This window comes from Primulina eburnea, chromosome 7, assembly GCF_022965805.1.
Source record: "Primulina eburnea isolate SZY01 chromosome 7, ASM2296580v1, whole genome shotgun sequence".
Lineage (NCBI taxonomy): Eukaryota > Viridiplantae > Streptophyta > Magnoliopsida > Lamiales > Gesneriaceae > Primulina > Primulina eburnea.
The window spans coordinates 24,164,189-24,308,367 of record NC_133107.1 but is presented as its reverse complement, the minus strand read 5'-3'; the positions used below and the strand labels follow the sequence as shown (position 1 = coordinate 24,308,367).

Sequence of the window (144,179 nt, the reverse complement as noted above, 5' to 3'; positions counted from 1 at the left end):
TCAAAAATATCATCTTATTCATCACTTAATAAAAATATGCATATGCGTAACTTTTCCTTTAAACCAAGCATGCACCGTATTTATCATAATTGCGTAAAAATCGTGAACATGATGCATGAACATTTAAAATATCATGAATTTGTGCTCAGGGCGCTTCCAGGACCAAACTCTTACCCCGGGTGCAAAATGACCATTTTGCCCCTGGAAATCCAAAAATTATCGTTTCACTCCTGGACCTCTAAAATTGACCAGAAGCTTACCAAACTCCTTAAAATATCCCAAAACATTATAAAAGTATTCTTAGACGTAAACTCGAGCCCGATTCGTTTTAAAACTTGGATCGGGGTCCCGATTTTAACCCGAATCGAACCAAAAATTAACTAAAACTTTCCCAACTCTTAAAACAATGTCATTAAGCCTCTAAGCTCACGGCTGAAGCTTCCAGCACCGAACAAAACTTACGGTCCTCTCACGTGTCACCACCTCATGCACACCTTCCCCCAATTTCACTCCAACAGCTAATCCCCGTTGCACCAGCCCTGAACCCACCTAACATGGACCTAGACCAGACACCAAGGAACCTCTTATAACCGAGCCACCAGTCCCATGCAATCTACATCACAGCTAGGAACCGAGAATCACCCACAAGCCTACTACCGATACCAACTCGACTCTACATGGCCCGATCGGTTGTCCCTTCACTCCAGCATGGATCGAGCCGTTCGAGACCTCATCACAGACCTATCAGGGTCTGTTCCAGGGATGGAGAAGGCCCTTGCACAGCTGGTGTAGCAGGACACTAGGATCGAACCCTAACACACCTCACAGCACCCGATCGGCTCTCACCCTTTTGCATCAAAACCCGACCGCAATACACCCAGCCGTACCTAACCTCAATTATTCACGATCTGTAAAATCCCTCATCATCCTAATACAGCAGCCCCTTGCACCAAAACCATGAAATATGAGAGTTTTCCAAGGAAACACCATAATCACATGGAAACCGAGAGAATTTTATTGTACAAAGCTAGATGGCGTTTGTCATGCACAGATATGATCACCAACATAATAAACGTGTATGATGCAGAAAGAACAAGTACAAAGCATGACTGGATGGTTTGAAGAACAAGAAAAAGGAGAAGAAGGCTTCCTTTGCAAGAACAAGAGACCACCAAACTTTTCAGCTACTGTACTTTGAAACCGAGAGTGTGCTGAAAGAAAAAGGGTGAATATCGGCTGTGGGGGGGGGGGGGGGGGGTTACTGGAGGTTAAGAGTTGAATAGGTTTAATTGTTTTACTAATTAAAAAGATTAATGGGCTCTAACCTTGCTAATTAAAGGTTTAAAAGAATATTTAAGCCAGTTTAAAAGTAGGCTCATTAAGTCCAAACGCACTCCCGGAAAATATTTCGTGTTGGAAAGTTTTGACAATATTATCCGAACCCTTAAAACGTCCCCCAATTCGATAAAATTTGTGTACCGTTAAAAATAGAATCATGCACGTAAAATACCCAATAAAATCCCGTTTTTTGAAAAATGCACTTAAAAACACCTTAAATTAATTAATAAAAATTTATCATATAATAAAATAATTTTTTTGAAAATTCTACGATCTCCGTTCTTCGATCGAGCGTGAAAACGCATCTAAAATCCCTAATGCATGAGCTTCAAAAATTTCATTAATTAAATCCTATCATGTCTGAATTATGCATAGAATGTATAAAAATAATTAAACGCCAATTAATAAAATAAACATGTATTTTATGCTTTAAAAGAATTTAATAAAATACCAAAAAAATCTAATAACTTGCATGCATGTGGTTCACGTGGACCTTCAGATTTTCGGGACGTTACAATCTTCCCCCATTAAATTGAATTTCGTCCCCGAAATTCGCTTGTCCTTGATAATAAAAAAAATATAGACTATTAATTCTAGTATCCCAATAATCACGCTTCCGCTGCGCTACTATGGTAAAATAAGTGATTAGTTGTCCTTACGTCTTCTCAATCCTAATTAAATTTGCCTACCAAAATCCTCGTCTGCGAATAGCAACTTAAAATGACTTATGATGACTTAGTTCTATTCTACTATGACTTTGAATGTTGACTTATCTCTAAATTCCTCATACTAGAGATGGATGTCCAAACTTATCGCCCTTTAGTTTTCTTATTCAATACCCGTAATGTTCATGGACCTATGACAATAGCATTTATACAGTTCTACTTAAGAAACCTTAGCACCAAAATTTACTGACTGGTTTCTATCCTCGATATTACACTTAGAAGTTAAACCTTGACTCAATCCCATAATAATATTAACCTGAGATCCTTGAATCGAATATTGTCTTACGACACGAAACTTGCGTGACTTAATTATTTACGAGTACACCCAGAATGTAAAATTGTTGCATATTCTTAAACCTCGAGTAACGTTAATTCATAAAACCCAATTATACAATATCGATCTGCTACCTTAATAATAAAACCCTTCTAGTATCAATTACATGCTTAAACTATTATCTTCCCAATTGCAATAAAATTGAGGTCTAAGACTCTTAGACTTTCCTTCTTGAAACGAATGTCGCATTCTTACGCATTCTTAATGCTTAATTAATTAGCGTATAAAAATTAATAAATTATCCCATAGTAGCATTAGACTAACTTTAATAAATCAACTTCACTTATAACCCATAGAGTTCTAGGATCCTCATATCAAGATTTTAGATTTCTCACTCGATAAAAATCTTAATATTCATTAATTGATAACTTATGTTGAACACCCCTACTTTTTTTTTTACCCAAGATTCTTGTATGAACACATATCCCATAAATTTGAAATTCAAACTTACGCAACCCAAATAGTTTTGGAATAACATAATTCCAACACATATATTCACTTATTCCCAAATTTCTTCATGACTTAAAAAAATTCCTCAAAACATGGTGTCTAACACACTTCTTACTTGCATCTATCAAATAACTCAACCATCAATCATACCCAACTTTCTAGCAAAATTAAATTCCAACAAGGTAGAATCTTAACTGTTAAGGTCATGATTAAAACTTAAGCTACACCAAACTTTAGGCTCCCGAAAAAAATAAGTTAACTTAGTGTCGAATCTTATAACTTAACTAATTGCTCAACTTTATCTTAAATTGTTGACTCTCTAAATTCTTAATTTGTCACAATATTATTTCACTAACTCTTAAATTTTCAAGCCCGAAGATTGATTCATTATACAATGTCCTTGAGTACCATTCATTATAACATTATAACCCAGATATCTAAATGTTCTATATTTCCTTCAAGCCTAAATCATCGAAAATTCCTTTCATTTAAACCATTCAATTCTCACTTACTGTTAAATAAATTCTCAAATTTCTTAAAAATTATAAAATTAATTCTTACTTTCCTCGAACATTATCCAATTTGTCCTTAATCTCGAAAATTCTATAATTGCCCATAAGTTCTTGACGTTCCTAATTCCATTTTGTAGGTTCCACATATCATAAAGTTCAATAATTTTAAGATTATTAAACCCAAAATCAATTCCCATACCTTTGAAAAATTACTGATTTAACCTAAGTGTTCCTCAAAATTTCGAATTTAATCCTCAAAATCTCGAAATTTGCAATTTGGCCCTTAAAGTTATCGAAATTTACATTTTTGACCCTACAACTCTTCGAAATTTGCATTTTTGTCCCTATAAATTTTTCGATTTAACCCCATTAACCTAAAAATTCTCGAACTCAAAATTTAATTCCCAAAATTTGGTGAATTCGAAAATAGTACATTGGAATTTTGTTTTGCACTTAATTCCTCAAATTATTAGTTATTACAATTAGGTCCTTAAAATTATCAATTCATGCAATCCAATCCTTAAATCCAACTAGGTAGAGCATGCGTCCTAAATGAATTCTATGTCTTTATACTTCCAAATATCGTCATAGCCTTCGAATCATTAATCCTTACAAAGAATCCTCAAAATTAACTCAACTAGCAACCACGAAGCATCAGTAATTTCTTAGAAAATTTACAAGTCCCAAAAGCATTCATAATCTTCAAGATTAACTTATGACCCATAAGTAGAACATCGGTACTACTAACCAGAAATTAATATAGTCAAATCATTTCCAATCTTTCTTAATGCCTATTAGAAAAATTCTTATTCATATCCAATTCCACCACAAGGTCCGCATGCATGAAAATCATATAATTTCTCGTTTCATGTCATAACATGCATAAAAAAATTTAAAACATTAAATCTCAAAACGTAGCGACCGATAAACATGTATTGTAAGCATATATCATGTAAACATGCAGGTGATAATATTAAAACATTAGACCATGTAAAATCATACAACTTACAGAATTGAGGTTTGAAGACTGAGCGGCGGAAGCTAGCGGGGGCACAACCCTATACAAGACCCTTGCTCTGATACCAACTGAAACGTCTACTCGTTTTTAAAAGTGCGAATATTTTTTTTTTAAAAAAGTAAATAAAACTTAAACTCATCCAAAATTATACGTAAACATAAACGATTAAAAATATTAAAATCATCAGGTATAAAAACATTCATCTCTTTTCAATTTAATAAATTATAATGCGGAAAACATGCGGTCCTCGGGTCGTGTCGCCGCACCAGGCATGCCTACTCAGAGTTCGGTACCTCCAGTCTCCTCATCATGAAGCTCACCTGCATCACACACGCCTAGTGAGTCTAATGACTCAACACACCTGTACCAGGAATAACAAGTACATATACATAGCACACAGCAGTGAAAAATATCTCACTCAACATATATTTCATGAACTTAAAATCATAACGTAAACGTGTTGTATAAAATCATATCGTGTCAAAGCATGTCATCTCATATCATCTTATTCATAAACATGTCGTATAAAATCATGTCGTGTCAAATCATGTCATCTCATATCGTCATATACATGCCAAGAAAGCTCATCGTGTCATCATAAACTTAAATATTTTCTTTTAATAATTGAATTTAGTTCATTAGTTGTGACTTTCGTATCAGCTCTATTCGATGGATCCATCTATAAAACCGTGGTACCCGGCGGCGGGGGACATCAGCGACAGCATTACCCGCCCACTGAGCCCGGGCCTCAGCTCATCATATCTCATGTCATCGTATACATATACGTCGTTAGTCACAACCAATTCCCATCCTTCAAAAATATCATCATTTTCATCACTTAATAAAAATATGCATATGCGTAACTTTTCCTTTAAACCAAGCATGCACCGTATTTATCATAATTGCGTAAAAATCGTGAACATAATGCATGAACATTTAAAATATCATGAATTTTTGCTCAGGGCGCTGCCAGGACCAAACTCTTACCCCGGGTGCAAAATGACCATTTTGCCCCTGAAAATCCACTCCTGGACCTCTAAAATTGACCCGAAGCTTACCAAACTCCTTAAAATATCCCAAAACATTATAAAAGTATTCTTAGACGTAAACTCGAGCCCGATTTGTTTTAAAACTTGGATCGGGGTCCCGATTTTAACCCGAATCGAACCAGAAATTAACTAAAACTTTCCCAACTTTTTACCATATTTTACAAACACTAGAATACTCTTAAAACAATGTCATTAAGCCTCTAAGCTCACGGCTGAAGCTTCCAGCACCGAACAAAACTTACGGTCCTCTCACGTGTCACCACCTCAAGCACACCTTCCCCCAATTTCACTCCAACAGCTAATCCCCGTTGCACCAGCCCTGAACCCACCTAACATGGACCTAGACAAAAAACCAAGGAACCTCTTATAACCGAGCCACCAGCCCCATGCAATCTACATCACAGCTAGGAACCGAGAATCACCCACAAGCCTACTACCGAGACCAACTCGACTCTACATGGCCCGATCGGTTGTCCCTTCACTCCAGAGTGGATCGAGCCATTCCAGACCTCAACACAGACATATCAGGGTCTGTTCCAGGGATGGAGAAGGCCCTTGCACAGCTGGTGTAGCAGGACACTAGGATCGAACCCTCTCACACCTCACAACACCCGATCGGCTCTCACCCTTTTGCATCAAAACCCGACCGCAATACACCCAGCCGTACCTAACCTCAATGATTCACGATCTGTACAATCCCTCATCATCCTTATACAGCAGCCCCTTGCACCAAAACCAGGAAATATGAGAGTTTGCCAAGGAAACACCATAATCACATGGAAACCGAGAGAATTTTATTGTACAAAGCTAGATCGCGTTTGTCATGCACGGATATGATCACCAACATAATAAACTTGTATGATGCAGAAAGAACAAGTACAAACCATGCCTGGATGGTTTGAAGAACAAGAACAAGGAGAAGAAAGCTTCCTTTGCAAGAACAAGAGACCACCGAACTTTTCAGCTACTGTACTTTGAAACCGAGAGTGTGCTGAAAGAAAAAGGGTGAATATCGACTGTGGGGGGTTTACGGGAGGTTAAGAGTTGAATAGGTTTAATTATTTTACTAATTAAAAAGATTAATGGGCTCTAACCTTGCTAATTAAAGGTTTAAAAGAATATTTAAGCTAGTTTAAAAGTAGGCTCATTAAGTCCAAACGCGCTCCCGGAAAATATTTCGTGTTGGAAAGTTTTTGAAAATATTAGACGAACCCTTAAAACGTCCCCCAATTCGATAAAATTTGTGTACCGTTAAAAATAGAATCATGCGGGTAAAAATACCCAATAAAATCTCGTTTTTTGAAAAATGCACTTAAAAACACCTTAAATTAATTAATAAAAATTTATCATACAATAAAATAATTTTTCTGAAAATTCTACGATCTCTGTTCTTCGATCGAGCGTGAAAATGTATCTAAAATCCCTAATGCATGAACTTCAAAAATTTCATTAATTAAATCCTATCATGTCTGAATTATGCATAGAATGTATAAAAATAATTAAAAGCAAATTAATAAATAAACATTCATTTTATGCTTTAAAAGAATTTAATAAAATACCAAAGAAATCTAATAACTTGCATGCATGTGGTACACGTGGACCTTCAGATTTTTTGGACGTTACAGTATCAATGTTGGGACATCGTATTTTCGCACCTAAGACGCAGCAGAAGTTTAAAAATTTTGTTCTTGGGCGTCGTGTGTTTAGAAACATTCATAGGATGTTCTAAGAATTATACCTTTGTGTTCTTAAAGCTGGACTCAAAACTATTCCGGTGTTTAGGCGGATATAGCCCTTCTTGTAATTTCCTACAAATGTCCTTCCTTTGATCGCATAATTAGGTCACGATCGAAAACTATATTCCTCGCTTGGATTGCACTACAAATCACAAACGATTTTGCGTTGAGACTGTGACGTCCGAATTTCCAAAATCCGAAGATTGTGCGGCACGGCGACGCGGCGTGGAAGCAACAAAAGTAAGCCGAAATATTTTTTCCCAAATCTTGTGTTGGCCGAGACCTTTTTTCAAAGTGGGAAATTAATTGATTCATAATCAACAATTAATAAAGCTAATCAAATCATTAATTTCCTGACTTGATTGCTTTAACTCATCATGACCGTGACTTCAAATATGGAGGAGAGAAAAGCTTTGTTTTGTGTGAAAAATTCATCACCCAACAATGAATCTTAATGGTGTATTTATAGAGTGAGACTCCTAATCTAATTAGGTGTCCATCTCCTACAAGGACTCTAATAATTTCGTTATATTTAAACTCCCACATAATTAATATATAATGTATTTATTAACCTTTAATAATACATTATATAATAATATCATATACACATATTTTATATCACCATATAAAATATATACATGTATATGTATATTAAACTAAATAACTATTATTTAATTTATAACCTAACTCCTTTGTTAATTTAATTCTAGACTCTTCTAGAATATTTATGGGAATTTGTGCATATTAGTAGTCACCACTACTAGCACAATAATTTAATTAGTAAAATCCAAATTCACTAAAAAAAATGATTCCGAACTCATTATAATCCCGAACGATGATCCGAGAGCGCCGATGCACCAATGATACAAATCTTGTTCATATAATGAAAATCGAAAAATTCGAACATCAAAATTTTCATTTACCAAATTTGGAACTTACCATATATGGCAGTTACCATATTTGGCAGTTACCATATTTGGCAGATGGCAGTTTTAGTGAACTCCTTCACAAAACAGGCAGTTCCACTCTCCTTCCTTATTTGGAAATCATGCTAACTTTCACTTCTTCCATCCTATGGAATCAGCTCATAAACTCCTTCATAAGCTTCCTGTTTGATCTCCATCAAACTATAGTCGCTTCCAACTCCTTGAAATTTGACTATCTCAATGGGAGCTCAGAATCTGATGCTTGTGTGACCCTCAATGGTTCAGGGATACAACTAGTCGTGGGTTCACATCTCCATGTGATTCAGAATAACATTTATTCTTATTCGGGCTTAACCTAGTTAGCCCCATTCTTTTCATCAACACATTGATCAAGAATGTCAGAACTCATTTTTGATTGCACCCATCGGATCATGGTAAGAGCATCTAGTAGTATCGCTCCATGATCCCATAGGTATCACTAGTAGTGCCTGCAAGAACCTTTAGTCATGGTTAGCATACAGTACGGTCCCTTCAACACATATATCCCGATCGAATCTACAACCATTGGTATATCGAGAGTTGCATATGAATTCGGTAACGATGCGGTTTATTTTTTAGTACTAATAGTGGCATGGAATGTGCAACTAGGAAAACACCTTTTCCTAAAGCACATTTCTTGCTCTGGCCAGAGACTTCTTGCACTATTAACTCATCATATCACATATGATATCTTCACCCGTAGGCGACTGGTGAATCCTCGACTACAATGCATTTGCTCCTACGCATTTCGAAACTACACCCAACCTCGCCAGCTGATGACCCTCGATGGAGTCGGTAAACGGATCAGAGTGCATGATAGTACGTATAGCCCCTACATTGTCCCGGGTTAGGGGACTAATGGTGTACAACCATAACTGTGGAATATTCTACTCGATAACTAATAACCACTTGGACAGTCCGAGGGAGGGTTGTTCAGTACATCATCACATGATCACCCATCTATGTGAATGAACATCTCCATGCCCTTGCCAACGAAACATGACATTTACACCACAGATGCTAGTCTAAAGCTCGAGCGACCTTATCCATGTTTTAGACGGCTGATTCGAGTAGGAACCTATTTAGAATATACGGTACACTTCCTAATGAGTTTCATGATCTTACGTTGCGACACAAACCTCATGATACCTATTGTATATTCAAGGACTTTACCTATACAACTTGCATGGGTATACAGATAAAGTATAATGCCATAATCGAATAAAATCGTAAAATATTATTAAAATAAATATTGTTTTACATTAGAGTCAATAAGCCCGAGCCACAAGTTTGCTTTCCGGTCACCTACTCTAGCAATCAGAGCAATGGTTCTGTAAATGGTTGTGTCACCATCAGTGCCGGGAAGCTCAGTCATCAAGCCTCAAATTGTAAGTTTACATGATTTATATATTGCTACATGCACCATTACATGAATTATATGTTTATGTCACATGTTTAATAACTTTATGATAATATATGATTTATATGCTTAAGAATTTTTATACGTGATACGATATGAAATAAGAAATTATTTGATTTCAACGCATGTTGGCTTTGTGGTGGAATTGGACTATGTTGATTTTTGGGTTTTAGTATTGACATTCTACTTTTTGGGCCATAAGTTAATCGTGAGTTTTATGTGTAATGCCCGAGAATTTGATTATTGTAATCGGAGATGATTTATTGATTATGAATTGATGTGATTATAGCCGGGCCATTCCGAGATAAGATTTGGACTAAGTACATGAAAGCATAAAAATTCGGCCGAAGGTGTAGTGCCCGGGCGAAAGTCTTTGTCCGCCCGAGCGCCCATGCTTGAGGGAATAAAGCCGAACATATCGCGCCCGGGCCGAACTTTATGTCCGCCCGAGCGCGATTATTTATTTTGTGAGGGCCGAGAGTTCCGCGCCCGAGCGGAACTTTATGTCCGCCCGAGCGCGAGACGTGCAAAATGAAAAGTGTGCCACGTAGCTTGGCATGCACTTGGGATATATATATATATGTTTGCTTCGAAAATTCCTCAGAAACAAAAGCAGAAATCGAGGAAAAGCTTCGGGGAAAGAGGTGAAAAATCCTTACGCCTTTATATTTTGATCCGTCCGTCCAAACTTGAATCCGAGTACAATACTGTGTTCCTATCGACGTAGGCTACAACTGGACGTAAGTTTTGCTACGTTTTGACATGTTTTGAAATTAGACTATTGTCAGAATTGAATAGGATTCATATATGATGTTCTTGTCATGTTAGACATCATAGAATCGAAGTCAGATTGAGAAACAGACTGAGCATGTAATTGTTATGATTTTTGGAATCGATTTGACTGAGAATTCATATCATAATTGTATTGTTATTGAAATCATGACTGGTATCGACATTGATTATGAGTTCTGGTATTATATCTGTGATGTTCGGACTGACGGGGTTATCGAGACTGTATTGTTATGCCGTCGAAACATCAGTTGATTGATATTGATCAGATTCGGTATTGATTTAGATTGCATCTTGATTCGATATTGATCAGAGTATATTTCGATTTGAATATTAATCAGAACAGGTATTGAATTGAGTTGTATATTGATATTATATCTGTTCGGTATTGTTATTACCAGATTGAGAATGGACCGAGATAGAGTCGGGACTTCTTCTTCTTCTTCTGAGCGAGAAGATAAAGGTATAAATTAATGTTGAGTTGGGATTGCACAACTCGAGTGAGGTTTGACTCGAGTTTCTCTAAATCACATACTTTACTTATTGCATTGATATTTGCATTGAGTTGACTGATGTACTTGTTTTCTTGATTATAGATAGCAGGTTTCAGATGAGTAATCTTGTGACAAAAGTTCCTGATAGTGGTGGAATCGCCACGGGAACATTGCACGATGTCTCAAGATAACGATATTAGCGATAGAGCTACAGTCTATGACGGATAGGTCAGGACTCCGGATGTTGGTTATATCGAGTAATTAGGATTGGAATTCTTCTATTACGGAATTCGATATTGGAACACCATATTTGGTTATATCGAGTAATAGGAATAGAGTTCCTTCTATTACGGAATTCGATATAGGAATACCACATTTGGAAATCGGGATCCCTAGGCTAGGGTTGAGTCTAGTCTAAAACGTGGAGTCACGAGTCTGAGTGACAATTATATTGATTTATATTTATTAATGTTGATTATGTTCCTGAATATGGTTCATGTTCCTTGTTGTTCCTGATATTGGTACATGTTTAGAATAGGAGTTATTCTTGATATTCAGTATGTTCCTGATATTGGTACATGCTTAGAATAGAATTTATTCTGGATATTGAATTATGTTCCGGATTAAGGTACATGTTTAGAATATGACTTATTATTGTTATTGATTCATATCATGACTTTGATATAGGAAATGATTTGCTGTCTTATGCTTTTATATTGTTTATATGATGGCATGTATACATGATTTATACTGGGATATTTATATCTCACCGGAGTTATCCGGCTGTTGTCTTGTTTGTATGTGTGCATGGCAACAGGTGGGCTAGGATCAGGGTCAAGAAGAGTACGAGGCTGGACTAGATAGCGTGGAGATCCGGGCTTTGAAGCAAATTAGGATTCAGCACTGACTTGTAGTTGAACCTAGTTGGATTATTGTAGATCATACAATAATTGTATGTTATGTTTAATATGTAATTTGAATTTAATTACATTACGTTTCCGCTTTGTATTTTAAAAAAAAAATTTAGACCCTGTTTATACTAAATGATTAAATTGTCATAATTATGATTTAGAACGTGATTAACGTCCGGGTCCCCACAAAAGGTGGTATCAGAGCATTAGGTTCCAGGGCTGTCGGTCCTTGAACTGTAGGTTCCTTAGCACTGAGATAGAGAAGAGTGAGCGGGGTAGAATGAGTTTTCTTTCCTTGCATGTGATTGCTAGCATGTGATTGATTATAATGTGGAATTACATTGTGTATGCTAGCATGATATTATGTTACTGCCTGGATTTATATGGCATATGATTGAATATAATGTTGAAATTACATTGTATATGCTAAGATTTCAGAATGTTTTTATTGTATATGAAGCTACATGTTGCCTGAATATCTGAGTTGATTTGGTAATATGTATTATTTGAAACTGGATCAGAACCAATTCTTGATCAGAGGTAAGCTGATCAGGATTGGGATTGAGACGGATTTGTCTCCTGTTACTACTAACATCTGTGATTATCAGATATTCCTCCTAGAAGGATTCCAGAAAAGGGTAGTACTTCGTCTGATCAGATAGATGTATCAGAAACTCAGATGGAAATAAAGTTGGGAGAGTTCCAGTTACTGCAACCGCCGATTCTGAGTGGTATCGAGACGTCTGAAGGTTGTGAAAACTGGTTTGATGACATAGAAATATTGTTCGATTTACTTGATTGTACAGATGAACAGAGAGTTAAACTGGTATTCCATCAGTTACGAGAGACTGCCAGAAGTTGGTGGATTACAACTAAAGGAATATTAGAACTACGTGGTACTGTGGTCACATGGGAAGTCTTTAAAGCTGAATTTTATCGAAGATTCTTCTCAGGATCGTACCGAGAGGACAAGAAAGTAGAATTTGAGAATTTAAGCCAAGGTCAACTGAATATTGAAGGGTATGTTGATAAATTCTCTAATCTACTGCGTTTTGCTCCTCATGTAGCTGGGAATGATGAAGCTGTAACGGCTCAGTTCATCAGAGGATTGAACTCGGAGATATTTGCATTGATGAATATGCAGCGGCCGTACCATTTTTCTGATATCCTGAGTAGAGCGAAGAGAGCAGAGACGAGTCTGATTAGACAACTAAAAAGGTTGTGTGCGGTATAACCCCAGACACAGCAACCTTCTCTCCGGGTTGATCGCGGTAGTACGAGTGGAAAGCAGGATTTGCTGAAAGCTCGAAAGAAGCCATTCAAGAAAGTAGGAAGTGGACTGAGTGGTTCATCTAGCTCCAGTTGTTCTAGCCCGAGTTATACTGGAGTTTATTGCAGGAATTGCGGTGGAAGACATTCCACAGAGCAATGCCGGGGAGTGACTGGTAGGTGCAATATCTGTAAATAGCAAGGACATTTTGCTAAAGCTTGTCCACAGAGGGGTCCCCGACGATTTCAGGGAGCAGAATCCTCTGGTGGGATGGATCGAGAAACAGACCCAGGACACACTTGATGATACTGTGACAGGTACTGATCTTTTATGATTATGATGCATATGTATTGATATATACGAATGCATTCTTGATGTTATCTTTGACTGAGTTGCATTGATATATGTTGTACTTGTTGGGTCTGTATTACTGAAGTATTGACCTTTCTGTGATATATTATATACGACAGTAAGTTGAGAATAAAAAACGCTGTGTTGTACTTGTGTTGCCTGATTCGGATTACGTTATTGATATTGATATATATCAAACAAGTACAGAGCTATTTTAGATTCTTGCCAGGAGATGGTAAGATTCGGACCTGAAATGGCCAAAGAATGAATGCTATACGGTAAGGATTCTTGATTTTGAATTCCTTGATATCCGTATTATATATGATTCGATGATTATCGAAAGGAATGGAGTAATTCCTCGTATATACGTTGATTACTGAAGATGAGCCTATCATGAATAGATTCACTAGTAGCAGGAAGTTTGCTATAGTCTTTCAGATAAGATTTCAGGGTTGTCCTGTATCTGGGAGAGTGATTTCAGCCTTGATTTGATTCCAGGTATTGGTTTCATTTTAGATTTTTTTGCAGACTGATACTGATCAAATTGAGAGAATTGAGATATCAGTTGAAAGATTTATTGCCTGAAGAGTTAGAGTTACATCTGATTATATGTTTCTCTGTAAAGTACTTCAGTTCCAATTATGGGTTGATAAATCCGATAGTCAGAGATATTCTCATGATATATGCTCGTTTTAACTATGATATTTTGATATATTCGCAGCGTACGATTGATTGAATCGGACAGTTGACAGTTGTATTGAATATTCTGGGTACTGAGAGTGTGGTATACAGAATTGTTCGGATATGAATTTTGACTGTAACAAATTGTATTCAGAGTCTGTGATATCTTAGGATAGTATACTGATTGAGTATAGCCCAGTGAGACCGTGATCAGTGGCTGAAAACGACATTGAATATGGCAAAAGTTCAGAAGTAGCAGAAATGTCAGAAATTGCGTTCTATGCAGTTATTAGATCAGTATTGCGTATCGATAATTTGAATCTGATCCGATAGTATTATTATCATTCTGAGTCCGTGTTTGATATCGATTGTTATGAACCGTTGAGCTTACATACAGTTCAGTCGAGTCAGAACTGATTTTGAATATTAAAGCAGTTCAGAAGTTTGATCAGACTGTCCAGAATTTGATTTTGATAGTCAGAACCGAATACCAGGTAGGTATTTTTCTTTAATTTATATTATTAACTGATTTGTTTGTGTCAGATGTTCGAATTGGAAATGACAGGTATTGTCAGATGCACACAATAGTAGATTCAGTACTATTCTGGTAACAGGAAATGTGTGATAATTCGAATAGACAGTTTTGAAGTAAACAGATGAAAATCAGTTATGTCAGAATTTGTATTGAAATGTCTAAATCGTTGACAGATGAAGACAGACAGATAGAAACTTTTAGATTACTGATCTTGATTATTGATTTCTAAATAGAAATGGGAGTACATTTCTATGGATTGTGTGATGACACTACTGCAATCTGGCCAAGATAGTGATTGTGATTGAACGATGGTTCAAATCTGTCCATGTTATATTATACAGGAAGAGATACAGACATGACCAGATGATGGAGATTTATGTCAGAAACGAAGGTTAGATTGTATTGAATGCCAGAGTTGATTTTATCAGACTGTGATTTTCGTTTGATTTTACACTTTTGGCTGAGTCTATAGCATGATTTTTGATCTATGATTTACAGATTGAAGGATAGTCGGAGTGAACTATCCTGATACTGTAGGATATCCAGGAAATGTAGTGCTGGATTATAGCACTAGTTGACATGATTCATTTTCACTTTTGAATTATTGTACGATAATAGCTACTAAACGAGTATCGAAATAGCTTGAGTTGAAGTATTGTACAGTGAAAACTGCTATTTCCCTTCTTATAGGAATGATATTGCAGTAATGCCTGAGATTGGAATTAATAGTAACATAAATCTGATAAGAAAAATGAAACTGATTCAGAAGAAATGAGGATAGCTCAGAATACATAGACTATTAAGCTAATGTCGGACGATGACTGTTGGTATTTGAAACCGAAGATTGAGTATATCTCTGACCGGGATATTGATTGTTATGAGTTGTTGATTGGTATTTACGGATGTGGTATAGCCATTGTTCTGAAATTAATTTTATCACAAGTTATTTCGTTGATATGCGATTATTGTCGTTTCGGTATGTCTCATTCTTATATCTGATTTGAGATATGATATGATTATTTAGATTACCCGGGTGACTTGCTGGTGAGTTCGATGACGAACTCAGATCTAAGAGAGGGAGAAATGTAATGCCCGAGAATTTGATTATTGTAATCGGAGATGATTTATTGATTATGAATTGATGTGATTATAGCCGGGCCATTCCGAGATAAGATTTGGACTAAGTACATGAAAGCATAAAAGTTCGGCCGAAGGTGTAGTGCCCGGGCGAAAGTCTTTGTCCGCCCGAGCGCCCATGCTTGAGGGAAGAAAGCCGAACATATCGCGCCCGGGCAGAACTTTATGTCCGCCCGAGCGCGATTATTTATTTTGTGAGGGCCGAGAGTTCCGCGCCCGAGCGGAACTTTATGTCCGCCCGAGCGCGAGACGTGCAAAATGAAAAGTGTGCCACGTAGCTTGGCATGCACTTGGGATATATATATATATGTTTGCTTCGAAAATTCCTCAGAAACAAAAGCAGAAATCGAGGAAAAGCTTCGGGGAAAGAGGTGAAAAATCCTTACGCCTTTATATTTTGATCCGTCCGTCCAAACTTGAATCCGAGTACAGTACTGTGTTCCTATCGACGTAGGCTACAACTGGACGTAAGTTTTGCTACGTTTTGACATGTTTTGAAATTAGACTATTGTCAGAATTGAATAGGATTCATATATGATGTTCTTGTCATGTTAGACATCATAGAATCGAAGTCAGATTGAGAAACAGACTGAGCATGTAATTGTTATGATTTTTGGAATCGATTTGACTGAGAATTCATATCATAATTGTATTGTTATTGAAATCATGACTGGTATCGACATTGATTATGAGTTCTGGTATTATATCTGTGATGTTCGGACTGATGGGGTTATCGAGACTGTATTGTTATGCCGTCGAAACATCAGTTGATTGATATTGATCAGATTCGGTATTGATTTAGATTGCATCTTGATTCGATATTGATCAGAGTATATTTCGATTTGAATATTAATCAGAACAGGTATTGAATTGAGTTGTATATTGATATTATATCTGTTCGGTATTGTTATTACCAGATTGAGAATGGACCGAGATAGAGTCGGGACTTCTTCTTCTTCTTCTGAGCGAGAAGATAAAGGTATAAATTAATGTTGAGTTGGGATTGCACAACTCGAGTGAGGTTTGACTAGAGTTTCCCTAAATCACATACTTTACTTATTGCATTGATATTTGCATTGAGTTGACTGATGTACTTGTTTTCTTGATTATAGATAGCAGGTATCAGATGAGTAATCTTGTGACAGAAGTTCCTGATAGTGGTGGAATCGCCACGGGAACATTGCACGATGTCTCAAGATAACGATATTAGCGATAGAGCTACAGTCTATGACGGATAGGTCAGGATTCCGGATGTTGGTTATATCGAGTAATTAGGATTGGAATTCTTCTATTACGGAATTCGATATAGGAACACCATATTTGGTTATATCGAGTAATAGGAACAGAGTTCCTTCTATTACGGAATTCGATATAGGAATACCACATTTGGAAACCGGGATCCCTAGGCTAGGATTGAGTCTAGTCTAAAACGTGGAGTCACGAGTCTGAGTGACAATTATATTGATTTATATTTATTAATGTTGATTTTGTTCCTGAATATGGTTCATGTTCCTTGTTGTTCCTGATATTGGTACATGTTTAGAATATGAGTTATTCTTGATATTGAGTATGTTCCTGATATTGGTACATGCTTAGAATAGAATTTATTCTGGATATTGAATTATGTTCCGGATTAAGGTACATGTTTAGAATATGACTTATTATTGTTATTGATTCATATCATGACTTTGATATAGGATATGATTTGCTGTCTTATGCTTTTATATTGTTTATATGATGGCATGTATACATGATTTATACTGGGATATTTATATCTCACCGGAGTTATCCGGCTGTTGTCTTGTTTGTATGTGTGCATGGCAACAGGTGGGCTAGGATCAGGGTCAAGAAGAGTACGAGGCTGGACTAGATAGCGTGGAGATCCGGGCTTTGAAGCAACTTAGGATTTAGGACTGACTTGTAGTTGAACCTAGTTGGATTATTGTAGATCATACAATAATTGTATGTTATGTTTAATATGTAATTTAAATTTAATTACATTACGTTTCCGCTTTGCATTTAAAAAAAAAAAAATTAGACCCTGTTTATACTAATTGATTAAATTGTCATAATTATGATTTAGAACGTGATTAACGTCCGGGTCCCCACATTATGAATGCTTTTGGGACACGTAGATTTTTCTAATAAAGTACTGATGACTTGTAGGTACTAGCTGAATTAATTTTAGGAAATTCACCTAAGGAATAATTATTCGAGGATTGCAACAACTTTGGGAGTGTAAAAATGTATAAATTGGGGTTTTAAATTTTGATGAAAGGTAAGATTGGTTATGAGAATTGATTTTTTGGGTAAACAAGTTTAGAATTATCGAAATTTTGTCATGGTAAATGTAGAACCCAAAATCAGTATACGTAAAACCCGTGCATTTATTTAATTTGTTAAATTTTTAAGTTTAAAATTATTTTAGAGATGCATGATTTATGAAATTTCATTATTTTAATTATTTATGTTTATTTGATGCACGTTAAAATGTTTTCTCGAGTTTATGTTTCAGGCGAACATTCGATGCAGGACTGAGGGAAAGAGACCGGCGACGATTTTGGAAATTTTAAAATGTGGTATTTTATTTCAAGTTAGGATTGAGGCATTTTAAAAGATTTATGAAGTTTTAACATTTTAAAGCCTAATTTAAATAATAGGTTATTTTCAGATTTTAAAGTTTATCAATTATGTATTTTTTTTTATTTCTTTTGGGTTTTTTTAAGGTTGTTAGTGGATTGGTAGCCTTAATTAACAAGTTAATTATTAATTTAAAACCCTTAATTATAATTAACTAAATAACTTACTACACTTGCACACACACACACACGTTTTATTCATTTGTTTTGGTCAAACTCACATCACCCATTTATTGTACCAATACACACATGCACATTTTCATTTTTGGTTTGGTGAAGGAGAAGAGTAGTTTCTTTGAAACTCTCTTCCATCAACTTCCTTTTTCATCATCTACCTCTCCATATTTCATTCAGCAATCCTTCGTTGGTTTAGCACCAAAAAAATCCTGCATGAAGTTGCCCGGATCATTTCCCGCACCTTGTAGCTTCGATATTCACCGTATCGTGAGTTTTAAAGATCAAAGGCATGTATATTCTTTCGTTTCTACATCGATCTTGTCATAGTAAATATTTTGATATTTATTGTATGAAAATCATGTATATGTTATGTAAGAGTTTGAGCAAATATGGTTGGATCACTTTTGAAACGGTTTTTGGTTCTGAAAACTCGAATTCGCTGTATTTTTATTTACTGCGATTTTTAGGTCGGTTTTCTTTAAAAACGTTCAACATATGAAACGTAGAATTTTTCGATACCTTCGATTTGATATAAAATTAGAAATATTTGGATAAGAAATGGGAGAGTTATGATTGTTTTCGTGGGACTGCTCAAACTGCGACTTTTATGAAAATGTGTTCTTGACATATTCTGGAAGTTATTTGTTGCAGGCTTTGTTGGACATCGCCGGGCTTGTGTTACTGTCTTTAGATACGTTATGGGATGTGTTGAGGTGTTACTTGGTGGTTCTTTTGGGTCGGGATTGGCTTGGGATGTAATAGAAGTCGTAGGAAGCGAAACGATGTCGAATTACGGGTTATTGTTGTATTGAAGTTACTTGTCGATGCTTGGGGACATTTGGGGTGTTTGTACGTGTTTGAATCAATGTAATACCATCCTAAGATGAGTCTTGAGGTGTTGGTTCATGGTCTTTAGGCTTGGATTGAAAGGGTGAATGATTAACTAGTGAATTTTCGTGAATTTCCAATTATAGAGGGTACCCGGACCCCTTCCCGCACCCCTACACGGAGTCCGTGTCCTTTTTCCTTCAAAAATAAGAAATTTTCGTGACTAACCGGACCCGTACACGGACCCCTACACGGGTCCTTGTACCCCCCTCTAAATGTTTTTTAAATTTTTTTTTAGTTATGTTTCGGGGTTCTTTATCATGGTTTAGTACGATGGTTTAAATTTATTTTGTAAAAATATAGGATTTGTTTTGGGGTTCTATATCATGGCTTAGTACGATTATTAAACGAGGTCAAGTCACGAGAGATTTAGAATGTCATAAGCTATTTATTTACTTCGGTAGTGAGCACGAGCACCTACGTCTAAGCTATGAAAGATAAGTGTTTGAACTCATGTTAGTATGTTGCAGCAGCGGCCCCAAGCGAGATCCAACGAATCTCTCAACGCCAATTAAGTATGTTCGACGTGCAAAAGAAAATATTTTAAGTTTTTTTAGGTATGCTAAATGTCTCTTGACCAAATTATGAATGGGTTTGGAAGTCGGTGAACGTGGCCGAGGACTTCTCCACCCCGTTAAAGCATGAACGAGTTTAGATCAGGATTGGGAAGCGTTAAAGCATGAACGGGGACCAATCCACCCTTTAAAGCATGAACGGCGATATCATGTATGTGACAGTAGATCTTCCCTGTCAGCCCAGTACTGTGGTTTAGTCTGATCAGGCGTATTTATGTATGGGTCACTTGCTTTGAAACACGCCTCTACGCAAAATGATGAAGTTTATGGATGTTCAAATATGTACAAGTATGCAAGTATGTTTAAGAAAAGTCTTATGATGATGGCACGTCTATGTTTATGTATGTATGCACAAGTTTCAAGTATGTTACGTTCAGGCTTTAAGTATGCAAGTTCAAGTTTCAAGTACGTACGCTCTATTTTAAAGTTTCATGTGATTTTATTATGTATTACTTGAAACATCTTGCCTTTTTTATTGCTTTAAAAGTAATAGAATTTTTTTTTAAACCTCACATAGCATCGGTCGAATTGCATACACAAGCATAAAATATTTTTGACATCATTTTAAAATAAATCAACCAACTAACATTTGAAAAGTATAGTGCGGAAAAATAGCGTCGGTCCACGGATTATGTGCACCTCCAGTCCAGTCAGATCAACCATCAAGAACTCCATAATCATCATAATCACCTGCATCAATCACACCTAGTGAATCTAAAGACTCAACACGTCATATTCTTGATAACGAGTAATACGTAATACAGATAACATATAACAGTGAAAAATACTTATACTTAAAATATCATTTTTATGAAGATGCATAAACTTAACTTAAACATTTCCGTAAACAATTTTATGATGCATAAAAACATTTTCAAAAGACATAAACATATCACTTAAACATATTCATATTCATGTCCATATTCGTATTCATATTCATGTTCGTATTCATGTTCGTGTTTGTTGAATTCAGATCGTGATTGTGACTCGTATTCTTAAACGTATTGGGCGATGGATCCATCTAAAAAAAACCACAGTACTGGGCGGCGAGGGACACCAGAAACACTCTCACCGGTCAACTGGGCCCTGGCCTACGTATTAACATATCATGGCATTGGAAATACGATCGTCGGGGCTCCCTCTGGGGCCTTTTCCCGTAAATGGGCTCCCTCTGGGGCCTTCTCCCCTCACGACATCTCCAATCATATTCATCGTATTCGTATCAACGGAAACACGATCGTCGGGCTCCCACTGGGACCATAACCCTCACGATATTTCCAACATATTGCAGTAGTCACAATCCCTTCACGTCCTTCAACATGTTATCATCACTTAATAAAAACATGCATAAAATGTCATTTTTATTTTGAGACCAAGCATGCAACATGTCTTTTAAATGTCAAAGAGTAATCCATAAAAATCCATGAACATTTTAAAATAAACGTTTTAACATATAAAAATCCAAAAAAAACATAAACGTTTTAAAATAAACATTTTAACCTATTAATAATCCGTAAACATTTAAAATAAACGTGTTAACACCTTAAAAATTCATAAACATTTAAAATTGACATATTATCATATAAAAATTTATAACATCCATAATCATAAAAAAATAATCATATTAGCATATAAAACAGCATTACGGGAACTGCCATGACGTTTACAAATTTCTAGGTGTAAAAAGACCGTTTTACCCCTAGACGTAAAATTTCACGTTTTTGACTTTTTCTTAATTTCATTGACTCTAACATGTTCCAAATAATTATTTAAGTCTATACGAATTTTCTCATATTTTTATTTGGCATAAATCGATGAATTTTAATTTATTCTTTAAATGTGACGTATTAATGCGTTTTAATCCCGAATTGAACCAAACATTAATATAAAATTCCCAACTAAAAAAATTAGACTTATAATAATTATTTAAGCTTAAACCTAATTTTTCATAATTTTATAAAGCTTAAACTAGGCGTTTCAATTAACTCGTTAATTAGCGTTTCGTGCGCCGATTAAATCCCGAATAAATCCAAAACTCATTATTTTGATCCCAAATTTTAAACATAGCATTTTTAAGATTTATTCTACCCTTCCAAGTCATGAACCACCCCCGTGGACCCATGGATTCAATTTTAGTTCTTTAATTTTAGTTTTTGACACCTTATCGCACACACCAAGCCATCTCCTAATTTACTCGAGCCACGCCCGAGCCACCTTGAACCAAAACCTAGAAAACCCATCTAGGGACCCAAATGTGCAAGCCCAGCCCGTAAAACCAGCCCTAGCCCGACCCAAAATACTCATGGAAACTCAAACCATGTGCTGCATGTGTGTGTACGTGAGTTTCCTAGAACAATAGGACTCCTCCTCCCTCTAGGACACTACCAGCTGCCAACCACTCGACCCCTCATGAACCTAACCCTCCCTGGACCACGCCAAGACCAAGCCCAGACCGACCGAAGTCCTTGAACCCACGTACGAATCACTGGAAGCCTGCTGCAGGAAGAAGCAAGGCTGCGCGCAGGTTTGTTCTTCCAGTTCCACGAGCCCTCATCGAACCCAGCCACACCAGACCATGTTCCGAACCTTACCCCTCTACCCTCGACCCTACTTGACAAGCTCGGCCAGCCCCTAGCCTAGCTGCACCCTCTCCTGAAGCACACCAGCTGCGAGCATGCTTGGGGGAGAGTCCCTCTTCACGTGGACTCTTCCCCAGCCCATGGCTCGAGCCCTAGCCCTCCTAGGACCCTTCCTAGGACCTAACCATGACCCCTATGACCCAACCACCAGACCTGGTCTAGCCACCTACCCCCATGCATCACCTTTCTCTCAACCGAACCCCACCACCTACGTTAATGCTCAAATGGGTTCCAGCTTGTTTGTTTCGTTTTTGCTGTGTTCATGTGTGCGTTCTAGACCCTGAAGCATGTGTAAACACACCCTTAAACATCCCCTAATCATGGCAGCCCCTTTAACCCATATAAAACATGATTTTGGAAATAAAAAACATGTTTTAAAAATCATATATGGTGTATATGCGAAAATCTTCAAAGGTGCAATTTATTTTCATGCAATTTCGACAAAAATAAATAATATGATGTGATGATGAGTAAATGGAGAATATGACGTGCCTTTACGTTTTAAACGCACGATTACCCGTTGACGACGAAAAACGGGACGCGACGATGGCTTGATCTTGCTTGCCCTTTCGAAAACCCTCTCCAAATTGTGTGTAGTGTCGTGCAAGGGGGTGGGGAGTGTTTTCAGAAAATAAAATTGAGTGGTGGCCGATTATTTTATGTTCTAGAATAGGGTTTAGTATATTTTAATACTTTAAATACTACTTAATCACCTTCAAGGCTTATTAGGCCTATTAAGCCATCTAATTGGGCCCATTAGTCTAATTAGGACATAATTAAAAATATTAACAAAGTTTTTCTTTTATTAAATATGTGAATTTATTAGCCGATTGCTGAAAAGCTCGTATTTTAGTTGAAAAACAAACACTGATAAAATTTATATCCCGGCGTATAAAATCACCTCAAAACCCTTTATTTTCAAAAATACTAAAAAGCATCGACCATATTTTAAATAATTAAAAATAATCATTTAATAAAAACATTTTACATTTTTCAGCCCTCGGTCTCCGTTCCTCGATCGCAACTCGAATATCCTTAAAAATTACATTTTAATGCAACAATGAAGAAAAATATATTTTAAACATGCAAATATGCACAACATAATTAATTCATGCAATTAAAATATTTAATTAAAATGCAAAGGAATTTAATAATTGCATGCGTGTGGTTCGCGTGGACCTTGAAATTTTCGGGGCGTTATGTGAGGCCCGGGGCCGAAGAGGGCGGGGGTGATCGCCGGTGCCATCAGTTGCACGGACAATGAGCGGCTCCTGGCAGGCTTCTAGGTGGAGGGAACATGAATGAACCGACCCACACGAGAATGAGAGGGATTCCGAGACTGTTCAATGTAATGGACTGTACAGTTGAAGAGGGCTTAAAAGATTTGATGTGTACTACTCATATCAAGAAGGTGCATATTCTTTTCGATAGCTCATCACATAAGAACTCCAAAGTTAAGCGTGCTTGACTTGGGACAATTTTGGGATGGGTGACCTCCTGGGAAGTTTCCCAGGGTGCGTGTGAGTGAGGACATAAGCACACTGGAAAGACCCGTCTTGATACAGTGAGGACAGTCGTCGAATCTGGGGCGTTACATTACTCGTTACTCCCAGTTTATATATGTTGAGTCTTTAGACTCACTAGACTTGATCGATGCAGGTGATGATGCATTTGAGGAGACGAGGGGTGAGGACCAGCGAGCTAGATTGGACTGAGCGGGAGGCTAAACCCGAGGACCGCCATATTTGTAAGAATTTATTAAATTTTAAAAACTATGATTTTATGTTACTGTCATGATTCCTAGTCAAATGCTTTAGCAATATTTTAAATTTTGAACGTTTGGTTGCAGTTATTTTTTTTAGAACGGATTATGGATGATCACAATTTGAAAGTTTATTTTATATTTAAGAAAATTTTTATTTTCCGCAAATTTCAAATAGTTTAAAAGTATGGTACGTGACAGTTGGTATCAGAGCGGTGTTCTTGTTAAGGGTTATGCCTTCTGCCAGTTGCGAGAAGCTCACGAAGTCACACCTCAAGTCTGTAAGATTTAAAGTTCTAAATTCTTTCATGTAGTAAGCATCAAGTCACGATTTCAGCATGTACATGTTTTAAGTTCAAACTTTGTGCATCCTACGATACTGATATTAGGTTATTGTATACTGGGTTATGTGTTGGGTAAATTTTAGAACGGTATGTCTCCTAGACGTTTGGTTGGCCGTGGAGCAAGGGATGAGGACAGAGAGGCTTGGGATGGGGAGGGGGCTACTCCTCCTCGCCCACCGCCAGATATGCAGGCACAGATGCTTGCAGGTATGACTCAGTTCTTCGCATAGTTTGCGGGGAACAATGCTGCAGTGGACACAAAGACGAGGCCCAAACCAGAGGCAGTGTATGAAAGGTTTAAGAGGATGGATCCTAAAGAGTTCTTGAGGACTACTGACCCGATGGTGGCTGAGGGATGGATTAAATCCATCGAGGTGATTTTTTATTTCATGGATGTGGGGACCCGGACGCTAATCATCTTCTTAATCATCGTTGGGATTTAATTATCAGTTCTGATAAAAGGGTCTAAAAATTTTTCTTTTAAAATACAAGTGCGGAAGGTAATGGAATCTAAATATTATACATATCTGTATAAAATACATTTCAGTATAAAAGTACAATACTGTACAATCTAAGTCTAAGGTTCGATTACTAAATTCAAGTAATAAACCAAATCTACAGTAAGTCCGGAATCACCACGCTAACTCGTCTTCTCTTATCATCGTCTTGACCCCGATCCAGCCCCACCTGTTGTCATGCACACATACAAAACAAGACAACAGCCGGATAACTCCGGTGAGAATAAATCCCAGTATAAAACATGGTAAGCATGTATATAAACAAACTAATTTATAAAGCATGCTATCATGTATAAAAACAATCTATTTCATAATCTATGTAATTAATCAAATATGCATGCAACTCAAATCAGATACACATGCATATAAACAATCTTAATCATAAAACATGCTAACCCAACTGAAAGCAGTAATGATGGGTCCCACGATCTAGGAGCCACATCCATATAAGCATGCAATTCTAATCAAATCATGTCTAGACTTGACTCGATCTATAACTCTAGGGATCCCGGGGTGAATAAGACGTCACTGGCTGTCACCTACCCTACCAATCGAGGTGCTGTACGTCTTATTCCTAGACTTCGGCCTGATCTGTATCCACATCTACAAAGGGGCGGTGATCTTCCCCTAAGCTGAGATATCGCCGAACATCTAGAAGTTTGGATGATCTCGCAGACTTTCCTATCTTAATGCATGAATACACAATCTGTAAACAAGCACAATCATCTTAATGCAATGTAACATGATCTGTAACAAAGCATAGCAAGATTTGAATACAAGTTCTATAAACAAATATATAAACAAGAACATAGTATGTGATTTATTGGGCAACTCAAATGGCGATCTCAATTGAGTTGTTTCTTCCCGAATATCACATGAATTATACCTTTGTCGTCCCCGTCTGAGGAAGACGAAGTCTTGAAGTCCAGTCTGTCCATATCCGATCTGAAATGACAATATAATTACACTGTATCAATGTGTAACTCAATTCACAATCTGTTCTGATCAATACTCAATTCAGTATACAATCTGATCAATGTCTGAACAAGATACAATCTGAGTCATATCAATAATATCACGATCTAATCAAAATCATATCTGAATCTGATCAATCTGTTTTCAGCATATGAATAGCTAACAAATACATCTTCAGAGATGCTGAAATACAAAACACAGACATACAGTATTCTTTCTTTGATCTGACTTCACATATCTACTGAATAATCTATCCAGGATCTGACTTCACATATCTACTGAATAATCTATCCAGATATACAAGATTCATCATCTCTCTATTCTTCAATCAAGAACAATACAAATCTAGTGTTTAATCTCAATTAATATCTTCTGAAAATCATAACAATTGTATAACCAATCTATTCTTCAATCTGTCTTCGATTATACAATGATCACTACAGCAGAAACACCATATCTGAATCACATGCAATTCTAGTAACATCATACTTTCAAAACATCTCAAAACGTAACAAAACTTACGTCCTTGTGTAGTTCGTAGCTAGAGGTGAACGATACTACTTTCGGATTCGAATTCTGATAGACGGATCTTCCACAATCGCACTCAAAAGGCGTAAGGATTTTCCTCTAAAAATCTCGGCCCTCTGATTGCATTTCTGATGAATTTCACGTGTAATTCTTCTATATATATACTGCATGCCAATCATAAAACGTGGCATCAGTTTTCAAGTTACACGTTAGACCGCGGGTGCGGTGAGAGTAGTAGCGCGAGTGCGCTCAAGCGGTGGTCTATATCCAAAATGTTCGAAGCAAAGACCGTGGGAGCGCTGCCTACAAGACCGCGGGTGCGGTGTCATCAGCGCGGGTGCGCTCCATCTAATACCGCGGGTGCGGTGTGGCTACGGGATTTGCACTCCATTTTCTGCACATGCACCGCGGGTGCGGTGATGTCTAGCACCACGGGTGCGGTGCTGCATTCTCAAGAATTTCTTATTTTTCCATCCTGGCAACACTTTATAATCTTGTCTTATCATTTCTCATAATTTCTGGGCATTACATTTCTCCCCCTCTTAGATTTGAGTTCGTCCCTGAACTCATAAGACATCAATTCAGATATACGAGAAGAAATGTATACTAGAGTTTAAATCAAAACTCAAATCCCTGATCCCGATCTGGAATACGAATTCATGAAGTATCCTGTCACAATACTTCTCACAATCCTTCTGACTGAATTCATCTCATCATATTGGTTTATCCCAATCTAGGACATAATCAATCTTCATCTTCCAATACCAATCGTCATCATCCGACATTGGTTTCTTAAATCTGTCCATTCTGAACTATCTCAATAACTATTGTCATACAGCAAGTCACACAATGACAATAATCTATATAAACTAGTACTAACATCCAGTACTAAAGCTCTACAAATATCTGTTCATATCTGGTAACTACACCTTGACTATCTTTCAATCTTTCTGATTATCTGCCAATCTGTAATAAATTTGCACAAGAGAGCTTATGATATAGTCTATCACAAGTACAACTCCATCAAAATCATAATCTGATATCATCTAATTCAATATTTAATCCATTTGATTATTTCTTTGACATCGATCTATGTCATCTAGTTCTGTTTGTACGTAATCTGGTACAAACTGATAGATATAGATCGAGAAATCTGTCAATCATCCTCATATCATATCAAAATCTAAAGGAAATGGCTATAATGTCATTACAAAAGCCATAGAAATGTACTCCCATTTCTATTCAGAAATATACATATTCTGTAACAAATCTTCTGCTTTCTATCTTTCTGTCTTTCCTGTTAGCGATTTAGACATATCAGTACAAATTTCTGCCAACATTTCAGTACAAATGCTGTCATAACTGATCTAATCTATCTATATCCACATTATCTGTTCGAGTATGATGTTTTCTCAATCATCAAACCGAAACTGAATCAACTATGGTGCATTTCTGACCTTATCTGTGATTTTAACTTCGAACTACTGACATAAACAACTCAGTTAATAATATAAATAAAAGAAGATATACCTACCTGGTATTCGACTCTGATTATCAATATCAACTTCTGTTATACAATTCTGAAATATTCTGATATCACAAGATAATCAATCTCATACAACACACAAAATCACATATCTGTTACTCTGTTCTGATTACTGAAATCTAGTTCTGAACATTCTGATCACATTCTTGAATTACTGTAACTCTTGAATTCAATTCTGATTCGGTTGAAACTGTATATACTCCCTCTAGTTCACACTAATCTGTAGCATATACGGATTCAAAACACAGTAATATCAAATCAGACATGAAATATCAATATCCTATACAGATCTAGTGAGTTCAGTGAACTCATAAAGCAAGGATTCTTGATAAAGATCTTCATGTCATTTCAAATCAACTGGTATATCTTATCTGCAAATAAAATATGCTTCCCAAAAAAATATAAGATGTCTCAAATACTGATTTAGAACAATAATAATAATCAGCAGATATAAACCAACAGTCGAATAAAATAATCTGCCTCATTCAGACAAAATACATTTCTGACATTTCTGAAATTTCTGATCTCCATATCTTTCATTCACTGATCATAACCGCAACTGTGTCAAAGTCAATCTGTATACTAATTTCAGATAACGCATATTCTGAATACAAGCTGTGTCAAGCAGAACTCTTATCTGAATAATTTCTGTATACAATCATTATAGTTCTCAGAATATCTAATACAATCTTCATATATTCGATTCAATAACTCAAATGCTGCAATTATATCAAAATTTCATAGATACAATGAGCATAAAATCATCAGAACATCTTTGAAGATACTGACATATGCCAAAGAAAACACTACATCAAATATAACTCTTGGTCGGTACTTTTCTACTGATCTTTCAATTCATTCTGTATCATTCTGTTCATTCAATATCATTCTGTACTGAATTCTAACATACAATCAATGTCTGATCTCAATTCAATTTGGAACTCTATCTTTCTGATATAAAGCAAATCTAAAATCTTATCTAGGCAAACATCAGTCAACTCATCTATCACTGGCAAATCTGCCAATGCTAGGCTCGATTTCAGTAGATCTACTGAATACATAAGGATGCAATCTGCTCCTTTCTGTATTAATCGAGTCATATACAATACAGATATCACAGGAATTCTAAATCTAGAATCCTTATTGTGGTATCTCCACTGATCAGTCATCTCTGGTCTGAATCTTACCAATTCTGGAACAATTTCTACAATATCTCTGTACTTGTTTAGCATTATATGTCAATAATGAAATCGAAATCATATAACACAAGTACATCATAATCTAACCCAATCTCGGGTTCATTTCACTGTGGTATATAACATGTCACAGAAGTCTCTGACATCAACATATTCCTCAACAACCAAGAAATCAATACTACAGTATACACAGACCCCACAAACATAGCATATCACCATGCTACTCAATCACAGATACTCATGAAGAATGCATTAGTACACATCAATACGTATGCAATATAATCATAGAGTAACAGTACCTGTCACTATATCATCAAGTGTCTCCTGGGGCTGTTCTTCGATCACCATATCCAGATGGTCCTGCTCCCTGAAATCTTCGGGAACCTCTCTGGGGACAAACTCTAGCAAAGTGCCCCGGCTGTCGACAGATACGACAACTACCAGTAACTCCCTGACATAGCTCCGTGGGATGTCTTGCTCCGCACTTCCTGCAATACACTCCAGTATGGCTTGGACTAGAACTACTGGAACTCGAGGAACCACTTCCTAACTTCTTGAATGGCTTCTTTTGAGCTTTCAGCAAATCTTGCTTTCCACTCGTGCTGCCACGCTCAATTCGAAGAGGGGACTGCTGTGTCTGGGGTGGCTTCACACACAACCTCCCTAGCTGTCTAATCAGACTTGCCTCAGCTCTCTTCGCTCTACTCAGGATGTCAGCAAAATGGTAAGGTCGTTGCAAATTCATGAATGCAACTACCTCTGAATTCAACCCTCTGATGAATTGATTTACTACAGCTTCCTCATTATCAGCTATCTGAGGAGCAAAACGCAGTAGAGTCGAGAATTTAGCAGCATATTGGTCAATATTCAGTTGCCCTTGGCTCAAATTCTCAAACTCTAATTTCTTGTCCTCTCGGTACGAAGCTGAGAAAAATCTTCGATAGAATTCAGTTCTGAATATTTCCCACGAAATCACTGTACCTCTCTGTTCCCACATTCTTCTACTGGTAATCCACCAACTCCTGGCGGCTTCTCGTAACTGATAAGGCACCATTTTAACCCTCTGTTCATCTGTAAAATCAAGTAAATCAAACAAGATTTCTATATCATCAAACTAGTTCTGACAATCTTCAGATGTCTCGGTACCACTCAGAGTCGGCGGCTGTAATAACTCAAATTCTTTTATCTTTTCTTCTAGCTGAGCTTCTGATACATCCATCTGTTCAGACGAAGTGCTACCCCTTTCTGGAAATCTCCGAGGCGGTATATCTGAATATCAAACAGATTAGTACCCAATCTATACAGTCTGTCTCAGCCCTCCTCTGATCATATACCTCTGATCCAGACTCGGTTCTGATTCAGGCTTAACCATTACATGCTGCAATCAACTCAGATAACAAACAACATGTAATAGAGAAAGCAATAAATCATGCTAGCACACACAATGTAGTCAACATTGAAATAAATCTCATGCTATCAATCACATGCAAGGAAAGAAAATTCAATCTACCCCGCTCATTCTCTTCTATCTCATTTTAAAAGATCTATCAGTTCTGACTATCTCAATCTAAAAAAAAACTATCGCTCTGATACCACCTGTTGTGGGGACCCGGACGCTAATCATCTTCTTAATCATCGTTGGGATTTAATTATCAGTTCTGATAAACAGGGTCTAAAAATTTTTCTTTTAAAATACAAGTGCGGAAGGTAATGGAATCTAAATATTATACATATCTGTATAAAATACATTTCAGTATAAAAGTACAATACTGTACAATCTAAGTCTAAGGTTCGATTACTAAATTCAAGTAATAAACCAAATCTACAGTAAGTCCGGAATCACCACGCTAACTCGTCTTCTCTTATCATCGTCTTGACCCCGATCCAGCCCCACCTGTTGTCATGCACACATACAAAACAAGACAACAGCCGGATAACTCCGGTGAGAATAAATCCCAGTATAAAACATGGTAAGCATGTATATAAACAAACTAATTTATAAAGCATGCTATCATGTATAAAAACAATCTATTTCATAATCTATGTAATTAATCAAATATGCATGCAACTCAAATCAGATACACATGCATATAAACAATCTTAATCATAAAACATGCTAACCCAACTGAAAGCAGTAATGATGGGTCCCACGATCTAGGAGCCACATCCATATAAGCATGCAATTCTAATCAAATCATGTCTAGACTTGACTCGATCTATAACTCTAGGGATCCCGGGGTGAATAAGACGTCACTGGCTGTCACCTACCCTACCAATCGAGGTGCTGTACGTCTTATTCCTAGACTTCGGCCTGATCTGTATCCACATCTACAAAGGGGCGGTGATCTTCCCCTAAGCTGAGATATCGCCGAACATCTAGAAGTCTGGATGATCTCGCAGACTTTCCTATCTTAATGCATGAATACACAATCTGTAAACAAGCACAATCATCTTAATGCAATGTAACATGATCTGTAACAAAGCATAGCAAGATTTGAATACAAGTTCTATAAACAAATATATAAACAAGAACATAGTATGTGATTTATTGGGCAACTCAAATGGCGATCTCAATTGAGTTGTTTCTTCCCAAATATCACATGAATTATACCTTTGTCGTCCCCGTCTGAGGAAGACGAAGTCTTGAAGTCCAGTCTGTCCATATCCGATCTGAAATGACAATATAAATACACTGTATCAATGTGTAACTCAATTCACAATCTGTTCTGATCAATACTCAATTCAGTATACAATCTGATCAATGTCTGAACAAGATACAATCTGAGTCATATCAATAATATCACGATCTAATCAAAATCATATCTGAATCTGATCAATCTGTTTTCAGCATATGAATAGCTAACAAATACATCTTCAGAGATGCTGAAATACAAAACACAGACATACGGTATTCTTTCTTTGATCTGACTTCACATATCTACTGAATAATCTATCCAGGATCTGACTTCACATATCTACTGAATAATCTATCCAGATATACAAGACTCATCATCTCTCTATTCTTCAATCAAGAACAATACAAATCTAGTGTTTAATCTCAATTAATATCTTCTGAAAATCATAACAATTGTATAACCAATCTATTCTTCAATCTGTCTTCGATTATACAATGATCACTACAGCAGAAACATCATATCTGAATCACATGCAATTCTAGTAACATCATACTTTCAAAACATCTCAAAACGTAACAAAACTTACGTCCTTGTGTAGTTCGTAGCTAGAGGTGAACGATACTACTTTAGGATTCGAATTCTGATAGACGGATCTTCCACAATCGCACTCAAAAGGCGTAAGGATTTTCCTCTAAAAATCCCTCTGATTGCATTTCTGATGAATTTCACGTGTAATTCTTCTATATATATACTGCATGCCAATCATAAAACGTGGCATCAGTTTTCAAGTTACACGTTAGACCGCGGGTGCGGTGATAGTAGTAGCGCGGGTGCGCTCAAGCGGTGGTCTATATCCAAAATGTTCGAAGCAAAGACCGTGGGAGCGCTGCCTACAAGACCGCGGGTGCGGTGTCATCAGCGCGGGTGCGCTCCATCTAATACCGCGGGTGCGGTGTGGCTACGGGATTTGCACTCCATTTTCTGCACATGCACCGCGGGTGCGGTGATGTCTAGCACCGCGGGTGCGGTGCTGCATTCTAAAGAATTTCTTATTTTTCCATCGTGGCAACACTTTATAATCTTGTCTTATCATTTCTCATAATTTCTGGGCATTACAATGGAGCTGCAGGATGCAGACAGAGTCAGGTGTGCCACATTTCTTCTGTCAGGGGACGCCAGGCTTTGGTGGGAAAGTGCATCAGTGTCAATGAACTTGCAAACACTGACGTGGAATGGGTTCAAAGAAGTTTTCTACTCCAAGTACTTCACTGATGAAGTACGATCCAGACTGACCAGGGAGTTCATGACGCTGCGACAAGGAGACAGCAGTGTAGCAGAGTTTGTGAGGAAGTCCGAGAGGGGGTGTCACTTCGTGCCATGAATTGCAAATGATACCCGAGAGAAGCTGAGGCATTTTATTGATGGGTTATGGCCGATCTTGCGCTGTGATGTGAGGGTTGCTGGTCCGCCTTCCTATACTATTGCCGTATCTAGAGCCTTGGCGGCAGAGTAGGACCAAAGAGACATCGAGAATGATAGACAGGGCAAGAGGCCCTATCAGGCACCTCAACAGCAGCAACAGCACCGACCCCAGTTTAAGAGACCTTTCCAGGGACAGCAGGAGAAGAGGCCATTTCAGGGACCGCCGAAGGGCAAGGGTCCTATCCCTCAGAAAAAGGCTCCTCAAAGGCCTGGTAATTTCCCGGTGTGCCCGAAGTGTAATCGCCAACATCCGGGACAGGGTTTGTGGGGATCGGGCAATTGCTTTAAATGTGGAGCCAGTGACCACATGTTGAAGGACTGCCCACAGTGGATGCAGCCGACCCATGGAAGGGTGACTCAGGGAAAGGTGTTCGCCATGCATGCTAAGGAGGCGGACCCAGACACGACCTTGTTGACTGGAATCTTATTTAATTCAGCACAATATTAGTTTTTCCATTCATGTTTTGAATTTGATTTTTTGGATTATTAGTGTGCTAGTAGTATTTTGGTTGACTTGGGTAGAGATTTTTCTACTGTGCTTGAGGTTAAGATTAGAATTTTTGGGATATAAGTTTTTGTGTTGTCCCAACGTCTCTCAGGAAATATTTTCATAAAGAGAGTAGCCACAAAGGCCTTGATAGATTCAGGGGCCACCCACTCTTTTATTTCGGAGACGTTCGCTGATCATCTAGACGTCAAGTCTATTGGACTCGATGTGAGCTATACAGTGACAGTCCCATCAGGGGAAGAATTAACAAATACTAGCGTGGTCAGAGACATCGATCTGGAACTGCAGGGCCACCTAGTGTATGCCGATTTGATTGTGCTGCCAATGCCAGAGTTTGATATTATTTTGGGAATGGACTGGCAGACAAAGAACAGAGTTCTTATTGATTTCCAGAAGAGGTCAGTGTTGGTATGACCGTTGGGCATGGAGAAGTTTCTCTTTGAGCCAGCTAGATGGAGGAGTTTCCCTCGCATGATCTCTTGCATGCAGGCGCGGAGACTTATGCACAAGGGTTGTCAGGCTTTCTTGGCCAACGTTGTTTCTGCACCTGACGTAACCACTCCGTCATTATCTGATGTACCAGTAGTCAGAGAATTTCTTGACGTTTTTCCAGATGACGTCACAGGCCTTCAACCAGAGAGAGAGGTGGAGTTCGCCATTGATTTTTTGCCATGAACCGTGCCAATCTCTAAGGCACCGTATCGTTTAGCTCCAGCAGAGATGTTAGAGCTCAAGCAGCAGATTCAGGAGCTCCTAGACAAAGAATTCATCAGCCCTAGTTTCTCACCATGGGGCGCACCAGTACTCTTCGTAAAGAAGAAGGATGGGAGCATGAGGTTGTGTATCGATTACCGAGAACTGAACAAGGTAACAATCAAGAATAAATACCCACTTCCAAGGATCGAGGACTTGTTCGATCAGTTGGAGGGAGCTACAGTGTTCTCTAAGATAGATATTCGATCGGGGTATCACCAGCTGAAGGTGAAAGATGCAGATGTTCATAAGACAGCCTTCAGAACCAGATATGGGCATTACGAGTTCTTAGTGATGCCGTTCGGACTGACGAATGCTCCAGCAATTTTTATGGACCTCATGAACCGAGTATTTCAACCCTACTTAGATCAGTTCGTCATAGTGTTCATTGACGACATTCTTGTATACTCGAAGAACCATGAAGAGCACAGTCAGCATTTAAGAACAGTATTGCAGGTTTTGCAGAGCCACAAGTTGTATGCAAAATTCAATAAGTGTGAATTCTGGTTGGAGAAAAAAGCATTTTTGGGTCATATAGTATCTAGCAGTGGTATTGAGGTGGATCCAGCAAAGGTGGAAGCCGTTAAGGATTGAGTTGAGCCAAAGAATGCATCAAAGATCCGCAGTTTCCTAGGCTTAGCAGGTTACTACAGAAATTTTATTCAAGGATTTTCTTCGATAGCAGTGCCACTCACATCATTGACCAAGAAGAATGCCAAATTCGTATGGAGTGAAGAGTGTCAGAAGAGCTTTGATACCTTGAAGCAAGCTCTTATTTCGACACTAGTTTTAGTCATGCCATCAGGGCAAGGCAATTTTGTGTTGTACACCGATGCATCTAAGCTCGGATTAGGCGCAGTTTTGATGCAACATGGTCGGGTTATAGCTTATGCTTCTAGACAGTTAAAAGTGCATGAAAAGAATTATCCGACTCATGATCTAGAGTTAGCTGTCGTGGTCTTTGCGTTGAAGATTTGGAGACATTATTTGTACGGCGAGAAATGTCAGATATTCATCGATCACAAGAGTCTCAAGTATTTTTTCACGCAGAAAGAGCTTAATATGAGACAAAGACGGTGGTTGGAGTTGGTAAAAGACTACGATTGTGAAATTAGCTACCATCCAGGGAAAGCTAATGTTGTGGCAGATGCTTTGAGCAGAAAGGTAGCAATCTTAGCACAGCTGTCAGTGCAGAGACCTCTTCAATCAGAGATTCAGAGGTTTGGCTTAGAAGTTTATCCTAAGGACAGAGCTTCCAAGCTGTCTAATCTGACAGTCCAATCTTCTTTGGTAAACCGAATCCGTAAAGGACAACCTTCAGATGAGCAATTACAGAAATGGAGACTGAAGGATGAGACCAAGGGCAGTGTACTTTACACGGTGTCTGATGATATTGTTAGATACAGAGGGAGAATGTGGGTGCCTAGTGTTGATTCGATCAGAGAAGATATCCTGTCAGAGGCACATACATCTCCGTATTCTATCCATCCACGAGGTACCAATATGTGCAAGGATTTGCAGATGCTATATTGGTGGCCAGGTATGAAGCGAGACATCCTCCGATTTGTGTCTGAATGTCTCACTTGTCAACAGGTGAAGGCAGAGCATCAGAGGCCAGCAGGGATGCTTAAGCCACTTCCTATTCCCGAGTGGAAATGGGAGAATATCACCATGGATTTCGTGGTTGGTTTTCCGAGGTCAATCAAAGGATCTAATGCCATTTGGGTTATAGTGGATCGACTAACTAAGTCGGCACATTTCTTATCGGTGAAGACGACTTTCTCCATGACTCAGTATGCAGAGCTCTATATCCGGGAGATAGTTTGTTTGCATAGGATTCCAGTTTCTATTGTGTCCGACAGGGACCCGAGATTCACCTCATCATTTTTGAAGAGTTTACACGCAGCCATGGGGACGAAGTTGCTATTCAATACTGCATTTCATCCTCAGACAGATGGCCAGTCTGAGAGAGTGATTCAGATATTGGAAGATCTGTTACGAGCCTGTGTGATAGATTTCCATGGGAATTAGGAATCGAAGCTACCTCTAGTGGAGTTTACCTACAACAACAATTTTCAATCCTCTATAGGTATGGCTCCCTATGAAGCATTGTATGGAAGGAAGTGCAGATCGCCGATTCACTGGGATGAAGTGGGTGAGAAATCAAAACTTGGTCCAGAGATTGTTCAGCAGACTGCAGATGTGGTGGTTAAGATTCGAGACAGGATGAAGACCGCACAGATTCGTCAAAAGAGTTATGCTGACAAGAGGATGAGAGATCTTGAGTTTTCCGTATGAGACCACGTATTCGTGAATATAGCACCTATGACATGTGTTATGAGGTTTGGGAAGAGAAGCAAGCTTAGTCCGAGATTTATTGGATTGTTCGAAATTCTTGACAGAGTTGGGACACTAGCTTATCGTGTAGCCTTACCGCCGAATTTGGCCAGAGTGCACAATGTATTACACGTTTCGATGTTGAGGAAGTATATTGCAAATTCTTCACATGTTTTGAGTTTTGAGCCGTTGGCTTCAGATATGTCGTATGAGGAAAGACCTGTCCAAATTCTAGACATACAAGAGCGGAGACTTCGGAACAAAGTGACCAAGTTGGTCAAAGTCCGTTGGCTGAATCAATCAGTAGAGGAGGTCACTTGGGAGACCGAAGCAGATATGAAAAGTCGCTATCCGGAACTGTTTGGTAAGATTTAATTTCGAGGACGAAATTTATTTAAGTGGGGGAGAAACTGTAGAACCCAAAATCAGTATACGTAAAACCCGTGCATTTATTTAATTTGTTAAATTAATTATTTAAGTTTAAATGATTTTAGAGATGCATGCTTTATGAAATTTCATTATTTTAATTATTTATGTTTATTTGATGCACGTTATTTCTCGAGTTTATGTTTCAGGCGAATATTCGATGCGGGATTGAGAGAAAGAGACCGCGACGATTTTGGCAATTTTAAAAGGTGGTATTTTATTTTAAGTTAGGATTGAGGCATTTTAAAAGATTTATGAAGTTTTAACATTTTAAAGCCTAATTTAAATAATTGGTTATTTTAAGATTTTAAAGTTTATCAATTATGTATTTTATTTTATTTCTTTTGGGTTCTTTTTAGTAAGGTTGTTAGTGGATTGGTAGCCTTAATTAACTAGTTAATTATTAATTTAAAACCCTTAATCATCATTAACTAAATAACTTACTACACTTGCACACACACACACACACACACGTTTTATTCATTTGTTTTGGTCAAACTCACATCACCCATTTATTGTACCAATACACACATGCACATTTTCATTTTTGGTTTGGTGAAGGAGAAGAGAAGTTTATTTGAAACTCTCTTCCATCAACTTCCTTTTTCATCATCTACCTCTCCATATTTCATTCAGCAATCCTTCGTTGGTTTAGCACCAAAAAAATCCTGCATGAAGTTGCCCGGATCATTTCCCGCACCTTGTAGCTTCGATATTCACCGTATCGTGAGTTTTAAAGATCAAAGGCATGTATATTCTTTCGTTTCTACATCGATCTTGTCATAGTAAATATTTTGATGTTTATTGTATGAAAATCATGTATATGTTATGTAAGAGTTTGAGCAAATATGGTTGGATCACTTTTGAAACGGTTTTTGGTTCTGAAAACTCGAATTTGCTGTATTTTTATTTACTGCGATTTTTAGGTCTGTTTTCTTTAAAAACGTTCAACGTATGAAACGTAGAATTTTTCGATACCTTCGATTTGATATAAAATTTGAAATATTTGGATAAGAAATGGGAGAGTTATGATTGTTTTCGTGGGACTGCTCAAACTGCGACTTTTATGAAAATGTGTTCTTGACATATTCTGGAAGTTATTTGTTGCAGGCTTTGTTGGACATCGCCGGGCTTGTGTTACTGTCTTTAGATACGTTATGGGATGTGTTGAGGTGTTACTTGGTGGTTCTTTTGGGTCGGGATTGGCTTGGGATGTAATAGAAGTCGTAGGAAGCGAAACGATGTCGAATTACGGGTTATTGTTGTATTGAAGTTACTTGTCGATGCTTGGGGACATTTGGGGTGTTTGTACGTGTTTGAATCAATGTAATACCATCCTAAGATGAGTCTTGAGGTGTTGGTTCATGGTCTTTAGGCTTGGATTGAAAGGGTGAATGATTAACTAGTGAATTTTCGTGAATTTCCAATTACAGAGGGTACTCGGACCCCTACACGGAGTCTGTGTCCTTTTTCCTTCAAAAATACGAAATTTTCGTGCCTACCCGGACCCGTACACGGGCCCCTACACGGGGTCCGTGTACCCCCCTCTAAAATTTTTTTTTAGAATTTTTTTTTTAGTTTTGTTTCGGGGTTCTATATCATGGTTTAGTACGATAGTTTAAATTTATTTATGTAAAAATATAGGATTTGTTTTGGGGTTCTATGTCATGGCTTTGTACGATTATTAAACGAGGTCAAGTCCCGAGAGATTTAGAATGTCATAAGCTATTTATTTACTTCGGTGGTGAGCACGAGTACCTACGTCTAAGCTATGAAAGATAAGTGTTTGAACTCATGTTAGTTTGTTGCAGCAGCGGCCCCAAGCGAGATCCAACGAATCCCTCAACGCCAAGTAAGTATGTTCGACATGCAAAAGAAAATATTTTAAGTTTTTGAGGTATGCTAAATGCCTCCTGACCAAATTATGAATGGGTATGGAAGTCGGTGAACGTGGCTGAGGACCTCTCCACCTCGTTAAAGCATGAACGGGTTTAGATCAGGATTGAGAAGCGTTAAAGCATGAACGGAGACCAATCCACCCGTTAAAGCATGAATGGGGATCTCATGTATGTGACAGTGGATCTTCCCTGTCAGCCCAGTACTGTGGTTTAGTCTGATCAGTCGTATTTATGTATGGGTCACTTGCTTTGAAACATGTCTCTACGCAAAATGATGAAGTTTATGAATGTTCAAGTATGTACAAGTATGCAAGCATGTTTAAGAAAAGTCTTATGATGATGGCACGTCTATGTTTATGTATGTATGCATAAGTTTCAAGTATGTTACGTTCAGGCTTTTAAGTATGGAAGTTCAAGTTTCAAGTACGTATGCTCTATTTTAAAGTTTCATGTGATTTTATTATGTATTACTCGTTACTCCCAGTTTATACATTTTGAGTCTTTAGACTCACTAGACTTGATCGATGCAGGTGAGGATGCATTTGAGGAGACGAGGGGTGAGGACAGTGAGCTGGCTTGGACTGAGTGGGAGGCTAAACCCGAGGACCGCCATATTTTTAAGAATTTATGAAAGTTTAAAATACTATGATTTTATGTTACTGTCATGATCCCTAGTCAAATGCTTTAGCAATATTTTTAATTTCGAACATTTGGTTGCAGTTATTTTTTTTTTTAGAACGGATTATGGATGATCACAATTTGAAACTTTATTTTATATTTAAGAAAATTTTTATTTTCCGCAAATTTCAAATAGTTTAAAAGTATGGTACGTGACAGTAAACATATAGAAAGAAATTATGAATGCCAAAAACTTATGGATTAATCGTAGGATATTCGAAATTAAGGACTAATTGGATAATTTTTGAGGAAATTAAGAATTTATTTTTCAATTGTTAAGGAATTTGGGGACTTGTTGAGCAATAAGTGAGAATTGAATGGGTTAATTCATAAGAATTTTCGATGATTTAGACTTTTAAGAGAATTTGGAACCTTGAGGTATCTTGATTATAATGTTATAAGGAATGTTAAAAATTTGTTTTTAAGGATAAAATAATATTAGGCTTCAAAAATCTAAGTATTAACGGATGTGTTTGAGATTCTAAGATTGAAATATGATAAGTTGACGAACATTTTGGGTATAAAATAAGGAAAATAATATACGATAATTATGGTCATTCATCTTTTAATATTGAGAATTGTAAGAAAAGTTGAAATTCGAGGTTATATTAGTAACAGCACTAAGTCATTATGGGCATTTTTAAGTTGTGATTTTGCAAATAAGGATTTAGAAGGTAAATTTAATTGGGATCAAGGAGACGTTAGGACATTCTAGAACTTAAGTTTTATCAGAGTAGCGCAGCGGAAGCGTGGTTTTTTGGGATACTAGAACTAAGTCTAAACTTTTGATTATTAAGGATAAACGAATTTCGAGTACGAAATTCAATTTAAGGGGGGGAAATTGTAACGCTCCGAAAATTTAAGGTCCGGTCCATGCGAACCACACGCAGGTTATTAAATTCTTTGTGTATTTCAATTATTTTTTTAATTGCATAAATTAATTATGTTGTGCATTTTCATGTTTAAAATATATGTTTCTATATGATTGCATTAAAATGTATTTTTAAAGGTTATTCGAGTTGAGATCGAGGAACGGAGACCGATGGCTGAAAAATAGAAAATATTTTTTATTAAATAATTAATTATTTAGAATATGATTGATGCTTTTTATTATTTTTGAATTTAAGGAGTTTTGAGGTGACTTTATACGCCGAGACGTAATTTTTATCGGTGTTAGTTTTTCAACAAAATTACGAACGTGTTGGCAACCCGACGAATAAATTCACAAACTTATTTAAACAAAATTATTTTTAATATATTGATTAAGCACTAATGGGCCTAATTTACATACTTAGTGGGCCTAAGCCTTATTAGTGGCTTAATTAACTATTTAAGGAACAAAACCACACCCCAAATCCTTCATAACCCACGTCACTTTCAGATTTCACACACCAATTCTCCTTGGCAACAATATACATGGCACACACCTAAGATTAATCAATAAAAAGCTTCGAAATTTCAAGGGATCTTCAAGTCATCGTCTCCGTGCCATTGTTCGTCAATTCGTCAACTTGGGGCACGGCTTTGAGACTTGTTTCTTGGCTTGGGTTCGGTTGGACCAGGGTTGAGCTAGGGTCTCGTGAGGGGTCATAGAGGGAGTCCTAGCCACGCTAGGACTCGAGTCAAGAGGGCTGGGAGGAGTCCTAGCAAGCTAGGACTCCCACCCGAGAGCACCAAGGAGTTGTGCAGGTTTGCAGCAACTTGTGCAGGGTTGATTGGCTCGGTCAGGGGCTGTTGGCTGGGCTAGGTTAGGACCTTAGGGTCCTAAGAAGGTGCACAAGGGGCTGATTCAAGGTATGGGACGGTGGGATAGGTCCTAGAAACAGAAACAAGAGTCCATGTTCATGTGTTTCTCGGCCATGACAGGTGCTGAGATGTGGCTTTGGTTTGGAGCTTGGGGCTGGTCAAGGCCGTATCTGGGCGTGGTCCAGGGTGGTTAGGGTCATTAGTGGTCGAGTGGTTAATAGCTGGTAGTGTCTTAGAAGGAGGAGTCCTAGTGCGCCATAACATCTCACATGTACACACGCATGCAAGTGGGTCCAGGGTGCAGGGGCTTTAACGCGGGTTAGGGGCTGGTTATTTGGCTTGGGGCTGGTCAATAGGGTTCAAAGATGAGTTGGGTTGGGTTTGGCTCGAGGTGGCTCGACCATGGCTCGAGTATTTTGGAAGATGGCTCGGGTGGTTCAATAAGGGGTCAAAAACGAAAATAATAAGTCTAGAATTGAATCCATGGGTCCACAGGTGTGGCTCATGACTTGGAAGGGTATAATAAATAATTAAAATGTTATGTTTAAAATTTGGGATCAAAATAACGAGTTTTGGATTTATCCGGGATTTAATCGCCGCACGAAACGTTAATTAAAAAATTAATGAAAACGCCTAGATTTAAGTTTTATAAAATTATGAAAAATTATATTTAAACTTAAATAATTATTAAAAGCCTATGTTTTTAATTTGGGAAATTTATATTAAGGTTTGGTTTAATTCGGGATTAAAACGCATTAATGCGCTATATTTAAAGAATAATTTAAAATTCATCGATTTAAATTAAATAAAAATATGAGAAAATTCATTTAAACTTAAATAATTATTTGGAACATGTTAGAGTTAATGGATTTAAGAAAAATTCAAATTGGTGAAATTTTACGTCTAGGGGTAAAACGGTAATTTTACACCCGAAAATTAGTAAATGTAATGGCAGTATCCTGAATGTTGTTTTATATGCTAATATGATTATTTTAAATGGTGATGGATCTTTATGAATTTTTTTGTGTTAATATGTCAATTCTAAATGTTTATGAATTTTTATGATGTTAATATGTGTATTTTAAATGTTTATGGTTTAAATTGTCAAAACGTTTATTTTAAATAAATGTTTATGTTTTAAAAATGTTTATGGATCGTTATATGTTAAAACAGTTAATTTAAAACGTTTATCGGTCTTTATATGTTGAAATGTTTATTTTAAAATGTTTATGATTTTAATATGTTAAGTTATGATTTTTAAATGTTTACGGATTTTTAAGATTTAACATTGACATTTAAAATATATTTTGAATGCTTGGTTTAAAAGAAAAACGATATTATATGCATGTTTTTGTTAAGTGATGAGAATACGAAATGTTGAAGGACGTGAAGGGATTGTGACTAATACGATGATATGTTGGAGATATCGTGATGGTTATGGTCCCAGTGAGAGTCCGACGATCGTGTTTTCTTGAATACAGATACAAATATGTTAATATGTTAATACGTTGGCCAATGCCCAGTTGACCGGTGAGAGTGTTGCTGGTGTCCCCACCGTCCAGTACTGTGGTTTTTATAGATGGATCCATCACCCAATACGAATACGAATACGAGTCACAAGCACGATCTGAATTCAACAAACACAAATATGAATATGTTGATATGAATATGTATATGGATATCGATATGAATACGAATACGATGAATATGAATATGTTTATGTTGATATGAAAATTTTTATGTGTAAAGATGATGCATCATTATGAAAATGGTTTTATTTAAAGTTTATGCATCATGAAAATGTTTACGAAAATGTTATTGTTTAAAGTTTATGCATCTTCATGAAAACAATATTTTAAGTACAAGTATTTTTACGGTGCATGTGATATGTATATGTCGCACTTGTTATCAAGATTATGGTGTTTTGAGTCTTTAGACTCACTAGATGTGATTGATGCAGGTGATATTGATAATCATGATGTGGGAGGTGGATAGGATCGATTAGGGGGATAATTGTTCAGCTACAATAGCTCGGTTCTTGAAATATTGAACACCGATGAATTAAATCAAGTTTGATATGAAATCAAGCGGAAAATACTCGAAATAATCCTTCGTAGAAACCGAATAAATATTTTGTAAACCATTTAAAATATATATAAGTTGAATGAGGAAAAATATTCAGTTGAAGCATTTTATCAAACACTTGGTATACAATATTTTGGTATTTGAAGAACACAAAAAAAATGCTTCAACAATGCATCTTTAAAAACAGTGGAGATGATAAGTAAATGCAATAAATAAATAGACACAAATTTGTTTATGGATGTTCGGAGATTTCAAACAATCCTACGTCACCCCTTCTTCCCCTTGGGAAGGATCCACTAGAAGACTTTGATTTATACAACACCTTGTACAAACCTATTCAGCTAGGACTTACCCACTGCCTAAACTGAACTCCTAGCACTCACGATTGTAGGCAGCACCTCACAATCAGCATATTGTTGAATGTCTCATATGCAAAGACTACATACACAAGTTTTACGTCTTTGTGGAAGACTTACTCAACTAATCTGTGAACTTCAACTCTTTCGTATATGTGTGAGTGATCATGTGTGAGGATTATATCAGTTACAGTGTACATCTCAAATGTATCCTCACACAAGGGCTTGTGCTCTCAACTAGCTAATATAAACATGTTAACTGTCCATGCTTTGAATCCACTTCAAAAGCTCTTGTTTGATCTTCAATATGTTGTATTTATAGGCTCCAACACTGATATATATGTTAGACACATGAATATGACCGTTTGAAAAGTTTCTGTACTGTTTCTTGAATTGCAACGGTTAAATTCAGCTTGCTGGACATTTTCCCGACTGGTCAACTCTGGTCAACTGGTCAACTCTGGTCAACTCAACTGGTCGTTCAGTTCAACTGGTCAGCAGCTGGTTCAGTTCAGCTGGTTCAGCAGCTGGTTCAGTTTCAGCTGATGTGCTGAAATCAGTCTAGCTGATTTCAGTTTGTGCAGAACCAGTAGCTTCATCGTCATTTATCAGCATCGTAAGCTTCGATTCAGACTTTGACTTCTCAGAATGATTTGTAGATCTTTGTCTTATCTTTCCAACGCATACTTAATCTCTTCGTTTTGATAACCGAGCTGAGAGATATGACCAAAATACGGCAGCTGCTCAAACAACACTGATTGCTGTTTTCGTATGATCAGTTTGGTAATTGAGCGATCAGTTAGACCATGCTAACATCCGATTTTGCCCAACTGACGCTAATACGACTTGTTCCAAATTGAGTTTTGTGATCAGAATAGTAAGCGGATTGTCATTTGGATCATCCAGCTGAGAGATATCATCAAAACACCACAGCTCGCCAGAAATTCAGTTTGTGCATAATTCAGTTTTAGCTTGCTTCTTGTGTTTTCAACTTCACACTTGAGTAAATATGTTTGAAACACAATAACAAGTTTTGTTAACATCAAAGTCAAGATTGCGAACATGAAATATTCCAACAATCTCCCCTTTTTTGATGATCACAAAACTTGGATAAACAATCAACACAACTAACATATTTCTCCCCCTTTTTGTGTGAATCAAAAAGTCATATTTCAAAACATTTTAAACAAAATTTTCTCCTCCTCAATATTTAAAAATAATCTACTCATTAAGTTTATAATGAGTTCTCCCCCTATATTTTTGAAATTTTGAAAAATGTAAAAGAAGATGGATAACTAACCAATTTTCTCCATGACTCATTTTCTGCTGCAGCACATATGCTCTGTCTTCAACAAATAAAATGTATTTTCTCGGGCATAATTAGGCTGTAAATTTTATATCGATGTAAACCTCTACGAGTCTAGTTTGCAACGCAAAAAGCGGTTCGTCGTTTGGACACTCGAGCAAGGAGATATGCCATTTTTCCCATGGTCGCTGCAAGCTGCGCGAAAATTCAGTTTTGCATATATATGTGAAAAAAAAATCTGAAATTTTCTATTTTAAACATCAAAATCAGTTTCAATGCTCTTTCAAGAACAACCTCGCTCTGATACCACTTGTTAAGATCGGTTAGGGGGGTAAATCGATGAGCTACAATGGCTCGGTTCTTGAAATAATAAACACCGATAATTAAATCAAGTTTGATATGAATTCAAGCGGAAAATACTCGTAATAATGCTTCGTAGAAACCGAATAAATATTTTGTAAACCATTTAAAATATATATAAGTTGAATGAGGAAAAATATTCAGTTGAAGCATTTTATCAAACACTTGGTATACAATATTTTGGTATTTGAAGAACACAAAAAAATGCTTCAACAATGCATCTTTAAAAATAGTGGAGATGATAAGTAAATGCAATAAATAAATAGACACAAATTTGTTTATGGATGTTCTGAGATTTCAAACACTCCTACGTTACCCCTTCTTCCCCTTGGGAAGGATCCACTAGAAGACTTTGATTTATACAACACCTTGTACAAACCCATTCAGCTAGGACTTACCCACTGCCTAAACTGAACTCCTAGCACTCACGATTGTAGGCAGCACCTCACAATCAGCATATTGTTTAATGTCTCATATGCAAAGACTACATACACAAGTTTTACGTCTTTGTGCAAGACTCACTCAACTAATCTGTGAACTTCAACTCTCTCGTATATGTGTGAGTGATCGTGTGTGAGGAATATATCAGTTACAGTGTACATCTCAAATGTATCCTCACACAAGGGCTTGTGCTCTCAACTAGCTAATATATTCATGCTAACTGCCCATGCTTTGAATCCACTTCAAAAGCTCTTGTTTGATCTTCAATATGTTGTATTTATAGGCTCCAACACTGATATATACGTTAGACACATGAATATGACCGTTTGAAAAGTTTCTGTACTGTTTCTGGAATTGCAACGGTCAAATTCAGCTTGCTGGACATTTTCCCGACTGGTCAACTGGTCAACTCAACTGGTCGTTCAGTTCAACTGGTCAGCAACTGGTTCAGTTCAGCTGGTTCAGCAGCTGGTTCAGTTGGTTGAGTTTCAGCTGATGTGCTGAAATCAGTCTAGCTGATTTCAGTTTGTGCAGAACCAGTAGCTTCATCGTCATTTATCAGCATAGTACTTCGATTCAGACTTTGACTTCTCAGAATGATTTGTAGATCTTTGTCTTATCTTTCCAACGCATACTTAATCTCTTCGTTTTTATAACCGAGCTGAGAGATATGACCAAAATACGGCAGCTGCTCAAACAACACTGATTCTTGTTTCGTATGATCAATTTGGTAATTGAGCGATCAGTTAGACCATGATAACATCCGATTTTGCCCAACTGACGTGAAATACGACTTGTTCCAAATTGAATTTTCTGATAAGAGTAGTCGGAGGATTGTCATTTGGATCATCCAGCTGAGAGATATCATAAAAACACCACAGCTCGCCAGAAATTCAGTTTGTGCAGAATTCAGTTTTAGCTTGCTTCTTGTGTTTGCAACTTCACACTTGAGTAAATATGTTAGAAACACAATAACAAGTTTTGTTAACATCAAAATCAAGATTGCGAACATGAAATATTCCAACAATCTCCCCTTTTTTTATGATCACAAAACTAGGATAAACAATCAACACAACTAACATATTTCTCCCTCTTTTTGTGTGAATCAAAAAGTCATATTTCAAAACATTTTAAACAAAATTTTCTCTCCCTCAATATTTAAAAATAATCTACTCATTAAGTTTATAATGAGTTCTCCCCCTATATTTTTGAAATTTTGAAAAATGTAAAAGAAGATGGATAACTAACCAATTTTCTCCATGGCTCATTTTCTGCTGCAGCACATATGCTCTGTCTTCAACAAATAAACTGTATTTTCTCAAGCATAATTAGGCTGCAAATTTTATACCGATGTAAACTCCTACGAGTCTAGTTTGCAACGCAAAAAGCGGTTTGTCGTTTGGACACTCGAGCAAGGAGATATGCCATTTTTCCCATGGTCGCTGCAAGCTGCGCGAAAATTCAGTTTCGCATATATATGTGAAAAAAAAAATCTGAAATTTTCTATTTTAAACATCAAAATCAGTTTCAATGCTCTTTCAAGAACAACCTCGCTCTGATACCACTTTTTAAGATCGGTTAGGGGGGTAAATCGATGAGCTACAATAGCTCGGTTCTTGAAATATTGAACACCGATGAATTAAATCAAGTTTGATATGAAATCAAGCGAAAAATACTCGAAATAATCCTTCGTAGAAACCGAATAAATATTTTGTAAACCATTTAAAATATATATAAGTTGAATGAGAAAAAATATTCAGTTGAAGCATTTTATCAAACACTTGGTATACAATATTTTGGTATTTGAAGAACACAAAAAAATGCTTCAACAATGCATCTTTAAAAACAGTGGAGATGATAAGTAAATGCAATAAATAAATAGACACAAATTTGTTTATGGATGTTCGGAGATTTCAAACACTCCTACGTCACCCCTTCTTCCCCTTGGGAAGGATCCACTAGAATACTTTGATTTATACAACACCTTGTACAAACTCATTCAGCTAGGACTTACCCACTGCCTAAACTGAACTCCTAGCACTCACGATTTTAGGCAACACCTCACAATCAGCATATTATTTAATGTCTCATATGCAAAGACTACATACACAAGTTTTACGTCTTTGTGCAAGACTCACTCAACTAATCTGTGAACTTCAACTCTCTCGTATATGTGTGAGTGATCGTGTGTGAGGAATATATCAGTTACAGTGTACATCTCAAATGTATCCTCACACAAGGGCTTGTGCTCTCAACTAGCTAATATATTCATGCTAACTGCCCATGCTTTGAATCCACTTCAAAAGCTCTTCTTTGATCTTCAATATGTTGTATTTATAGGCTCCAACACTGATATATACGTTAGACACAAGAATATGACCGTTTGAAAAGTTTCTGTAGTGTTTCTGGAATTGCAACGGTCAAATTCAGCTTGCTGGACATTTTCCCGACTGGTCAACTCTGGTCAACTCTGGTCAACTCAACTGGTCGTTCAGTTCAACTGGTCAGCAGCTGGTTCAGTTCAGCTGGTTTAGCAGCTGGTTCAGTTGGTTCAGTTTCTGCTGATGTGCTGAAATCAGTCTAGCTGATTTCAGTTTGTGCAGAACCAGTAGTCAAAGTCTGAATCGAAGCTTACGATGCTGAAATCAGTATAGCTGATTTCAGTTTGTGCAGAACCAGTAGCTTCATCGCCATTTATCAGCATCGTAAGCTTCGATTCAGACTTTGACTTCTCAGAATGATTTGTATATCTTTGTCTTATCTTTCCAACCAAGCTGAGATATATGACCAAAATACGGCAGCTGCTCAAACAACACTGATTGCTGTTTTCGTATGATCAGTTCGGTAATTGAGCGATCAGTTAGACCATGATAACATCCGATTTTGCCCAACTGACGTGAAATACGACTTGTTCCAAATTGAGTTTTCTGATCAGAATAGTCGGCGGATTGTCATTTGGATCATCCAGCTGAGAGATATCATCAAAACACCACAGATCGCTAGAAATTCAGTTTGTGCAGAATTCAGTTTTAGCTTGCTTCTTGTGTTTGCAACTTCACACTTGAGTAAATATGTTAGAAACACAATAACAAGTTTTGTTAACATCAAAATCAAGATTGCGAACATGAAATATTACAACAGAGGTCTTGATGGTTGACTTTGCTGGACTGAAGGTGTACATAACCCGAGGACCGACGCTAGTTTTCCGTACTAGTTATGAATTATGATTTTAAGTTATGTTAAAGACATTTTATGACTTTTATTTATGGTATGAGATATTTTTGAGATGTTATAGTATGAGCTGTACTTTTCAAATAATATTTTTAGGTTTGGTAAATGTTTGGTGATTTTACGATTTATATTAATTTCCTTTGAGTTGCAAATATTAGTTGGTCGTTTTATTTTAAAAATGGTGTCAATGTATTTTAAAGGATATATATCTATATTTTGAATTATGGGGATTAAGGAGGACAAAAAAATTCTAGTACGTTTTAAGCAACGAATAGCAGACATTTCAGTTTTGTAGAGAATATCTTTCGCAACATTGTTTAGATTTGCTTTCTTTTTGTCATCGCTTGTCAATGCTCTTATTTGGTTTTCAAGCATTTGTGGTGCACCATCAGTAACAGCAATGGCTGTATTAGGCATTAGAATGTTCAAGGGACCATCTGTGATGACAAACCACATGTAATTGTCTTGGGCTGCAAGATGGGCTTTCATCCTAATATGCAAACTCAAAAGGAATTATTATATCTATTCTTTCTTTTTTGTGAATTTTGATCTTTTCTCTTTTTTTATGGAAAACTTTTTTTTTACGACGCCGAAAACAATGAATCTTGAGATTAAAAAATCCCAAAAAATAAAAATAAAAAAAAGAAGAAAAACTTTCAATCCCATAAGGAAACTTGATTCAACAAGGAAACAGTCGACCTAAGATCTCTTTATTGTAGTGCAAATTTGAACTTTTCTCCGTTTTTGGTTTTATTTTTTTTAAAAAAAATCTTTTTTTTTACTTGAACGACAAGACGTGAAGAAAATATTGTGACAATAAAAAACGAAAAAAGACACAAGAAAATTCGTGAATCGCAAATGCACGAACACCAAAAGACTAGAATATAAGATTCTTAATAAAAATATTGTGACAAGAAAGAAAAACGCAAACAACATAACAAAGAGCAAACTCGATAAATAAAATAAAATAACTTACTTGAATACAAGGAACCTAATCTATGATACCAAAATGTTATGAATTTGATTACGAATGAACGGAAAACACGATCTAGACTCAGTCGTGCCCTCAATTAAACGAGCAAAAATATTTTGTATACCCCGATCTTTATCTTTGAAACAAGTAGCTCAATATTCACCCCTAAACAACATTGTTTAGTAATAAATAACACAAATAAAAAACCAATTTAATTAATTTAAGGAGGCTCAATTACCCTTAAGCTTACAAGACCAAAACCAAAGCCCAAAAATATTCTTCAATGTGTAAAACTGAATCATGATCCTTGACAATCATGTTTTTATGTAAATAAAATACAACAAATCAAGAAAATCTTGAAACTAGCGTTTCAGAATTGAATTCGCGTTGCGACACGTGGCGTTGCATTGAAATAGCGCTGTTGCGTGCATGTTACTGGACTCGTCTTCACTTCGACCAGGAGGGGGCGTGTGGCTACGCGGAATGGTCCCGCATACCTGGCTTCCTCGACAGCTAGTTGGTGTTGCGCTCTGGGAATGCATGGTGTGCGGTCGGGGGTGTCTTCCATGCTTGGTTGCTCGAGCTTTGTAGGGACCCGGACGCTAACTCATTTCTGAATCATCTTTGGGATTAAATGAATCAATTAAATAAACTCAGGTCGAATTTTTTTAAAAAAATACACAAATGTACAATATACTACAACATGTGATAATCAATCTTATTTCATTTACAAGATCAAGTGCGATATCTACAACCTGATCAAAAGTACAAAACTTGTTTTAAATACAATCATAGAAACTACGGTTCAACTACTATATATCAAGTGTCGAAAGGCAATTCTACTTCTAAGTCCGGATCTCCACTCTAATCTTGATCTCTCATCCTCTTCTCGACCATGATCCAGTCCCACCTGTTCTTATGCACACATACAAACACAACAACATCCGGATAACTCCGGTGAGAATATAATTCCCAGTATAAACAATGTATACATGCATTTGATATAAAAGCATATAAAAAAACATAAACAGTTATCAAATAACATGTATGACAATCTGTGAAACATAAATCGATATAAAACTATAAATCAAACTTGAAAACTCTTAATCTCTGACTCGACTCCTATCTAGGGATCTCGGTTCCCGGACGTTGGTACATTATATCGAATCTCTACAATAGAAGTCGATCTACTCATACGCACATCGATATAAACCAGATGTCCAGTGCCTTGGCACCTCTTCCACAGGCTTGGCACCTCTGCAAAAGACTCTTTCTCGATATCTATCTTCTATTCTCCGTTTTTCTATAAATCAATAGAATAAGCATATACATTCAAGGAATACAAAGGTATTAAAACAATAACAAATAAGTATGTGGTTTTGGGAAACTCAAGTTATCTCTTACTCGAGTTGTATCTCCCGGTTAACATTTATTTATACCTTTCTTTTCTCGGGGTTTGGCTTTGTTCTGTCTTTGAAATCTTCAATACCAATCTGGAATGACATTCGAGAAGTACAACATCAATATACAACTCAATTCAATACCACAATCTCAATCTAGTTCTATTTGGACGGCATAACATCGCAATCTCGATATATCCCGGCAACTCAATATCAACAGATACAATCAAAACTCATAATCAACAACACCACAATATGATACCAAATCTTTATAATCTCAATCAAATCAAATCTGAAAAATGATAACAATTTCATACGGTATCCGTTCTTCGATCCGATTTCGATTATACGATTACCAAAATCTCAGGAACACATAATATAAATCATATCATGAATTCTCCAATATCAGATTTTCAAACCATATAAGAAAGCAGTAAAACTTACGTCCTTTTGAAGCTCTTGACAAGAGGAGCACAAAACTAAATTCGGATTGAAAATCGGACGGACGGATCTTTGCAAAAATCAAATTTCTATTATGCAAAGCTTGAAGATTTCTAAGGTTTCTTCGTTCTTCATTGCCGCTGAATTCTAAAGGAACGAAGAGATTTGTTATATATACCATGCATGCCTAAAGACATGTGGCTCATCTCTTATGCAGCACGTCTCGCGCATATGCGCGACCATCACCAGCGCATATGCGCGAGACTCTCTGTCTCAGTATTTAACATTATAACTACACACGCATACGCACACCCTGTCCCTGCGCATATGCGCGAGACCTACTATCTCGGCACTTGGATTTTTCATATGCTCGCGCATATGCGCGCCTTGTCTCGCGCATATGCGCGAGGTCTTCTGCCTTGCTCGCGCATATGCCCGCCTCTTCTCGCGCATATGCACGAGGTGTTCTGTCCTCGCACATAATACACATGCTTTCTCAACTCTTGTCTCAGTGCGGTCCTTCTAATCGCAACAATTAATAAATCATTAATCTCGGATTAACAAAATAAAATCTCGGGCATTACAATTATCCCCTCTAAGATATGATTTCGTCCCCGAAATCACAGGCAATCAAATCAAATACATTAAGAAATGTATAACAGAATCTAAACAGGAAACTCACATCAATGAAACAACTCTGGGAATTTCTGTCTCATGTCGGATTCAGTCTCCCAAGTAGCTTCTTCAATGCCACGATGACTCCACTGAAATTTGACCAGCGGAATAGTCTTCGTTCTGAGCTGCTTTTCTTTACGATTGAGAATCTGAATCGGCTTCTCAAAATAACTCAGAGTTTCATCAAATTCTACATCATCTGGCTGAAGAATATGAGAAGCATCAAGAAGATATTTCCACAGCATAGACACATGAAAGACGTCATGTATTCCAGAAAGAGACGGAGGAATAGCGAGTCGATAGGCACGATCACATATCTTCTCCAGAATCTCATACGGACCAATATGTCGCAGAGACAACTTTCCTTTCTTGCCAAATCTGACAAAACCTATGAAAGGAGAAATTTCAGAAATACTCTGTCTCCTGCCTCAAATACCAACGATCGTCATCAAATATTTGCATATTTGGCCTGTTTGTCTTGAGCTGTCTTCATTATTTGACGAATCAGTTTCAATTTCTCCGTCATATCTCGAATCATATCATGTCCAATCTCAGGTACCTCAGATACATCTTCCCAATAAAGAGGGGATCTGCACTTCTTGCCATACAATGCTTCAAATGGAGCCATCTCTATACTCGTCTCATAGCTGCTGTTGTAGGAAAATTCACAAAGTAGAAAAGAGTCTTGCCAACTAGTGCCAAAATCTAGCACTACAGATCTCAGCATATCTTCCAATTTCTGGATAGTCCGTTCTGACTGTCCGTCTGTCTGAGGATGATAAGCGGTACTCAGATGTAACTTAGTACCTAGAGCTTGTTGCAAACAGTGCCAAAAATGCGAAGTAAATCGATCACAATCTGATACAATAGACTTTGGCACTCCATGCAATCTGACCACTTCTCTGACATAAATCTCTGTCATCCGGTCATGTATGTAAGTCATCTTGTAAGGAATAAAACATGCTGATTTGGTCAATCTGTCAATAATGACCCAAATCGCATCACAACCTCCGGAGGAATGTGGTAGGTTCGTAACAAAATCCATGGAAATGTGATCTCATTTCCATTCAGGAATAGATAAGCTATGCAACAGACATCCTGGTTTCTTCATTTCTGCTTTCACATGTTGGCAACTCAAACATCTGGATACAAACTTTGCAACATCTGATTTCATCTGTTTCCACCAAAACTATTTCTTTAAATCATTATACATCTTTTTGCCACCAGGATGAATACTGAATCAACTATTGTGTGCTTCTGATAAAATCTGTTGTTTCAAATCTGGAACATCTGGCACAACAAGCCGGTTATTCACATATAACACATAATCACAAACCTGATATTCTGATCGATGCCCTGATCTGACTATCGCAATCGAATTCTGGATATTCTGATCAACTTTCTGAGCTTCTTTAATTCTCAAAATCAGCTCTTGTTCAACTTGAATGGCATAGAGTCTTAGAGGTTTACAATCTGTTTCAAATACTAATCCAGAAAGACAACAATCTTTAATCAAATTCGAAACACCAATCGTCGATAATGATAAAGAACATACCTTTCGACTCAGTACATCAGCTGATGCATTTGACTTCCCCGGATAATATTTGATTTCACAATCAAAATCTTTCAATAAATCAAGCCATCTACGTTGCCTCATATTCAGTTCTGACTATGAAAATAAATATTTCAAGCTTTTGTGATCAGAATAGATTTCAAATTTCTAACCATAAATGTAGTGTCGCAAATCTTCAATGCGAATACAATGGCCGTCAATTCAAGATCATGAATCGGATAGCGAGTCTCATGCGGCTTCAATTGTCTCGAGGCATAAGCAATAACATGTCCTCGCTGCATTAGAACACAACCTAATCCTCTGTGAGAAGCATCACAATAAACAACAAAATCACCAGTACCTGACGGAATAGTCAACACCGGAGCACTGGTTAATCTCTTTTTCAATTCTAGAAAACTGGATTCACATGCTTCTGACCAAACAAAAGGAGAATTCTTCTGAGTCAGCTGAGTAATCGACTTAGCAATACTCAAAAAATCTTTAATGAATCGTCGATAATAGCCTGCTAAACCCATAAAACTGCGTATCTCTGGCACTGATGTCGGTCTAGGCCAGTTGATCACGACCTCAACTTTTCTAGGATCGACAGAAATACCATCTCCAGATATAATGTGCCCCAAACATATAACATGTCTCAGCCAGAACTCACATTTCGATAATCTGGCATACAGTTTCTCAGTCCTCAGAATATTCAATACAATTCTCAAATGTTCAGCATGATCATTCAAATTCTTTGAATAAATCAGAATATCATCAATAAAAATAATCACAAAGTCATCAAGATACTCTGAAATATACGGTTCATCAAACCCATAAATACACCTGGAGCATTCGTTAAACCAAACGGCATGACTATAAACTCATAGTGGCCATACCTGGTTCTGAAAGCTGTCTTGGATATATCAGAATCTCTGGCTCTCAGTTGATGATATCCAGATCTCAAATCAATCTTGGAATGAACAGAAGAACCCTGCAACTGATCAAATAAATCTTCAATTCTAGGCAAAGGATATTTATTCTTTATCGTCGCCTTATTCAGTTGCCGATAGTCAATGCAGAGTCTCATTGAACCATCTGTCTTTCTAACAAACAATACTGGAGCACCCCAAGGAGAAACACTCGGTCTGATGTAACCCTTGGTCAGTAAATCTTCTAACTGATCTTTCAACTCTTTCAATTCAATCGGTGCCATTCTGTATGGAGTTTTAGATATAGGTACAGTACTGGTAACAACTCAATACTGAAATCTATCTCTCGAACTGGAGGAAAACCCAGAATCTCATTTGGAAAGACGTTAGCAAACTCGCATACCACTGGAAAATCTGCCAATGAAGGGCTCGATTTCAGTACAATTACTGAATACACAAGGAATCTCTCTACTTCTTTATGCAATAATCGAGTCATAGATAATGTAGATATCAAAGGAATTCGCGATCTGAAAACCTTACCATAAAATTTCCACTCTTCAGCCATTTCAGGTCTTTTTCTTACAATTTTTTGGAAACAATCTATGGCAGCTCTGTACTTGGTAAGCATATCGATACTAATTATGCAGTCAAAATCAGACAATCCAAGTACAATACAATCTAACTCAATCTCATTGCCATAATATTGTAGCATACAATGTCTACTGATATAAGACCTCTCCCCAAAGGTGAAGAGACAGATACTACAACAGATAAAGACTCAACAGGCAAAGCATGCAATGCAAATCTTTCGGAGATAAAAATATGGGATGCACCCGTATCAATCAATGCATAAAAAGGGTAACCACAAAGAGAACAGTTACCTGCAACCACATCATCAGGTGCTTCCTGGGCCTGTTCCTCAGTCAATGCAAACACTCTGGCCTGCTGTCTCGAAGGTTGGATAACAGTCTGGCTTCCTCCTGGCCTCGGCTGTGATTGAGTAGGTACTGGCTGGAACGAGTGAACAGCAGATGATCATCTATCAGGCTGAGCCACTAATCCAGATGATTCTGGTCCTTGGGATCGTTGAGAACCTCGCTGTGGACGAACTCTGGCCAAGTGTCCCTGCTGTCTGCAGATGTTGCAACTACCAAACACTCCTTGGCATTGCTCTGTGGGATGCCTTCCTCCACATGTTCTACAATAGACCCTGATATAACTCTAGCTCTGTCGTGAACCACTGGAGCTAGATGAACTTCTTCCAGACTTCTTAAACTGTCTCCCTCTGGCTTTCAAATGATCTTTCTTCCCACTGCTACTACTCCCACTATCAAATCTGGGAGGAGGTTTGTGGAACTGAGTAGAAGGTGGTTGTTGTTTCGGTGCCGGAGCGATATACGAAACTCCTTTCTGCCTAATCAGGCCCGCGTCCGCTCTTTTTGCTCTATTCAAAGCATCAGAAAAATTATTATGTCTCCCTGTATTTACTAGTGTAAAAATCTCAGGATTCAGCCGATTGATAAACTGATCAGCCACTGCTTCATCATTCTCGGAAACGTGTGGAGCAAATCGTAGCAAGGTAGAGAATTTGGCCACATATTCTTCAATGTTAAGATTAACCTGTTTCAGGTTGGTAAACTTTGCACCTTTTTCTTTTTGGTATGATACTGGGAAGAATCGTTAATAGAATTCAGTCTTAAAAATCCTCCAAGTAATAACCGTACCTCGATGCTCCAATGCTCTCTTGGTTGTAAGCCACCAATTCTTAGCAACATCATGCAATTAGTGCCCAATCAATCTAACTCTGCGCTCATCTGTATAATCAAGGGAGTCAAATAACATCTCAATGTCATCAAGAAAACTCTCACAGTCAACAGACGTCTCAGTTCCTTTCAGAGTCGGCGATTTAAAAGACTGAAATCTTTTCAGCAGTGTTTCCATCGGTGTCGCTGTAACATCCATCCGATTAGTTGAGGTACTACACTGTTCTGGGATTCTTCGAGGAGACATATCTGATTATCAAAATGATTAATAATCAAATATGACAAATCTGTCTCAGTCCTCCTCTGATCATCTTACCTCTGATCAAGAAACGATTCTGATTCATTCTCAAATAATACATGTTTCCAATCCAATCAGATAATCAGGTAAACATGTATTAAAGCAGTAAAACATGCTAGCACCACCAAAGCAACGAAATAAAACTCAATCTACCCCGCTCACTCTCTTCTAGGTCAGTCTAAGGAACCTACTGCTCTGATAACACCTGCTGTGGGAACCCGGATGCTAACTCATTTCTTAATCATCTCTGGGATTAAATGAATCAATTAAATAAAATAGGTCAATTTTTTTTAAAAAAATACACAAATGTACAATATACTACAACATGTGATAATCAATCTTATTTCATTTACAAGATCAAGTGCGATATCTACAACCTGATCAAAAGTACAAAACTTGTTTTAAATAAAATCATAGCAACTAAGGTTCAACTACTATATATCAAGTGTCGAAAAGAAATTCTACTTCTAAGTCCGGATCTCCACTCTAATCTTGATCTCTCATCCTCTTCTCGACCCTGATTATGTCCCACCTATTGTCATGCACACATACAAACACAACAACAGCCGGATAACTCCGGTGAGAATATAATTCCCAATATAAACAATGTATACATGCATGTCATATAAATGTTGGATCCCGGTTTCTACATGCCCAAACGCAGCGGAAGTTTTAAAATTTTGTTTATTTTGACAATCAAAATATATTTTAGGCACTCGTATGATTTTATCATAAACATTCATAGGGCGTTAGAATATACCTTGTGAATAATTCACGTGACTCCAACTACACCGGTATTAGCGGACGTAGCTCTTGTTGAAAATCCCTACGAACTTTCTTCGATCTTCTTCTATTAAGTCCACGACCAGAAGATTTGTTCCTCTTCCAAATAACACTAGAATATTTGGAAGAACTTTTAACGTTGGAGATTGAACACTAAAATCCGGCACAACCCTCAAACCTTTTGAGTGGCCGAATTGGAGAGAAAAAAATTGGGAGGAAATTTTGAGAGCTGCCGTCGAAAATTGGGAGGAGCCGTGTGTTATTCAAAAACATTGCAAAAAATCTTTTTGATGCCCATTTACGTAAGATAAGATTCAAAAATCTTATCATATTTTATAATCTTATATTTACTTAATTAATCTCATTAATTAAGGTAATTAAAGATTCTAAAATTGCATGCTAACTCAAAATCCTTTTCCTTTTCAAATCATGGACCAAACTTTCGAAAGGTGTGAAAATAAGAATAATAAAATCCTTATTATATCTTTAATCCATCATTTACTTAATTAATACAATTAATTAAGTTAACTATAGATTTTAATTTAATATTTAATAAACTCAACTTTTGAGTTTAATAAATTAAACTCATTATAAATTCAACATTTGAATTTATTATATAAATTGTAAATTCAACTCCTTGAATTTGTCACCTCCAAAATTTAATATTTAATAAACTCAACCTTTGAGTTTAATAAATTAAATTCTCAATTTTATAAATTCAATTCCTTGAATTTATTCTCTCCAAATTTCATAAATTCAACTTCTTGAATTTAATTTATCATAAATTCAACTCCTTGAATTTATTTTCTCAAAATTTAGTTATCATAAATTCAACTCCTTGAATTTACTATATCATAATATAAATTCAACTCCTTGAATTTATTCTCTCAACGGGAACAAACGATCCAGCGCTTGTGTGACCCTCAATGGTTCAGGGATACAGCTAGCCGTGGGTTCACAACTCTTTGTGATTCAGGACATAATCCTTTATTCGGGCTTACCCTAGTTAGCCCTATTATTTTCATCAACACATTGATAAAGAATGTCAGAACTCATTTCTGATTGTACCCATCGGATCATGGTAAGAGCGTCTAGTAGTATCGCCCCATGATCCCCTAGGTATCACTGATAGTGCCTGCAAGAACCAGTCGATTATGATTAACGTACAGTACGGTCCCTTCATCTCATATATCCCGATCGAATCTGCAACCATTGGTTCATCGAGGGTTGCATATTAATTCGATAACTATGTGATAACTATAATAGTGGCATCGCTTGCACTATTGAAGAACTCCTTCTCCAACGTACATCTCATACTCTGGCCAGAGATTCCATGCACTATTATTACATCTGATCATATAGGATATCCACACCCGTAGGTGAGCGGTGAATCCCCGACTACAATGCACTGGCTCCTATACGTGTCGCAACTGTACCCAACCTCGCCACCTGATGACTCTCCTGGAGCCGGTAAACGAGTCAAAGCACAGCCCTAGCATATAGAGCCTCAGTGTTGTCCCGGGTCATAAGGACTAATGGTGTACAATCATAACCACGGACTTATCCTCTCGATGAATGATAACCACTTGGAAAGTCCGAGGGAGGGTTGTTCGGTATAATCATCATATGACTACCCATCTGTATGTTTGGACATCTCTATGCCCTTACCAAGAAACGCAGTACACAACATCACAGATGCTAGTCTCGAGCTCAAGCGACCTTTATCCATGTTTTAGGCGGCTGAATCGACTAGGAACGAATTTCGAATATGCAGTGTTTACAAATGAGTTTCAACATCGAATTACGATTCATTTGTATTAATGCATAATCAAGGACTTTATCTATGCTGCTTGCACGGGTATACAGATAAAGTATAACGAAACCATTAAAAAGTAAATTATATTAAAATAAAGATTGTTTATTACACTTGAGTCAATAAATTCCCTAGCCAACCGTTGGCTTGCAGGGCATCTACTTTAACAATCTCCTACTTGCCCTAGAGCCAACTACCCTTAATTCCATTGCTTCGCGATGCTTTTCAAACAATGGTCCTTGCAAGGGCTTTGTAAGTGGATTAGCAACATTATCTACAGAGGGGACTGTTTCAACTGATATGTCTCCTCTTCCCACTATCTCCCGTACGATGTGGAACTTCCTCAGTACATGTTTGGATCGCTGATGAGACCTTGGTTCCTTTGCTTGCGCAATGGCACCAGTGTTGTCCCAGTACAACGGGACTGGATCAACTCCATTAGGAATAACGCCCAACACTTGGACAAAATTCCTCATCCAAACTGCCTCTTTGGATGCATCAGATGCAACAATGTATTCAGCTTCAGTGGTGGAATCCACAACGGTGTCTTGTTTGAAACTTTTTCAAGAGACAGCCGCACCATTAAGCATGAATACAAAACCAGAGGTCGATTTCGAATCATCTACGTCACATTGGAAGCTAGAATTCGTGTAGCTTTCCAATTTCAATTCTCCATCCCCATAAACCATGAACAAGTTCTTAGTGCTTCTCAAGCACTTAAGAATATCTTTCACGGCTTTCCAACGCATTGGACCAGGGTTCGCCTGATATCTGCTTGTAACACTCAAAGCGTAAGCAACATCAGGACATGTCGATATTATACCATACATGATACTACCAATAGCTGACGCATATGGAATACGTGTCATCATCTCTATCTTTCCATCAGACTTGGGCCACATTGCATTGGATAGAGTAATACCATGACACATTGGTAAGTATCCTCTCTTGGACTCTTCCATAGAGAATCGCTTCAGAATGATATCGATATAGGTGGCTTGGGTGAGTCCGAGCATCCTCTTTAATCTATCTCTATAGATTTGTATTCCCAATACGTAGGATGCTTCACCCATGTCTTTCATGGAGAATTTACTGGCTAACCATACTTTAATTGATTGCAGTAATCCTACATCATTCCCAATGAGCAGGACATCATCAATATAAAGTACTATGAATGTCACTGCACTCCCACTAACTTTCTTGTACACACACGGTTCCTCAAGATTTTTAGCAAAACCAAACTCTTTGATAGTGCTATCAAATCTGAGGTTCCAACTCTTTGATGCATGCTTGAGACCATATATTGATCTCTGAAGTTTGCATACCTTATGCTCACTTCTTACTGATGTGTATCCCTCAGGTTGAGACATATAAATTTCTTCTTTGATGTCTCGATTGAGGAATGCAGTCTTTACATCCATTTGCCATATCTCATAGTCATACCATGAAGCTATGGCTAGTAGTAATCTAATGGACTTAAACACAGAAACTGGTGAAAAAGTTTCCTCATAGTCAACTCCTTGCCTTTGAGTATAATCTCTTGCAACCAGCCTTGCTTTGAAGGTCACTACCTTCCCATTCGCCCCAAGCTTTCTTTTGTAGATCCATTTGCACCCTATAGGAACGATTCCCTCAGGTTGATCCACCAATGTCAGACTTGGTTTGAATACATAGAGTCCATTTTTGACAGCATGGCTTCAAGCCATTTGGTTGAATCAGTATCAAATATTGCTTTCTTAAAGTTCATTGGATCATATCCAATACAAGACTCATCATGGTCTTGTTCATGAAGAAGCGTATATCTAGCATGTGGTCTAATAACCCTATCAGACCTCTTAGAAGCTTGTACTTCAACTACTGGTTGTTGGAGATTACGTTCAACTACTATAGTTGAGGGAGTATCTTTAATTTCTTCAAGTTCTATCATCTTATCTTTTTCTATCTAATAGAAATTCCTTTTCCAAAAAAGGTGGCATTTCTTGAAACAAACATTTTTGCTTCATTGGGATGATAGAAATAATATCCAACAAAATTCCTTGGATATCCTACAAAGTAGCACAAAGTGGATCTACTATCCAATTTGTCTCCCACTATCTGCTTCACGTAAGCAAGACATTTCCATATTCTCTCGTAAGAATATTTGGGAGTTTTTTCCCTTCCATATCTCATATGGTGTTTTATCCACTGCTTTAGTATAAACATTATTCAACAACATTGCCGCATTTTCAAGCGCAAAGCCCCAAAACGATGTAGGCAATTCAGTGAATCTCATCATTGATCGAACTATGTCCAACAAGGTTCGCTTACAATATTTAGAAACACCATTCATTTGTGGTGTTTCTGGTGGAGTCCACTGTGAGAGAATCACATTCTCTTTTAGATAACCCAAAAATTCAGCACTCAAGTATTCTCCATCTCGATCAGATCGAAGTGTCTTAATACTTTGTTTTAGCTGTTTTCCTACTTCAGATCTGAATTCTTTGAACCTTTCAAATGCTTCAATTTGTGTTTCATAAACATACCCATACCTCGAATGGTCATCAGTAAAGGTGATGAAGTAGGATTGCCCATATTATGTGCTAACACTTAGCGGGCCACAAATGTCTGTGTGGATCAAATTCAATAGACCATGCGCACGTTCCACGTTTCCATTGAATGGAGTCTTGGTCAATTTTCCTTTTAGACAGGACTTACAAGCATGTAGAGAATTTATGTCTGACAAGTCAACATGCCTTCTCCCACTAGCTTGTGCATCATTCTTTGGGAAATATGACCTAGTCTAGCGTGCCATATTTGTGTGGGATTTGGATCATCTAACTTTCTTTTGTTTGTTGTTGAAATCATGTTTACTCGGACATTCACTTATCATTTCCAGAACAATTCTGGCGCATATAATTTCTTATGTCCGGACTTCTTGCAGTGAAATAAATATGTTCTAACTTATCGGGCTTTGTAGGCCTTTTAAGTGTCTTTCAGAGTTTGCTTCTTATTGAGATTGTTTTTCTTGTGAGGGGCAGAACATTTCTTTCCCTTACCTTGTGGACCATTTTCGTCTGACGAGAGGGCCATAAGAAAAACAACAATTCCATGTTTTATGGTGATCTCATAAATTATAAGCGTATTGACTAGCTCTTCAAGGCTATCATCTATCTTATTCAATTCACCATAACCCCGTCAAATGAGGAAGAGAAATATAACAAATTGATGTTATCTAGGAACTCGTTAGGAATCACATATTCCAGACACACCACATTCTTAGCAAGCCTAGTCATACGTACACCATGCTCATGGGCCAAAGCCCTGTCTTGCGTGTGTGTAGTCATGAGCTCATTGAAAGTGGTGTACATAGTTTCATGCACCATGCAACTCTTGCACGAGCATTCGAATGTCAGCAGCATTCAAATTTTCCTCAAACTGTCCCTACAGTTCATTTGACGTAAAAGCGAGCATGTTACACTTTAGCTTGCATACTATGGTCCTACCATCTTGCATGTTTTGTCAATTCAACATGACTGACATTAGTGTGTATGCCATTTTCTCTGAATTCAGAACAATTTTCCCAACCAGTCTTGAAAATTAGATTCGGTTAGCTTGTTAATAATAAAAACTTATTACGTGACGAAATCGAAAATATACTGATACGGAAACAGAATAATGGTTGCTGATTATTTTAAAATAATTTTAAGATATAAAATATGGATTTCATTTTATAAATTACCCTCCTACTATTTTGACATTTCCACCACCCTCTGATGAAAAAGGGAAATCGTATTTCCTTAGTAGGCACGTAGAGTCCAATTAGCCAATTATAATCCCGAATAATATCAGCCAATTATAATTTCTAAAAGGTAGAATCCAATTGCATCCCTATGCAACCTCCGCGTGTATTGCCTCACGTCTAATAAGAACCCAATAATATGACGTCGTTTATTTTCACGTGTCAAACCAACCCATCAATATTGAATTGTAGTAGACGGTCGCCATGAGTTCCCCCAATAATATGAGCCGAAGTCATGGGAGTTCTACTCAATTCACATCATATGTCCGGTGGAAGTCACAGCTTTCCGGCGTACAGGCCTCCCCAATAATATGAGCCAGACATTGTCCGCGGGTAGCGATCAACATGCAACCACGGTTGATGGAAGGCAAGGAAAAATTAAACTCCTTTAATTTTTGCTTTTTCGGTTTGATATAAATTTTGAATCTTATTCAAAATGAGGGATTTTAATTTTAAAATTGTCTCATCATTTTAATTGAAAAATCGCGTGCCACGAGTTTGTATGTTTGCCGGATTCATACAACTATATTATCTAATAATATACATATATGCATACTACTATATATCACATATATCATAATATGACATTCAACAATAAATAAGGATGATCGATCGCCAACACTATTAGATCCATGTGAGCCATACATGGATCCAGGTCCAAACCTAGGTGAATGCAGGGATGCAAATGCAACTTATTACAAAAGCTTCCAATATTTTACATGTCTTCATCTTGATCATCGGGCCCACCATCTTCCATTCTTGATCTCCCACTATTTCTAATTATTACATTTGAATAGCCATGGCACATAAGGGATACATCTCATTAGGGTGGGAACGGGCCATAAACCAGGCCCACTTTAATAATATAAAATATTATAAAAATGAATAAAAAAAACAGTAAAAAATCCTAACATACACCTAACACATTGGTCAAGACTCTCGATCATCCTTCATGCATTTAATATCAAATATTAACATCAATTTAATTAAACAATTTAATTAATTGATAAATCATATATCTAATAATTTATCACAAACCACCACAATTATTAAAGAATTTAATAAATTAAATAAACCCCTTTATTTAATTTCCAATTAAATCAATAATAATTGATTTTTGTAAAAAAACTCATTTTTACCATAAATAATTAAAATCATATTCTAATTATTTATTTCACAAGAAAATTATAAATTTTACAAAAATTAATTTCCAAAATAAAAATTGAACCAATTTTCAAAAATATAAATTTTACCCAAAAATTTGAAAAATCATAAAATCGCACCCTAGGCCCAAACAATTCAAGCCCATTATTCAGCGCGCTTCTCGAGATGGCCCGTGCAGCTGCCCGCCCACTGCCCGTCGTTTGGGCAGCGGCAGCTGCGCGCACACGGCGCGCCGACGCCGCGCGCAGGCGTCGGACACCTGCGCTAGCGCTGTGCAGCAGGCGTCCGGCGCCTGCGCGCGTCGGACGCCTGCGCGCACGCTGCGCGCTGCCGTGCGCGGCCCTGGACTGCCCGGAACAGATTTAAATTTTTTTTTTTTTCGAAAATCTGGAAAAACAAATTTTCGTGGCGCATCAATTTTCTGAAAAATTTTCTTGTGTGGTTAGAAATAAATTATTCAATATCAAACCACACGATTTAGAAAAACCTGGCTCTGATACCACTGTTGGATCCCGGTTTCTACATGCCCAAACGCAGCGGAAGTTTTAAAATTTTGTTTATTTTGACAATCAAAATATATTTTGGGCACTCGTATGATTTTATCATAAACATTCATAGGGCGTTAGAATATACCTTGTGAATAATTCACGTGACTCCAACTACACCGGTATTAGCGGACGTAGCTCTTGTTGTAAATCCCTACGAACTTTCTTCGATCTTCTTCTATTAAGTCCACGACCAGAAGATTTGTTCCTCTTCCAAATAGCACTAGAATATTTGGAAGAACTTTTAATGTTGGAGATTGAACACTAAAATCCGGCACAAACCTCAAACCTTTTGAGTGGCCGAATTGGAGAGAAAAAAATTGGGAGGAAATTTTGAGAGCTGCCGTCGAAAATTGGGAGGAGCCGTGTGTTTTTCAAAAACATTGCAAAAAATCTTTTTGATGCCCATTTACGTAAGATAAGATTCAAAAATCTTATCATATTTTCTAATCTTATATTTACTTAATTAATCTCATTAATTAAGGTAATTGAAGATTCTAAAATTGCATGCCAACTCAAAATGCTTTTTCTTTTCAAATCATGGACCAAACTTTCGAAAGGTGTGCAAATAAGAATAATAAAATCCTTATTATATCTTTAATCCATCATTTACTTAATTAATACAATTAATTAAGTTAACTATAGATTTTAATTTAATATTTAATAAACTCAACTTTTGAGTTTAATAAACTCATTATAAATTCAACATTTGAATTTATAATGAGTTTTTTGTAAATTCAACTCCTTGAATTTGTCACCTCCAAAATTTAATATTTAATAAACTCAACCTTTGAGTTTAATAAATTAAATTCTCAATTTTATAAATTCAATTCCTTGAATTTATTCTCTCCAAATTTCATAAATTCAACTTCTTGAATTTAATTTATCATAAATTCAACTCATTGAATTTATTTTCTCAAAATTTAGTTATCATAAATTCAACTCCTTGAATTTACAATATCATAATATAAATTCAACTCCTTGAATTTATTCTCTCATCGGGAACAAACGATCCAGCGCTTGTGTGACCCTCAATGGTTCAGGGATACAGCTAGCCGTGGGTTCACAACTCTTTGTGATTCAGGACATAATCCTTTATTCGGGCTTACCCTAGTTAGCCCCATTTTTTTCATCAAAACATTGATCAAGAATGTCAGAGCTCATTTCTGATTGTACCCATCGGATCATGGTAAGAGCGTCTAGTAGCATCGTCCCATGATCCCCTAGGTATCACTGATAGTGCCTGCAAGAACCAGTCGATTATGATTAACGTACAGTACGGTCCCTTCATCTCATATATCCCGATCGAATCTGCAACCATTGGTTCATCGAGGGTTGCATATTAATTCGATAACTATGTGATAACTATAATAGTGGCATCGCGTGCACTATTGAAGAACTCCTTCTCCAACGTACATCTATACTCTGGCCAGAGATTCCATGCACTATTATTACATCTGATCACATAGGATATCCACACCCGTAGGTGAGCGGTGAATCCCCGACTACGATGCACTGGCTCCTATACGTGTCGCAACTGTACCCAACCTCGCCACCTGATGACTCTTCTGGAGCCGGTAAACGAGTCAAAGCACAGCCCTAGCATATAGAGCCTCAGTGTTGTCCCGGGTCATAAGGACTAATGGTGTACAATCATAACCACTGACTTATCCTCTCGATGAATGATAACCACTTGGAAAGTCCGAGGGAGGGTTGTTCGGTATAATCATCATATGACTACCCATCTGTATGTTTGGACATCTCTCTATGCCCTTACCAAGAAACGCAGTACACAACATCACAGATGCTAGTCTCGAGCTCAAGCGACCTTTATCCATGTTTTAGGCGGCTGAATCGACTAGGAACGAATTTAGAATATGCAGTGTTTACAAATGAGTTTCAACATCGAATTACGATTCATTTGTATTAAAGCATAATCAAGGACTTTATCTATGCTGCTTGCACGGGTATACAGATAAAGTATAACGAAACCATTAAAAAGTAAATTATATTAAAATAAAGATTGTTTATTACACTTGAGTCAATAAATTCCCTAGCCAACCGTTGGCTTGCAGGACATCTACTCTAACAATAAAAGCATATAAAAAAGCATAAACAGTTATCAAATAACATGTACAACAATCTGTGAAACATAAATTGATATAAAACTGTAAATCAAACTCGATAACTCTTAATCTCTGACTCCTATCTAGGGATCCCGGTTCTCGGACGTTGGTACATTATATCGAATCTCTACAATAGAATTCGATATACTCCTACGCACATCGATATAAACCAAATGTCCAGTGCCTTGGCACCTCTGCCAAAGACTCTTTCTCGATATCTATCTTCTATTCTCTGCTTTTCTATAAAATAATAGAATAAACATATACATTCAAGGAATACAAATGTATTAAAACAATAACAAATAAGTATGTGGTTTTGGAAAACTCAAGTTATCTCTTACTCGAGTTGTATCTCCCGGTTAACATTGATTTATACCTTTCTTTTCTCGGGGTTTGGCTTTGTTCTATCTTTGAAATCTTCAATACCAATCCGGAATGACATTCGAGAAGTAAAACATCAATATACAAGTCAATTCAATACCAGAATCTCAATCTAGTTCTATTTCGACGGCAAAACATCGCAATCTCGATATATCCCGGCAACTCAATATCAGTAGATACAGTCATAACTCATAATCAACAACAACACAGTCTGATACCAAATCTGTATAATCTCAATCAAATCAAATCTAAAAAATGATAACAATTACATACGGTATCCGTTCTTCGATCCGGTTTCGATTATACGATTACCAAAATCTCAGGAACACATAATATAAATCATATCATGATTTCTCCAATATCAGATTTTCAAACCATATAAGAAAATAGTAAAACTTACGTCCTTTCGAAACTCTTGACGAGAGGAGCACGGAACTAAAGTCGGATTGAAAATCGGACGGACGGATCTTTGCAACAATCTAATTTCTATTATGCAAAGCTTGAAGATTTCTAAGGTTTCTTCGTTCTTCCTTGCCGCTGAATTCTGAAGGAAAGAAGAGATTTGTTATATATACCATGCATGTCTAAAGACATGTGCCTCATCTCTTATGAAGCACGTCTCACGCATACGCGCGACCATCACCAACGCATATGCGCGATAGTCTCTGTCTCGGCATTTTACATTACAACTACTCGTGCATATGCACGCCCTGTCCCCGCGCATATGCACGAGACCAACTGTCTCGGCACTTGGATTTTTTATATGCTCGCGTATATGCGCGCCTTGTCTCGCGCATATGCGCGAGGTCTTTTGCCTTGCTCGCGCATATGCGCGAGGTGCTCTGTCCTCGCACATAATACACATGCTTTCTCAACTCTTGTCTCAGCGCGGCCTTTCTAATCGCAACAATTAATAAATCAATAATCTCAGATTAACAAAATAAAATCTTGGGTATTTACAAGCTTAATTCAAGAAGTGCTTGCTTGAACTCTTTCAATTACTTGCATTTGATTAATACTCCACCTTCAATCACCCTCAAGCTCGCACAATCTAGATAATATCATATCTCGAAATCTCTTCCACTAGTTAGTACGCGATGTCCGGTCTGTTTCATATCATTTTATAATCATATCTCTGGAGTCAAACGATGTCATATATTATATTGTAAATTTTTTTCATGTTTATATTTATGAAATTATAATGTTACAAACACAAATCATAAAACTCCATGAGCAATTTTATTTTATGGCCAAATAAATCAAACTAACCAAACCCAACTATATTTGGTGGGGAAGATTCTTCTCCATAATAATAATTCAATTGTTTTAATTTAATTTTCCAAAATTCGATCCGAGTAGTAATTAAATAATTTAAACCACATCACTTTAATTTAATTCACAATAAATATGATTTATTACTAAGCTATTAAAATAAATGTTGAGTGGCTAAATGAGAATTGTTTAGCATAGACTGTAACTTACCTAGGACGCAGTGTCGATCTTCCACATCAACGAAAATCAATCGCCGCCACGATAATCTCCTCCCGAAATTTTGAAATTCTCAGAGTTTTTTTTGGGTGCGGGAGTGGAGAAAATTTATGGCGGAAGAGAGTAGCAGTAGTCGGAAGAAGGATTCTACTGTAGTATTGACGAGCTCCACGAATTCGACGCGTCAAAACGAGGACGAGGACGATCTCGTCAAATCCCCTCCACCCTAACAATTCCTCCACTCGAAAGGTGTGCGCTTTTCATGCCTTATTCTTATTTCTGTCAACTTGTTTTGTGATTTTCTGTCTCTGAGTAATTAGATTTATAGATTTTGGGGAATTTTGAGAATATATGATGATGGGTTTATGCTCAGATTCTTGGCATACCATTTTTAAATTGTCAACTGAATTATTGGCTGTATTAGCTGAGTTGAGTAATGATTAAAGGAATTAACACGTGTTGTATAGACGGCGGATCTCCTTTGTTTTCAACATATGCTTAGGTATTGGTTTAACTGATGACAAATGCTGATATGGTAACGGTTAACATAGAGTAATTCAGGATACGGCTAGCTGTGTTTGTTTGTAGCCTGTCTTTGAATGAAATGAATTGCCTTAAGTTTCTGATCAAGGATGTGCGCTTTGATACTTCTTAAGCATAAAAATCTCATAAACCCTCTCAATCTATAAAAATATTCTTAGAAAAATTGTAACGTCCCGAAAATTTAAAGGTCCACGCAAACCACATGCATGTAATTATAAATTCTTTTGTATTTTAATTAAATGTTTTAATTGCATTATTTAATTATGTTGTCCATATTTGCATGTTTAAAATATATTTTTCTACATGATTGCATTAAAATGTATTTTTAAGGGTTATTCGAGTTGCGATCGAGGAACGGAGACCGAGGGCTGAAAAATAGAAAATATTTTTAATAAATAATTGTTTTTAATTATTTTAAATAAGGGTGATGATTTTTCCTTATTTTTGAAATTATGGGGTTTTGGGGTGATTTTATACGCGGAGACGTAAATTTTATCGGTGTTGGATTTTCAACAAAAATATAAACGTTTTGACAACCCAGCTAGTAAATTCACAAATTTTATTTAAACAAAATTATTTTTAATATCTTAATTAAGACTAATGGGCTTAATTGATGGCTTAATAGGCCTAAAAGCCTTGTTAGTAATTAAGTAGTATATATTATGTGATAAACTCCTTTAACCCTACAATTCTTCCAAAAAAGCTCACGCCCCACTTCTGAAATTCTTACCTATACACACGGCACACACATCAAAAGTGGAAGGAAAAAGCATCAAGTTTGATAGATTTTTCAAGCCGTCGTTTCTCGTCGCCGTTCTTCGTTTCGTCAACGGATATTCGTGCGTTAAAAACGCAAAGGCACGCCATATTCTCCTTTTACTCATCATCACACCATAATATTTATTTAAACATGTTTTGAAAGAAAACAAGGCACACAACTTGAATATTTTCTGGAACTATGCATCCCCATGGTTTGAACTCTTGATTTTTCATCCAAAATCATGTTTATATGATGTCCAAGGGGCTGCCATGAATTAGGATATGAATAGGCATGTATTTCCACAATTTAAAGGTCTAGAATCACACATAAAAGCAACAAAACGCTGCACAAAACACAGAAACGTGAAGCTGGAACAGAAAGTGGTTTGTGTGGGTGTCAAGGGCTCGATTTCATGGGTTATGGGACTTGGCTTGCTCAGGGTTGGGACCAAGGCTTGGCCAGGGTCCGTGAGGGGTCAAGGGGGAGTCCTAGCCACGCTAGGACTCGAGACAATAGGCTGGGGAGGAGTCCTAGCAATCTAGGACTCCACCCACGAGAGTTATCAAGAAGTGGTGCAGGCTGCAGCAGCTTGTGCATGGCTTGTTGGCTCGGTCAGGGGCTTTGGGCTGGGCTAGGATAGTTCCTTAGGGTCCTAGGAGGGTGCACAAGGGTCGGGCCAGGGTCTGGGACGGCTGGGCTGGCTGCTGGTGCGAGAAACGTGAGGTAGACGCATGGAAGCAAGGGCTGTGCGCAGCGGCTGTATTGTTTAAGTGGCTCGCTGCAGGTGGGCTCGAGGGCATGGGCTGGTCTGGGTATAGTTTGGGCGTGGTCCAGGGAAGGTTAGGGTCATGGGTGGTCGGTGGTTAAGGGTAGGGAGGAGTCCTAGACTAGATAGGAGTCTCTTTTGTTCAAGGACACTACACACACACATGTGCAGAAATATGGGTCGAGTTCCAGGAGCTTTTTGAGCGGGTTAGGGTCATGTTTTGGGGCTGGACTTGCACAGTAGGGTCCCTAGGTGTGTTGGATAGGTTTTGGTTCAAGGTGGCTCGGGCGTGGCTCGGGTAAATTAGGAGATGGCTCGGTGTGTTCGTCGAAGGGTCAAAAACGAGATTAATTAAGCCAAAATTGATTCCGTGGGTCCACGGGGGTGGCTCATGTCATGGAAGGGTAGAATAAATAATAAAAATGGTATGTTAAAAATTTGGGCTCAAAATGACAAGTTTTGGATTTAATCGGGATTTAATCGCCGCACGAAACGCTAATTAACGAGTTAATTGAAAAGCCTAGTTTTATGCTTCATAAAATTATGAAAAATTAGGTTTAAACTTAAATAATTATTATAAGTCTAAGTTTTAATTTGGGAATTTTATATTAAGGTTTGTTTTATTCGGGATTAAAACGCATTAATACGTCACATTTAAAGAATAAATTAAAAGTCATCGATTAAGCTAAATAAAAATATGAGAAAATTCATTTAAGCTTAAATAATTATTTGAGACATGTTAGAGTCAATGAAATTAGGAAAATGTCAAAACCTGGAAATTTTACGTCCAGGGGTAAAACGGTCATTTTACACCTAAAAATTAGTAAACGTCATGGCAGTGCCCTATTTGCTGTTTTATGTGCTAATATGATTATTTTCAATGGTTATGGATGTTTATGGGGTTTTATATGATTATTTTAAATGTTGATGGAATTTTATATATTTAGGGATTTTTATGACGAAAGATTTATTTCAAATGTTTATGATTTAAAATGTTAAAATGTTATTTTAAATGTTCATGGTTAATTATACGTGAAAATGTTATTGTTTTTAAGAGTTTATGGATTTTATGGTTTAATTATGGACATTTAAAAGATATGTTGCATGCTTGGTTTAAAAGAAAAACGTTATACGCATGTTTAATTTTTTTAAAGTGATGAGAATATGAAACGTTGAAGGAAGTGAAGTAATTGTGACTAATACGATGATATGTTGGAAATTTCGTGAGGGTTATGGTCCCAGTGGGAGCCCGACGATCGTGTTTCCTTGGATACGGATATGTAGATGTATACGATGATATGTTAATACGTAAGGCCAAGGCCCAGTTGACGGGTGAGAGTGTCGCTGGTGTCCCCGCCGCCCAGTACTGTGGTTACATGTAGATGGATCCATCGCCCAACACGTAGACGTAGACGTAGACGTAGATGAACACGAAAGTCACAATTAACGATCTGAATTCAACGAAAGTAAAAAAGAATACGTATATGTTGATGATAATATGAATATGAATATGTTGAGGATGATATGATTAATTTTACGAAAATGTTATTGTTTAAAGTTTTATGCATCATGTAAAGTTTATGAAAAATGTTTTTGTTTAAAGTTTACGCATCTTCATGAAAACAATATTTTAAGTACAATTATTTTTCACTGTTATATGTTAACTGTATTACGTATTACTTGTTATCAAGGATATGACGTGTTGAGTCTTTAGACTCACTAGGTGTGATTGTTACAGGTGATTATGATAATAATGTTTATGGAGGTCTTGATGGTTGATTTTGCTGGACTGAAGGTGCACATAACCCGAAGACCTACGCTAGTTTTCCGCACTAGTTATGATTTATGATTTTAAGTGATGTTAAAGATATTTTTACGAGAATTTATTTATGAGTGATTTTTGAAAGGTTAAAGTATGGGCTATACTTTTCAAATAATGTTTTTGGGTTGATAAATAGTTGGTTGTTTTATTTTTGAAATGGTTCCAAAATATTTTATGATTCAGCCAAATGCTATGCGAGGTTTGAAAAAAAAAATTCTAGTACTATTTAAGAAAAGGAATAAGCAGACGTTTCAGTTGGTATCAGAGCAATGGTTCTGTAAAGGGTTGTGCCACCATCTGCGCCGGAAAGATCAGTCGTCAAGCCTCAAAGTTGTAAGTTTTTACTTGCTTTATATGATTTTATGATGTTACCTGCATAAGTACATGAATTATATGTTTACGTAACATGTTTAGTAGCTTCATGATAATATATGATTTATATGCATTATAATTTTTATACGTGATACGATATGAAATAAGAAATTATTTTTTTCAAAGCATGTTGGCTTCGTGGTGGAATTGGACGATGTTGATTCTTGGGTGTTAGTATCGACGTTCTATTTTTGGGCTATAAGTTAATAGTGAATTTTATAAATGTTTTTGGGACACGTACTTCTAAGAAAATATTTATGATTCATGGTTACTAGTCGAATTAAATTTTGGGAGTTAGGCGTAAGGAATAATGATTTAAGGATTTGCAACGATTTGGGAGTAAGAAAATGTATAAAGTGGGATTTTAAGTTTTGATGAAAGGTAAGATTGATTATGAGAATTGATTTTGGGTTAATAAGTTTGAAAAAAAAAAAAGTTTGAAATTTTTGAAATTATGTTATGGGAAACCAATAGAAGGAAATTAAGAATGCCAAGAACTTATGGGTTAATCGTAGGATTTTCGAAATTAAGGACCAATTAAGATAATTTTGAGGAAATTAAGAATTTATTTTGCAAATATTAAGGAATTTGGGGACTAGTTTAGCAATAAGCGATAATTAAATGGTTTAAATAATAAGAATTTCGAGGATTTAGACTTTTAAAAATATTTGGAATCTTGGGATATCATGGTTTTAGTATTATAAGGAATTGGAATCAAGGGTTTTGTAGGAACTTTTCAAGTTCGCAATCTTGATTTTGATGTTAACAAAACTTGTTATTGTGTTTCTAACATATTTACTCAAGTGTGAAGTTGCAAACACAAGAAGCAAACCGAAACTGAATTCTGCACAAACTGAATTTCTGGCGAGCTTCTGTATTTTGAAGATATCTCTCAGCTGGATGATCCAAACGACAATCCGCCAATTGGACTGATTAGAAAACTCAATTTCGAACAAGTTGTATTTCACGTCAGTTAGGCAAAATCGGAAGTTATCATGGCCTAACTGATCGCTGAACTACCGAACTGATCACACGAAAACAGCAATCAGTTGGGTTTGAGCAGCTGCGGTATTTTGGTCATATCTCTCAGCTCAGTTATCGAAACGAAGCGATTCAGTATGCGTTGGAAAGACAAGACAAAGATCTACAAATCATTAATAGAAGTCAAAGTCTGAATCGAAGCTTAAGATGCTGATAAATGGCGATGAAGCTACTGGTTCTGCACAAACTGAAATCAGCTGGGCTGATTTCAGCACACCTGCTGAAACTGAACTGACCTGCTGAAACTGAACTGAACCAGCTGAACTGACCAACTGAACCAGACTAACTGAAAGACCAGTTGAGTTGACCAGAGTTGACCAGAGTTGACCAGTCGGAAAAATGCCCAGTAAGCTGAATTTGACCGTTGCACTTCCCGAAACAGTACAGAAACTTTCCAACGGTCATATTCTTGTGTCTAACGTATATATCATTGTTGGGGCTTATAAATACAACATCTTGAAGATCAAACAAGAGCTTTTGAAGGAGATTAAAAGCATGGGCACTTAGCATGAAGAAATCAGCTAGTTGAGAGCACAAGCCCTTGTGTGAGGATACTGAGATGTACACTGTAATGATAAATTCCTCACACACATTCACTCACACTTATACAAGAGAGTTGAGGTTCAAAGATTAGTTGAGTGAGTCTTGCACAAAGACAATAAACTTGTGTATGTAGTCTTTGCATATGAGACATTAAACAATATGCTGATTGTGAGGTGCTGCCTACAATCTTGAGTGCTAGGAGTTCAGTTTTAGGCAGTGGGTAAGCCCTAGCTGAATGGGTTTGTACAATGAGTTGTATAAATCAAAGTCTTCTAGTGGATCCTTCCCAAGGGGAAGAAGGGGTGACGTAGGAGTGTTTGAAATCTCCGAACATCCATAAACAAATTCGTGTCTATTTCTTTATTGTATTTACTTATCATTTCATAGTTTTAAAGACGCATTGTTGAAGCATTTTATGTGTTCTTCAAATACCAAAATATTGTACACCAAGTATTTGATAAAATACTTCAACTGAATATTTTAACTCATTCAACGTGCATATATTTTAAATGGTTTACAAATTATTTATTCGGTTTCTACGAAAGATTATTTCGAGTATTTTCCGCTTGGTTTGAACACCAAACTCGATTTAACTCATCGGTGTTCAATATTTCAAGAACCGAGCTATTTTAGCTCAACGATTACCCCCATAATCGATCCTATCAATTGGTATCAGAGCGGGTTGTTCTTGAAAGAACATTGAAACTGATTTTGATGTTTAAAATTCATTATTTCAGATTTTTTACACATATATATGCAAAACTGAATTTTCGCACAGCTTGTAGCGACCATGGGAAAACTGACATATCTCCTTGCTCGGGTGTCCAAATGACAAACCGTTTTTTGCGTTGCAAACTAGACTCGTAGAGGTTTACAGCGGTATAAAATTTGCAGCCTAATTATGCTTGAGAAAATGCAGTTTAATCTTTGAAGACAGAGCATATGTGCTGCGGCAGAAAATGAGCCATGGAGAAAATTGGTTAGTTATCCCTCTTCTTTTATAATTTTCAAAATTTCAAAAATATAGGGGGAGAACTCATTATAGTTTTAATGAGTATTTTATTTTTAAATATTGAGGGGGAGAAAATTTTGTGCACAAAATATTTTGAAAATGTGACTTTTTGATTCACACAAAAAGGGGGAGAAATATGTTAGTTGAGTTGATTGTTTATTAAAGTTTTGTGATCATCAAAAAGGGGGAGATTGTTGGAACTTTTCAAGTTCGCAATCTTGATTTTGATGTTAACAAAACTTGTTATTGTGTTTCTAACATATTTACTCAAGTGTGAAGTTGCAAACACAAGAAGCAAACCGAAACTGAATTCTGCACAAACTAAATTTCTGGCGAGCTTCTGTATTTTGAAGATATCTCTCAGCTGGATGATCCAAACGACAATCTGCCAATTGGACTGATTAGAAAACTCAATTTCGAACAAGTTGTATTTCACGTCCGTTGGGCAAAATCGGAAGTTATCATGGCCTAACTGATCGCTGAACTACCGAACTGATCACACGAAAACAGCAATCAGTTTGGGTTTGAGCAGCTGCGGTATTTTGGTCATATCTCTCAGCTCAGTTATCGAAACGAAGTGATTCAGTATGCGTTGGAAAGACAAAACAAAGATCTACAAATCATTAATAGAAGTCAAAGTCTGAATCGAAGCTTAAGATGCTGATAAATGGCGATGAAGCTACTGGTTCTGCACAAACTGAAATCAGCTGGGCTGATTTCAGCACACCTGCTGAAACTGAACTGACCTGCTGAAACTGAACTGAACCAGCTGAACTGACCAACTGAACCAGACTAAATGTAGTAGCCCGAATTCCAAATTGGGTAATTAACGGATTAATGGTGATTAAGAAGGTTTAATGTGTAATTTTGACCGTGGTCATGATCGGACGGACCGAAGATGGTTCGGTAGCACCGACGAGTTCGGACGATCCGAAGTGAGTTCGGTGGATCCGATCATGAGGTGTCAAGAGCCGATGGACACGTGGGAGTACGGACGTTCCGAAGTGTAGGTTCGGTGGATCCGATCGTGAGGTGTCAAGAGCTGATGGACACGTGGGAGTTCGGACGTTCCGAAGTGTAGGTTCGGTGGATCCGATCGTGAGGTGTCAAGAGCTGATGGACACGTAGGAGTTCGGACGTTCCGAAGTGTGTTCGGTGGATCCGAACATAGCCTATAAATAGTGCTCGGAATTCCTCATTTTTGTATTGACAATTCTTGAAGTTGTGTCTCATTTTGAGAGGTTTGGAAGGTTTCTAGGGTTAGTTGTCGGTCGAGCGATAGCCAAGAGCTGCCAGGATTGGTAGTTTAGCGACGCCTGAGTTACGAGGCAATCGACATCAAAGGGCTGTCGACGGACGAAGGCTTGTTCTAGACCTGATTAGCGGTGTTGCGTAAGGCTAGGCTTGCTGTGATAGAGGTACGAAAGTACTATCCGAGATATCCTGGTCGAGTATACATTCTTATATGTGTTGCATGATTATGTGGTGCATTGATATATGTCATATGATGCATGCTATTATGTCACGTTTATTACTGCATGTTGCATTTCATGTTGAGCCGTATCTCCTTCGAGATAGCCTTTACTGTTGAGCTGTATCTCTTTCGAGATAAGCTATATCTTGTGGGGCCGCTCAGCCCTGTCTTGTCTTGTGGACGCATGGACACCGAGAGTACACAGTGGCCGACGGGTCGGGAGGGCTTCGGTGATCCGGGACATTTTAGGTCCACGTCTGTTCTTGTAGTGGATGCAGTGACCCAGAGGAGTACCGCGCGGCACTATCCACTTGGCGCCTCTAGACTGAGCATTTTGAGATCCTTTGTTACTCCTGTTTCTTGACTACCCTGGTATCATATCATAGCATGTGCATTTCATATAGGCTTGTATACTCATACTTTTGTACTGGGCGTTCTTATCGCTCACGTCCTCGGTTTTGTTTATCTTGGACACCCCATTCCCACGGGGCAGGCCTCAGGTTGGACAGCTCGGGAAGAGCAGGAGGAGGACAGTGAGTATCTGGTTGGTTTAGTTTTCAGTACTATTCTATTTCGATATGGTTGTACCGAATATATTTGTGAGTTGTTCTGATTTCGATTGGGTTGTATAACTACTGTCATTTGTCCATATTTCCGCTGTTATCTCTGATTATTATTAATTAAGTTAGTTGCATGCTTAGTTCTTGATTAGTAGGTGATTCTGGAACGGGTCACTACATTTATGGTATCAGAGCATGCTTACGATTTTGGGATTTTCGTAGACCATTTTACCATTTTCCCCATTCTATCTTGTAGCGATGGCTGACCACTTTGGTGATGAGAGTAGTCAGGGAAGTGTAGGTCGTTGGGGTGACCAGGACGATCGTAGGCGTCATCGTGAACATCGTCATCGTCGGGATGGTCCTAGGCGTTTTGATTTGCACCGTTTCATTCAGATGGGGCCTAAGCCTTTAGTCGGCGGTGAGACTCCCGATGATGCTGAGGATTGGTTAGAGCGCATGGAGAGTTGTTTCCGTGCATTCCAGTGCACCGAGGAGCAGAAGATGGAGACCCTTAGTTTTCTTCTCGAGGGCCGTGCGCGCAAGTGGTGGCGATCGACTTCTGCGCCGATAGTCCAGTCTCAGGGTAGAGTGATCTGGGCCGATTTCCGTCCAGCTTTCATGCAGCTGTATTTTCCTCCAGCCCTTCGCCAGGCAAAGACGATTGAGCTCCTGAATCTTAAGCAGGGGAGTATGTCTGTTGATGAATATCAGCAGAAGTTCTTCGAGTTGTTACCCTTTGCCCCTCATATCAGTGGCAGTTCTGAGGCCAAGTATGACCATTTCCTCCAGGGTCTTAACCAGGAGATTTTTGATCGAGTCACTGTCTGTGATAATCCTACTTCTTATGATGGGTTAGTGAACCGGTGTCGCCAGGCAGAGATCAGTCTCCAGCGTGGTAGGGCTATTCTTTCTTCTCGACCTCCGAGTACTTTGAGCCCTCGATCTCAGTCTTTCAAGAAGTCTGGTTCTTCTTCTTCTGGATCTGGATCACGGTCTAGCGGTGTTTTCCGCTTTGATAAGAATAAGGTTTCTTGTGTGCATTGTGGGAAGAACCATCCATCGGAGCAATGCCGATCAGCCGCGGGAGCTTGTTTTCAGTGCGGAGAGATGGGTCATCTCAAGAAGAATTGTCCTCAGTTGCGAGGTGGAGCAGGATCTGGTTCCGGATCTCAGACGACTGTTCAGCAGAGGAGGCAGGGTCAGGCTGTGGGTAGTTCGAATCTTCGACCTCGTGCCCAAGGTCAGGTTTTTGCGCTGAACCAGGATCAGGCTGCAGATGAGACAGAGAGAGAGTCATAGCAGGTACTTTTCATTTATGCGGTATTCCTGCTTTTGTTCTTATTGACAGCGGAGCATCACATTCATTTCTGCACAATTTGTTAAGCGTCATAAGTTACCGTATGTTTCTCTAGACGTCATTCTTTCCGTTTCTACTCCGATGGGTCATTCGGTGTTAGCGAAACGTCTAGTGATGGGTTGTCCCTTAGATTTTGAGGGTAACGAATTGATTGCGAATCTTATGATCTTGGAGATGGAAGATTTTGATTGTATTCTAGGTATAGACCTATTGACTAACTAACGAGCTACCGTGGATTGTTACCAGAAGCTTGTTCAGTTTCGTACGATTGAGAGTTCTAGTTGGTTTTTCTATGGTGAGGGAGCGCGACCTCCGATGCCAGTGGTATCTGCTCTGAAAGCCTGTCGTGCTTTAGAGGCGGGCGGGGAAGGCTACCTCATCTATGCGATTGATTCCTCCACAGGTAGTGTTGGTATAGATGATATTCCAGTGGTTTGTGAATTTCCTGATGTTTTTCCAGATAAGATTCCTGGTTTTCCTCCAGTTAGAGAGGTGGAATTTGGCATTGAGTTAATGCCAGGGACTGCACCGATTTCTCGTGCCCCTATCGTCTTGCTCCGTCAGAGATGAGAGAATTGAAGCAGCAATTACAGGATCTTCTTGATAAAGGTTATATTCGCCCGAGTGTTTCACCTTGGGGAGCTCCAGTCTTGTTTGTCAAGAAGAAAGATGGATCTATGCGATTGTGCATTGATTATCGCCAGCTGAATCGTGTGACGATCAAAAACAAGTATCCATTACCTCGTATCGATGATTTGTTCGATCAGCTTCAGGGTACCTCTGTTTACTCCAAGATTGACTTGCGATTGGGTTATCATCAGATGAGAGTTAGGGATGATGATATTTCCAAGACTGCATTTCGTACTCGATATGGGCATTACGAGTTTCTAGTTATGCCATTTGGATTGACGAATGCGCCAGCAGTGTTCATGGATCTGATGAATCGAGTCTTTCGAGATTTTCTAGATCAGTTGTGTTCAACAACAATTGAGATGTAATAACGATGTTGTTATTTCGTTTTGTTCATCCTCTAAGCCTGATTTCGAGGACGAAATCTTTTAAGGGGGGGAGAATGTAGTAGCCCGAATTCCAAATTGGGTAATTAACGGATTAATGGTGATTAAGAAGGTTTAATGTGTAATTTTGACCGTGGTCATGATCGGACGGACCGAAGATGGTTCGGTAGCACCGACGAGTTCGGACGATCCGAAGTGAGTTCGGTGGATCCGATCATGAGGTGTCAAGAGCCGATGGACACGTGGGAGTACGGACGTTCCGAAGTGTAGGTTCGGTGGATCCGATCGTGAGGTGTCAAGAGCTGATGGACACGTGGGAGTTCGGACGTTCCGAAGTGTAGGTTCGGTGGATCCGATCGTGAGGTGTCAAGAGCTGATGGACACGTAGGAGTTCGGACGTTCCGAAGTGTGTTCGGTGGATCCGAACATAGCCTATAAATAGTGCTCGGAATTCCTCATTTTTGTATTGACAATTCTTGAAGTTGTGTCTCATTTTGAGAGGTTTGGAAGGTTTCTAGGGTTAGTTGTCGGTCGAGCGATAGCCAAGAGCTGCCAGGATTGGTAGTTTAGCGACGCCTGAGTTACGAGGCAATCGACATCAAAGGGCTGTCGACGGACGAAGGCTTGTTCTAGACCTGATTAGCGGTGTTGCGTAAGGCTAGGCTTGCTGTGATAGAGGTACGAAAGTACTATCCGAGATATCCTGGTCGAGTATACATTCTTATATGTGTTGCATGATTATGTGGTGCATTGATATATGTCATATGATGCATGCTATTATGTCACGTTTATTACTGCATGTTGCATTTCATGTTGAGCCGTATCTCCTTCGAGATAGCCTTTACTGTTGAGCTGTATCTCTTTCGAGATAAGCTATATCTTGTGGGGCCGCTCAGCCCTGTCTTGTCTTGTGGACGCATGGACACCGAGAGTACACAGTGGCCGACGGGTCGGGAGGGCTTCGGTGATCCGGGACATTTTAGGTCCACGTCTGTTCTTGTAGTGGATGCAGTGACCCAGAGGAGTACCGCGCGGCACTATCCACTTGGCGCCTCTAGACTGAGCATTTTGAGATCCTTTGTTACTCCTGTTTCTTGACTACCCTGGTATCATATCATAGCATGCGCATTTCATATAGGCTTGTATACTCATACTTTTGTACTGGCGTTCTTATCGCTCACGTCCTCGGTTTTGTTTATCTTGGACACCCCATTCCCACGGGGCAGGCCTCAGGTTGGACAGCTCGGGAAGAGCAGGAGGAGGACAGTGAGTATCTGGTTGGTTTAGTTTTCAGTACTATTCTATTTCGATATGGTTGTACCGAATATATTTGTGAGTTGTTCTGATTTCGATTGGGTTGTATAACTACTGTCATTTGTCCATATTTCCGCTGTTATCTCTGATTATTATTAATTAAGTTAGTTGCATGCTTAGTTCTTGATTAGTAGGTGATTCTGGAACGGGTCACTACACTAACTGAAAGACCAGTTGAGTTGACCAGAGTTGACCAGAGTTGACCAGTCGGAAAAATGCCCAGTAAGCTGAATTTGACCGTTGCACTTCCCGAAACAGTACAGAAACTTTCCAACGGTCATATTCTTGTGTCTAACGTATATATCATTGTTGGGGCTTATAAATACAACATCTTGAAGATCAAACAAGAGCTTTTGAAGGAGATTAAAAGCATGGGCACTTAGCATGAAGAAATCAGCTAGTTGAGAGCACAAGCCCTTGTGTGAGGATACTGAGATGTACACTGTAATGATAAATTCCTCACACACATTCACTCACACTTATACAAGAGAGTTGAGGTTCAAAGATTAGTTGAGTGAGTCTTGCACAAAGACAATAAACTTGTGTATGTAGTCTTTGCATATGAGACATTAAACAATATGCTGATTGTAAGGTGCTGCCTACAATCTTGAGTGCTAGGAGTTCAGTTTTAGGCAGTGGGTAAGCCCTAGCTGAATGGGTTTGTACAATGAGTTGTATAAATCAAAGTCTTCTAGTGGATCCTTCCCAAGGGGATGAAGGGGTGACGTAGGAGTGTTTGAAATCTCCGAACATCCATAAACAAATTCGTGTCTATTTCTTTATTGCATTTACTTATCATTTCATAGTTTTAAAGATGCATTGTTGAAGCATTTTATGTGTTCTTCAAATACCAAAATATTGTACACCAAGTGTTTGATAAAATACTTCAACTGAATATTTTAACTCATTCAACGTGCATATATTTTAAATGGTTTACAAATTATTTATTCGGTTTCTACGAAGGATTATTTCGAGTATTTTCCGCTTGGTTTGAACACCAAACTCGATTTAATTCATCGGTGTTCAATATTTCAAGAACCGAGCTATTTTAGCTCAACGATTACCCCCATAATCGATCCTATCAATTGGTATCAGAGCGGGTTGTTCTTGAAAGAACATTGAAACTGATTTTGATGTTTAAAATTCATTATTTCAGATTTTTTACACATATATATGCAAAACTGAATTTTCGCGCAGCTTGTAGCGACCATGGGAAAACTGACATATCTCCTTGCTCGGGTGTCCAAATGACAAACCGTTTTTTGCGTTGCAAACTAGACTCGTAGAGGTTTACAGCGGTATAAAATTTGCAGCCTAATTATGCTTGAGAAAATGCAGTTTAATCTTTGAAGACATAGTATATGTGCTGCGGCAGAAAATGAGCCATGGAGAAAATTGGTTAGTTATCCCTCTTTTTTTATAATTTTCAAAATTTCAAAAATATAGGGGGAGAACTCATTATAGTTTTAATGAGTATGTTATTTTTAAATATTGAGGGGGAGAAAATTTTGTGCACAAAATATTTTGAAAATGTGACTTTTTGATTCACACAAAAAGGGGGAGAAATATGTTAGTTGAGTTGATTGTTTATTAAAGTTTTGTGATCATCAAAAAGGGGGAGATTGTTGGAACTTTTCAAGTTCGCAATCTTGATTTTGATGTTAACAAAACTTGTTATTGTGTTTCTAACATATTTACTCAAGTGTGAAGTTGCAAACACAAGAAGCAAACCGAAACTGAATTCTGCACAAACTGAATTTCTGGCGAGTTTCTGTATTTTGAAGATATCTCTCAGCTGGATGATCCAAACGACAATCTGCCAATTGGACTGATTAGAAAACTCAATTTCGAACAAGTTGTATTTCACGTCAGTTGGGCAAAATCGGAAGTTATCATGGCCTAACTGATCGCTGAACTACCGAACTGATCACACGAAAACAGCAATCAGTTGGGTTTGAGCAGCTGCGGTATTTTGGTCATATCTCTCAGCTCAGTTATCAAAACGAAGCGATTCAGTATGCGTTGGAAAGACAAGACAAAGATCTACAAATCATTAATAGAAGTCAAAGTCTGAATCGAAGCTTAAGATGCTGATAAATGGCGATGAAGCTACTGGTTCTGCACAAACTGAAATCAGCTGGGCTGATTTCAGCACACCTACTGAAACTGAACTGACCTGCTGAAACTGAACTGAACCAGCTGAACTGACCAACTGAACCAGACTAACTGAAAGACCAGTTGAGTTGACCAGAGTTGACCAGAGTTGACCAGTCGGAAAAATGCCCAGTAAGCTGAATTTGACCGTTGCACTTCCCGAAACAGTACAGAAACTTTCCAACGGTCATATTCTTGTGTCTAACGTATATATCATTGTTGGGGCTTATAAATACAACATCTTGAAGATCAAACAAGAGCTTTTGAAGGAGATTAAAAGCATGGGCACTTAGCATGAAGAAATCAGCTAGTTGAGAGTACAAGCCCTTGTGTGAGGATACTGAGATGTACACTGTAATGATAAATTCCTCACACACATTCACTCACACTTATACAAGAGAGTTGAGGTTCAAAGATTAGTTGAGTGAGTCTTGCACAAAGACAATAAACTTGTGTATGTAGTCTTTGCATATGAGACATTAAACAATATGCTGATTGTGAGGTGCTGCCTACAATCTTGAGTGCTAGGAGTTCAGTTTTAGGCAGTGGGTAAGCCCTAGCTGAATGGGTTTGTACAATGAGTTGTATAAATCAAAGTCTTCTAGTGGATCCTTCCCAAGGGGAAGAAGGGGTAACGTAGGAGTGTTTGAAATCTCCGAACATCCATAAACAAATTCGTGTCTATTTCTTTATTGCATTTACTTATCATTTCATAGTTTTAAAGATGCATTGTTGAAGCATTTTATGTGTTCTTCAAATACCAAAATATTGTACACCAAGTGTTTGATAAAATACTTCAACTGAATATTTTAACTCATTCAACGTGCATATATTTTAAATGGTTTACAAATTATTTATTCGGTTTCTACGAAGGATTATTTCGAGTATTTTCCGCTTGGTTTGAACACCAAACTCGATTTAATTCATCGGTGTTCAATATTTCAAGAACCGAGCTATTTTAGCTCAACGATTACCCCCATAATCGATCCTATCAGGTTTTTAAGGATGAATCGATATTAGGCTTGAAAAATCTAAGCGTTTGCGAATGTGTTTGGGATGTTAAGATTTAAATATGATAAGTTGACTAACATTTTGGGTATAAATTAAGGAAAATAATATACTATAAGTTTGGTTATCCAGCCTTTAATATTGGGAATCGTAAGAAAAAAGTGGAAATTCGATGTTATAATAGTAATAGTACTAAGTCATTTGGGTCTTTATAAGTTACAATTTGCAAATAAGGATTTAGAAGATAAATTAATTGGGATCAAGGAGACGTAAGAACCTTCTAGAATTTAAGTTTTATTAGAGTAGCGCAGCGGAAGCGTGGATTTTTGGGATACTAGAACAAACTCTAAACTTTGGGTTATCTAGGATAAGCGAATTTCGAGGACGAAATTCAATTTAAGGGGGAAAGATTGTAACGCCCCGAAAATTTAAAGGTCCACGCAAACCACATGCATGTAATTATAAATTCCTTTGTATTTTAATTAAATGTTTTAATTGCATTATTTAATTATGTTGTCCATATTTGCATGTTTAAAATATATTTTTCTACATGATTGCATTAAAATGTATTTTTAAGGGTTATTCGAGTTGCGATCGAGGAACGGAGACCGAGGGCTGAAAAATAGAAAATATTTTTAATAAATAATTGTTTTTAATTATTTTAAATAAAGGTGATGATTTTTCCTTATTTTTGAAAGTATGGGGTTTTGGGGTGATTTTATACGCGGAGACGTAAATTTTATCGGTGTTGGATTTTCAATAAAAATATAAACGTTTTGACAACCCAGCTAGTAAATTCACAAATTTTATTTAAACAAAATTATTTTTAATATCTTAATTAAGACTAATGGGCTTAATTGATGGCTTAATAGGCCTAAAAGCCTTGTTAGTAATTAAGTAGTATATATTATGTGATAAACTCCTTTAACCCTACAATTCTTCCAAAAAAGCTCACGCCCCACTTCTGAAATTCTTACCTATACACAGGGCACACACATCAAAAGTGGAAGGAAAAAGCATCAAGTTTGATAGATTTTTCAAGCCGTCGTTTCTCGTCGCCGTTCTTCGTTTCGTCAACGGATATTCGTGCGTTAAAAACGCAAAGGCACGCCATATTCTCCTTTTACTCATCATCACACCATAATATTTATTTGAACATGTTTTGAAAGAAAACAAGGCAAACAACTTGAATATTTTCGGAACTATGCATCCCCATGGTTTGAACTCTTGATTTTTCATCCAAAATCATGTTTATATGATGTCCAAGGGGTTGCCATGAATTAGGATATGAATAGGCATGTATTTCCACAATTTTAAAGGTCTAGAATCAAACATAAAAGCAACAAAACGCTGCACAAAACACAGAAACGTGAAGCTGGAACAGAAAGTGGTTTGTGTGGGTGTCAAGGGCTCGATTTCATGGGTTATGGGACTTGGCTTGCTCAGGGTTGGGACCAAGGCTTGGCCAGGGTCCGTGAGGGGTCAAGGGGGAGTCCTAGCCACGCTAGGACCCGAGACAATAGGCTGGGGAGGAGTCCTAGCAATCTAGGACTCCACCCACGAGAGTTATCAAGAAGTGGTGCAGGCTGCAGCAGCTTGTGCATGGCTTGTTGGCTCGGTCAGGGGCTTTGGGCTGGGCTAGGATAGTTCCTTAGGGTCCTAGGAGGGTGCACAAGGGTCGGGCCAGGGTCTGGGATGGCTGGGCTGGCTGCTGGTGCGAGAAACGTGAGGTAGACGCATGGAAGCAAGGGCTGTGCGCAGCAGCTGTATTGTTTAAGTGGCTCGCTGCAGGTGGGCTCGAGGGCATGGGCTGGTCTGGGTATGGTTTGGGCGTGGTCCAGGGAAGGTTAGGGTCATGGGTGGTCGGTGGTTAAGGGTTGGGAGGAGTCCTAGACTAGATAGGAGTCTCTTTTGTTCAAGGACACTACACACACACATGTGCAGAAATATGGGTCGAGTTCCAGGAGCTTTTTGAGCGGGTTAGGTTCATGTTTTGGGGCTGGACTTGCACAGTAGGGTCCCTAGGTGTGTTGGATAGGTTTTGGTTCAAGGTGGCTCGGGCGTGGCTCGGGTAAATTAGGAGATGGCTCGGTGGGTTCGTCGAAGGGTCAAAAAAGAGATTAATTAAGCCAAAATTGATTCCGTGGGTCCACGGGGGTGTCTCATGTCATGGAAGGGTAGAATAAATAATAAAAAGGGTATGTTAAAAATTTGGGCTCAAAATGACAAGTTTTGGATTTAATCGGGATTTAATCGCCGTACGAAACGCTAATTAACGAGTTAATTGAAAAGCCTAGTTTTAAGCTTCATAAAATTATGAAAAATTAGGTTTAAACTTAAATAATTATTATAAGTCTAAGTTTTTAATTTGGGAATTTTATATTAAGGTTTGTTTTATTCGGGATTAAAACGCATTAATACGTCACATTTAAAGAATAAATTAAAAGTCATCGATTAAGCTAAATAAAAATATGAGAAAATTCATTTAAGCTTAAATAATTATTTGAGACATGTTAGAGTCAATGAAATTAGGAAAATGTCAAAAACGGGAAATTTTACGTCCAGGGGTAATACGGTCATTTTACACTTAAAAATTAGTAAACGTCATGGCAGTGCCCTATTTGCGGTTTTATGTGCTAATATGATTATTTTCAATGGTTATGGATGTTTATGGGGTTTTATATGATTATTTTAAATGTTGATGGAATTTTTTATATTTAGGGATTTTTATGACGAAAGATTTATTTCAAATGTTTATGATTTAAAATGTTAAAATGTTATTTTAAATGTTCATGGTTAATTATACGTGAAAATGTTATTGTTCTTAAGAGTTTATGGATTTTATGGTTTAATTATGGACATTTAAAAGATATGTTGCATGCTTGGTTTAAAAGAAAAACGTTATACGCATGTTTAATTTTTTTAAAGTGATGAGAATATGAAACGTTGAAGGAAGTGAAGTAATTGTGACTAATACGATGATATGTTGGAAATTTCGTGAGGGTTATGGTCCCAGTGGGAGCCCGACGATCGTGTTTCCTTGGATACAGATATGTAGATGTATACGATGATATGTTAATACGTAAGGCCAAGGCCCAGTTGACGGGTGAGAGTGTCGCTGGTGTCCCCGCCGCCCAGTACTGTGGTTACATGTAGATGGATCCATCGCCCAACACGTAGACGTAGACGTAGACGTAGATGAACACGAAAGTCACAATTAACGATCTTAATTCAACGAAAGTAAAAAAGAATACGTATATGTTGATGATAATATGAATATGAATATGTTGAGGATGATATGATTAAGTTTACGAAAATGTTATTGTTTAAAGTTTTATGCATCATGAAAAGTTTATGAAAAATGTTTTTGTTTAAAGTTTACGCATCTTCATGAAAACAATATTTTAAGTATAAGTATTTTTCACTGTTATATGTTAACTGTATTACGTATTACTTGTTATCAAGGATATGACGTGTTGAGTCTTTAGACTCACTAGGTGTGATTGATACAGGTGATTATGATAATAATGTTTATGGAGGTCTTGATGGTTGACTTTGCTGGACTGAAGGTGCACATAACCCGAAGACCTACGCTAGTTTTCCGCACTAGTTATGATTTATGATTTTAAGTGATGTTAAAGATATTTTTACGAGAATTTATTTATGAGTGGTTTTTGAGAGGTTAAAATATGGGCTATACTTTTCAAATAATGTTTTTGGGTTGATAAATAGTTGGTTGTTTTATTTTTGAAATGGTTCCAAAATATTTTATGATTCAGCCAAATGCTATGCGAGGTTTGAAAAAAAAAATTCTAGTACTTTTTAAGAAAAGGAATAAGCAGACGTTTCAAAAATACATTGTTTCCCACGGAACAAGCGTTAATTTACGAAGATAAAGTACAATGATATCTGAAATATTAGGGAAATATTTTTTTTGTGAGCCTGACGATGACAGCAAGAGTGCAAGGCTTCAGTTTCTAACTCACTGGTGGACCTTAAACCTTGGAGATGAGGGGAAACTAGCTTCCATTATAGTTGATAGTTCTAGGCTTCTCTGTTAATTAATTATGCTTGAATCCCGCATGATTTGTTTGATAGCACTTCAAGGGTCATTTAGTGATTTCAAACACAGATTCATACTAGTAGTGATCCTTTATTAGGAAATCCTTTTTTTGGGCGATTTAACCCTCTTTATTTGGCTGCAACCTATAATTTTATCCCCAGATTATGTGGCTCTTACTTAAGTGTTTGGTCAGGCTTGCTGTGCTGTTCTTCAGAGTTGGGTTTCGAAGAAGTTTATGACTGGATGGTATTTGGATTATTTGATTTTTAAGAACTCTTTTTTCAGCCCTTACTCATGTTTTCATGTACTTGGTTTTTCTGATGATTTTAACTTGTAGTGTCGTTCTCTTTCCAGTCGCTGTTTCATTTCTTGTCACATTGTGGTTTATTCAGTTTGTTGATGGTTTCTTCAGTCCTATTTATGAAATACTTGGCATTGACATATTTTGTAAGCCATCAAATCCTGATCTTACAATCTAAATTTCTCCTTTTGATTTTTGCTTCATAGATTCAAAATTATGGATAAAGTAATGCTTAAGTTTTCTTTTATTTTAAATAACTGAAATAGGATCAACTCAGTTCCTTTCAGTAGCAATTCCATTAGATGGCATCTTATACATATCGGACCCTGGGCTGTATTTTTAATCAGGAATCACATTTTAATATAAAGGCAATTTTGTTTGTAAGAATATGATTTGTTTTGGTCTAATTATTTTTGTTTAAAATTTATCTGTTGCAGGATTCGGTTTCATTACATCAACAATCTTTATTTTTTTTGTTGGTATATTTGCTTCGTCGTTGAAGGGAAATAATGTTTTCAAGTTTTCGACTAACATAATTAATTATTTCCTTGATATATTTCCCTTGTCGTTTTGATTGACTAAATATTTGTTTTGATTTTGCCTTCCTAAGCTAATGAGATATTAAAAGATTTAGTAAATTGATAAGATATGATTTTAATGTTTACAAAGAGTTTATTCCTATTAAAACTCTTACTTTCTTTGCTAAATAGGTTTCCTTATGAAATAAGGCTTTCATCTATAAAAAGAAAAACCTAGGACGATGGAGGGGGCCGTCTTCCACTCATAGTCATACGCATACTTTGCACGATCAAAAGTTTCAGAGAAAATCCCTATCAACGACTGCTGCTTTGAAGACTGCCGATAACAAGTGTTGCCTTGAATGTTGAAAGCATCCGAAGACAACATCTGTGCAGACGTTGGCTGAAGATTGCTTCTCTTAGATTTACTGATTGGGAACACTGTTTTGCTTTCTTGTTCACGTTTTAATATCGTTGGTTATTTGTTTTAGAAAGCTTTATTTTTCTCAAAGTGTTGAGGAAATTGATTTTTGTAAAAATCACTAGTGATAGGTTTTTGTGAACGGTTAAGTTTTCTAGTGATTAATTTTTGCCATAAGGCACCGCACAAGTATTTATACTTGTGCATATTTAATCTTGTCCATTTAATTATTTAAAGTGAATTTGTGTTATTAATTTTCCGCTGCATGCAGATGTTGTCCGAGATGTTGTAACATCTGGCAAACACCTAATTCTGACAAAACACAATTTTACTGTTATTCATCCTATTCTGATATTTTTCATTATTTTCGATATCTGTCGGACAAAATAAACCTTACAAGTGGTATCAGAGCCTACTCTTGATATACTAAGTGCTGATTCTGTTTTTTGTTTTGTTTGACAGAAATATTTAATGGACATCACGTTTGCAAGTGCAGAACTTCGACCACCAGTCCTTGATGGTACTAATTACAGCTTATGGAAGGTCAAGATACGATACTACATAAAATCCCTAGATGAACGGGCATGGCAGCGCGTCATCAATGGATGGACTCCACCAGTCGCAACAGATCAAGAGGGGGACAATCGACCAAAACCTGAAAATGACTGGACTGCTGACGAAGTGCAAAACTCAAATCATAATTCAAAGGCTTTGAATTCTATATTCACATCGGTTGACATGAACATGTTCAGTTTAATCACAAACTGTACTTCGGCTAAAAAGGCATGGGATATCCTTCAATGTCATTGTGAAGGATCTGAGAGTGTGAAACGAACCAGATTAAGGATGCTTACTTCCAAATTCGAGATGATGAGGATGGAGGAATCTGAAAGCATACTTGAGTATGATCGTCGTCTACGGGAAATTGCTAATGAGGCATTCAGTGCTGGAGAATCAATCTCCAGTGAGCGTCTAGTAAGCAAAATTCTTCGTTCTCTGCCTGAAAGATTCAATATAAAAATCTGTGCAATAGATGAAGCTAAGGACACGTCCAAAATGTCATTGGAAGATCTTATCAGCTCACTACGCACGTTTGAGATGAATCTGGACATGCAAAGGAAGGATAAAGGGAAGACAATTGCACTTCAAGCCTCTAATGGCTCCTACAATGAACTTCTCCAAATATCTCAGGAAGTAAATGATTCTGATCTCTGCGAGGATTCTATATCTTTTATTACAAAGAAATTTGGGGATTACTTGAAAAGAATCCGGGAAAAGAAAAAGGATGCACAACCCTCTAAATATTATAGTCTTCCTGAAAAGCCACAAAGGTCTCCTGCAACGTTACCCACTCAAACTAGGAACGAAGGCAAGGGACAACTCATATCAAGGAAGTTTGATTCAGTGCAGTGTAGAGAATGCCAAGGATTCGGTCACTATGCCAATGAGTGTGCAAACAGATTACGTAAGAACAAAGGGTACAATGCATCCCTTAGCGATGAAGAAACTGATCCTGAGGAGAAGTCCACTGATGAAGACAATCAAACCTCCCTGACTGCACTAATGACAGAAACCAGCTGGCTACAAGTGAATCCTGCAGGTGTTGCCCTAGGTGTTGCTACACCTGACTACAGCATCTGTGAAAAATCAGTCTGTTTCAACTCTACAGTTTCTGGAAACTTGAATGAAGATAATCAGGAGGTTGATGGTGAAGAACTTACTCTTGAAAGTGTCCAGGAGCTTTATGAAGAACTGTTTGAAGATTGGACCAAAAGAAACAAGCTTAATGCGAATCTAGTAAAAGAAAATGCTGAACTAAAATCAGTGGTGAAAGAAAATGCTGATCTAAAAGCAGTGGTTGCTAAGCTGGAGGTAATTTTGAGCAAAAAGGATTTGGAACTAGGAAAGACCAGAGAAGATCTTCAAAAAGCAACTGAAACCTTGTCCAAATTTAACACAAGCTCATCCAAGCTTGAATCCATTCTTCTGATGGGAAGAGATGACAAGAAAGGCCTAGGGTTCAAGGATAGTGTGCATGAAACAGGTGAATCTTCCAAACCTACTGTTTTTGTGAAAGGAGAAGCTGACACATCTTCACAACCTCAATCCAAGTCTCCCATCAAAAGCTCTTCTCAAATAAAACAACCTTCTGCACAAATTTCTAAGAGACAAAAACGAAGGTATGTATGTCACTACTGTTTTAAGCCTGGTCATATCAGGCCATACTGCTTTAAACTCAGGGATGATCGCATAAATCAGAAGTCAAGCCAGATGTTGCCCCGAATGTTGTCTAACACTCTTCGCAACACCTCCTACCATCAACCTACAGTAAGACAAATTTGGGTTCCAAAGGTAAAAACTCACTGCAAAGTTGTCTACACTTCATTAAAAACTAACACTGCAGGTCATAGGTACTTTGATAGTGGTAGCTCACGCCACATGACGGGGTCTAAAGACCATCTGATCGATTATGTTGAGCAAAAGTGTGGTAGAGTGATCTATGGAGGGGGAGCAAAAGGAAGAATTGTAGGAAAGGTACACTAAATGTTGAAGGACTGCCAAAACTTCACAATGTGCTCCATGTTGAAGGATTGAATTCAAATTTGATAAGCATAAGCCAACTATGTGATGATAATCTGTTTGTTAAATTTGATAAACATAACTGTGAAGTCTTTGATGAATCGAATGTGTGTGTTATGACAGGCAAAAGGTCCTCGGACAATTGCTACCAAATAGGAGAATACCTGTCATGCAAACATGTGAAAATCACTGAACTTGACCTTTGGCATCAAAAACTTGGACATGCAAACTTCAAAACCCTGAAAAACTTGAGTAAGTACGATGCAGTAAGAGGTATGCCTAATCTCTCCTCTGGTATACCATATGTGTGCGGTGACTGCCAAAAGGGTAAACAGACTCACGTGTCGCATCCTGTGTTGGCAACACCTGGGACAACACGGTGTCTGGAATTGCTACACATGGATCTTATGGGTCCTATGGAAGTTGAGAGCCTCGGAGGTAAGAAATACTCTTTCGTATGTGTTGATGACTTCTCACGTTTCGCATGGGTTAATTTTATTAAAGAAAAGTCAGATACATTTGATGTATTCAAAAACTTGATCACTAGAATAACTAATCTCCACAGTCTGAAGGTAAGAAGGATCAAGACTGATCATGGTAAAGAATTTGAAAATCGCTCATTCTCATCATTCTGTGACAGAAAAGGTATTTCTCATGAATTCTCAGCACCAAAAACACCACAACAGAATGGGATTGCTGAACGTAAGAACAGGACTTTACAAGAAATGGCAAGAGTAATGCTAACTTCTAAGAACCTTGCAAAGCGTTTTTGGGCAGAAGCCCTTAACACAGCATGTCATATTTCAAATAGGTATATCTAAGGAGTGGATCAACCATGACTTCTTATGAAATTATTATGGGAAAGAAACCTAACCTTAGATACTTTCATGTTTTTGGTTGTGTATGCTACACTTTGAATGACAGGGATCAACTGGCTAAGTTCGACTCCAAGAGTGATAAGTGTCTGTTTCTCGGATATGCCACTAATAGTCGTGCTTATCGTATGTTTAATCTTAGAACAAGAACGATTATGGAATCGATTAATGTTGTTTTTGATGACCGTGCAGATCTTAAGAATAGAACTGCAGAAGATGATGTTGAAGATCTGTTGGAGACTCAAAAACCGATGGATAAGACAGATGCTGCTCTAGATGTTGCAACATCTAGCACAACATCTGACACTGATGTCAACAGTTCACAGGAAAATGCTCACAGCGATAATGAGGTAGTCGATGATGGACCGAGTATTCCAAGTAAGATCCAAAAGAACCACCCGTCCTCTCAAATCATCGGAGGAATAAGGGAAGATATCCAGACCAAGAAGAAGGACAGAGTTGACTATCGAAAAATGGTTGGACTCGTGTGCATGAGTACCATGTACTCGCAGGTTAGATTTTCATGCTTTGTGTCTCAAATTGAACCTAAAAACGTTATGGAAGCATTAAAAGATGAATTTTGGACTAATGCTATGCATGATGAGCTTGAAGAGTTTGTTCGAAATGATGTGTGGACTCTAGTTCCATCTCCTGACCATGGCAATGTGATTGGCACAAAGTGGGTTTTTAAAAATAAAACTGATGAGTCAGGAAACATCATTCGAAATAAAGCAAGGTTGGTTGCTCAAGGGTACACACAGGTTGAGGGGGTTGACTTCGATGAGACCTTTGCTCCTGTTGCCCGCATTGAGTCAATTCGACTTTTGCTTGCCATTGCTCGTTACATGAAAATAAAACTTTTTCAAATGGATGTCAAAAGTGCATTCTTGAACGGGTTCTTGAGTGAAGAAGTACATGTGAGACAGCCTAAAGGATTCGAGGATCCACATAAACCGAATCATGTGTACAAGTTGAAAAAGGCTCTCTATGGCTTGAAACAAGCACCCCGTGCATGGTATGGGAGATTGACTGACTATCTTCTCGACATTGGATTTACACGAGGTGAGGTATATAAAACTCTCTTCATTCAAAAGGCCCAAGGTGAGATACTTGTCTGTCAGATCTATGTAGATGATATAATCTTTGGTGCATCATCACAAAAGCATGCTAATGACTTTGTTGAGTGCATGTCATCGACGTTTGAAATGAGCATGGTTGGTGAGCTAAATTTCTTTCTGGGTTTGCAAATAAAACAAATGCATGACGGCATTTTTTTGTGCCAAAGCAAGTACTCTAAAAGTTTGATCAAGAAATTTGCAAATGAAAACATCAAACACATGAAAACTCCTATGGGATCAAATGAAAAATTATCCAAAGATGTTGCGGGTGAAGATGTTGACAACACCTTGTACCGTAGCATCATAGGGAGTCTCCTATACTTGACGGCCAGTCGTCCTGACATCATGTTTAGTGTTTGCCTATGTGCTAGATATCAATCCAATCCTAAAACTTCTCATTTGAAAGCTGTTAAACGTATTCTACGTTACATAGTAGGAACAATTGAATTAGGATTATGGTATACTCACGAAACCAACTCAAACCTGGTAGGATTTTCAGATGCTGATTGGGCTGGGGATCTAGATGATAGAAAAAGTACTTCTGGGGGGTGTTTTTACCTTGGCAATAACTTGATTTCCTGGCATAGTCGAAAACAGAATTGTGTATCTTTATCCACTGCTGAATCCGAATATGTGGCAGTTGGAAATGCTTGCACCCAACTTTTGTGGATGAATCAAATGATAGAAGATTATGGACTTAAAAGTGAATCTTTAATGGTGTACTGTGATAACTCTAGTGCAATTAACATTTCAAAAAATCCAGTACAACACTCTCGAACAAAGCACATTGACATAAGACATCATTTTATTCGAGACCTATGTTGCGACTTTGATTGTTGCACTCCCAAGAGCAGGTTGTCCACAAGTAGTATAATTCGGTGAGTCCGAATATCGTATCCACAGGGAAGCTAAGGTAATTACAAGTCCACTACAATGTCTTTTTGTTTTTGTTTTTGTTTCTTTTTAATTTTAATTGAATCTTTAATGGGTAAATTTTAATTGTTCAAATTTAAATTTAAGTAGTTGAGATTAAAGGATCCACTCTTGGTATTTTAATAAAGTTAACATTAACGAACAATATTGAAATCCACTTAATAAAATGGTTCCAATATATTAAATAATCATATTTATATTATGTTATAAATTATAATCTTATAAGTACATAATATATACCAAAACTTATAAATGTGGTCAAGTATTTATTGTGCTATATATATTTGTAAACACTAAATCAAGGTTCCCACTTTAAATGGTTGGTAAAACCAAACAAACATTTAAATGGTACCAATAAATTAATACTATAATATATTCATATATAATAAATCAAGGAATCCAAGTTAAATGGTTGGTAAAACCAAACTAACATTTAAATGGTTCCAAGAATTTAATATTATAATATATTTATATATAATAACTCAAGGCATCCATTTTAAATGGTTGGTAATACCAAACTAACATTTAAATGGTTCCAAGAATTTAGTGTAACATATAGCAACAATAAATCAAAACTCCCACTTATAAGTAGGGTATAAAAATGCTTAAAGAAATAAATATAACATAAACAATAAATAATGATTAAATAATATAAAACATAGATTCTTACCTTATAATAACCTTATTATCATGCCAAGAGCTTCACCTTATCATCTCAACTTTAGGAAGTTAGCTATTCATTATTCAAAGTGTAAAACTTTGAATATGAAATTAACATGCTAATTATATTTAAATGAAGAAATAAAAGAAAAATATAGAGAGAAATATTATGAACTCAAAGATTTGTTCATAGAATGAGGGATATCTCAATACATTACAATGCACCCCTATTTATAGCCAAATTTGGAGAGACAACCACAAATAAAATATTATTTTTTACACATAAGTCTTTATTGGTGTTCCAAGAAATTAATATTATATTGCACATCACTTTTGACAAGCATCTTCTCCGAATTTTCTTCTTCACATAAAATGAAACATGTGGATAATTGAGTTGTCTAGTTGTGGTATTTTTTTCAGAATATTTGACCAAGTAGTTTGAGAGATATGGTCAAAATACTAGAGCATGGTAAAACTGCCACTCCTTCGGTAACTTTAATTGTTGCTTAATTTGATCCCAATTGTGAGAGGATTTTTATCTCATGCTTGCCACCAATATTGTAGATATTAACATCAACTTTCTACAGGTCCAAGAATCATCTTAATCTCATTTGCAACGCCAAGGTTATTCTTGTTTTATCGAACCTGTAAAAATAGTAAAAACTTATAATTACACAACAACTTATATTTTATACAATTTATTATAAAACATATAATATTTAAAAATTTAATAAAACAAAAACTATATATTTATATTATAAAACATTTAATTAATGTACAATTTTTATGTTTATCACACCTCCCAACCAGCTTATTGCTAGTCCCTAGCAATTTAAGCGTTAATAGCAATACAAAACATATTGATTAATTTAAATAGAAATGTAATCAGAACTATCTAAGTGTTTAAATAAAATTTGAAAACTGTCAAAGTTATATCAAGATCATCATAATTATAATTTATGAAATAATTTGAGATGATTAATTCAAAGCTTATTTTAGGTAGTTAAATGTACACGGCCTTCAGAAATTCCTAGTAAGAGTCTCAACTCCATATCCTCACAGGTTAATAAATGTTTCAATTTATGGCAACGATTTCTCTCATGGAGTTGGAATACAGATAAATGCTCAGAAAAATGGTTTACAGAATGCAGACAGACAAACGAGCCAAACTAATCAAAAGATAGAAAATCAATTGATTTAAAATCCAGTTGTTCTTATTATATTTTTTTTTTCCTGATTTTTTTTTTTTTTTTACATCATGGAATCAGACTAAGTTTATGCTTTTTGACCACATATTTATTTAATTTGTACAATGTATTTCTCTCTTTCTTTTTTTATTTTTTTTTTTATTTTTTTATTCTTATGAGAGAAAAATGGGTCGCAGCATATAACTTAAAAATTACATAGATCTTCAACATCTTTCTTTTTGTATTTTTCTTTTTTTTTCTTTTTTTTTTCAGGAAATATATATTTTTTTTTTCAAAATAAGAACTCAAGATCTAAACAATAGATAGTCTCTCTCATGATCAATAAAGGCTCGAAAGCTGTTTTTTCAGTCCTCTCCACTCACTCACAAAATATGTGTGAGTTCAAAAATTTTAGGCACTCTTATAAGGTATATCTTGGGCCATATACTTTACTACCTAATTTTATCACAATGGTTAATCACTCAAAAAGATTTCATAAATCATATTTTTATATTGATCAGAATATTAAAAATGACCTTTTTTCAAATAAAATTTAAACATTCTTAAGTAGATTAATGCATGTTCTAATTTAAATCTTTCAAATATGTAATGTATGACATTTTTGCAAAAAATTACTAAGGTACAAACAATAAACATGGTTTTATTTTAAAATAATATTTAATTTTTTTTTAAATTTGTTTTTTTTTTTTTTTTATATGTGTTCTCCCCCCAATCAGAATATGACATTGTCCCTAATGTCAAAATAGCTATTAATAAAGAGTACATAATGAAAGAGATATCACCTGGAACTTTATTGAAGATAACAAACTGAAACAAACGCAAACCAATCCACGACTTTTGAATCAATGATCCAACTTCCTTTTCTTACTGCTTGATTGCGACCAATTGATCTTTGTTATCATCGGATCAGGCTTATGAACAAAAGCTTCCAAATCATCAATTAATTGATCGGCAGTCGAAGCACAGATGAGCATCCGTCGTGAATTTTCTGAAATGAAATTCTGTTCCACAGCTTTATCAAGAAATGTCAACAAACTGTCATAATAATTATTGATATTCAACAAGCCCACGGGTTTATTATGGATATTAAGTTGTGCCCAAGAAACAGTGTGAAAAATTTCTTCTAATGTACCAAAACCACCTGGTAGTGCGATAAAAGCATCAGAATTTTCAATCATTTGAGTGATTCTTTCATACATAGAAGAAACTTTTAATTCCTCCCCAATCGTAACACCTGTAATATTTCCTTCAGCTAAAGCTATAGGAATAATACCCAATACCTGACTACCTCCAAGATGAGCAGATGTTGAAACAGATCCCATTAACCCAATATTACCTCCCCCATATACCAAGTGAATTTTTCTCTCAGCCAATATCTTTCCAAGATTATTCGCTGCTTCTACAAACACTTCATTTTTTCCAGGACTCGACCCACAAAATACACAAATATTTTTCAATGTTTGTGCAGAGGATCCAGTCATGTTTTTACTTTCCTTTTTTTTTTTCTGCGAAAGTAGAAAGAAAGATGAGAGATTTTATAGGGGTAATATGTTATCATGACAAAACTATGGGTCACAGCTGTAAACAGAATAAATAGTAAAAAAATAATGACACACATGCTTATAAACAGTAGTGTGATTGTGGCTCACAATTTTCCTCTGGTTTTACGTCCAGAAACGGCTTCAACGCCTTCTATGAGTCGAGGATATGCTTCCCATCCAATTTTCTTATAAATTGGCAAACAGGGTCTTTTTTAGTAAGATTCCCAAGACTATGACGCTCATCTTGAAATTGTTTCCATAAACGGAGAAGTTCAATATGCACATGTCCACTAGAATGCGTCTCAAGAGTCAATAAGATGTTATCTAAAGACTCCTTACTCAGCCCATTCTTAATGAAATCAATTTTATCTTCTCTGTTATTGGAAACACATCCCAAAGATCTGCATCGTTTGTCACAAGTCCATCTTGCACACTTATGACAAACCCCTAAACTTTTGGCCCTTCGTTTTTTCGCATAAGTGCTTTTTCCTAATCCAGGCAAATACCGAATAAGCAATGATTGTGGAACTTCTCCTCCTAATCGGACCTTAGCTTCTATTACAAGACGAATATCTTCTGGAATTCCTTTTTGCATTAGTAATCTCAATCTTTCACACCTTCCTGCATAAATTTTTCTTAGAACATTTTCAGAAACAGAGGGAAAATATTTACAAATTTTTGAGAGAATTTCATCCATTTTGAAAAGAAAAGAAATGATTTTTTTTTTTAAATTTTTGTATCAGCAATTGTGGGAAACTGATTTAACCGACTATGAGAGTCACGGAGTACCGTTATCCGCCATTTAACCGGGAAAATAAAAAGATTAAGAAAACCTGAAATAAAAACAAACAATAATCAAATGCAACACAAAAAAAAAAAAATCAAGGATCAGAAAGGGAAATAAACTCTTCTTGAAAGATTTCATTTTCCAAAAATGGTTTAAGCCTTTGTCCATTCACTTTAAAAACATCACCATTTTTAGGATTTTCAATATCCACAGCTCCATAAGGATACACATGCTTTATAACATATGGGCCTGTCCATCTTGATCGTAATTTTCCTGGGAATATGTGAAGTCGAGAATTATAAAGCAAAACTTTTTTACCAATCTCAAAAGATTTTCTAAGAATTGTTTTATCATGAAATGATTTGATTTTTGCTTTATAAATCCTTGAATTCTCATACGCATCATTTCTGAGTTCATCAAGTTCATTAAGTTGCAATTTACGCAATTTGTTGGCATCATCCATGCTTGAATTTAAAGTTTTTATCGCCCAATAAGCTTTATGTTCCAATTCCACAGGCAAATGACAATGTTTTCCATAAACCAACCTATAGGGAGACATATTCAATGATGTTTTAAAAGCTGTTCGATATGCCCACAGTGCATCATTAAGTCGCAGAGACCAGTCTTTTCTATTTGAGTTAACAGTTTTTTCCAAAATTTGCTTTATCTCCCTATTAGCTAATTCAACTTGTCCATTTGTTTGAGGATGATAAGGAGTTGTTACTTTGTGAGTAATACCATATTTTTTCATTAATGAAGCAAATGGTTTATTAACAAAGTGAGTTCCCCCATCACTTATCATAGCTCGAGGAATTCCGAATCTACTAAAAATATTTTCTTTCAAAAATTTGATGACGATTTTATGATCATTTGTTCGACATGGAATTGCCTCTATCCATTTGGAAACATAATCAACTGCAACTAAAATATACAAGTATCCAAACGACGGTGGAAAAGGTCCCATAAAATCTATTCCCCAACAATCAAATATTTCAATTTCAATGATAGGATTCAAAGGCATCATGTTTCTTTTTGAAATCGCACCCAATTTTTGACAATTTTCACAGATCTTGCAGATTTCGTGGGTGTCTTTAAACAAAGTGGGCCAATAAAATCCACACTGCAAGATTTTTGCAGCTGTTTTCTTTGAAGAAAAATGTCCCCCGCATGCTTCTGAATGACAAAATTTAATGACACTACTTACCTCATTGTCGGGTATGCAACGTCGAAAAATTTGATCCGGACAATACTTGAACAGATACGGATCATCCCAATAAAAGTTTTTTACCTCATTCAAAAATTTTCTTTTATCTTGGGAACTCCATTGCGGTGGCATTTTTCCTGTCACAAGAAAATTTACTATGTTAGCAAACCAAGGTGTAGTAGTAACTGAAAATAGATGTTCATCAGGAAAATTATCGTTAATTGGTGTCATTTCAAAAGATGATCCTGTTACTAGTCTCGATAAATGATCGGCTACGACATTCTCGGTTCCTTTTTTATCTTTGATTACAATGTCAAATTCTTGGAGCAACAAAATCCATCGTATCAGTCGTGGCTTTGCATCCTGTTTGGTCAACAAATATCTAATAGCAGAATGATCAGTAAACACGATAGTTGTTGATCCAATCAAATAAGAACGAAATTTATCTAATGCAAATATTACAGCAAGTAGCTCTTTTTCAGTTGTGGAGTAATTCATTTGAGCATTGTTTAAAGTTCTACTTGCATAATATATCACATAAGGCTTACCGTTTCTTCTTTGACCCAATACTGCACCGACTGCATAATCACTCGCATCGCACATGATTTCAAATGGTAAAGACCAATCAGGAGGTTGCATGATAGGAGCTGATGTTAAATGTCGAATGATTTTATCAAAAGCATTTTGACATTCTTGAGTCCACTCAAATGCACTGTCTTTTGTTAAGAGGTTACAAATGGGTTTAGAGATTAAACTAAAGTCCTTTATAAACCTCCTATAAAATCCAGCATGTCCCAAAAATGAGCGAATTTCTTTAATGGTTTTTGGAGGGGGTAAATTGGCAATGACATCAACTTTTGCTTTATCGACTTCAATTCCATGAGATGACACGACATGTCCCAAAACAATTCCAGAAGTAATCATGTAATGACATTTTTCCCAATTTAAAATAAGACCTTTTTCCTCGCATCTTTTTAAAACTTTTTCCAAATTTTCAAGACAATTATCAAATGTATTCCCAAAAACAGTTAAATCATCCATAAAAATTTCCAAACAATTTTCAACCATGTCGCAGAAAATGCTTAGCATACATCTTTGAAATGTTGCTGGGGCATTGCATAAACCAAATGGCATCCTTCTGAATGCAAATGTTCCAAAAGGACATGTGAATGTAGTTTTTTCTTGATCTTCGAGTGCAATGGGAATTTGATAATAGCCTGAATATCCGTCAAGAAAACAGTAGTAGGGATGACCTGCTACTCTTTCTAAAATTTGATCCAAAAATGGTAATGGAAAATGATCTTTTCTAGTGGCGTCATTTAATTTTCTATAATCAATACACATCCGCCAACTAGATGGGACTCGACTTGTTAACAATTCACCTTTTTCATTTTTTATCACTGTGATGCCAGATTTTTTTGGAACTACTTGTGTTGGGCTTACCCACTTACTATCAGAAATAGGGTAGATAATTCCAACATCAAGTAGTTTGAGAACTTCAGTTTTCACAACATCTTTCATGTGTGGATTTAATCTCCTTTGTGGTTGTTGAGATGTTTTTGCATTTTCTTCTAAGTGAATTTTGTGTGTGCAAATTAGTGGATTAATGCCCTTAAGATCTTTTAGTGTCCAACCAATTGCATTTTTATGTCTTTTAAGCATATCAACTAATTTACCTTCTTGATTACTTGAGAGTTTGGAAGAAATTACCACCGGATATGTTTCATCTTCTCCAAGAAATGCATACTTCAATTCTTCTGGCAAGGGTTTTAACTCCAATACTGGTGGTTCGTCTTTGTTCTCATATTTTTCATCAAATTCTTTCTCTGATCCTGGTAACGAGTGATACCTGAAAAAATCGTCAAGATCAATTTCAATATTTTCTTTAACAGTTTCAATTGAACAAATATCTAATTGATCACGAGTACTCCCTTCTTGAATGTTTTCTTCCACAAGAGTTTCAATAAGATTTTCATCTTCACTTTCATCTTCTTTGTCATGTGGTTGCTTACAAAGATTAAAAACATTGAGCTCCAAGGTCATGTTACCAAATGACAACTTCATTATTCCATTCCTGCAATTTATAAGAGCATTAGAAGTTGCTAAAAATGGACGACCTAAAATTACAGGAATTGCATTACAAGCTTCAATAGGTTGTGTATCTAAAACTATGAAATCGACAGGATATACAAAGTTATCAACTTGGACCAACACGTCTTCTACCATACCTCTTGGCACTTTAACAGATCTATCAGCAAGTAAAAGTGTTACCGAAGTAGGTTTTAACTCGCCTAGATTGAGTTCTTGATAAACTGAATATGGAAGTAAATTCACACTAGCTCCAAGGTCAAGCAAGGCTTTTTTAATCTTTCGTTCTCCAATAATACACGAAATAGTAGGACAACCAGGGTCTTTGTATTTCAAAGCATTATTATTTTGAATGATTGCACTTACTTGTTCGGCTAAAAATGCTTTCTTTTTCACATTCAATTTTCTTTTCACAGTGCACAAGTCTTTCAAAAATTTGGCATATGATGGTACCTGTTTTATTGCATCTAATAAAGGAATATTAACTTTTACTTGTTTAAAAATATCATATATATCAGAATTCAAATTTGATTTTTTTGTATTTTTCAATGCATGAGGGAATGGTGGTGACACTGTCTGTTGAACCTCCTCTTCGCAAGTTATGGGTTCCACTTCCTTACCCTTTGGAGTTGATTTATCATCATCTTCACAAGGTTCAAGAATGGATTTTTCCACAACCTTACCACTTCGAAGGGTAATAACAGATTTTACCTGATCCATCGGTTGAGTTCCAGAAGTTCCAATTTGTGTATGATGATCCTTGGGATTAGGCAGAGGTTGTGAAGGAAATTTACCTTTTTCATGAACATTAAGTGCAGATGCAAATTTAGCAAGAGTATCTTTCAAGTCTGTCATGGTTTGAGCAGTTTGAGTATTGATAGACTCTTGCTTTGCAATGAAAGAATTCAATGTATCTTCCAAATTTCTTTTCGGCGGAGGAACATAAGGTGCATAATTTTGAAAATTTTGTTGATTTTGAAAATGTGGTTGCGGAAATTGTGCAGCATTATCATTCCTCCAACTAAAATTTGGATGATTTCGCCAACCTGGATTGTAATTTTGAGAAAATGGTTCAAAATTTGGCCTTTTGAAATTGTTCAAAACATTGGCTTGCTCATGGAGACATTCTTTAAAAGAGGGCAAAGTGGGAAAATCTTTTGTAAAATGATCACTTGTATCACAGATGTGACACACAATTTCTTGAACAGATTTTAATTGACCATTCTTTTTCAATTCAAGTGCCTCAACTTTTCTTGCCAAAGAGGTAAATCTAGCTTGAAGATCATGTTCATCTTTGAGAGTGTACATACCTCCACCAGATGTAGGAGATTGAATCTTGTTTGATGGTTCGATTGTACCTATAGTGTCCCAATTTTGAGCATTTTCAGCTAATGAATCGAGATACTCAATTGCCTCGTTCGGATCTTTATTTTCAAATGTTCCATTACACATAAATTCAACCATTTGCCTATCTTTAGGTGTTAAGCCTTCATAAAATTGAGAAACAACTCTCCAAATTTCAAAACCATGATGTGGACAAAGATTAAGCAATTCTTTGTATCTATCCCAACACTGATAAAAAGTTTCTCCTTGTTTTTGAGTGAAAGTGATGATTTGCCTTTTGAAAGAATTTGTTCTATGAGATGGAAAAAACTTTTTCAAAAATTGTTGTTGCAATTCATCCCAAGTTCGAATGGATCCCGATCTAAGATTTTGTAGCCATGTTTTAGCTTTATCTTTTAAAGAAAAAGGAAAAAGCTTAAGGCGAATGATGTTCATGCTACAATTTAGATCATTATATGTGTTGCACACTTCTTCAAACTCTCGTAAATGCATGTATGGATTTTCAGAATCTAAGCCATGAAAGTTGGGTAAAAGTTGGATAATACCAGGCTTAAAATTGAAATGAGATGCATCAGGGGGAAAAACTAGACATGAAGGTGCACTAGTACGTGTAGGATTTATGTGATCTCTAAGTGTTCTTCGTCTATCATGATCATGTTGAGATTGAATTTCATCTTCATTTTCTTGGATGGGTTCTTCCGCCATGTTTTGTAAAAATAAAGGGTTATTTCGAATGAGTCGACCACTAAGTGTACGTGACCAAATGCTCATGCAAATGCAAAACAAAAAGAAAAAAAAAAACACACAAAAGCAATAAAAAGAAAAATAAACTTTAAACAATATTAAATAGACTTGAAATTAAATTATACTTCCCCGGCAACGGCGCCAAAAACTTGTTGCGACTTTGATTGTTGCACTCCCAAGAGCAGGTTGTCCACAAGTAGTATAATTCGGTGAGTCCGAATATCGTATCCACAGGGAAGCTAAGGTAATTACAAGTCCACTACAATGTCTTTTTGTTTTTGTTTTTGTTTCTTTTTAATTTTAATTGAATCTTTAATGGGTAAATTTTAATTGTTCAAATTTAAATTTAAGTAGTTGAGATTAAAGGATCCACTCTTGGTATTTTAATAAAGTTAACATTAACGAACAATATTGAAATCCACTTAATAAAATGGTTCCAATATATTAAATAATCATATTTATATTATGTTATAAATTATAATCTTATAAGTACATAATATATACCAAAACTTATAAATGTGGTCAAGTATTTATTGTGCTATATATATTTGTAAACACTAAATCAAGGTTCCCACTTTAAATGGTTGGTAAAACCAAACAAACATTTAAATGGTACCAATAAATTAATACTATAATATATTCATATATAATAAATCAAGGAATCCAAGTTAAATGGTTGGTAAAACCAAACTAACATTTAAATGGTTCCAAGAATTTAATATTATAATATATTTATATATAATAACTCAAGGCATCCATTTTAAATGGTTGGTAATACCAAACTAACATTTAAATGGTTCCAAGAATTTAGTGTAACATATAGCAACAATAAATCAAAACTCCCACTTATAAGTAGGGTATAAAAATGCTTAAAGAAATAAATATAACATAAACAATAAATAATGATTAAATAATATAAAACATAGATTCTTACCTTATAATAACCTTATTATCATGCCAAGAGCTTCACCTTATCATCTCAACTTTAGGAAGTTAGCTATTCATTATTCAAAGTGTAAAACTTTGAATATGAAATTAACATGCTAATTATATTTAAATGAAGAAATAAAAGAAAAATATAGAGAGAAATATTATGAACTCAAAGATTTGTTCATAGAATGAGGGATATCTCAATACATTACAATGCACCCCTATTTATAGCCAAATTTGGAGAGACAACCACAAATAAAATATTATTTTTTACACATAAGTCTTCATTGGTGTTCCAAGAAATTAATATTATATTGCACATCACTTTTGACAAGCATCTTCTCCGAATTTTCTTCTTCACATAAAATGAAACATGTGGATAATTGAGTTGTCTAGTTGTGGTATTTTTTTCAGAATATTTGACCAAGTAGTTTGAGAGATATGGTCAAAATACTAGAGCATGGTAAAACTGCCACTCCTTCGGTAACTTTAATTGTTGCTTAATTTGATCCCAATTGTGAGAGGATTTTTATCTCATGCTTGCCACCAATATTGTAGATATTAACATCAACTTTCTACAGGTCCAAGAATCATCTTAATCCCATTTGCAACGCCAAGGTTATTCTTGTTTTATCGAACCTGTAAAAATAGTAAAAACTTATAATTACACAACAACTTATATTTTATACAATTTATTATAAAACATATAATATTTAAAAATTTAATAAAACAAAAACTATATATTTATATTATAAAACATTTAATTAATGTACAATTTTTATGTTTATCAACCTAGTAGAAAAAGGATTGATTAGAATTGATTTTGTTGATACAAATAATCAATTGGCTGACATATTCACAAAAGCATTGGACTTTGAGAGATTCTCCAATCTTAGGAAATCTCTCAGCATGTGTTCTATTTGATCATTGACAGATGTTGCCTCAGATGTTACGACATCTCGGACAACACTTAACTTGCATGAGCATATTTAGGATTTAGGCATACTACACTGCATTCATACTGTGACATGTTGTTGTGTTGAAACAATGTAGCATAGTTTTCTGATGCCCTTACAATTCCTAGTTATCTCTGAAATCTTCACATCTATACATTTGAACTCAGTCACAACAAACTTGATGATTGGTCACTTGACTCTAACCAATGTGACAAGTCTCCTCAGAAAAATTGAAAATTAAACAGGATGAGTCTGTGGTTAGAAGGAAAGATGGAAAAAGCTACCTAAAAGAGCCCAATGAAGGCTGTGCTTTTAGTGTGGGAGCTGCCCCTTCTAAAAATTACCACAGCAATAGGAGAAAATGGAAAAGGCTACCTAGGGGAGTCCAATGAAGACCGTTCTCCTAGTGTGGGAGCTACCACTCCTATGCTCAGAAAACTGCTAAGTCACCAAGTATGAAGATAATCAAATTTTGGGAATTGTGTGTGCTGTCAGGAGATGTTGCCAACATTTGTGACAACACTTCATCTGTAAACATATCTCATATCAGTTCTCATGACTCTATTTCTGTTACATTCCGTTTTAAGCATAATTAGGGCATGCATAAACATATTTCCGTGAATATTGGCGTGCCACAAAGATATGGATCATTCGACAAAAGAAAATTCGTTGAAAATCCAGACTGTGCGAAACTCTCGAATTTACGTGATGCTCGATGTCTAGTGGTGCGAAAATCGATGTGGGTTACTTCTGGAAATTCTTGAATCAATTTTGTGCGAAAAATTATCTCTATAATAAATTAAAGGGGTTAACGGCTAATTTTCGTGGCATTTCATTTTTATTACCGTTAGACTTATAGGCAGTTACCTTGCGTTTAATCGTGATTATTAGCATCACCACTCCTCACTTTCTTTACAGCCACTATTCTCGAAACCCTAAGCAATTGCACGAACACTTTCGTATCTTCCTCTGAAATTCCTTTCATCTCGCTATCTGACTTGCAATTTATCATCAAATGGCAGGCAACAGTTTTGATCCCCTGGACATCCGGAGTGAAATGGGGCACACAGAAAATGTTGCCGCTACTGAGACAACATCTGCTACGACACCTGCTGTCGATTCGTCGCTACCACTGGTGCTTACGACTGAAGAACCAGTCCCTTTGGAGGTAATTGCACCAGGCGAACCTGGAAATGCCTTTGATGTAGAGAATCCACCAATTATCCAAGTATTCGATCCTCCGCGTCAACCCGTTCGTCGATCCAAGAGACAGGCCGGGTATAATCCTGACCTCACACCAGGGAAACGGTTTCGGTACAAAGGGCAACCATCCACTCGTCCATCGTTAATTGACCCTGCAGAGACTTCGGGAGATGACTCCGCTGATGGTGACTACGAATTGGTTGCTCGTAAAAAACCTGCACCCCGAGTTACTGTTGTCTCGTCATCCTCGTCTTCCACCCAGGATGATAATGATGCTATCTCTGAGGCTGTCACTTCTCCCACACTACCCTTTCAGAATCATGTTGCTGACAGTGAGGTTGAAATTTCGTTGGCCCAATTTATGGCAAATTTGAAAAATCAGAAGGGAAAGGCTCCTTCAACCTCTACTGCTCACCATATCGCTACAAGTCCAACTGCATCTAGCCCGTCTAAGGGTGCCTCTGCTGACGAAGCGGTTTCTGGTGGTGCCAGACACGCCAATGACTCTGCACCTATGGATGTTGCCCCGGATGTTGAAGACACTGAGGACGACATTGATCTATCTGCCTATGATTTGGCCACTTGCTACAACAACATGTTTTACTCTGAGACAGCATTCTCAAATTGGCCTCTCTATGAAAATCGAGAGTTTGTTGCGGAGCGAAATGTGGATGTGGAAGCATTTTACCGGTACAATTTAATTGAGTTTCTCAAGTCTAGGGGTCTGTTTTCTACATGCTCCTCTGTTCTCCCTTACTGTCATAAGGCTATCCTTGAATTTTATGGTAATCTTACCTTAAGTGTTGGGGATCCACGATCGGCAAAATTTGGACAAGTTTTTGTCCGCAACAGGGTGTACAACTTCACAGCTGATGTAATCAATGCACACTATGGTACACCTGCTGCTGCAGAAGGCTCGCCTCCGGATTTAGGTGAGGTAATTTCTGTCCTCACTGGTGGCATGGTCAGCAAGTTTCCTCTCCATCCACACAAGGTCTCAGCTGCTACCCTTACTTCACTCTATTCGGTGCTGCACAAGATTGCCATCCATAATTGGAACCCGACTACAAATACCACTGTTGTCACCAAGGCTCAGACACTGACTCTCTTCTCCGTTGGGAATTCAACTTTAAACTTTGGCCGCCTGGTGTTCAACACAGTGTTGCAGTATGCTAATGGTGGTTTGAAGTCATCCAAGCTCCCATTTCCATCCCTTATTTATGGAATCTTGGTGTCACAGGGGTTTGTTAAGAACATTACAGAACCTTTATCCTTGCCCACTGACCCGCTCAAGATTGCCTCTGCACTTATGCACGGCAAGAGGAAGGTTGATCTTCCATGGACTGCCTCTGCCTCGGTACCTCCGGCTACTGGTCCTTCTCAGCCTTCCGCCACCAAAACTGTACCTCCTACCACTGGTCCGTCTGCATCTACCAACGCTACTCCATCTTTGTATGATTATGTGAAAATATCAGTCACTGGTGCCCAGATGTTTCTCGATCATGCCCTGAAGAAGGTTGCCCAAGCCAAAGCTGATTTGGCTTTCTATGAGGATTTGGCTATTACCATCCAAGCACTGCTGGCAGTTGGGGTCTTTCATGGACAAAAAGGGGGAGATGATGCTGGTCCCTCTGGCACTAAAGATGACACTGATACAAAAGATGATAGTGAGGATGATGAGGATGATGAATGATTGGTGTTTGGGTATTCTTGACTGGTTTTGGTTTGGATCTTCTGCTTTTGTTATCATTCTGTTCTGCTTTTGTTATCATTCTGTTCTTATAGTGCAAGTCTCAGTTTTATGCTTTAATTTACTATCTCGGTGAGTCTGCCTACCAAGGGTTGTGCAGGTGTTGCTTTAAATGTCTTTCTTATTCAGGGGGAGACAAACGTGCTTGAACTCAGGGGGAGTTCGTGCTTGAACTCAGGGGGAGTTAAAATGAACTAAGGATGATAAATGGGTTTGATTTCATTTTGTCCAAGAAAGGCAAAAAGGGGGAGATTGAAGGGAAATAATGTTTTCAAGTTTTCGACTAACATAATTAATTATTTCCTTGATATATTTCCCTTGTCGTTTTGATTGACTAAATATTTGTTTTGATTTTGCCTTCCTTAGCTAATGAGATATTAAAAGATTTAGTAAATTGATAAGATATGATTTTAATGTTTACAAAGAGTTTATTCCTAATAAAACTCTTACTTTCCTTGCTAAATAGGTTTCCTTATGAAATAAAGCTTTCATCTATAAAAAGAAAAACCTAGGACGATGGAGGGGGCCGTCTTCCACTCATAGTCATACGCATACTTTGCACGATCAAAAGTTTCAGAGAAAATCCCTATCGACGACTGCTGCTTTGAAGACTGCCGATAACAAGTGTTGCCTTGAATGTTGAAAGCATCCGAAGACAACATCTGTGCAGACGTTGGCTGAAGATTGCTTCTCTTAGATTTACTGATTGGGAACACTGTTTGGCTTTCTTGTTCACGTTTTAATATCGTTGGTTATTTGTTTTAGAAAGCTTTATTTTTCTCAAAGTGTTGAGGAAATTGATTTTTGTAAAAATCACTAGTGATAGGTTTTTGTGAACGGTTAAGTTTTCTAGTGATTAATTTTTGCCATAAGGCACCGCACAAGTATTTATACTTGTGCATATTTAATCTTGTCCATTTAATTATTTAAAGTGAATTTGTGTTATTAATTTTCCGCTGCATGCAGATGTTGTCCGAGATGTTGTAACATCTGGCACAACACCTAATTCTGACAAAACACAATTTTACTGTTATTCATCCTATTCTGATATTTTCATTATTTTCGATATCTGTCGGACAAAATAAACCTTACAGTCGTGGTTGGGTGCAACCATTTTCTTGATTGGAGAATGGTTTATAAAGAGAATGCCATTTGTAAAACATATATATTCAGCTTCAAAGCAAATTAGTTCTGCTATATCTCCAGGTATCCGTTATGTCTTTTTTTAAAATTTTGTGAAATATTAGTTTCAGATAACATATAATGAAGTAACACAAGGCATTATTTGGGAGAAACATTCTCTGGAAATTGTATATACTTGTTTCTGGCAATTTACTTTGGTAATATACACTGTTATTTTCAGTTATTCCGCCTTAGTTTTGAAAACTGATAATTTGGGGTATTTGCAGCGACTTAAATAATTTTTACCAAATCCAACGTGGGAGAGAATCTTGAATTGTTACCTTAAAAGTAGGAAACGCCTTAAATAGGTGCACACTGCCTAGAACATATTAATCTTGGTTAGCTATCAGGTTCATTCTTTAAATTCATGATTTGCTTCGTGAGATAGCTTCCTTGAATCAATTGGTCTGTCAGGTGCTGGCTTATTTCCTGAGATTTGCTATTTTCCTGTAATTGAACTGTTACAAATGGGAGATTTTCATTTTGCCTAGCTGTAGGGGCTTGATGTCTTTCCTTTTTGCTTCTCACTTTTAGTTCTTAGACATTATTGGGATAGACCTCTGGTTTTTTCACTTTTTGTGGCATAATCAAGCTTGGTAAGTGCATAGACGAAATTCTAAAATGTCTTTCTGTCATTGCATTCTAGATCAGCATAAAAGTGCAAGTCTTGTTGCTCTACTAGCTCAGTTGAGCTTGATTCAGTTTTAAGCATTCCTTTTAAAACTTTCAACATTAAATTTTAGTGAAATAATAATCATTGATAAAAATTCATATGTTAAGATTTGTAATAACGGTATGACATAATAATTTCCATTATTACTTTGTATTGGATGAATTGTATATAATAATCGCATTCTAAAGATTTTCAGAAAAAATACAAAATAATTTATATATGGTCTTGACCTTCGAAGTTCAGGCATTAAAGTGTATACCGTGTCAACTTGTTTGCAACCTTTAAATTCCTCACATGTAGTTGGTTCTTCACGCAATGATGTATTGAATGTTTATTAAACATGTGTTTCTGAATGTCAGACCAGAACACAACTGCATTCAAGGAAGTTGCCATAATCCATCACCTCGGATTGGAGAATATGCTTTGGGTTTTATTACATCATCAGTAATTCTTCAGGTGCATGCGATATACATTTTACAGCGTTACCATCACACTGGATTCCATTTGTTTCGTTGGTACTTCAATTGGATTGACAAGCAATTCATTTGATTGCAGAGAGATGATGGGGATGAAGAGTTATGCTCCGTCTATGTGCCGACAAATCATTTATACATTGGAGACATCTTTCTAGTAAACTCTGAGGAGATTATTAGGCCCAATCTGTCTATCAGAGAAGGGATAGGTGTGTATTTTAGTTTTTGTGAGAGTAACCAACAGTTTCATTTATGTGATGATTGGCCCGAATTCTTTTTCATAAGTAAGCTTACATTGAAAGTATAGGCTTATTTTCCTAGGATTTTATCATCTTTGTTCTTCTGAGTTGTTTAAACGTTCTATGAATTAAAAATTTTGGCTAAAGGCACTTAGGATAGGACGGCCTTGCGTGCAAAAACTACTACCTTCAATATATTATCTACTATATTATTTAGAATCCTGGGACCTAAATTGGGAGGGGTTTGGTGTTTGAAGGATGTGGGATGATGATTTTCTGAACCTGAACATAACATCAATTCCAGTTTTATTGTTTTGATTTAGTGTCAGGTATTCATGATTGTGTTCCAGTTGTGCAAATTTGGGGTTTTTTCAGACTATTTATTTCTTGTTTTTGGCAGAGATTATTGTATCCGTGGGTATGTCAGTGCCTCAGGTGATTTCTCCTATGGAAAGAATCCCTCGACAAAATGATCAAATTCGCCTCGACAGGATGATGTAGTTGGTTGGAACATAATGCGCGAAGACATTCAAATCCGAGGACAAATATAGCTTCATTCTGCGCATGCTCGTCCTCAAACTTGTACTTGCTTGGTGATCCAAATAGCAGATGATGAGTTAGATAGTCAGGGTTACCATTTATACGGTTTGCTCTAAAACTATGGCTTTTATTTGATTTAGAGTTCTTTTCAATATATTTTATTTTATCTTATAAGTTTTACTTCAGCCAGACCATGTGTGTTGTCTGGTCAGAGCATGAAATGTGCAAGTCTACTCTTGACCATAGTTATTTGGGGCGCAAGGGTGTCTTGGGGCATGAGGCGCGAGGCGAAGCGCACGCTTTATCGAAGTAAAGTGCATTTGATACAAATTTTAAAATTCAACATATATAAAATATTTTATACGATTTAAATTAAATACTTTCACAAAGATAAAAAAAATAATATAAATAAAAATTCATTAGCAGATAATATAGCATAAATCATAGAAAAAAAACAAACTCTAATCATCTAAAATGCATTAGTAAGTCGTAAGTGCATCATAATATATTAACCAAAAAACTTCAAAAATCTAAATCATCAAATTCATTTCATCCTCTCCAACTATATAATCATCTCCAGAAGCTGAAGCTCCAGATTTGTATCCTTCTGATTCCTCGTTTTCGCCAAAATCAATTTCTTCACCCTCTTCGTTGCTATAACGATAGATGGTAGATCTTCTTTTATACATATTTAATGTACTCGTATTAGCCGTTGCTTCTTTTGTAGAGGATGTGCCTCGAGATCTAAAATTATAGGTATCATCATCAACCCCAGAAGCTCGTCCAACTTCACCCCAAGTCAAACTATCATCATCAAATACAAGTTCATTTTCGTCACCACTATTATTATTTAATCTCTTATCAACCATTCATTACTATAATCAATATCAACCAAAGAAATAGGATCAATCACGTCACGCATATCATATCGGCGCGTCAAAGCTCTTTATACTTGATGTTAACCAAATCATTCAATTTTTTTTGCTACAATCTATTTCTTCGTGATAATACCTATTTTCGTCCTTGTCGTTAACCGCTTTTCCCATTTCAGTCCCTTGTGATTTTTGACTGCTTAATTAATCCTTCATGTTTTCAAAATATTCCCGAATTGATCCCTACCGTTAGTCTGACGTTAGGGTAACGTTGACTTGACATTAGCGACGGTTTTTATTAAACCGTCGCTAATTAGCGACGGATTTTCAAAATATTAGCGACGGTTTAATATTTTCATTAAAAAAAATAATTTTAATAATTTTAAAAAAAAACTTAGAATCGGACTATGCTAACAATATTAATAATCTTAACACACACTTAAAAATTTACAAAAAATTAAAGCGAAAAAGTTAACTTAAGTCGAAACTAAAATCGTGTGAGAGAAAAAAAATTTAAGTGTTGTAAAGTGGTGTGTATGAAAATGGAAAGAGAGTATATTTATAGACAGTTTGCGACGGGTTTTGGTAACACCGTCGCTAATAGTGACGGTAATATTATTAACCTTGAAGTATAGGCGGTTTTGCAATCACCGTCGCTATTTTACCAAAAGCATAAAGCAAACTGTCTATAAATATACTCTCTTTCCATTTTCATACACACCACTTTACAACACTTAAAATTTTTTTCTCTCACATGATTTTAGTTTCGACTTAAGATAAACTTTTTCGCTTTAATTTTTTGTAAATTTTTAAGTGTTAGTTAAGATTATTAATATTGTTATAATAGTCCGATTCTAATTTTTTTTTTAAAAATAAAAAAATTAATTTTTTTTTATTTTATGGAAATAGTAAACCGTCGCTAATGAGTGACGAGTTAAAACATTGTCGCTAATTAGCGACGGTTGTTTGAATGCTGTCGCTAAATAGCGACGGTTTAAAAACTCCGTCGCTAATTAGCGACGGTTTCTCCAAACGCCGTCGCTAATTAGCGACGGTTTAATATTTCCATAAAATAAAAAATTACTTTTAATAATTTTTTTAAAAAAAAAACTTAAAATTTATTTTATGGAAATAGCAGCGACGCTAATTAACGACTGCTTTTAAAAAACCGTCGCTAATTTCTACCATTTTTCATAACTCAACGTTAACCTTAACGTCAGGATAACGGTAGGGATCAATTCGGGAATATTTTGAAAACATAAAGGATTAATTAAGCAGTCAAAAATCATGAGGGACGGAAATGGGAAAAGCGGTTAACGAAAAGGACGAAAATGGGCATTATCCCTATTTCTTCTTTTGGAGTGAAACTGCACATTTTTCATACAAATTAATTTTATCTTTAAAATAATAAATTTATTTAATATTCATTAAAAACTAATATTAGTATTTACATGTTCAAACACAATCCAATTTCGTTCACAAGCCGATGTAATTAATTAAAGTGGTGAAATTATTTTTTATAAAATTGTAATTTATTTTATTTAAATGAAAATAAACTATTAATTAAAGTGATAGTGAGACCAATAAATATTTAGTTGGTGTGATATTTGATTGTGAAATATGAGATATTTGGATAGTAAAATATATTTAATTGATGATGTGGATCATGATACTCACAAATATTTGGGGGAAATATATTTGGTATCGTGAATGACCTTATGATTCATATTGACTAGTATAATCTCATCGTCACACCATCACGGGATTGCACATTGGTAGATATGAATCGACACAATGTCGTACGCTCAACTTGTCACAATTTCTTTATTTATTTGAAAAAAAATATTTTGGATTTGAGTCGCATAAAATACATAAACATGATTTCTGTAATAAATTAAAATAAAATTCTTAAATGGGTTGTCTCGATTACTATATAAAACTTAAAGAGTGCCTTTCTATGAGATGGGAAAATGGAATATATGCACTTGGAATATGGACGTAAATGAATCAAATTGGTTCGTACATTTATTAAATCATACAACAACTAAAATGTAATATTTTTATTGCTGTTAGCAGGATCGATTATTACTACCCAATAACATATTCATGAAAATATATTTTTAAATCAATTTAAAGTGTATATATATAATTATAGTAATAATTTTACTTTATGTGTAAATTGCTTGAAGGGCAGTCATGTTTCTTGTCACAGCCCCACAAAAGGATGCGTTTGTTGCAGGCATACTGCCTTTGAATTCAATGTATTGCTTTGGTCATATGATTGATTATCCATCAATGGCTTCATCAACACACACATTTCCATAAAAATCTTGTATATATTCTGTGAAAGAGAAGCAATGTCTCTTCCTTTTTTTTTGTTGCATCAATGGCTTCATTAACACAAGTGATTGATGCCGCATGAGTTGCTTTGTCGCGAATTTACTATTACTTATTCTAAGAACATATATACTCGATCATGTATAGACACATATATATGAAGTGAGTGGTAATAGTTGAAATTTCAATATTTTAAATCATACAACAACTCAAGATCCATCCGTCGATCGCTTTCTTGACGGAGGAAATATTGCACCACAACAAAACAATTACAACAACTATAAAACTCGTAATTTGAAAATTTATGAACTGTCTGATATGTATGAATTTGTTTGCATCAAAAATAAAATTAGGTCTGATATTTGAAAAGCAAATGTTCTAGAAAATAATCGAGTGAAAAAGTGAGAATTGTGCTTTTGACCGATATGTGTTGTGTGTCTTCTACTTTTGACCCATATGTGTTGTGTATCATCTCTACAATTCAGGGCCGTGACTATTAAGAGACAAATGAGTCCAATGACTTAGGTTCATATTTTTTTTGAGGCCCAAAAATTTTTTTTAAAAATTATTATATATAATACTAGTAGTTATTAGATAGCCCAAAACCAAGTATTTATTAAATGAAACTTGTTTAGCATGTCATCGATTTATCCCTCAATCTTCCTCAATATTCATCTACAGACAAGCCTTAATCGACTCCAGTCGTTGCGTCGTCTCTAGGTTTGATTGAAAGACCCGTGAGGAGCTGTAAGTCTATTTTCTTGTAGTTGCTTTGTTGGGGCTTCTAATTTTTTATTGTAGTTTTTTCACTTTCTTCGGGGCTTTATGTGGTATCTATAATCTACGCTTTTTGACTGAAATTTTGGTGGATATAATACTTATCCGGATTTCAAATGCTCATATTGCTTATAAAATCTTGTTGACTGTCTTGGTCATAATAACAAGTGCAAAGTGAAGTTTCTCAAAGATAAAACTCATCAAAACTTTTCTCCGATCAACCATGTCACGAGAAAGATGGAATGGATTGACTATGTTATCGATTGAGAAAGAAATTACTGAACAACTTAATTATACAAACTTGATTAGTATTTTTAGCTCTAACTGTTAGGCGGGTTGTTTTTTAGTCATCCTTTTGGAGATGTTTGATATTTTTATTCCTTTAATTTTTTATATTGTCTTTGACGTGTTGATTTAATTTGAAAAATTGCTATGGAATGAAAAAAAATATGAGCACACATTATGATTCGGATGCCTCTTTTTAAAAGTTAGACTCAGACCCAAATATTGTTAGGATCGACGCTACTACCATTTGCCCATGAATTCTCACTATTGCTATAGCCGGATTGCCCTTTGCTCAGCCAACCTTTCACCCGATATTCTCGAATGCCGCAACTTCAGCGATCTTTTCATCCATCTCTTTCACAGATTACGCTAACCTTAGACCTTTTTTTTTTTTGACTTACGTACGTGTGGCTAGCGTTACCCCATCTTGTTCGCTCTTCATCTCTTATACTTTCTTTTGTTTAAATCAGGACTAAGCACATGTTTCTTGTCTTAATTGTATTCTTTTCTCTTCGCTGCTCTAGGTAATTCCCTTTTTTATTTTACCCGTGTTACGGTCATTGAACAGCGTGAGTAATCATGCCACTAGTGTTGATGCTTCACCGGCTATTGTTTAAACTCCTCCTTCAACCGGATATGGGTAATCGTAGATATATTCATAGTCGATTCATGTACGAGTCAGTGTTGAAACTCATTTGTAAATATTGTATAATCTAAATTTGTTCTTAGTCGATTCAGCCGCCTAAAACATGGATAAATGTCGCTTGAGCTCGAGACTAGCATCTGTGATATTGTGTACCGCGTTTCTTGGTAAAGGCATAGAGATTTCCAAAACATGCAGATGAGTAGTCATATGATAATTATACCGAACTACCCTCCCTCGAACTTTCCAAGTGGTTATCATTCATCGAGAGGATAAGTCCGTGGTTGTGATTGTATACCATTAGTCCTTACGACCCGGGACAAAACCGAGGCTCTATATGCTAGGGTTGTGTTTCGACTCGTTTACCGACCCCATGAGGGTCATCAGGTGGCGAGATTGGGTACAATTGCGACACATGTAGGAGCCAGTGCATTGTAGTCGGGGATTCACCGCTCACCTACGGGTGTGGATATTCTATGTGATCTGATGAAATAATAGTTCGTGGAATCTCTGACCAGAATATGAGATGTACGTTGGAGAAGGAGTTCTCCAATCGTACATGCGATGCCACTATTATATATATCACATAGTTATCGAATTAATATGCAACCTTCGATGAACCAATGGTTGCAGATTCGATCGGGATATATGAGATGAAGGGACCGTACTATACGTTAATCATAATTGAGTGATTATTGCAGGAACTATCAGTGATACCTAGGAGATCATGGGGCGATGCTACTAGACACTCTTACCATGATCTGATGGGTGCAATCAGAAATGAGTTCTGACATTCTTGATCCAGGTTTTGATGAAAAGAATGAGGTTAACTAGGGTAAACCCGAATAAGAATAAATATTATTCTGAATCACATGGAGATGTGAACCCACAGCTAGCTGTATCCCTAAACCATTGAGGGTCACACAAGCATTGGATTCTGTGTTCTCGTTGAGATAGTCAAATTTTGAGGTGTTGGAATTTGGCGACTATAGTTTTGATGGAGATTAAACAGGAAACTTATAAAGGTCTTTATGAGCTGATTCCATAAGATGGAAAAAATGGAAATTAGCATGATTGTTAAATAAGGAAGGAGAGTGAAGCTGCCTATTTTGTAAAAGAGTTCACTAAAACTGGCAGCTGTCTAATATGGTAAATGAAAATTTTGATCTTCGAAATTTTCGATTCATTATATGAAAAAGACTTATATCCTTGATACATCGGCGCTCTCGAAACGTCAATCGGGGTTATAATGAGTTCGAAATCATTTTTAGTGAATTTGAAATTTACTAATTAAATGATTGTGCTAGTAGTGGTGACTACTAACATGCACAAATTTCCATAAATATTCTAGAGGAGTATAGAATTAAATTTACCAAGGAGTTAGTTAATAAATTAAATAATGGTTATTTAATTTAATATACATATACATGTATATATTTTATATGGTGATATAAAATAAGTGTATATGATATTATTATATCTTGTATTATTAAAAGTTAATAAATACAGTATATATTAATCATATGAGAATTTAATTATAATGAAAATATAGAGTCCTTGTTGGAGAGAGACTCCTATTATGTTAGGCGTCTCACTTTATAAATACACCATAAGAGGGCATAATTCCAGAAGAGATTTTTTTTTTCCATAAAAACAAATTTCCTTACCTTTCTTTGAAGCAAATCCACGGCCATATTGAGAAAAGAAAATCAAAATCATAAAATTATTTTTGGTTAATGATTTTGATTAGCTTGTGTAATAACTGATTATGAATCAATTAATTTCTCCCACCTCAAAGAGCTCTCGGCCAAGAAAGAAATTTTGGTGAAAATTTCGGCCACTTTTTATGTTCTACTGCCATGCCGCTTCGTCTCCAGATTTTGGAAATCCGCAGACTACAGTCTCAACGCACAAATCGTCTGGGATTTCAAGTGCAATCGAAGCAAGGAACATAGCTTTCGATCGTGGATATGATTAGGCGATCAAATCTGAAGAGCATTTCGTAGGGGATTACAAGAAGGGCTATATCCGCCTAAACATCGGAATAGTTTGGAGTCCAGCGTTTAGAACGCAAAGGTATAACTCTAAATGCCCTATGAACATTTCTAAAAACACGATACTCAAGAACAAAATTTTAAACTTGCGCTGCATCTTGGGTGCGAGAATACGATGTCCCAACAGTGGTATCAGAGCCGGTTATTCTCAATACTGTGTTTTAAATTAAATCGTGCTGAGTTGATTATTTCTAACTGCGTAAGAATTTTTATGAAAAACGACCCTAAAATTTATTTTTAAAAAATCTGTTTTTGAAAAAAATAAAGAAATTTTTTTGGGTCGGAGCTGCATAGCGCCGCACGGTAGGTGCACAGCGCGAGGCGACGTGCGCGCGGCCAGCGCTCGATCGGATCGGACAGCGGGCAGGCGGGCGGGTGCCCGGAACGTCTAGGGCACAGTGCTGGATCATGGGCTTGAATTTTCGGGCCCATGGGCGATTTTTTGATTTTTTAAAATTTTGGGTTAAATTGGTATTTTGTTAAAATACGAACTATTTTACCCCTACAACAATTTTGATAAAATCAATTTCTTAAAAAATAAATAATTGAAATATGAATTTAATTATTTATGGTAAAAGATGTTTTACAAGAAATTTAATTATTTGAAATTAAATGTTTATTTAATTTGATAATTATGACGGTTAGTGATAATTTACGAGATACACGATTTATGGATAATATGTGATATTATCGGATTTATATAATATATGATATTATATGTTAAAAGGATGATCGAGAGCCATATCCAATGTGTTAGGTGTATCTTAGAATATTTTACGTGTTGTCATTTTTTGATTATTTGATAATGAAAAGTGGACATGGTTTATGGTCCGTTCCCACCCCCTAAATTTGTATCCCAATGTGCCATGTATATTTAATGTAAATATTAGAATTAGTGGGAGATCAAGATTTGAAGACGGTGGGCCCGATCCTCATAAAGAGTTTTGAAGATCGAAGACATGCAAAATATTAGAAGCTTATGTAATATTGCATTTGCATCCGTGCATTTACCTAGGTTATGGACATGGATCCGTATGTGGCTCGTACGAATCAATTAGCTCTCGGTTATCGATTATCCTTTATTATTTATGATGTATGTGATATATTATAAATAATCAATATGCGTTATTATTAATATAATAAAAAGAGTTGCATGAATCCAGCAATCATACAAACAATCATGACACAAGTTTTAAAATCAATGATGAGACGAAGTTTTTAAAATTGCATCCCTTATTTTGGATGGGATCCAAAATTTTAATCAAGCACATTAAAAGGATAATAAAAAGATAGTTTAATAATTCATTGCCTTCCATCAATGGTGGTTGCATGATGAACGCTACCCGCGGTCAGTGTCTAGCTCATATTATTGTGGAGGCCTGGACCCCGGAAAGCTGTGACTTCCATTGACATATTTGATGTGAACTACGTGGAAGTCCCATGACTTCGGCTCATATTATTGGGGGATCTCATGGCGATCGTCCATTAAGGTTCAACATTGATGGGCTGGGCTCGACACATGAAGAGAAAGGGGATCATATTATTGGACCCTCCTCAAACACGAGGCAAAATTACGTAAAGGTTGCAAGGAGTTGCAACTGTGCTCTACCTTTTGGAAGTTATGATTGGCTGATATTATTCGAGATTATAATTTCGCAATTGGGCCTTGCGTACTCACTAAGGAAATTGGATTTCCCATTTTTCATCAAAGGGTGGTGAAAATGTCAAAATAGTGGGAGACAATTCGTAAAACAAAAGTCCATATTTTATGTATTAAAAAATATTTAAAAATAGCCGGCAACATTTATTCTGTTTTCATATCAGCATATTTATGATTTTGTCACGTAATTCATATATGTTATTAAAACAAGCTAACCGAACACTAATTTTCAAGATTAGTTGGGAAAATTGTTCTAACTTCAGAGAGAATAGCATACACACGAATGTCAGTCTTGCTGAACTTACAAAGCATGCAAGATGGTAGGACTATAGTATGCAAGCTGAAGTGTAATATGCTCTCTTCTATATCAAATGAACTGTAGATACAGTTTGAGGAAATGTTGAATGCTGTTGACATTCAAATACATATTCGAGAGTTGCATAGTACATGAAACTCACATAATAAAGCACACCACTTTCAAAGAAAACATGGCTACATGCATGCAAGATGGGGCTCTTGCCAATGAGCATGGTGTAAGTATGATTGGGTCTATTGAGAAGGTGGTGGGCCTAGAATTTGACAAAGTCCTATAAGTCAGAACATATTTTCTTCACTGCAAGAAGTTTGGACATAAGAAATTATCTGGGAGTGAATGTCCAAGTAAATACGATTTCAACAACAACCAAAAGAAAACAAGATAGTCTAAACCAATCACATTTGTGGCACGTTAGGCTATGACCTATTTCCCAAATAAGGATTCACAAGCTTGTAGGAGAGGATATGTTTGACTCGTCAGACATAAACTCTCTGAGAGACATGTGAATCATGTCTTCGTAGGGGTTTACAAGAAGGGCTATATCTGCCTAAACATCGGAATAGTTTGGAGTCCAGCATTTAGAACACAAAGTTATAATTCTAAACGCCCTATGAATGTTTCTAAACACACGACGCTCAAGAAAAAAATTTTAAACTTCCGTTGCGTCTTGGGTGCGAGAATACAATGTCCCAACAGTGCCTTGGTCTCCTCCTTTGTTTCCCTCAAGGAAGATCTATTTCGGGCTGGCCACCGCCTTTTTTTTCCTCTAGATAAGAGGAATGTGATCTGCTGAATCTTCATGGGAATCAGCCTAAATCATCTTCCCCTCCTTTTGGCTTTCAGCCCGGGTGGAGTTGTCTAGTCTGGCCACCTCCTCATCAGCCACAATAGATGATCGAGCCCCGGAAAGCGTTGGCTGGACCAATTTTTTTATTTTCAGCAGCAGCTTTCTGGGCTGCCTATTTTTTCTCCTTGGCCGTTTTCTCGGCTAGCCACCTTCTTGCAAAGGCCTCCTGCATTTCAAAATTATCTGCACCAAAAGAGAAAAGAAGATAAAGAAAAAAATAAAGCAGACAGAAAGAATAGAAGGAAATTAAATGTAAGGGAAGAAGTTACTGGTATTAGAAGGAAATCAAATGTAAGAGAATGTTATGAAGAGAATACGAGAGCGAAGAAAGTAACAAATGAAGAGGGTTCATCGTTTTATATAAGCAAAAGAGAGTGATCTCAACCGTTGATCTAAATATAAATCGGACGATCAGGATGCATCTTGGAAATTGTGCAGGGATATGGAAAGAAGGTCTCGGAAATCAAGGCGTCTCAGACTATTCACTTCCTCCGAATTCAAAGCGTTATATCCATTCAAATTCTAGGGTACAAGCCATCATGACATCAGCCCTACTGCCCGAGAATACAAAACGACAAAAATATTATAAGCCTGGGAGACATGAGGCCCCGACATCTTATCTCTAGCGTGGGAGGCATGAGGCCTCGACATCTTATCTCATGTCTGGGAGGCATGAGGCCTCAATGCCTTTATAGCAAGAATTGATTATCTTTTTGGTGAAGTCCAAGCCTTACTAATCGGGACAGCGAGTAAGACTCTACCCCGACTATTTAAGAAGGGGTGGTGATACCCCAGAAGAGCTCGGCTCATGGATGACCCGGGACAGTAAAAGGATAGCCCGGATCATGGTAAGTTTGCAGAAGGAGCTCATAAGTAACCGGGTAGGTGAGCGATCGAGACGTCATTTACCAGGACAACCAGAAGCCCAGGCTCTCGGGCGAATTGCCGAGTGATGGTTTTCTACCCGGGCTACATCGAAAGTAGCACCACGCTCGAGTGCACAAGTATAAGATATCTTATGTTTGGTAATCATTATTTTCAGAATCACAAGGGTTTAGCGTGTCAAAGAAGTTGTCAGAAAGTAGGGTATGGTCAACCATCTTGCCTTAATTAGTAAGTGAGCACTGAAAACAAGGTAATCATGAATTTTTTTCATATAAATAGTAGGTTTTCTTTGCATTAAAGAGAGATTATTCACATAAATTCACACTTATACAACAGTGGCATTCTTTTTCTGTAAAAAAATTACATTGGTTTTCTTCATCTTGACCTGTTGACTTAAATATCGGAGTGGCCACGCCGGACATCCCTCTGCACTCATTCATGCGTTTATCTTCCTGTTTTCAGGACAGCGTTGCAGCCAGACCACGAAGATATATTTTCACCTCAGGATATATCTTCATGTTCATTTTTCCCTCTATAAAATTCTTATCAGATTCGGTGAATTGCTCGACTCAGCTCACCCAATTCACCCAGATCACATCAAGGATCTAAAACTTTACACGAATATTTAAGTTGTGGGTAAGTTTCAATTCTTTTGGCAATTGATAAATATTAATATAATCTATTATCTATATATATAATTAACTAATTAAATTAAATTTTAATCACATATAGTAAATATCTTTTTAGATGTCATGAAAATTTTTTCATCATTCCTAATGTGTTTTAATCACTCAACTTAATATTTCATATTTCACCTTCTATCTTATATATATATATATATATATATATATATATTTGAAACAAACTTACTTCCTTCTCCATTTGTTATGCTGGTCATATGTATCACGACTCGCTAGTAATGTATAATAAGTAAGAGGGCTTTATTGATATTTTTTTCACTAAAATAACACTTTTTAAAACTATATATAATCCTAAATTACCGATAATATATTGATAATCATTATTATAATTCTTTTAAATAATGTATCGTTTTTAATTTATTTTAGTTTCTTTATAGTGTACATATAAAGGGTTAATCAAAATTTATCGAAAACCGCCAAACTGACCGAACGCACACCACCATGTTCGATTTTTTTTAATTACAAAAACTGCGATTGCAAAAAAAATTTAAACTGCGTAACATAATATGGTGTGGAGGCAATTTTAATGAAAAATCATACGGACCAAACCGCATAACTAGAGTAATTAATTTTATAACTTATTTACAATATAATTTTGTATTAGTTATTTTTATTTAACATACAACAATTAGGAAACAAAATATATATTTAGAAACATTCTCAGTACAATTTTGATAAAGTTTACCTTATTTTCAAAATGGAGACTCCACATAGAGATTGCTATTTTCCTCGTAGGTTTGTGGTCCCACAAGGATACAGGACGAGTTCGGGAGCGAGTTATCGGACATGGTTCGTCTTTGGAGATTTTTTTAAATCCCCGTAGCAGATAGAAAGTGTTATAGTAGATGCCCTGCAAGCCAACGGTTGGCTAGAGAATTTATTGACTCAAGTGAAATAAACAATCTTTATTTTAATATAATTTAACTTTTAATGGTTTCGTTATACTTTATCTGTATACCCATGCAATCAGCATATATAAAGTCCTTGATTATGCTTTAATACAAATGAATCGTAATTCGATGTTGAAACTCGTTTGTAAACACTGCATATTCTAAATTTGTTCCTTGTCGATTCAGCCGCCTAAAACATGGATAAAGGTCGCTTGAGTTCGAGACTAGAATCTGTGATGTTGTATACTGCGTTTCTTCGTAAGGGCATGGAGATGTCCAAACATACAGATAGGTAGTCATATGATGATTATACCGAACAACCCTCCCTCGGAATTTCTAAATGGTTATCATTCATCGAGAGGATAAGTCTGTGGTTATGCTTGTACACCATTAGTCTTTAAGACGCGGGACAACACTGAGGCTCTATATGCTAGGGCTATGCTTTGACTCGTTTACCGGCTCCAGGAGAGTCATCAGGTGGTGAGGTTAAGGTACAGCTGCGACACATATAGGAGCCAGTGAATTGTAGTCGGGGATTCACCGCTCACCTACGGGTGTGGATATCCTGTGTGATTTGATGAAATAATAGTGCTTAGAATATCTGGCCAGAGTATGAGATGTACGTTAGAGAAAGAGTTCTCAAATAGTACACGCGATGCCACTATTATAGTTATCACATAGTTATCGAATTAATATGCAACCCTCGATGAACCAATAGTGGCAGATTCGATCGGGATATATGAGATGAAGGGACTGTATTGTACGTTAATCATAATCGGCTGGTTCTTGCAGGCACTATCAGTGATACCTAGGGGATCATAGGGCGAAGCTATTAGACGCTCTTACCATGATCCGATGGGTGCAATCAGAAATGAGTTCTGACAATCTTGATCAAGGTGTTGATGAAAAGAATGAGGCTAACTAGGGCAAGCCCGTATAAAGGATTATGTCCTGAATCACAAAGAGTTGTGAACCCACGGCTAGCTGTATCCCTGAACCATTGAGGGTCACAAAAGCACTTGATTATTTTGTTCCCGTTCAGATAATAAATTCAAAGAGTTGAATTTATATGAAACATTGAGAGAATAAATTCAAGGAGTTGAATTTATATTATAATATAGTGAATTCAAGAACTTGAATTTATGATAATTAAATTTTGAGAAAATAAATTCAAGGAGTTGAATTTATGATATAGTAAACTTAAGAAGTTGAATTTATGAAATTTGGAAAGAATAAATTCAAGTAGTTGAATTTATAAAATTTGATAATTTAATTTATTAAACACAAAAATTGAGTTTATTAAATATTAAATTTTGGAGGTAATAAATTCAAGGAGGTGAATTTATAATTTAAATATTAAATTCAAGTGTTGAATTTATGAGGGATTTAAATTAAATATAATGGGTATATGTATAATGAGCTTGTAGGAGTACAAGACCAACATACATATTATTAAGGTTCTTAATTGAGCTTTAAAAGATTAATTAATTAATTAAACTAGTTGGACTAGAATAATTAATTGATTAAGCCTATTAAGTATTTAATTTAACTAATGAGCCTTGAGCTTATATATGTGTGTATTAGGCTTAAGGTTAAAATTAATTAATTCATAATTTTTGAAAAACCCTAGCCTCCACATGAAAGGATTTTTCGAAAATCCTCCTCTCCTTTTCTCTCAATTTTCGGCCACTCCCTTCTTGGAAAAAGATTGATCCGTCTCTCAAATATTGATCTCCAACGTAAAAAAAAATTTCTAACTTTTCTAGTGCAAATTAGAGGAGGAACAAATCTTCTATCGTGGACCTAATTAGAAGGATTGAAGGAAATACTTTTTAAAGATCGTTCGTAGGTATTTTCATCAAGAGCTAGATCCGCCTATATCAGATTAGTTGGAGCCAAGTGATTTAATTAACTGAAGCTATAATTCTAACACCTTATGAATGTTTGATTATAAAACCATACGAGTATCCAAATATATTTTGATTGTCAAAATAAAATAAAAAATTTTAAAACTTCCGCTGCGTTTGGGCACGAAAAAACCGAAATCTAACAGAAAGCTCTTCTTGTACCCGGCCAAATTATGATGATGACCATAATAATAATAATAATAATAATAATAATAATGTTTACACTTATAATCACTTTAATTTTCATCTTAAAACACTCAAATGCAAGAATTTTGCCCACTGATATTTTAAAACTTTAATTTTTTCATATATCATAAAATAGAAAATAAAAAAAAATCTTACTTTTATCACTAAATTTAATATTATACATATTTTGTCTAAGCTTCCATATGCGTACTAAAGCATCAATCGATAATTTTTACTAGATACATGGAAATATTAGGGTGTGTAAACTTTTGATTTAATTTTATTAAAAAATAGGATAAAATAAAAAAATAAGGTTGTTTCATTATTATATTTATTGTTAACAAAATATATCACACTTCCTCGGTGATTAAATGTATATGTTTTGTAAACAGACACTAATTATTAAAATTAATCCGTATACTTTCTTATTTTCAATAATTTTTATAACAAATATGTTATGATCAAAAAAGATTCTAAAAAAGGGTTGAGTAAACTTTTTAAAAATTTTCTTCTAAATTTGAGTTGTCCTTAACTGTTGTTAATTGTTAATGCCTGATTCTCGATCAGCTAGACAAAGCTAGATCACATAAAAGTGTGGAAAGATCTGGTACTAGTGGTTACATTATATTCAAGTGGTTGATCTTTTAACATGTTAAGAAATTAACACAAGATTATTAAAATTTTGAATTGCAAGAAATTCAGTAACCGATAAGTTCAGCAGACCACTTACACTCAATATCCGATTGATTACTCAGGTCTAACCTCAACGACCACTTATTATATCACATTTTCTACCCCGTTGAATAAAACATAACTCCAGCAAATCAGACATTCATATAATATTCAAAATTCTATTTATGGAGAGAATATTGAGACCGATTGATTGGCGTGTCATAAGCATTTATTGCCGCATTCAAATTTTCGATCAAAACAAATGACAATGGGCTAATTGCAATTGCATTTATGGCCTTGATATGATTCATTTATAGCCGTTCATATCCGAACATTAGAGATAATCTATAAAAGTTCAACAATATCTATGTCATTAAGATGCTACACACCTAAGCAATTCATCATCTGATATTTACTGAGAGCTTTGGTGAAAAAATTTTATAGCATACTTTTTCTTATCGGATCTTTTCAGAGATCATTTGATTTTGTTTATAATTACTATAATATTCATTTGTATTATAATTTGAGTGAGTGTTTTTTAACTAACATATAAAGTATTTATGTTAAAAAATTTATTTAATAGTTGTGAAGAAGATAATACTAAGAGTTTCAGTAGGTATGGTTAAGTTCTGCTGAAGTGAGTATTTACAAAAGCAGTATATATTAAAGTTTTTTAGTGGTTAATTTCTGGAAATAAAAGAAGGGAAGATGTAGAAGGTTTTTATCTTTAGAACTTTCAGAAACAATCCTCGTGTCTTATTTATAGCTTATCGCTTTTACATTTGTTCAAAGAGTTTCAGTAGACTCCTTCCCCATCGCATGTAAACTGTCTGCTGATATTTGAAGTTTAAGATCAGACTTATGCTAATAATACCAGTATAGTTCACCAGTATATATATATATATATATATCGAAGAGTTTGATGATTGAAAAATCAGCATGTAGGATTATCTGGCAGACCAGGATGATTATATGTGGTATGTCATTACTAACGGATGGATCAAATCCTGAAACCAAACACTAGAGTAGTTATTACAGATTGTTCACCACAATTGTTAGATAAACGATAATCAAAATGAACTACTGATGAGAAAAATAAAGTATAATTGGATAACGTGGTGATAAAAACATATTAAGTAAGATCAAGATGTGTGCCACTGCAAAAGAAATAAGGAACAAGATGATTCAGCTTTATGAGAGAAATGATCAGACAAAAAGTAAAAAAATCACAGTAGCCATGCAAAAATTTGAGAACATCAAGATGAAGTTCAGTGAATCTCTAAATGACTTTGACGAGATATCAGTAGTATCATCATTGAGTTGGCAACTCTTGGAAAAGAGTACGTCAACAGGGAATTATCCTTGAAAGTTATAAGATCCATTCCAAAAGAATGAGATGTAAAGACGATTGCCATGAGGGAAAACATGTTTGAGCTACATTACTTATTTTCTGACTTAAAGACATAAAGTTTGAACTGGAAACCAGAATCGTACAGTAATCTATTTCTAACCATCTGATGAAATCTCTTGTTGTCACCACTACTATACCCATCGGGAGAATACAGTTGAACAAATTAAGCAATGATACAATGTCATTTTTTTCAAGAAATTTTACAATTTCATGGATAAGAACCACATAATATTTCAGAACCCTAATAAGAATTATATGGATAACCATCTGGTGACATGGAATGTTTCAACTTTGGGAATAGTGGTAACTTCATTGTTGATTGTCCTAAGCCAAAGAAAAATTATTAAAAAAAAAGGAAACGAGAAATGACAAGAAGTCTCGCATAGATCATAAGACAATGGTTGTTGAAGAGAATAAAAGCAAGTGGGACATTCCAGTTCCGAGTCTCTTCTAGAGAGCCCATCTAGTGACAGTGATGCTTGATAAGTGCAAGATTTGCACTTAATTTATATTAGAATCCATTTTGAATTATGCTTCTTTTGAACAGAATTATGCGTTTTTGGTTTGTTTTTGTTGTCATTCCAGGAGTGGAGAAAATAGTGGACACGAAACCAAGTGGACTAAGAAAACGACGGACTGCACAACCGAGAGCTCACCCACGGCCAGTGGTGCGCGCGCGACTGCGCCACTTCACGCGCAGTGACTGCGCGCACATACACTCAAGTCACCGACCAGAGAGGCGCGCGCCACCGCGCAGCATCTCGCGCTGCCGCGCGCGCATGAAATGAAGCACTCGGAAAGAACCTCGCGCGCGCCCGCGCGAGATCACGCGCAGCCGCGCGCGCACGAAAGCACCAGAAGACCCGAGAGACGCGCGCGGCCGTGACACTTCACGCGCAATCGCGCGCACGCAAGTACGAGCCAACAAGCAGAAGCCCGCGCGCCATCGCGCCAGTTCTCGCGCCACCGCGCGCGCCGTGCGTCCAGCATATTATAAATTGCGCGAATTAGGTCATACTCGGGGTTAGCCACCGTACGAAAATACACCATCTTGGGAAGAAAAAGAGGCGAGAAACGGAGCGCATACATGAGACGAAGATTCAGAGTGTGAAGAACAGTCACAAATACGAAGAACGACGGATCTGGGGACAGAGACGACACTTCAGATTTGTTATCTTTTCCTTTGTTTCTTTATTTTATTGCGTAGCAATGTCTAGAATCACAAACATGTCTTGTTTTCTCTTGGATTTCGTGATGAACTAAATTTTCATTCTAGAGGTTGACGTAGCTTTGTCTATACGATGATTTGACGTGGATGTTTTTATGATTGGATTCCGTTTTTATTTAATTGTGTTCTCTACTTTTATTTTATTGCAATTTACTGGCCATAAATTGTATGTTGTAATTAATTCTACAACTCGGGAGAAGGATTAGGATTATAGATCATTAGAGGCACATCGTTGAATGTTTATATCGTTCGGAAGGCGTATAACTTTAGCGAGGCTTAGGTAAGAACATGAGTTGCATTTATCTATCAAACTTAGATTTTTATTAGGAATAATTGAATTGAAGTTTGATTGATACAATTTATTCGTCACTTGGGAAAGGGGGAATAAAATACGTAAGTGTTCTTAGCCATTAAATAATAGGAATTCATGAGATTAAATCCAACCACGAAGAATTATCGTAGAAACTTAGTGAAATAATTCCTCTAGATATTTTCTACCACTGATATTTCTCCATTCGGTGATTCGATTTATTGTTTATTCGCATTTTAATTATTTTTAACAAACCAATTCTCTTACGAATTTTCTAGATAAAGTCTGGACTATTTTAATTACATGCATTGATAGATTTTTTTATACACACTCCTCGTGGGATCGATATCTGTACTCTAACCAGTACTAAAACTTGACACCGTACACTTGCGGTAGTGAAAACACACAACAAGTTTTTGGCGCCGTTGCCGGGGAGTGTCAAATTTGAATTTGTATCAGTATTGTTACCAATTAGTCTAGATTTTAATTTAGAGCTTTTATTTTTATTTTATATTATATTGATTAAGCTTTTCATTTTTTTTCCTGTTTGACAGTGTATGCTAAGATCGCAAAACTCAGACTTGCTGATTTTTCCGGAGACCGAAAGAACTGCGAAAAAATTAAGAAAAGCAAGGAGAGAAGAGATCCAAGCAATGGCTGAACACAGAGAAAATGACAGACATATCCCGCCAGAGGCTATACCTATCAGAGATCATTTCCGACCAGTGATCAACAATCATTACTCTGGTATTGCAAGAGGGACCATAAATGCCAACAATTTCGAGCTGAAGCCTGCCTTGATCAATATGGTTCAACAAAACCAGTTCGCTGGAACTGCTACTTCAGATCCTCATGTTCACCTGAGAACCTTCTTGGAGATAACGGATACAGTAAAGATTAATAATGTTCCCGATGATATTATTAGAATGCGTTTGTTTCCGTTTTCTCTCAGGGATCAAGCTAGAGGATGGCTGTAATCGCTCCCCTTGGGAAGTATCACGACATGGGAGGAGTTGGCGACAAAATTTCTGGCAAAATACTTTCCCCCTGCAAAGTTTGCACAGTTAAAGATTGAGATTAGCACGTTCAGGCAGACTGATTTTGAGCAGTTATATGAGGCATGAGAAAGATACAAGGAGCTGTTGAGAAAGTGCACAAACCATGGCTTTGAAGACTGGGTGCAGATTGAGCTATTCTATAACGGGTTGAATGGTCAGACACGGACAACAGTGGATGCAGCGGCAGATGGCACAATCTTTGTCAAGTCTCATGCTCAAGCCTATGATTTGCTTGAGCAGATGACTATTAATAGCTACCAATGGCCGTCTGAGAGGTCAGGAGTAAAGAGGGCAGCTGGAGTTTATGCCGTGGATCCTACCACATCACTTACTGTGCAAGTCTCAGCGTTGACTACACAGATAACGTCCATGAATAAAGTGAGTACATCAAACACTGAGGGATCATCGTTTGTTGTTGAAGAATCACAATCTCCTGAAGAAGTTCAATACATCAACAACAAAAATTTTGGAGGATATCGAGGTAACCCTCCCCCTAATACCTATCATCCTGGTCTGAGAAATCATGAGAACTTTTCATATGCAAACAATAAGAATGTACTGAATCCACCACCGGGGTTCAATACATCAAATGGGGAAGGAAAGCCATCATTTGAGGATTTAGTTGGGACTTTTGTTGCTGAATCTAGAAGAGAATGGCTAGGACTGAGTCTAGGCTTGACAACCTAGAAACCCACATGGCAAGTATTGGTGCCACTTTGAAAATTCTGGAGTCGCAAGTTGGGCAAATAACGAAGCAACTCACGTCTCAACCATCAGGCGCAATACAAAAGGCTGCAGATCCAAATCTGAGGGAAGTGAATGCTATCTTTATACATCATGAGGAGATTGGGATGATAGACGGAGAAGAGAAAATAATTGATCGCACACCCAGCCGGGACTATAAGCCGACTCCAAGCAAAGGAAACCGAGGTAAGAAAGGTATGAGTTATGATTTTAATCAATGCATTGATATTTCTTTACTTCCCTACCCCAGAGATTTTTACAATTACAAGTTGAAATTTAAAAAGAAAAAAGGTCTTGAAGATCTCAAGAACCTACACACTAATAATGAGTTTGTAGATCAGGTAGAAGGTGAAGTTACCGAAGGAACACGAATAAATCTTCCTTAGAAGCTGCAAGACCCCGGAGAATTTGTAGTACCACGTGAAATAGAGGGTAAATTTGTGGAAAAAACCATCTTTGATTCAGGAGCAAGTGTGAATATAATACCAAGCTCTCTTTACGAGAAACTTGGATTGAGCAGGATAGAGCCCACAGGACTAAGCTTGCAGATGGCAGATAAATCGGTCAGGACACCTTGGGTATTGTGGAAGATGTTGAACTTAAGATTGATAAAATAAGGATTCTAGCAGATTTTGTGGTGCTTGACATGGGGAACAGTCAAAATGTTCGTGCTATTTTAGGGCGACCATTTTTGGCTACTGCTGGAGCCATCATTGATTTGAGACAAGGAAAACTGACCATGGAGGTTAATGGTCAAAATGTAAAACTCAGGGCTTCCACGAAATCATACGACCCACCATGAACATGATTGGTGAGCGTCGGGCTGATGACGTTAAACTAAGCGCTGTGTGGGAGGCAACCCACAATTATTTTTTGCATTCGTTTTATTTCTATTATTTTACTCCCTTAGTTGTTAATTTTACCCACCACCAGGTCTACTGCCGCAGCCCATGGACGATGATGCTGAAGACACTGCGAATGATGACTCGAGCCCCGAGTTCTGACACTCGGGAGCGAGGTATGTGTTGTCATATTCTTTATTTCTTTACATTGAGGACAATGCATACTTTAAGTTTGGGGGGAGGTAAAATTGCCTGTTAGAAATTTTTTTATTTTCTGCATTTCTTTTATTGCTCAGTAGTTAATTTGAACTTTATTTATTATTGCATGCTAGATTTGTTAGGAAGAGTCATGGATAAGAAAAATGTGTGGCCGATGATGAAAATTGAATTGTGGTCCTGAAGTTTATATGTGTTTATGATAACTTAGGAGTCACAATTATTTTGCACTGTCGTGTTTATTGATACTATTGTTGCTTAGAGACAAGTTGCATGCCTGTGATGCTAAATAGATGAGGGAGATCTGATTTTTGATAATTCTTACATGACATTGATTGACACTTCTGCAGTCATAGGAATGAGCTAGGCAGTTTTTCACAATATCCTTGGGCATGTGTTCTTTGTTTACTGTCAATTGTAGCCCTTTGAGCTTCAAGTTAATTGAGATGCTTACTTTTTCTTTGTGCACCTATTTCATATATCATTTTGATCGAAAATTGCATGTGACTGGTTTGTATGAGTTGACTAATGGATTGACGGAAGTCTAAAACTTGCTTGAACACTTTTCGAGGCGAAATATGAATAATATGTGACATAGGAATGATTTAGGCGATCTTTGGAGCCGTTTTTCAGCTTTCGAGCCTACCAAATGAACATGAAATAACCTAGTGTCCCATTTTGAGGCTGCTAAAAAATCAAGGGGTGTGTGTCAATGACATACAATTAGCCCCCATTTGTATCTATTCTACACCCCACAACAACTACCTAATGAAGCTTATACACTTATTTTCCTACCTGATTTTGAGAGAGATAAATTCATTGGTGTTGTAATGATTCAAAAGCTCCTTGAAAAGAAAAAGAAAAATTGAAGTGTGCAAAAAAAAAAAAAGGAGTTGAAAATAGACAAAAAGAAGGAGAAGAAGTTCAATCAAAGAAAAGGATGAATCAAAAGTGGTGAAAAAGAAAATATATGTGAGATGAAGGATATGAATGAAAAGAAAACAATAAGTGGATGGTGGATGAAAAGAGAATGAAAAAGAGTGAAATTGATGAAGATTTGATTATTTCTCTCAAATTTTGAATTCCATACCTTTTATTGTAGTCGTGAGCCGTGGCCTAACGTTACAAGCCTACAAGACCTATTAACCTTGTCACATTTATCCATTATACTAGTGGAGAAAAGTTGTTCAAGTCAAGCCTATGGATACCTGAAAAACATTGTCAACGAGTATAGACTTTAATCACTTGTTTGCAAGCATCTCATTTGTTTATTTCATCTTTGGCATACTTGTGTTGACCATCTTTCGAGCCAAATAATCACCGATAAAGTCCTATGTGATCTGTGAATGCAAATTTATATTTTGACGAAGTGTGAGTTGAACTAAACTGAGGATTTCTTGATTCTGTAAGGCGAATGTGTATTACGACTCTATTTGAGCATTCGATGGGGTAAACGAATATTGACATATCACACAGACACGTGACTTTTGGGAAATCGTGAATTACATGAAATTAGATGAGTCGGAGGTCAATATCACTTTTCACATATCCATGACTTTAGTAGTAGCGTTAATATTTTCCTTATTTATTAGCTTTTATTTTATTTTGCTTGGGACTAGCAAAAGTTCAAGTTTGGGGGGTTTGATAAGTGCAAGATTTGCATTTAATTTATATTAGAATCCATTTTGAATTATGCTTGTTTCGAACAGAATTATGCGTTTTTGGTTTGTTTTTGTTGTCATTCCAGGAGTGGAGAAAATAGTGGACACGAAACCAAGTGGACTAAGAAAACGACGGACTGCACAACCGAGAGCTCACCCACGGCCAATGGTGCGCGCGCGACCGTTCCACTTCACGCGCAGTCGCGCGCACATACACTCAAGTCACCGACCAGAGAGGCGCGCGCCACCGCGCAGCATCTCGCGCTACCGCGCGCGCATGAAATGAAGCACTCGGACAGAACCTCGTGTGCGCCCGCACGAGATCACGCGCATCCACGAGCACACGGAAGCAGCAGAAGACCCGAGAGACGCGCGCTGCCGTGCCACTTCACGCGCAACCACGCGCACGCAAGTACGAGCCAACAAGCGGAAGCCCACGCGCCAGTTCTCGCGCCACCGCGCGCGCCGTGCGTCCAGCATATTATAAATTGCGCGAATTAGGTCATACTCGGGGTTAGCCGCCGTGGAGAGAAAACACACGAAAATACACCATCTTGGGAAGAAAAATAGGCGAGAAACGGAGCGCATACATGAGACGAAGATTCAGAGTGTGAAGAACAGTCACAAATACGAAGAACGACAGATCTGGGGACAGAGACGACACTTTGGATTTGTTATCTTTTCCTTTGTTTCTTTATTTTATTGCGTAGCAATGTCTAGAATCACAAACATGTCTTGTTTTCTCTTGGATTTCGTGATAAACTAAATTTCCATTCTAGAGGTTGACGTAGCTTTGTCTATACGATGATTTGACGTGGATGTTTTTATGATTGGATTCCGTTTTATTTAATTGTGTTCTCTACTTTTATTTCATTGCAATTTACTGGCCATAAATTGTATGTTGTGATTAATTCTACAACTCGGTAGACGGATTAGGATTATAGATCATTAGAGGCACATCGTTGAATGTTTATATCATTCGGAAGGCGTATAACTTTAGCGAGCCTTAGGTAAGAACATGGGTTGCATTTATCTATCAAACTTAGATTTTTATTAGGAATAATTGAATTGAAGTTTGATTGATACAATTTATTCGTCACATGGGAAAGGGGGAATAAAATACGTAAGTGTTCTTAACCATTAAATAATAGGGATTCATGAGATTAAATCCAACCACGAAGAATTATCGTAGAAACTTAGTGAAATCATTCCTCTAGATATTTTCTACCACTGATATTTCTCCATTAGGTGATTCGATTTATTGTTTATTCGCATTTTAATTGTTTTTAACAAACCAATTCTCTTACGAATTTTCTAGATAAAGTCTGGACTATTTTAATTACAAGCATTGATAGATTTTTTATACACACTCTTCGTGGGATCGATATCTGTACTCTAACCAGTACTAAACTTGACACCGTACACTTGCGGTAGTGAAAACACGCAACAATGCTGAACAAATTTAGTGTCACATGGCCGATGTAGATCTGGGCATGGCAACTGATGAGGTATTCGATTTTGACTCATATGAATTTACACGAGCTAATTTATTCAAAGCATTACATGACATGGTTGAGGAATACTCGAAGCTTCCTCAATCATTCGATGAAGTCAAAACTGAAAATGAATGCTTAATTGATTAAATAAATAAGTCCATTTGTTCACAAAATGAAAATTGTGACGATCTCAGAGATGAAGTAACTAGGTTAAAGCTTGAGAATAAAGAGAGCGAGTGGTGATTACTAATTTTTATTAATTGAAAATAAAAAATTATCTTTATTGGTAAAAGCATGGAATAAGTATTCCGTTGAATTAGAGGAAATGCAAAAGATACGGAAGTAATTTGGAGAAAGAACTGGCCTTATATTCAGTAGCAATGAAGGAACTTCTAAAATCAGTACCCAACTGCATCTGAATATGTGCAAAGGTAAGTATATTCACTTTGTAAATCTAGTATGATATGAACATAAGAAGCTTGAAGCTCAAGTTGGAAAGAATGTAAATAAGATGAACAAAGGTAGGAATTTTAGACTTGGATATGTTTAGCATGAGAGGGAAACTTATCTGAATAAGGAATCCAGTGGAGGTCAGTTTCAATATAAACCACCTCAAAGAAGACCAGACATTATCGATTTCAGAATTGTAGACCTGTTTAGAAGAGATACAAATTTGAAAACAGATACAACGGGGGAGTAAAGCATAATAAAGTACATTTTGTGAAGAATAATGTAAAATTGAACACAACCCAAAAGTAACCCGAAATACAAGACCCATTAGGGTAGTAAAAATGTGAATTCCTAAGGAACTAATCAAATTCGAATCCAAATAGATTTGATACCAGTTATTAAATTTTGTGTTTTCAGGGAAGCATAATATCTACTTTTATAAGAAGAACAACCTGGTATCTATATAGTGGATGCTCAAAACATATGACTAGAAAACAAGAAGTCTTCGTCGCCAATCGTTCTTCTTCACACACATCTAAGTTCCGAAAATTTGGAGAGGAGAAAACAAGGAGTCTTTGTCGCCCAATCGTTCTTCTTCGCACCACACGCCGACGATCGTATATTCTAGCGTTCTAAAACGCAAAGGCACGTTTCTAAATTATTTCATCATTCAATCCATATTATGCTTGTATTGTTTATTTTTTCATGAAAAATATGTATACACGATTCATTAAACGATAGAACAATTATTTGCAAGTTTTGATGATTTTCAAGCGTATATGAACGTGTTATGATTTCCATCGAGTACGCTGCCAACATAGGACATTTAAGGGATGGAAAAAGTTTCATTTAGGCAGGAGATGAGGGCTGGACAAGAGCTAGAAGGTGTCGGGCATGGTGAGGGTAGTGTCCTAGGGTTTTCATGGCATTATGGCTTGCAAGGGTTCGGCCATGAGAAGGGCTGCATCAGGGCTCGACCAGGATTGGTTTGGCCCTGTGTAGGTGGAGTTCGAGGGCTAGAAAGAGCCTAGCATGGCTAGGACTCAGGGGGCCGCACGTAAGGAGGAGTCCATATGTGTTAGGACTCTTCCCATGCGTGCAAGGGGCGAGTACTGCAGCTCTGGTGAGTGCTGGCTAGGGTTGATTAAGAGGTTCCAATGGAGTCCTAGTTAGGTGTAGGGGCTACTGGTCACGGTGGTTCAAAAGAAAAGAAAAAGGAAAAGTGCTGCGGATATGAGAAGGCTTGCACTTGGGCTTTGTGCACAGGCTAGAGGGATCGTACGTGGGCCAGGAGGGTTCAGTAGGATGCCTAAGGGGTCTGGTCAGGGTATGGTTTATGGTGGCTCGGCCATTGTTCGGGGAAATCAAACCGTGGCTCATTGGGGGTGAGCTAGGGTTTGATTTTTGGGTTAGGAAAAGAAAGGGTTTGAATCATGGTCCACGGGGGTCTGTTCATGGTTCGCGAGAATATTTTAGGAATAAAAAGTTTATGGTTAAAGTTTGGGATGTAAATATTAAAGTTAGGATTAATTCGGAATTAAAACGCTTTACAAATTACTAATTAAGGAATTAAATCAAAAAGCCTGAGTTTGTGTTAAATAAAAATGTTAAAATTATATTTAAGATTAAATAATTATTTGGGACAGTCTCGAGTTAATAAAAGTGAGAAAATAGTCAAAATCGAGAAATATTAAGCCCAGGGAAAAAACAGTCATTTTACACCTGGGTAGTACGAAATAGGTTGGCAATGTCCCAAGGGATCATAACGTATGTTAAATGATATTTGTAATGTTTATCATGAAAATATGAGATTTTATGATTTATGGCAAATCTGTGCAATTTTTAATGTTAAAAATACTATTTTTCGAATGTAGAAAGGACACGATATTTTATGATTAAAAAGAAATGGAAAAATATTTTGAAGGATGTGAATTGACTATGACATAAAGGATATGATATATGATTTTTGGGAATATCGTGAGGGAGAAGGGCCCAGAGGGAGCCTGTTTACGGGAGAAGGCCCTAGAGGGAGCCCAACGATCGTATTTCTATTTTACGTTGGTGCCTAGTGCCTGTCCCCATGCGCAATGATGAGTTAAGATTGATCAGTCGACCAGAGGATAAATGCTAGTCACTTTCAAGGATCAAACTTAACCCAAAATGATAAATGATTGAAAACTTTACAATTTGAAGATTTATGATTAAATTTTGCTGACAAATTTATTTGGAATAAAATTATGATTTTAATGCATGCGCTTGTATTAGTATTATTTGCTACTTATGTTTAGAATGTGCTGAGCCATTAGAATCTCTAGGTTTGAATGCTGCAGGTGATTATGATATGAGGGAGGCGCCGACGGTTGAGTAGATCTGGGCATGTAGTATACTCGTGAGGGACATAATTTTCCACATTAGTTTGATAGTTAAAGTTTTAAAAGATTATGTTAATGATTGTATTAGAAATTTTTTATCCTTTTATTTTAAGTTAGTTTTGATAACGTTAAAAGATGAGGTTGGATTTTTGTTAATTGACGTTTTAGAGTTTTTATGCATTTGATATTTTAAATGTTAAATTAAGTTTTTGGTTATGGAAATGTTGAGTTAATTTAAATAATATTTTCGAATTTTATAAATGAAATTTTTTTTTAGTAGGATTTTAAAGTTAAAAGTAGTGGATGTTTAAGTTGTTATCAGAGCAAAGGATCCCCAAAGGGTTGTGTTACTTCCACTCCGAGATGCTAAAGAAGTCACGCCTCAAGTATGTGAGTTTCTACTGCTTTAATTTTATATGCTAAATCTTTAAATGCTTTCATGATGCATGTTATAGAGGTTAGGTGCATGATATTTTAAATATTAAGTGCATGTTGGTTACGTGGTATGGACGATTGTACAGAGATTCCTCCTAGACGAGTTCTTCGTCGGAATAATGAGGATAGACATGAGGAGGAGATTCTACAGCCTCCACCTAATCAGGATGATAGTGCTCGTGTACTAGCCGGTATGACTCGTTTACTAGAGGAGCACGTGGGAATTGGTGTGAGGGTCCGACCGGAAGCTTTATGAGCGATTTAGGAGGTTGGATCCGCAGATTTTTCTGGAACTACTGATCCATTCTTGGATGATGGATGGATAGATCTTTAGAGGTGATCTTTTGATATATGGATATGCGGACGTTGACCGAGTTCGTTGTACCATCTAACTGCTGAAGGGCGACGTTTCATTATAGTGGGAGGGAGCTGAGCGAAGAGTGAATTTAGTGACACTATCATGGAAGTGTTTCAAGAAGGTATTTTATGATAAATATTACACTACCGACGTTCGTTCGTGGTTGAAGAGAGAGTTTTCGAGTATCCGCCAAAGAGAGTTTACGAGTCTCTGCCAAGGAGACTTGTCTGTTGTTGAGTTTGTGCAGAAGTTTGATAAGGGCTGTCATTTTGTGCCCTAGATTGCTAATGATGTTGCGGAGAAGTTACGACATTCTTGGATAGATTGAGGTCGATGATCCGTCACGATGTGATGCTTAATGATCCTATTGACTATACTACTGCCATTGCTAAAGATTTTTGAGCCGAGCAATCACCTAAGGATATTGATTAGGAGATGCAACGTAAGAGGAATCGTGCCCAACAAGCTAGTTAGCATAATAAGAAGACATTTATGGGACAACCTAGGCGATCGGGACCGCCGAAACCACAAGGACAACCACCCAGAGAAAACGTCCCAAAGACTGCTGAGAAACCACTTTGCAAGGAGAGTGATCGCCATCACTTTGGCAAGTGCATGTGGGCACCTACAAGTACTTCAAGTGTGGAGGAATGGGGCATAGGCTGGTGATTGCCCAAAGTTCAAGCAACCCACGACTGGAAGGGCTTACGTGATGCATGTTGAGCAAGCGGAGCCAGACACTATGCTTATTACAGGTACTCCGACTATTCAAGCATTTAAAAAATTGCCTTAATTCTTGAAATAATAAGCATGAATGCTCTAATCAAATTGGGGTGCATGGAACTTGATGAATTAGAATTGCATGCTACAAACTCTAGGGTTTAAGAAATTGAATTCTTGTAAACACCAATTACTTGGATCAAATTGCAAAAGATTGAAATTCTTAGGGGATAAATTGAAATTTATGAAAAATAATTAATGAGAACCTAGTGAAAATCAGAAATTTCCTAGGACATGATTGCAAAATTCGAAAATTTTAAGGGGTCATTTGAAAATTATCAAAACTCAAGGGGCTAATTAACAATTTTTGAAAGATCCAAGGGTTGAAATGCTAATATTATAACTATAAGGGCCTAGAAGGTAGGAAATATTTTGAATTTTTATGGTCTTAATTGAGAATAATACAAATATTAACAGGACGAATATTGCTAGCGGGAATAGCTACTTACACTTTGCTAGATTCTGGAGCTACACATTCTTTCATATCTGAATCCTTCATGAAACAATTGGGAATCTTGCCAGTGGACGTAGAGTCGGAATTCCGAGTTACAGTGCTTTATCGAGAACAAATGGTCTCTAGTACCATGGCTAAGGATGTGTAACTTAAATTACAAAAGAACATTATACAAGCGGACCTTATAGTACTACCAATGCCCGAGTTCGAAATTATTTTGGGAATGGATTGGCTCACACTGAATGTGGCTACTATTGATTTTCAGTAGAGGTCAGTATATATAAGACCATGGAATGGAGAAGAATTTATCTTCGAGCTGGCGCAAAACAATCAAATGCCGCATATTATTTTATTTTTTGCTTGCGAAGAAACTTATTCAAATGGGTTGCCATGGTTTTCTTACTAGTATCATATCTGCACCCGACACTGATAGTCGATCTATTGAGGACATGAAGGTTGTCACAGACTTTCTGAGCACGTCCCCTGACTATGTTTCTGGTATCACCTGAAAGAGAAGTGTAATTTGCTATTGAGTTGATGCCCGGTACAGTGCCAATCTCTGAGGCACCATATCGATTAGCAACTACCGAAATGAAAGAATTGAAAGATCAGATTCAAGAGCTGCTAGACAAGAGATTTATTCGCTTTAGTTTTTCTCCATGGGGCACGCCAGTGCTATTTGTGAAAAAGAAGGATGAGTCTATGAGGTTGTGCATTGACTGTAGGGAGCTAAATAGAGTGACAGTGAAGAATAAATATTCGTTGCCCCAAATCGAATATTTATTTGATCCATTGCAAGGATTTTCGGTATTTTCAAAGATAGATTTACGGTCTGGATATCACCAATTGAGGGTGAAAGAGGAGGATGTGAACAAGACGACTTTCAGAATTCAATAAGAGCATTATGAGTTTTTAATGATACATTTTGGATTGACAAATTGTTAGGATAGGTTAGGGGGATCATCGTGGAGATACAATAGCTCGGTTCTTGAAATATTGAACACCGACGAATTAAATCGAGTTTGGTTAAAAACCAAGCGGAAGATACTCAAAATAATCCTTCGTAGAAACCGATTAAATATTTTGTAAACCATTTAAAATATATGTAAGTTGAATGAGGAAAAATATTCAGTTGAAGCATTTTATCAAACACTTGGTATACAATATTTTGGTATTTGAAGAAGACATAAAATTCTTCAACAATGTATCTTTAAAAATAGTGAAAATGATAAGCAAATGCAATAAACAAATAGACACGAATTTGTTTATGGATGTTCGGAGATTTCAAACACTCCTACGTCACCCCTTCTTCCCCTTGGGAAGGATCCACTAGAAGACTTTGATTTATACAACTACTTGTACAAACCCATTCCGGAAGGGCAGCACCCAACTAGAACTCCTA

At 36.8% G+C, this 144,179-nt stretch overlaps 2 protein-coding genes across 7 annotated transcripts; one reads left to right on the top strand and one right to left on the bottom strand.

Moving 5' to 3' along the window:
• Nucleotides 1-69,820: 69,820 nt before the first annotated feature.
• LOC140837317 (protein LIKE COV 2-like) lies at nucleotides 69,821-114,144 on the top strand. 6 transcript variants are annotated; one of them, XR_012119299.1, is made up of 6 exons: nucleotides 69,821-70,103; nucleotides 89,856-89,908; nucleotides 90,000-90,109; nucleotides 113,038-113,134; nucleotides 113,234-113,360; nucleotides 113,791-114,140. XR_012119299.1 is itself a non-coding variant. In XM_073203446.1 (5 exons), the coding sequence occupies exons 2-5, from the start codon at nucleotides 112,627-112,629 to the stop codon at nucleotides 113,889-113,891; spliced, it is 390 nt and encodes a 129-aa protein (XP_073059547.1). In that variant the 5' UTR covers nucleotides 111,917-112,029; nucleotides 112,233-112,626; the 3' UTR covers nucleotides 113,892-114,144. The 6 variants fall into 6 exon arrangements, 2 of the variants coding, with proteins under 2 accessions (XP_073059547.1, XP_073059545.1); XR_012119300.1 differs by having other exon boundaries at nucleotides 113,826-114,139; XM_073203446.1 differs by lacking the exons at nucleotides 69,821-70,103; nucleotides 89,856-89,908; nucleotides 90,000-90,109 and adding exons at nucleotides 111,917-112,029; nucleotides 112,233-112,691 and having other exon boundaries at nucleotides 113,791-114,144.
• Nucleotides 91,706-109,628, bottom strand: LOC140835797 (uncharacterized). Its single transcript, XM_073201204.1, is given in 10 exon segments — nucleotides 91,706-91,902; nucleotides 100,082-100,372; nucleotides 101,893-101,945; nucleotides 101,978-102,254; nucleotides 102,372-102,430; nucleotides 104,390-104,598; nucleotides 104,692-104,992; nucleotides 106,113-106,142; nucleotides 109,058-109,156; nucleotides 109,489-109,628. Coding segments are annotated over 10 exon segments (1,656 nt in total).
• Nucleotides 114,145-144,179: the final 30,035 nt, after the last annotated feature.

What these genes read in the sequence shown, in the direction of transcription:
- LOC140837317 (XM_073203446.1), top strand. Translation starts at nt 112,627, where the DNA reads ATGTCTTTCTGTCATTGCATTCTAGATCAGCATAAAAGTGCAAGTCTT. An exon ending in CTTGTTGCTCTACTAGCTCA is followed by an intron (nt 112,692 to 113,037) that starts GTTGAGCTTGAT and finishes TCTGAATGTCAG; the next exon opens with ACCAGAACACAACTGCATTC. An exon ending in CATCATCAGTAATTCTTCAG is followed by an intron (nt 113,135 to 113,233) that starts GTGCATGCGATA and finishes ATTTGATTGCAG; the next exon opens with AGAGATGATGGGGATGAAGA.